Source organism: Gossypium raimondii, chromosome 5, assembly GCF_025698545.1.
Source record: "Gossypium raimondii isolate GPD5lz chromosome 5, ASM2569854v1, whole genome shotgun sequence".
Lineage (NCBI taxonomy): Eukaryota > Viridiplantae > Streptophyta > Magnoliopsida > Malvales > Malvaceae > Gossypium > Gossypium raimondii.
The window spans coordinates 5566863-5675203 of record NC_068569.1 but is presented as its reverse complement, the minus strand read 5'-3'; the positions used below and the strand labels follow the sequence as shown (position 1 = coordinate 5675203).

Here is a 108341-nt window from a genome sequence, read left to right as displayed (position 1 = left end):
ATTTTATATAAAATAGTGAACTCGGAATTAAAGATGGGCACCCGCACCACCACCCATTGGTTTCTTTAAACTGAATACAGATGGTGCTCAAAATCCGAATTCGAGTCTTGCTTGGTTGGGAGATATAGTGTGTTACAAGCCGAGCTCTAGGCTATTTATGATGGACTCTAAGTGGCTTGGGAAGCTAATTGGGTAAATGTTATTATTAAAACTGGCTGTGTTCTAGTTATCAAAGGTGTTATTGGAGATTGTAGAGGACCTTCAAACATGGTTTTGATTTTGCGAAATCAAGAACTATGCAACCGTGAGTGGAGAGTGCTCTTTAAGCAAATACCTAGAGAGACAAACTTTGTTGCGGACACTTTAGCTAATCTGATGAAAAGTTTTTCCATTGGCGTAAGAATTTTTCATGTTACCCCTCCTTTGGTTGATGATAAGGCTATCCAACTACGATCCTACTATTAGCTCTTAATTGATACTTTTTATCTCTTCTTTACCAAAAATATATTTTTTTTTTGAAATTTTCTTAAACAATATTCAAAACTTATAAAACAAAACTCGTGTTGTTAAAATAAGTCTAAAAATTCAAAAATAAAAATTAATATGAAAAAATCAAAAATAAATTGAATAAAGATGGTAAATTTAAAAATCTAAAAATTCAATTCAACCAATTGATATCACCCTATAAAATAATACTAAGAGTAGGGAAATACAAAATCAAAATATGAAATATGTGTCATTAATTAAATCGTGAATTGGTTAATTATTGAAATAATATTAAGATTAGGCATGACTCAGTTAATTATTGGTCATATATATCACGAAGCAAATGTAGAATTCCTAGGTCAGAAAGAAGTAGGTTTTAGCAAAGGACTTAATAATCCCTAAAAAAGCAAAGGATAATTAAAAGTTACCTGTTAATCAAGCTTTCTTTAAATTTGAGTCAAGATACAATCTCCAAATCCTACGTCATTAGGGATTTGTCTTCTTCTGTAACTCTCTCTCTGTCTCTATGTATATATATATATAGATACGCACGACACAGTCAGTGTTTTCTTCTGATCCTCTGATATATTTACCGTGGTAATTTCATCTTCTTTCCCCTTTTATTATTTTATAATGTATGATAGTGAAGAGGAGTTGAGGCAAGTGATTGGAGCGATAAGAGAAGTGAGATGGTGCCTGCGGACTCTTGTTCCTTACCTTTCTTGGGTGGCAAGTATTTGAAAACCCAGCATGCGGAAACCCCTCATGATTCAAGAAATAGTTTCTTTTGTAGATACTGCGGCAAAGGGTTCATGTCGAACAAGGCCATGGCCGGCCATCTTCGGATCCATAGTCACCATCACCCCACCTCAAAAACTGAGCTCCAACAACAACAACAAGAAGATGATGATGATGATGATGATGATGATTTCTTCAGTTGTTTGGTTTGCACTGAAAGTTTTTCATCGATGAAGTTGCTGTGCCAGCATACGAACATCCATCGTCATATGGATTCGTCTCAAGAAAGCAATATTTCTTCAAGCGGAGCTGACACCATTGTCAAACAAGGGAATGGCCCCCACACCATCGATTTGCTCAAAGACTTTAATTTCAAGTGGTCTCGAACTGGTAAAAGAGGCTCCAACAGAATCACTAGCCAGGATGCACAGCCCTTGAAGTTGAGGGTGAGACCCCCCCACATGGAGACAAGGAAAAACAAGAAGATGAAGACTGAAGATACATCAATGGAGTTTGAACTGGGAGGTACTAAAAGTGAGAGCGGAGTGGACCCATGCCATGCAAGAAGATCAAGGAAGAATAAGGCGGTGAAAAGTGAGCACCAATGTGAGATATGTGGCAAGACTTTCGAAACGGGTCAGGCTCTTGGTGGCCACAAAACCTATCATCGGGTGAAGAAGAACAAGGTGGAGTTATTGCAGCAGGGCAAAACCAAACAAGAACCCTGTATGATGACCCCAATGCTGCTGCCTCATCTATCTCAACAGCCTGATCCAAGTCATCCTAAGACCATGCTGGATTTTGATCTTAATATCCCTTACCAACAATAACTTTTTCTGCTTACACTATACCTTCCTTTTCGGATTTTCTTTATTCAATTTGTATAAATTACCATGTGAATTTCTTCTGTAACTTAAATTGCTGTGCATATATAAGTACTTTATTGCTTCTATATTAATAGTGATTCTCTTTTGCCATTTTCTATGTGCCTTATTATTATTTCTCAAATCTGCTCTCTAAATTTTTAACATGTACATGTTGTGTTTAAATTATTATGAAGTAGGAATATTTGGCATAAAGATCAAACCGGCTTAAATCGTATGTGTTGTAAGAGATGTCACTCATCATTTGAATTGTCAAGATGTTATTATCGATTGATTTGTTTGGTAATGTAAGATTAGGATGCAATTATCAACGACTGATTAAGACAATATTTTGAATATTTTCAATGTTATTGGACCATCTTTCTTTTCTATTGATTTTTAAAAATGTGATTACAATATTTATGAAAAGGAGAATCAAAAAATTAATAATCAAGATTTTCAAGTTTAACTCATTCAATTACAATAAAGAAAAATGGCCCTTTGTTTTGTATTCTCATACTACCTCTTTATACCAAAAAGAAATAAATAAAAAATCCATTAGACTTAGAAATCCTCAAATCCCCGTCAAACTTAAAAATTAAAAAAGAAAAACCTTAGCCATGTCCTAAATTTTATCGTATCCTCTCCCAATTTTTCTCTTGATTTTGAATGGGAAATTACAAAGCATTTGTATTAATATTTTTTTTTATGTCTCGATATTAACAGATAATTCGCGCCGCTTCTTGGTATGTGCTTCAGGGTTTCCTTTTCTCATCATTGCCACGAACTCATCATAGTTGATCCTTCCGTCCTACAAAAATGTGTCAAACGTCGTAAATACGATGTGTGAGTAAACCATGAATATTTTGAATGAAAGGGTTGATTCTAAGATGAAAAAGTTGCTTTGGTTTTACTTTCAAAATAGTAATATATATTGCTTACATTGTCAGAGTCAACCTCAGAAACGATTTCCTTAATGTTGGCGTCATGCATGCCATGTTCACGCAGAGCTTGCTCTAGTTCTTCGGTCGTGATGTACCTAAAAGTAGGCATATATACATATGCAGTTACATTCACCAGGTTAGAAAACAAAATTTCACAACGTAAAATGATTGGAACTAGATTTAGTGCTACTGTATATCATTACCCGCTGTTGTCTTTATCAAAGTGTTGGAAGGCATGGTAGAGATGGTCTTCCCGGTCCATTCGGTTCATATGCACTGTGGCCGTGATGAACTCATCGTAGTCTATGGTTCCGTTTCCGTCTGCATCAGCCTATATAATATATATACATATTCATAGAAGTCAAGAAAATCAATAGGTAAATATTTATCTTTTGTAATATTACGGAAAAAATAGAAATAGATGTTTGGAAATGACTTACAGCTTCCATTAGTTGTTGAACTTCATATTCAGTGAGCTTTGTTCCTTGTTTAGCAAGGCCTTGCTTTAATTCTTCGAGTGTTATGGTCCCGCTGTTGTCGGTATCCATGCCCTTGAACATCTCCTTCAATCCCATGATTTCTTCCTCTGATAAACATCCCGCAATGACCTACGCAAGATTTTCCAGGAAAATTTGTTACCCATGTTTTTGGCAAGTTATCAGTGAGATGTTTGAAATAATATGGACTTAATGAAATACCCGCAAAGCAACTTTCTTGAAGTTGTTCATTGCTTTAAACTGTTTGAGCCTACATATAACTGCGTTGTCAAGAGGTGTATCAGGTGCTTCACCATCCTCTTTGATCCATGGATGGCCTGTTTGCCCATACGCATACATATCTCATTAGAATCGTGCTGACTGAATTTTTTACAGCACAAAACAAAACAATGAGCCATACTTACTTAGAACCTGCACTGCGGTTAACCTCTGCTTCGGATCCGAATTTAACATCTTCTTCACAAGTTCCTTCGCTTGAGGTGAAATTGAAGGCCATGGATCGCTCGAGAAATCAATGTGGCCGCGTAATATTGAATTGAATATCCCATTTTCGGATTCTATCAACAAAAGTTGTATATTTTAGCTGCTGGAATACATTTAAATTAATTACCTGCAGGAAATGAGAATGATAATAACAACTTACCAGCCCAAAAGGGAGGAACACCAGATAGAAAAATATACAGCATAACACCAATACTCCATATATCTGCTTCTGGTCCATATTTCCTCTTCAAGACCTCAGGTGCAATATAATATGCACTACCAACAATTTCTTTGAATTCTTCACCTGTTTGTTATAATATGCAAAATCAAATCAATAATGTTTTCTATAATCAATTAAATGTATCACGAGAGATGAAAGGAAACATCTCCACAAAATAAGTACCAGGCTTGTAGAAGACTGATAGACCAAAATCTGTGGCCTTGAGAGGGGAATCTTCATCCTTATTCAACAAGAGGAAATTCTCGGGCTTGAGATCCCTATGGATGACCCCCATAGAATGGCAAGTGTGCACAATCTGGACAACCGTGCGAAGCAAGGAAGCAGCGGCACGCTCGGTGTAATGGCCCTTAGCAATGATCCTATCGAACAGCTCTCCTCCGGCACATAGTTCCATCACCAAATGAACGGAATGCTTATCCTCGAAGGCTCCCTTGAGCTCGACAATGTTAGACTGACCTGTCAAATGGTGCATAATCTGAACCTCCCTTCTAACATCCTCAATATCCTCCTTGTTGGCAAGCTTCCTCTTGGCGATAGTCTTGCATGCGAATTGTTCCCCGGTGGACTTGTTGGTACACAAATGCGTAACCCCAAACTGACCCCTACCCAATTCTTTGCCAATGTTGTAGGTGGTTTTAATATCTTCCATAGGGCGGCCTAAGACGGGACCAATGGGGTTGGGCTTGTTGGAAGGCTTGGAGGAGATGCTTTGAGTAGGAGAAGCCTTGGGAGGAGAGTTGGGGGAGTCTTCATTCATGGAAGTGCTGGTATTCAATTCATTTTCAGGCCCGGGTTCTCCCTTTTCATCGGGGTTAGCGGCGGGGTCGCTGCGAGAGCATAGGTTCCCCATGGAGAGAGAGAGAGAGAGAGATGGAAGTTGAGGGGGATGGTGAAGGCCTTAAGCAAGGGGGAGATTAATTTTCAAGTTAATCAAGGAATTAAGGTGTTGGTTGAAAGAATAGCGTAGACCAGCTTGGATTTTAGTGTAGAAATTGAAGGGACTGATGGTGCGGGGTTTTAGGGTGAAACCTGTCTAACATTGTCTTGAAACAGTTATGGAGGATTGTCTTCCTAAATGTTGGAAATCCTTGTTTTTTAGACAAAGGGATTTCTCAGCCTTATATTGGAAAACCGTTTTTTCTGTTTCTTGGGGACACCTCATTTCTTCTCATTTATGGGCTTTAAATTTCCATTTTCAACCCAATACCTCTCATCCACCACAATCCATATCTAGCAAGTAGTAACCACCCCCCAACCTTTGTTTACCAGGAATCAACATAACCTTTTCTTGTAATTATTATTTATGATTAATATAAAATCATTTTATATCACACTCAACTATTTTTTTTATTAATAATCAAGAGTAGATTTGGTATAATCAAAACTACTCACTTTTTTCAATAATAATCTTAATTTACATTCTAATTCAAATATATAATAAATATTTAAAATTTGTAATCTATTCTTTTGAACAATTGTATTCCATTTAACTATATATTAGTTTCTTCTTTTAATAATATCGAACATCATTAAACGTATTAGACTGATCATTTGTATTTTATTTAATTAGAATAATTTGGAAAATAATCACTACATCTCTATTAAACCAGAGGTGCAACGTTCTTATAAATTTTATTGGTATAATTTTCTTATTTATACCAAACTTTTCCCACAATTACATTCTTAATAACTTCATTCTCTGAAATTATATTTTTTTCAAATGTCGGCATGAAAAGCCGCCTAATACTACTAATCAATGAACACTGGCGCCCTTAACATTTGACCAAGCTTTAAACGAAATAAAATAATAAATACTAAATTTGACCTATTTGGACGAAAAGGGTGCCACTAAAACTTGGACTTGGCATAGCCACCAAACCCCAATCCATTTGGTTTAATTAGGTTCGTTCATATTATAAGTGCACTACGATGCACTGGGCTGCTTAACCTTTAGGAGACACAGAATCAAATTTTTGATCACCCTATCAAATTCCTAATGATAACCAAAACCCCAAAAAATTAAACCCCACACTTAATTAATATACTCTATTTATAATTATCTTTTTTTTTAATTCAACAACATTTTTTTAATTTAAAATATTTTTGCTGCAAATTGCTCCATAATGTATGGAAAAGGAAAGAAATAATGGCAATGTAGGACCTTAGATAGTGAACCGAGAATAACTCGTCATGGCATTTCTAGCCCTTAGGGAAGAACTATGTAGTAGAGTTGGTTTTTATGGATAAAATAATGAGATTTGATTGATTTACTGCCTAAGTTTATAATTGATTCTGAATTAATTTAATTTAATTTATGTCGTTAATAATTTCATCAAATTAAATTTAAGTTTAATGTATATGCTTCGGAATAATTTTGAGTATTTATATTATCTTAAGAAAAACAATATTGATCCTTCATGTTTAACATTAATTTATAAATTTTCTTAAATTAAATCAAATAATCTCTAAATTTTAAAATATATATTCAAAGTAACGATTAAAGGTCATGTTATGTTTTTCAATTTAATTTTCTTTGGGTTAGGAATTATATTTAATTGAAATTATAAATAATTTAAATAAATAAAAGGCGATACAAACCGACGACTTAATTTCATCGGTGGCATTGAGTGATATGATAATTGACAAATTAATGCCATTCTCCAACACCTTTTTAACGTTTCCACCCATCCATACTTCCAAATCCTAAATATTATTATATCAATCCAACCAAGAATGACCAAATTTTAATAATTACATGACTATTTTTCAAGCATAATTTAGAGGGTTGTGTCGATTGCTAATGGGTAATAAGAAGTGTCACTGCTTTTCCTTTTGAGACACGTTGCCCCGACAAGGCGAAGCAATTGCAAGTGTGATTAGAAATGAAAGAGGGAAAGGGTTGAAAACCTTATCCGCTACTTTTCAACCCACCATTATTATTAACCTTTTTCAAAAAGAGCACAACTTATATTAATAATCAATGTTCCCTGTAATATTCGAGATCCAAAATCATTGTTTTAGCCGAAAATGTGTAGCTTAATAAATTTGTAATCCATATCTTTATGATGTAGTGGACCCAAAGCAAATGTTAGCCGTGGCTAGAATGTTATGCCATTATTATAAAATATTCAAGAGTTTTGTGCATTTAAATAATTAATTAATTTTTTCGTTAGTATCAATTGTACGATCAGATGTAGCTAATTTATCATATATGTTGACGTACTTTAATAAAAAATTTTGTTTTAATTCTTGAGTAATAATTTTATGTATTGATTCGCCTTGAATACCATTGAAGCAATGAAATAAAGTTTCTATAAAAGTCTAATTCTTAAAGATATTTGATTATTTAATTTTACATGGAAGATTTATTCAAGCATAATTTAAGAAAGTATACATTCACACTAAATAAATAAATAATTGTAACCCTATAATGCTTATCTAAAGAAAGCTCGCCTATTTAATGACAAATTATTGAAAAATAGCACATATATGCTTATTCTTAGTAACTTATTGTTTGTTCAAATTGTAGCTAGGTCTTCAAGAGGAAAATTTTATTAAAAAGATATTTTAACCGAGGTATAAAAGTGAGGTTGCAACTCGTTAGGTAAGTTGAACGTAAAATTACATTTTATTTTTAGATTGATGATAGATTATGTTGGTAAGATCCTCCTACGTAACCACTTTTAGTAGTTCATCTAGTTGCAAATCAACATAAATCTAACAAGTGATTTAAACGTTTTCACAATTTAATATATACTTGGCATTTACATATTTTATCAAATTGGTCCTTAATTTTTTAACTAAAATTGATGGTTAACCTTTCAAAAGTGTCGAATCAAGTTTTAACATAAATGCTAACTAAAACAATATATATTTTTAACGATGTTGACATGACAATCCGCATAATAGTTATGTTGATATGGTACTATTTATCTTATATGTCATGTTGCATAATAAAAATTAAAATAACAAATATGTTTTTCTAAAATAAAGAAACACAAATATGTCATATCGCAGCAGAGGCGTATCTTAACAGGGCATTTAAAATACTAAATTCTCAAGAAAAATATTTCAATTCCATATGAAGTGATGGAACATATTATTGCTAATTTGCGGTAACCTTTTCAACTGAATTCCTCATAAACCAATCTATTTTGTTATTATTCACGTGCTCACATATATACATACAATATATTAATTTTGTAATTTAATTGTTATTTGATAAATTAAAAACACACACCCTTAATCTCCTCTTAATTTGACTTCAATTGGAATTTAAAAGATAAGAAAATGTTAAAAATATAAGTATAAAGGCGACAAAAATATTAAAGTTTGATATTCTTAGATAAACTCTATTAAAAAAGGGTAAACTACAAAAATAGTCACTTTTGTTTGTCTCATGCTACATTTTAGTCACTTATGTTTGAAATGTTACGTTTTAGTCACTTATGTTATTATTTTGTTACGAAGTGATCACTCTTCCGTTAAGTTTCGTTATCTCCTTAACGGTAATCCTACGTGGCAGTCTAACTAGATTTTAAGTGCCAACTTAGATTTCCTAATGGGATGAGAATAGATTTTTAATTAAATAAATTTAATTAATTAAAAAATTTAAACCCTAAATCTTAGTTAAAAAACCATTCATCTCCCCCCATTTTTTAATTTTCTTTAAGGGGTTTCTCTAAGACAAATTATGCACCTGTAAAGGACATCAAAGGAAACGGCAGCACGAGCATGTCCAAGGTGACTGAAATCATAGTCACATGAGACATACATGTGAACTTTTCAGGGTTTTGGGTTTGAAAACCTCTTTTGCTGAGTCATGGTATTGTAAACAACAAATTGGAATTCTTGGGTTTCCTTCCTAGCCATCGGTTTAGAAGCTTTTTTTTTGGTTTGTTTCTTGCTTTGAGGGATCCATTCTGACCCTAAAAAATTACCCATTTTTCTAAAAACTTAAATCACATGTAAATTAGTATGAATCTCCAACACCCTACATCAATGGCAAAAAAAGAGTTCATAGCTTTTGAGACGCTTTAACAGTGAATTCATGCTTTAATAAATGGGAACCTTTAAACAGTGAATTCCAACACCCTACGTCAATGGAAAAAACAGGAGTTCAAGCTTTAAAAAAATTGTTAACCCCAATAAAGTTAAAAAAATAATTGGAAATTCAAACTTTTGAGACACTTTAACAGTGAATTCAAAACTTAAAATCCATGTGTCTCTCATTCAAATAATAGACCAAAGAAACAATCTTTAACAATGAATTCAATATAACATTAAACATTAAAGAAACAAAACGATGCATTAAGTGATTGAAGAATGAAAAGAACTCACCAATTAATCAAGAAATTAAAGATGCAAAAACCCAAGTGCGGGAGATGAACGGTTTTTTAACTAAGATTTAGGGTTTAAATTTTTTAATTAATTAAATTTATTTAATTAAAAATCAATTCTCATCCCATTAGGAAATCCAAGTTGGCACTTAAAATCTAGTTAGACTGCCACGTAGGATTACCGTTAAGGAGATAACGAAACTTAACGGAAGAGTGATCACTTCGTAACAAAATAATAACATAAGTGACTAAAACGTAACATTTCAAACATAATTGACTAAAATGTAACCTGAGGCAAACAAAAGTGACTATTTTTGTAGTTGACCCATTAAAAAATAATTTAAGTTGACCTAATTATAACTGATAATCCAATTAATTGGAAACGTTTAAATATAGAAAACATAAATAACAATAGAGTTTTAGTTTGTTTTCTTAATTCAATTATGAACCCACTTTTTTTTGAGCGGGTCAACTTAATCTAATTCCGCAAATCTTGAACCCTTTAGCTCCTTAGAGGCTCCGCCTCTGTTTGACTTTAATATAATAAATTTTATTATTCAATTGACCCAAGTTAAGAATTTTTTTAAAAAATTCTAAACTATTTAATTGCTAGCCTGTTCTTAATAAATAGTACATGAGTAAAAATCATTTGCAAAGTAACATTTTAAGGGATAATTTTAATTAAAAAAATTTAGGAGACAATGATTAATAACACTGATCAAGCTGTTAATTATCGAACTCCGCGTGTTAGCCTGATATTCAGGGTGGTCACCATCCTAGGTGTGACCTGAATTCAAATCACACTAGTCTCGTTGCTATTAGAGCTTTGACCTCCTCTTATAATTCACCCAAAAAATGTATTCTATTATTTAAATTTCGGATTGATAATATAAAAAAAGTAACTTTTTTTAAATTAGAAGATAATAACGTCAGCAAAGTTAACAAAAGTTAGTTTTTTTCATTCATTTTAGAGTGATTTGACAAAAATGTAGGTTTAAAGATTAAAAGATGTGAAAATTAAATGGAATGTGCCAATTATAAAAATGTCTTTACATATAAATATTAATTATAAATTGGCATGCGCATTATTGTCAATACAGGAGAAAGTAGGTTCAAGTGTGCTGAAGCACATTATCTTTTTATTAATGAGTTGAGGAAGAGCTATGAATAGTTCTAAATTTTGTGTAAAAAAAAGATATGATTAGAACTTATGAGATTTTTCGAATATATATATTCATTATAATTAGGTCAACTTAAATTAATGTATCATATAAATTTTAATTTAAATAGTGATTTGTTAATTATAATGTTCTTTTCCTTTTGTGCAAGGGAATTTAACGTCTAATGGGGAACTTAGAATTTCTTTTTGCATTTTGTTTGAGTTAAAAGGGCCAAAATTATATAATAAAAAAATTCAACATTCCATCTTTAATCCTCAGTAGTCAAATAAAATGAGATTATTTCTATATTACTAAATTTAGTATTGTTAGCCAAATAATCTTTTTTATGCAAGCATCACGTGGATTGTAATTTCGGGTTTTGAAATTCCTATCTAAACGTGAGATTGTGATTTCAAATTTTAAAATTCCTCTTTAAGATATCATTAATTTCCATCCAAATTGGGAAGTATGATTTGATTTAAAAAAAAACACTTGATTGCGTTAAGAGTAAGTGTTGGGGTAATAGAGGATCGAAAGAGTGAAGTAAAAAAACTTCACAAATGGATTTAATTTGATGTCAGTTATTTTTTATTTTATTATATTCTAAAAATAAATATAACAATTCAGACTCCTCTGTGGAAAAACATTTTCTAACAGTCTGTAACTCTTAAGAGTTTCATGAACAATTTTACTTGCAATTTTTCAGTTAAACTGTATCATAAGTCCTATGTTTTAAAATTTTAAAATTTAGTCTTTATACTTTTACTTTTAGGAAATCAGCCCATCTACTTTCAAATTTTAAAATTTAGATCTAACTGTTAACACTTAAAATTATTTTGTTAAATTAAGTTCATTAAAACGTTATTTTTTGTTACATGATTATCAAGTGAGTTTTTTATTTATTTCAAGATGTCACACTAACAATTTTAGCGTAAAAATTTAATGGTGTTAACAAATGACTAAAATTTTGAAATATGAAAAATAGAATGATTAAATGATTGAAAATAAAAGTATAGGGATTAAATTTTAAATTTGTGGAAAATAGATGGGCTGATGGCAGATTTTAAAATTTATAAATAAATTTAGAATTTTAAGGTTGATGGATGATGGTTTAGGAATTTAAAGAGTAGGGTTTAGGGTTTTAAAATTTTATAAAACTTAACACTTTAAGATTGAGGGATGAGAGTTTAAGATTTTAGGATTTAAGAGAAAATTATAGTAATACATGCAAAATATTAAATTGCAACTAAAAAAATTATATTATATCTTAATATTAAATATTAAAAACTTGTTAAATTTTATAAGTTTTGGGTTTAGTGGTAAGATATATTGCATTATTAAAAAATTATACAAGTTCAAACATCAGAGACAATATGTTAGAGGACCACCACGAACCTCAAATATGGATCGTAAAATGAACATGAAAAAAAAACTCACTAAAACATTTGAAAAAAAAAACTTGCTTAAAGAAAAAAAGAAAAAAAGAAAAATTGTGGGTTGGATTTATTGAAACTTACAGGCCGTGAGTCACTGGTAAATCAAAATTGAAATTAATACAATTCGTCGAATTATATGCATTTAAGCAATTTACTTCTGATCTCGATAAAGTTACTCGAAGTCAATTTGCACAAGGACAATGATTACGTGAGTTGCTTAAACAATTTCAATCAACTCCTCTTATGGTGGTAGAACTTATAAGTATTTATAGTGGAACGAATGATTATCTTGATTCATTATAAATTAGACAAGTAAGGAAATTTCTCGTTGAATTGCTTAAAAACGAATAAAACTCAATTTTAAAAATTGATATATTCTATCAAGACATTCATTGATGAAATAAAAATACTTTCGGAAGATACTATTTAAGAACAAATGGAACATTTTCGACTTTAGAAATAATTATATATATTTTAAAGAGAGATTATATATATTTTAGTTGAATGGTGTAAAGTCTCTGAACAAATAATGAAAAACATCAATGAAGTCGTGTTGTTTTATTGCACCGAGTACTCGATCTTTTAAATTTCATCAAATAAGTCCTTTGCTCAACAGTTGATGATGATGGCATGTCCTTTATTTGCTTAATTAGCAGCACATGCAGATGATTTTGTTGATGTAATTCTATTTTATTTTATATGTTACATATATAATTTATAATTTTTTAATTTACAAAAAATAAAAAAGTGAAAAAACTATAATTTTAATACTTTCACATAATACACCTTTTATCCCTAAAATAAAAATACTGTATAATATTATTAAAAATATAAAAGAATAGCTTATAAATTGGAACTCCTTTTCGATTGGACCAAGACAAAGGAGATAAAATTTTTTTAAGTAAAAGAAAAGCAACAAGCACGTGAAAGTCACGTGTTAACAAGCTAGTGGCTCAACTGCCCTTTCCCTTCTTTCAGAAAAGAAAAAAAAAACTGTCCTTTCCCAGTTCCACCTTAACTTTTGTTATCATTTTTTAGGTAGAGAAGGAACATAACTTGTATAGATAAACTAGTTCACAGTACGTGTAATTGTCAATGAAAAGAAATTAAAACAATAATTATCTCTAGGTCAGCTTGAAGGTTCCATAATTGGGCTTCTACCCGTAATTTTTGTTATCAGTTGCCCGACATTTTGGCGTCCAATTTTAAACTAAATTTTTATGTTCATTGATATTGAATTTAGTGTTTAGACTTATCTAGATTATTAATTTATTTGTGTTTAATAATGGTTTGATTTTACTTTATTATAAAATTTCTAATTGAATGTGATTTGTAGTTGTTAGAATAAGCATGAATCAAATTGGATGCTAAGTGGCAAAATATTTCGATAGAAGCATGGATTCGGTTGAATTAGCATTATCTAAGGAGAGTCTCATTCATATATATTCTGCAAGTCGTAGGCCTAAAGGAATTATTTTATTAATTCTATAGGTGACGATATTAAGAGCCTTAGCACATGAGAAGGTTGTCACCACCCTGAGATAACCATTAAGATTTTCACCCAGCTAATTTCCTTTAGATACGATCAATAATTGACTGAAAGATGGCGGAGATTGCAGCTAAGTTAATACCCAAAATACCAGCTATCCAAGGCTTTCTATTGGCTTCACCATCTCCAATACTCAACTGCCAGGTGGTGAAACCTGAATGGTCCAAAGCGCTAAATAACAGGTGGGCAGGCCACTTGAACACATCCCAAGCCTTTTTAATATCCAAGATTCCTTCTACATACGTTATCCCAACGGTTGCTTTGTATGGCTAAACGGATTGTCCTCCCACATTTCATTAACTCGTAAAAACGAAGACTAAATCAGAGAATATCAGATGAATATAATAATTTTTCTCACTTCACTGCTTCTCTTTATTAATATCCACATAAATTTAATTACTCCTTTTAACCTTAACCGCCCATTCCTAGTCTTCCTCTAACTGTCCCCCATCCCTACCCATATTTTCTTTTTCCAAGAACCAAAAAAAAAAAAAAAGAGATAGAGAATTTGATGAACAAGGCCAAAATTGGCGAGGAAAGGTGAGTTCATCTACTTGTTCATCAAATTGCTCAATCTCTTTCTTTCTTTCTGTTTTCGGCGTCTTTTCTTTCAATTCCGAACTAACCCAGATTTATTGTTTTGGAATTTTTTCCCTTCACCTTATTATATTCAAAAAGAAAAGAAATTTATGTTTTTTCGTTTTCTTTTCTGAGCAAAAGGGTACTGTTTCTCAGAGATTTTATGGATATGGGTCTTTGTATCTAGACGTGTTTATCATCGATAAATATTATTTTGGGGGCATAATTTTCCAGGTGTCAGAAACCCATATCAGATCTCAGGAACCCCACCACCACCATCTTCCTTCATTCTCCTGTTTCTGGGTGCATCCACTAGATCTTCTCTCATTACATGACGGCTATTTAGGTTGTCTGTACGACCGAGTTTTTTTTCTCTTCCATTAAAAAAAAAAAGGGGGAAGGAGCTCTTTGTTACAGTACTACTTGGTAAGCTTTGTATTGGAGGGGTTTTAGATTGGCTCTGAGGTAACTTTTGTGTTACCAAACAAAAATTTCTTGTTATATTAATTACAAATCCTTGTTCTGATTAGTCATTGACAAGGGAGGCCCACCTTTGGGGGGTTTGGTGGGCTTTGATTATTTACCAATAAAAACCCTTTTTTGATTTTGATTTTGATTTTTCATCAAAGTTAGTCTTTGCTGTTGTTGTTTTGAAGATCCCACTTCTATTTTTTGAAGGTTAAGTAGGGCGAGAGAGAACAGGAGAGACAACTGAGTTCTTCCATTATTATTATTATATTGTTTTGCCATACATCATTGTATTTAGACCCATAAAAGAATTCACCTTTTATTTCTTTCTGTTTTTCTCCTATATCTTGGAATGCTACTTTACCTCTTCATCAGTTGTTTCTCCATCATCTTCTTTATAAAGTCCTTAACTTTGAAACCACCCCCACCATGGGCAGCTGAGATGAGACTATTGTCTCCCTGGTTTAGGAAAGACGTTTCCTTTTTTCTCAGTTCCAGATTGATCAAAAACATTCTTGGTCTTGCTTATTTTACCACAGTCGTTTCCAAAATGTCTCTCAAAAAGATGTCTTTCACTTCAAAAGTTGATAACTTTGAGGAGGTTGAAGAAAGTGCCATGTCAATTTTGGACCTACCAGATTTGGTCTTGGAATGCATTCTTGAAAGGCTACCACCTGCTGCTCTTTGTAGTATGGCTGGTGTTTGCAGCTCTTTGAGGAGTAGGTGTATTAGTGACCATTTCTGGGAAAAACACATGAAAAAAAAGTGGGGTAGAATTATTGGTCCTGCTGCTTATAGAGAGTGGCAATGGCATATAGCTTTAAGAACAAGAAAGGATTCAAGCCATTTGATGCAGGGGAAGCCAAAAGGTCTGATGAGGGTCTTGTCAATTGTTAGGCCATCTTGGTGGATTAAATCAAAGGTTGATGATAGTAGTAAGCAGTGTTCTTTGCCAGATGATTCAATCATGTCTTGGTTTCTTGCTCTTGAAACTGGCAGATTCTGGTTCCCTGCTCAGGTTTATAACCGTGAGGTACTTATGAAGCTCCAACTCCCATCTGCTAAATCCAATTTAACCAGCAAACTATATGCTGTTTTTTGTTTCCTTTTTGGATTCTAAAAATTCTATGTTCTGCACTTCTGTAGAATGGCCATGTTGGGTTTATGTTGTCATGTTATGATGCAGAACTGAGTTATGATCCCCGTATTGACACCTTCAAGGCCAGGTAATTAGGGAGTTGAACATAATTAACATACTTTTGATTTTGGTATGTTGGTTGTAAATAATTTTTTTCTGCTTCAGAGGATCAAAATAGGCCTAATACTTGGAAATTAATCTTAGATTGGTTTGGTAATTTTAGGTACCCTCCTCATGGAAGGAGGGCGGTCGCCAAAGAGGGCGATGTGCCATGGGAAAGGCTACGAGCACCGCCTTTCGACACTTCACCACATGATCTTCACATTTCTGATTGCTTGAATGAGCTACGCCCTGGTGATAACATCGAGATTCAATGGAGAAGAAACAAAGAATTCCCTTACGGTTAGTTCTTCTTCATACCAGTCCCTTGCAGTATTTCACAAGTTCTGTTTCCTTTCTCTCCAAAACTTTCCTCACAGTTTCTGTTGGTTTAAGATGAAGAGGATTGAGAGTTGTGTTCATGAAAGTACTGCAGTGTTAAAAAACATGACTTGCATATATGGAACTTTCCATTGAAGAAGAAACTGTGTTATTCACTTTCAGAAAACACCAGTGACCCCCTATATCATCTTTAATTCCTCTGATGACTAGAGGAAAGCTTTTAACCATAGAACAAAAATATACTCTGCTAAGAATTAAGCAGCAGACTACTTTGTTATAATAAGTATTCTTACCCTAGTATTGTGGAAATCATCCTTCTACAAGTACTTCTAATGCAATTTGTATGCCAACAAATTCTTTTAAATAATACATATTAATGATTTTACAGCTGATATGGTAGCCATATATGTTGCAGGTTGGTGGTATGGTGTAGTCGGTCACTTGGAATCGTGTGACGGGAATGATAATTATTGCCGATGCCATAATAGTGGTAACTTTATCTCATCTTTTATTCTTTCAAATGGCAGTCTATTATATTCCTTAGGGATTTCCTTTAAAATGAGAATCTAACCACCAATTTCGTCTTGAAAGATTACTTTCGTAGTGTGAACATCCTGTTTTATCTGCCTTCGAAGATAGACTAAGGGACATATCTTCTGCATATTAGATGAGGATACAAAGTGGAATGGTTTAAACTTGTTTTAAAGAAATTAACCGTACGAGAGAAAGAGAGAGAGAGAGTAAAGGAGTTGTTTAGATATTTGCTATACTTATGCTTAATATTCATGAAAGAAGGCGTCAGGAAATTGTGGATGAAATAAATATGAAGTTAACTTTCATGGAGGACACACAAAGTTAGGGCAGGTCACTTTCATGAATCTTATATTTGCAATACTTGGTTCATGAGTTGCGCTGTTGTGTTGGTCCCAAAAGATGAATCGTTTTCATTATGTCATAATTTCCACCAGCATGTTGATAACTTCTATATCAGCAGAATATTTATGGCCAACCACACTGAAAAGAACCCAATGTCTCCTGTGGACTCTGTTTGTTTGCTTATTTGGAATCTTTCAGCTGTGTGGGGCTGGAATGGTTGTTCTACACTTGTAACATTTTGATTCATTTTCACTAGTTTTTTATACCAACGGAGCTCAAATGCCCCACTAGTCGACTTACATCAGCACTAATTTCCTATCCTTTCTCCATCAACATAAAAAAGAAAGAAAAGGGTCTCTTTTGGTCATCATTTTCAACTTGAAAAGGATAAATATACTTTAAGCAGACAAGTATTCCTGGGTGTCCACCTGTTAGGATAAGTTGATTAATTCAGTTTTGGGATTTTTTCCGATGTGGTTCTTACAGTTGCAGGAATTAAATTATAATGGTGTTGGGTTTCTTGTATTGAATTGAATGTGCAGTGTAGCATAATTAATTATTGATGATCGAGTTACTGTGTGGTTTCTAACAGATACAGTGGTGTTAGAATTCAACCAGTACACCGCAGGCTCAAGGTGGAGGCGTGCCACAATCAATCGGAAAGAACACCGAGAGGAAGGAAACGAGGCAGATGGATTTTATGGAGGAATCAGAAAACTTTGCAATGAGGAGGAGATTTCCACATGGAAGCGCCTTTGGCCATCTGAAATCCTGGAGTAGGCAGCCTGCATGCGAAAAAGTCACCATCCTTTCTGTGCAAAAATTATCTAGTTTTTGCTCTACAAATTGATGCTCTTGGAAACTGAGATCAAGTTGAAAGTTGCATGAATGTGGAGTGCGTAGTGAATGTAAAATTCCCATATTTACATGCCAATATAGTATATCCCACTACCAAGGTTTTGTTGAAAACCATTTGGAATTGGAAACCCCATTGATTATGGAAGAAATATGTATACCTTCTAGAGCTCTGAAATTGTAAATTATTTTATCTTTTCCAGCCATTGAGATTGGGTTATTTAAGGAAGGTGCATTTTAACAAGCAAGCAATGCCTCAACTATTTAAGGAAAAAGATGCAACTGTATTTGTGTTACGTGTCTCGAGTTCCATCGTAAGAGGTAACAGTATCTTCTTTTTTAAGGAATCTTGAGCCGAGCATCACTTTTCCTATTAAAACCAAACATTCATACATTATGAGGAGCCTCTTTTCTAATTTAGTCCATCATATTATCCCAGCTTAATCGATTTCAATTTATTTTAAGTTTATATAAATTTGGTAGGCTATTCTTGTACACAATTAATATTTTAAAAAAAAGAGTGAATTTTAATTCGGGTTGGTTTGAATTGACCCAAATTAAAATTAATTATTTTTATTCCAATTCAATCATAAAATATATAAGATAATAACTTTATTTTTAAAACTATAGAATATAACTTGTATTTCTACATTATAAATAAGTGAATGAGTTTAGCTAGGTGGCCTATGTAGGAAGATCAGGCCTTGAACTTGTATTTGGGCTTGGTTCCGGGCTCAGCTCCTTTGGATTCTGGCAGGCTTTTATTGGGCATTACTAGACGACGACAACGATACCATTTGCCTGTCTTGGTCTTTGACATGAGAGGAGACCCATTTTACGCTTCATATTTTCACAAGCCTCTCCGCTGAAATGGAAGGGGGAAAAATCCCAAACAAAAGCTCAGTTTTGACATTTAAAGCCGTTGGATAGGCTGCCGTATATAATATTATCCAAGTTAAACAGCCGCTGCCGTGCTCAAATATTTTCCCCGGTTGACGTTGATACATAATGCAATGAATTGAATGAATGTTCCATGGAAATCCAACTTCTTCCTCGGACCCATTGCATGGCTTCACTCTCTTCCAAGCTTTATAAACCCCTCCTCTTTTCTTCTTCTTCGAAACTTGTACCTTTCTCCTCATCCTCTCTTTCATCTTCAAGTACAAGGGTTTCTTCAAGCAACAGCCTCAAGCTCTGTGCTGCTCCTCTCGAGGCCGGTTGGTTGGATTCTTTGTCTTGCCCTTCCCCTCACGCCGCTGCTGACGATCCCACCCGGACCAATGCCGATTCCACTTGGGTTATCGGTATTGACCCTGACCTCTCTGGTGCCTTGGCCTTCTTGAAAAGTGACTCGTCTGGTTCCTTTGCTCAGGTACTTTTTGCTAGCACTTCAAATATCACTTTTTTCTTGTCAGCTTATTGCTAAAATAAAATTCTCGAATTACCTGTTAATTGGTGCAATGGGTTGGGTTAGGACATGGATTTTCTTATGTTAAATTGTTCGATATTAGGTATTTGATTCGCCGCACTTGCCTGTTCAAGTTGGCAACAGAGTTCGAAAACGTTTAGATGCACGGTCTATTGTTCGGTTGCTTCAAAGTTTGGAGGCTCCTATTGGTATCCCTCTCTAAATCTTTCTCTTTATGTGTCGATTCAGCTCCACTTTTACTTGTGCATTGATTGAGCTAGTCTTTACTCCAGGTACTGCTGCATATATAGAGCAATCTGTTCCCTTTCCAAAAGATGGGAAACAGGTTAGCATTGTTACCATAACTGAATTTTGTTGGACTCTTTCCAATCATTTTATTATTATTCCTGTTTGTCATCGTCATCATCATCATCATTGCTACCATTATTTGTGTCTCTTTCTTGCAACCCTAATTTGCTTTTTTTATTGGTGTTATCACACTTGTGTTTCCTCTTGCAAATTCTGTTGCCTTAAATGTTTTCCAAGTTATTTTACTTTCTGTACTTATGGAAGCCTACTAGCCTTGAGCTGCAAAAAGGAGAGGTAGTCCTTTCCCGTCCTGCAAAATTCAACCTCCCCTTTCCCGAAGTCCTGACCTGAGACCTTCGAGTGGAATTCTCAAGCTTTAATAACTATTTGGCATCTCTTTGTGGACTTTTTTAGCACCTTTCCTTCTGTATTCTTATACATTCATCTGTTGGAAAAGAACTGTTGGATCAATTGCTCCAAGATTTCAATAGTTTGTGCTGATATAATTTTCTTATTTCTTAATCAAGGGTTGGTGGAGTGGAGGATTTGGGTATGGATTATGGATCGGGATACTAGTTGCCTCGGGGTTTTCTGTAGTTCCAGTGTCATCTTTGTCGTGGAAGAGAGAGTTTGAACTTGCTGGAGCTGGCTCTACAAAGGTTGGTATAATAGTGTTATTATCTAATAACTAGTTCTTGCCTATTGACCAATTGCTAATTTGAGATAAACAAGGAAAAAACTGTTATACTGGTGTCTTAAGTTTTTCTTCCCATAGGTATCAGTCTCAATCATTGCATGCCTGAATGTGTCTTAAGTTTCAAAGCGACAGTTTAAGCTATCTTACCGCCTCAATTGTGATTTTTCTAAGTGTATTTGTTATCATTCTGGTTTTTGACAGGATGATAGTCGGAGACTTGCATCAACTTTGTTTCCCTCATTAAGTGATATGTTGAAAAGGAAAAAGGATCATGGTACGTCTTCTGGTTTCCAAATATATAGCATTCTAATCTCTATTTGTTATTGTTAATACTTAAACTGTAAAGAATCACCATTTGCATTACGTAAAATTTCCTGTCATCTGCTATAATGTAGCAGTTACAGTCCATATTCTTAATTTTCTTTCCCCCTTATTTCCAGTTAGGCATTTATCTCATTTTGTTATCAGACAACTGTTTATAAGCTCCTAATTGCTAAAGCTATGTGACTCTTTGTTCTCTGCCTTGTTCCTGATAAACTCGCTATAACAAAACTGCCACTTATCGACTTGTTGGTTGATGCTATTAAGCAAGCCCTTTGCACCTCTGCTACCTTTGAACCTTGACAAATAAGCATGCTCATCATTATTCACCTACTCTTAGCAAATGATCTGTCTAGTCGTATATTTTGAGTTTTGAGCCAAGATTGGAAGATAAAGTTTGATTTAAGCAAGGTCTCCCTAACTGTATTTGTAGATATTCTCTTCTCGACATTTTTAACTTGATTATTCTATTCTCATTGGCTTCTGTTTTATTTGAGCTTTTTAAGGAAGGGCTGAGGCTCTTCTCATCGCCACATATGGAAAAGGCCTGAGAATGAAGGTAGACCCATCACTTCTTGTGGAAAAATCAGTTCAATAATGCCATCTTTGCATTGCTGCACTTTTGACTGTTAACCATCCTCTTAAGGCTGGCTGACTTGAATGGTATGAAAATAGGAAATTATAGACTGCTGATTGAATATTCCATTTGGAAAGCTTTAATTAATGTCTTATGCTCGGTGGGAGGAAGCTCGCTTGACTGGAGTTGTATATTATCATTGTGGAAGTGATATCCATTATTGTTATATGTAATTTTGCTTTTAGACTGTTAGCGTAAGTTTTCAACTTAGTTTCATGTTCCATCCTTAAGATGCAAGTGAAAGTAATTTCTTTCTGTGGATGTTGGTTTTAATGTTAAATGTAGTTCTAAGGCACTCTGAATTCCATGATTACTTGCATTTGGCATTTGAGAGAAAAGTAACTCTTATCATTGTCAAATCTTGGTATCTGGTTAATCAACTGCATTTTTTTAGGTAATACGCCTGATTGAACTTTATCTTAAATCAAGCTCAAATTTTAAAATTAATATTCAATAAGGGTCGACTCTAAGGAGGTGACTTTTTTCCCATCAAGCATAGTAAGTATTGAGCCTTGACGAACATGTACAAAATGCAAATCAAACACAACGCTACGAAGACTGAAGATACCATGGTCTTAAATCTTGACAAACAATAATTACAAAATCTTCATGTCAGCTTGAACTTCTAAGGTACTCACCAGGCGTTGCTAAAAGCTAAAAATCAACTGATTGAGAATGGAAGACTCACAAAGGTTAAATCATATAACTGCTTGCTGGTCCGTTCACCATTTTGTAAGAAGGACGTACATGAAGCTTTGACATTCAAGAAAAATAAAACACGAGGAGTCAAGGGAATGCAGGAAACACCAGAAATCTACACCTTCTGGCAAGAAGACCTGAAAATAGTAGCTTCTCTGGTTAGCCATTGCATATTTTCAAGATAAGATTGAAATGCATACTCTATTCGTTTCTTGTGTTCGTGCTCCCTAACTCTAATAAGTCTGTATAGCATGAAAAACACAGGATTAGATAATAACAGTTCTGACTCTTGCAAAAATGAGAATGCAATATCCTCAGTGAGCTTTTCATGACGATAGGTTCACTATTCTGTTTCAGAAAAATTACATGGCATTCTCAAATCTCCAGGTCAAGCCTTCAGAAACATTTCATTGATGTTTTGAAACTTTGAGCCCCTACCTAACATATTCTTTAACAAGTTGGCTAAAAAATTCAACCACATCGAATAAGAAAAGAAAAACGGAGAACTCTATCTTTGTGTAAAGAAAAAGAAACTACAACATATATAGGCCAGCAGGTGAGGTTGGTTAGGTACTAACAGCAATAATAATTTACCCAACCTATAACAAATGTGTTTGGAATATATCTTACACTAAATTGCTAATACCTTGAGACCACAGAATCTTATGCTAGTATAGATTACTGTTCCAAAAACTCAAAAAGATGGAATAGTTTAACCAATTTGTCATTGTCTACATAAGAACTAGTTAACTGAAGTTTGGAAACTCACTCCAAGATAAATCAATCAAACTTTTTCCACATCATTAACATTATTGAAGGCTGAAAGAGGTTCAGACAAGACAAATAAAGTTATCTTATTACATAATTTCATTTATTTCAATTCAAAAGAACAAACAAATTTGAAGAATGTAAAACACCATATATTTTGGTTCAATATTCTCTTATTAATGATTGAAATAGTTAACAGTCAGATCTTCAAGAAATCATTTTAAAGTTCATTACTAGGGTACAATGGGTGCCAGTTTAAAATTTATGATATGAACTTGATAAAGAAGAAAAGGAAAGAAAAAGAAGATACCGATAAAATCATTAGAAAGACCAATAGCATACAGCCAATGTTGATGTTGTCAGGAACCTTCTGTGGCAGTCTTCTCTGTGATTGCATCTCAATTTGTCAGACAGAACTCATAAGCACAACAGAGCAGAAAGAAGCTAAATTAAAATGGAGAGACAAATCTCCAAATAGACACACACATATATATATCTTTGAACTAGGAAATACTACTCAATCAAATAACAAGTTTTCCAAGCTACCCGCTGTTTTAACAAGACAATGACCCGTAATAGCAAGATAATCAAACAATATTAAAAATAATAATCATAAAACCATCTCCTTATGGTGGCACTTTCTAAGCTATTTTACCGAGTTTCTTCATTTTTCTAAAGTATACCTATGCCAGGCACATTTTTGGACCTAGGTATGAGGTTATGATCCTCATATCTGACACTCACTTCCGAGGGTAACATAGGGTCTTCTTGCTTTCCCAATTGATTGAGATGGCACCTCTAGTTATGACTAGTTCAACCTTTCACTTAAATGATATGATAACTTTCTCAGTTTGCATATTAACACGGCTTGCTTATAAAGCCAGAGCAAAGACCACAATTGAAACTACGAATAGAGGATAACTAACATGCTTGCCAAACTGAGAGACGAATATACACAACTAATTCCAAAACCCTCTACTTTGGGACCATTTCCCTATCTCGCTAATTATAACCATTCCTCAAATTTTCAAAAAAATGGAACTGATCAGACTATTGGAGAGCATAAAAGGGTTTAAATAAACCAAAAGTAGAGTGCGGTGAAAATGTTAGTTACCATGTTGCAATCCCATTGATAGCATTCGGTCGATATTATCGACACGCCGCTGAATTGATTTCAAAAGCAAATTCAACGACAAAACTCTCTTTCTGACATTAGAAAACTTGACAGCATGCTGCATTATGAATGGTGACGGAGCATCTTCGAGTAATTGATCAAGCTCTATTCATAAACTAACATTAGAAACAGTTTTATCTTGCACCAATATTCAATTTAATCCAGAAAAAGGGGGGGGGGATTAACCTCGGGTAAGACGATCAATTGAGGAGCTAAGGATGTCTTGACTGGCGAGAGTATCGAGGGCTTTAGAGTCGAAGTCTTTGATGAGCGAAGTAAGCATGGATGATAAAGCTTTGGCTAAAGCTTCGGTGCTGAGATCATTGTTGGATTCAGATTCTGGGTCCGGGGGTGGACTGATTGAAGAATTGGAAGGAGTTACCTGCTCTGAAACGCCGCCAATGGTAGCGGCGTTGTGATTTGAACCCTGGTTTTCCTTTTCCATTTCCTTTTCGTTTTCGTTTTCCATTTTCTGAGTTTTTGTTTGTAAAAATCAAGACTACTCTGGAGTCTGGACTTGGAAAATATGAGCAACTTCTTAAGTGAAAAAAAAAATGTAAACAAAAAGAATGAGTCTACAAAATTAAATAAAATGTATTAATTTTATCATTAATTTAAGTAATAATATATTAATTAGATGATAAAACATTAAAATATTTAGTCATAATAACTTATTTGGCCCTTCAACTTTTTAAAAATAATTTTAGCTCTATATTTAATTTTTTATCATTTTAGCCATTAAACTTGTATTATTTGTCAAAATTACCCAAAAAGATGAAAAAGTAAACATTTGTTAACTTTACTGATATGGCATCCACATCACATTAAAAATTAATTAATTTTAAATTTTAAAAAATCAAAGAATTTATAAAATTATTTTAAAAGTATAAAAATTATATTTTAATTTTTAAAAGTTTAATTAATTGCTAACGTGCCAATCCTTGTGTATGTCACGTTAGTAAAGTTAACAAACGTTAATTTTTTAATTAACAAACAATGCAAATTCAATAACTAAAAAAGTGAAAATTTAAATGAAAGGTTAAAATAACATTTTTATAAAGTTGGAGAGTCAAAATATCATTATGCCAAAATTTAAGGAACAAAAGTATAATTTTATCATATATTTAAATAATTATATAATATATAAAATTTATAATTTGACATTTAAAATCATTTTAATAACTTAGTAATTCCATTAGAATGAACTCAAATAAACTTAAAAGAGTGAATTTGGGTTTAGCTTGTTGTAAGCTGTTGATTCAAAGATTATATAAAAGAAATAGAAAATAGAACCTGAAATTGGGTATTCGATAACGTCCCCCATGGCCGGGTTCCATATTGGAGGTAGGCCGCTGAACCCCAAATGAGGGGCTTAAAATTAGAACATCTAATCTGTAATAGGGCCTCCAAAGGCAAAAAATGAACCAAAAATATTTATAGGGCTAAGAAAAACCCCGAAAATTGGATATCAATATCAATTGTAGTGTTGAGTGTCGTTGGGTTTCAATTGGACTGATAATTAAAATAAAAATACTACTATTTATTAATCTGAATTTTGTTAAAGAAAATTCGAAAGGAACCGTTATCATGCTTCATCAATGTCTTTGGCGTCAAAACAAAGCACATGGATTGAAGGAAGAGGCGATTGAGTTAAGCTAAATTCCTATGAAACTTTGGAATTTTAAATTAATTTTACTACAACTCTATCTGGGAAATTCTACAGAAAGTTCTTACAAAAAGCTTATCATAAGCTTCAAAAAGTAGGAGCCTTTAGATTGAAAAAAAAGGATAAAAGCAAAACCGGGATTTACCGGTTATAGGTAATCAAAGAAATTCACTAAAGGTGAAAAAATTCTTCTTTAGGTTAAAAAAACATTTCTTCCCCAAGCCGCCGTTCCCCGTTCCTCCTCCAGACCCATTCCGGTCGACGCCACCGCCGTGTTTGCCACTCTCCGACGCCGGTCGGAAAATCTCGCTACATCATCAATGCCGTAGGTTCTGTTCAAGGCAACATTTTATGCCATCCCATGCTTTCCTCTTCTTCACCGCGGTTCTGACCGATCCCGCTGGACATCGTTGCCGTGTCTGTCATTTTCCGATGAATAACGAAGCCCAGTGCCTCGTCAGTGCCGTAGGTTCCGATTGGTGCATTTTGGTCGTTCCTCTTCTTCGCCGTGGGACGGGCTTACTGCTCTCGACGTTCCCGCCCTCTTTTGACAATGGGTAATCTTTCAATTCCTTGTCTCTTTTCTTTTTCATTTTGACCTCCCTTTTTGACAGTGGTTAAAGAATATATAATCTCTTTAAAATGCACCAAAAAATTGAAAGATTTTTTTTTTCAGATTGCTATGCCGTTACTTATTAGTGTAATTAAATAAAATTGTTTGGAATGGATGAAATTAGAAAAGGGTTTTCTTAGATTTTGGTTCTTTAATTTGGTGCTTTGAGCTTACAATGATTGTTTGGAAGTTGGAATCCTTAGTGATCGGCAGAATAAGCTTTATAGGTTTTATATTAGCTCAATAATTATTCAAAGTTTAAGTCTTTGCTCCATTCCATTGATAATTCATCGCCATTTAAAAGCTCCCCTTTCCTTAGTAGTTGAATTCATGCTCTTTTCACATCTCCATTCAAAGCAGTAGGTTCCTCTTATTTGTTTGTACGAAATTATTATAACTTTAGAGTTGAGGGCATTGAGGAGTACATTGCACTTGTTTTCTTTAATGATAATGATGATCTATAGGGCGACGCGTGTTTATTATTATTTTTTTATAGTGAACACATGAATGCTTGCATGGGGATTGGCATTAGACCATTAGTGGTTTAATGATGTCCTTTAATTTTGTTTTCTCATCTTGAGTAATGGAACTATATATATAATGCATATATTATTGACCATTATTGATGGAATTAATTGTGTTTTTGCATTGTTTAGGGTACGTGGTATGTATTGATGATAATATGTCATTTTATTTGATTTTTAGCTAAATGGCATCTGGATGGGTGGAATCCCATCTAGATGGCTTTGTGAACTGTTTTGGATGTATATGTTCTGATATGTTGCTTTGTTTTGTTGATATTTATACCATGATTTTATGCGTAATTAGTATAGTGATATCAATAACGGTTCTAATAGCAAGTGGGTTCCCAAACAAACAACAAATCCTAGCCTCTAAACACTATGTTGGTGTCGTGATCGAAGGAGAAGAACGAGTGAGCGGTCAAGATGTTCGGGGCCAAAATAGTTGTACCATCACCAATGTGCATGCCTTCAGCAACTAGACCATGACACAACAAGGCCCAAAAAAGGAAACAAACATCTAAACTGCCGTGAAAATTTGCCGAAACCATCAAAAGGAGTGGAGCCACGACCATCATAAGTGGCCTCAGCCCCCAAATAACAGAATTGGTGCAGTGAGTCCAAAGCCCAACGAAATTCAATCGATAGAAAGCCTGGCAACGACGGCATCTTACATATGCTCAAAAAGGACCAAGCCTAAGTGAACAGAAAAACAAGCACAAGACATAGAGAGAGCCATGCTCCAAGCAAAAGCATACAGAAACCCACACAGTGGCAGGGGTCGGCCCAAATCACAGCAGCAAAATGTCAAAAATCCGCCGTGCTGACAGTGAAGAAGAAGGGAAAACCCTTTATTTTCCGATCGCCTGGAAGGGACAAAAGAAACATCTTGTTCTTTCTTCAACAATTTCTGATCTCTAGTGGACCTAACTCTTTTAACAGAAAATAAAAATCAAGAGCATGATTCATTTCTCTTAAATTGTACAATGTATATTGTTCCACACCATAAAAAGTAACTATTATTTTAGTAATAGATGATTTATTAAATTAAGTATTATCTAGTAGTAGAACAAGTTTATATCTCTAATTAATTGGCATTATGACATTTTAAAATCGGTTCGACCCATCTCAAATCATAAATAAAATATTTAAATTTAATTCCATCATGTGAAAGTATTACCAACCCTACTTGGCTATTTCCACTTAAACCTGAACATAGGAAGATCAATCCCCTGCAAACACATCCGCTCTCCCTAAACCTTTTTCTTTTTTGTACGTAGAAAAAATCTTCATTGGGAAGTTATATACTTGTATTCTATTAAAAAAACAGCCTTTTTGTTCTTTAAAATTGGTTCTTATAAAGAATAACATTACCAAAGAAGCAATGAGTAATGGGAAAAATCAAAGGTTTTCTAAGCTAATCATAGTTATTGAGATATCCAAATGATGGTGGAGCACCATGGGGACTTTGACCAGTAAAAAAAATATATATATATATATATAAAAAAGAGAGAACAAAAAGAACAAAAAAGTGAAAAATAATTAAAGAGTTGAAACCTTTCTCCTCCTTTCTCTTTGCTTGCCCACCAATTTATATGTTTCTCAGCCTTAATGATGCCTGTGGTACCCCTAACCTCATTGTCTCTTATTTAGATGAATATTCAACCTATTTATATATATATATGTGATGCAAATATCTTTTTCATTTTTAATTCATATTAAAATATAAACCCAACATAAATAATTAAATAATTTTTTTAATAAAATATGAAGACTGTAATTAAGATAATAGATTTTTGGAAATCATTCCCAATATTTGTCATAGTTGTTCCCAGTAGCCCAAAATCAAAGCACTATCAAGAGTGGAGGTGAGTGTAACTAATTATGAGAAAATTTAAAGAGGCGAGACACTTTACTTTTCTAGTGCATGGGGCTGAAATCTGTGTTAGATATATCAATTAGCTCCAAATCCAATAGATATCATACATGGTGTGCAAGGCAAGAGCAACTGAAACATGTAGCTAGCCAAGCTAGGAGGCTTTGAATGGTAGGAACCGAAAGTATCCAACCAAAGCAACTACTTGAGGATGGTTACTGCCCTTTTTATACTCCACGTCTACATACTTTTCACCACTGCCTGCCCCAACAATAGCTTGCAATTATGATTAGCTTATCAGATTCTGGATTCAGATATATTTATATATATTAAACATAAATATCAAATACAATTGTTTTATTTAAAAGATGAAAAATTTTAAATAACGAAAGACACACATATATATATGCTACAATGTAATTTGAATGGTATTTTTCTTGGGATGGAAAAAATCAACAACAATTAAGTTAAATTCAGAAAATTTTCCAAAATCTCACCTTATCTATATGGAATGTGATTCATAAATGGTATAATTGTTATAAATAATTATTTACACTAAATATCAGAAACAAATAATAATACTAATAAGTTGGATGTTCAAAAAGAAATGATGGTGTTAAAGAAGATTTTCCATATATTCTACCTAGTTTTTCAGGGAATTGGGCCCCTAACTGCTAAAATCGATCCACCATTGTCGACTGACTTTCATGTTGTTCTAGGGTTAATTATTATTTTCCCTGAATTATATATTAAGGGGGAAAAAAGTGAGTGAAGACAACATCATTTTTTCCTTGGAAAAAAATTATCATTCCAGCCCATCTGTCAATTCCTATTTCCTACCTGTTTGACTATTTTGATATGACTATTTTTTTTTCTTCACTAAAACTTTGGTATTTATAATTATATATGATGATGAAATTTCAAACCTTAGGTGATAATTTGGTTAGTTGGGTAATTCTTTCCTTTTTTTTAATAGATTTGGACAACAAAAAATCAGGAACCCATTCAATGGAGGAATTAAATAATAATTATTATTGTATCATTTTTATTTTTGAAAACATAATATCATTTTTTCTCATCTCTTTAAGGCTTTTATATTTGAATCCATAAAAAAATCAAATAAAGTGGCTGAACAGATGAAATTAAGACAGAAAGGAAATAGACAAATAAGGTAATGGATATGCATAAAATGAATGCAAATTTGGAACACACTTCTTTTTAGTATAGCAAGCTTCTTCCTGAAGCCAAAATTTAAAGTGCTTGTTTGATGGAGAGGGAAAAAAAAATCGAGGTGAAAAAGAGAGTGGAATCATGAGGTTGGAAGAAATTTAGATTATATGTATAACGTACATGCTTACAAAATTCAATCATTCCACCCGAATATATGAACGATTTATAATTATTTATAAACTTCACCCCTTTTTTTTCCTCCTTTTCACTGTATTTGTACTTATATAAATCTTTATTATTGATTTTTGTAAAATATATTTTCTTCAACCTTTACACTTTTTATTAAAAAGAAGAAGATAAAATTGTAAAATTTGATAAAATGGGCTTATTGCAGCTTTATCTGTGGCTATATATAAGTTGAAATTTTAATCTATTGCCAATTAATTTAAAATTAATCGATGCTTAACATGGAATCTAAATTCACAATTTACATTTTTAACTCCAGTATGCTCCTCCTTAGCTTTTGGAGTTTGTTGTAGCTGTAATTATGAATTTTATCTTTCTATTTTACAAAAATTAAAAATTTTAATTTGTCAGAATTTAAATTTTTTCAAATATTAAAAATTAATTCAATTGAGTAATATTGTCAGACCTTGCTATTAGTTGTTGATATGGTAATTAACAATTCTACCATTTATATGTAATGAATTAATAATAATAATAAGTAACAATTCAACAATTTATATATAATAATTTAATAAAATTTAGCAATTTAAGTTCATATTTTTACTAATAATTAAGTTAACTTATTTGTTTTTTTAATAAATTAAAATAAAAAACTAATATTTTAATATTTATAAAGTGAAGAAATGAAATTTATAATTAAACGATAAATCTAACTCCTACAGCTATCCTACAATTATAAATCCTGAAGTGCTTATAAATTTATATTGAAGTTTGAGCCTAAACTAATTTTAGGTAAGATAATTATTTTGGTGACTTCTTTTCCTTTCTAATTCTAGTTTTTTATTGGTAAAAGAATTTTTTATCTTAATTTTGATATTAAGTAAATTATTTTATTTTAAGAAGTTAGAGTAATTTAATCCTATTAATTTTAAAATGACCAATTAAAGACAATTAATTATAATATTAATATTTTTAGTCAATTGTACATATTGTTTAATAAATTTAGTTCACAACATTTACACCTTCTATCAATATTTGCATAGAATATATAAATATTGAATATTAAATTTATTATTATATCAATTAAAATTATATATAATAACCATTTGTAAAGAAAGATCAATGCAAATACGAAATTGAGAGAGTTCAAAAGTTACGGGTGGGAGGTTAGTTCTATTTCTAGGTTTTTAGTTTTTTCCTTTATAGCTCCTAGCAACTCTTTAATATACGAAGTACTTATGTAGTACTAGTGTTGCTTTAACCATATACGCATTGATGGTAGACCGAAGTGAGAGATGAAATTAATAGCTATTAATATATCCAACAGAATCATAAAAAAAACTTAGCCAATTCGCCAACCCAAAAACAAAACAGCATCTCATCTTTTTCTCTCTGCCTATTTCCCATGTAAAACATATCAAAGGTTCAAACTGCAAACTCAAACTCCTTCTCCATCCATTTTATTGCAACTTACTAGGCACCAAAACCTATGCATTTTGACTCCTCTTCTTAATATATTACTATCAGTTCAGGGTTCACACTCCTAGGTTTTCTCATCAGGGAAAAAAAAAGAAGAAGAGAAGCCATTAATAGAGTTTTCGTTTTTCGACCAGTTTCCTCCAGGGAGCCAGCTTTGACTTGAGTGTATCAGATTTCAAAGAGAGTTTCTTTCCTTTTTTGCTGTCTAGGTTTTTGGGTTAAAAGGGAGTGGTAATCCATGCATGATTTGTAGGTGTTTGGATTGTGAAGAATATTGTTGAAGCAGCAAATGGGTTTAAGCAAAAAGTTCATTTGCTTTTGTCTCCTCTTCCCACTGCTTTTGTTCTTGCTGTTTCAGTTAGAATCTTCAAGTTCAAGTTCAAGCCATGGAAGCAGCTTCAAACCAGCTATTTCAGCTTCTTCTCAACAGTTTAAGCCGCCTGTTCTTCAATCCCATGGTAGCTTTGAAGCAGGGAATCATGACCATCATAAAGGTAAAGATGGTGGTGGTGATGATAATCAAGTTTTTGATGATGAAAAGAGAAAAGTTCATACAGGTCCAAATCCTTTACACAATAGATAATTCACAAAAAATTAAAAAAAAAAAGGAGAAAAAAAAGAGAGAACATTTTAATCCTACTTCTTTCCTTAAAGCTATGAATTTTTTTCTCTTTTTATTTTTTTTTAAATTATTATATTGGAAAGATCATTGGACATGATCGTTTTTGCATGTTTTGTTCATAAGGATTAATTAATGTAATATGAATCCAAACAATCTTAACGCTGCATTTGATTTCTGTTCAAGGTTTTTTGTTTCCTTTAAAAATGAAGCATGGGAAAGAGAATGAGAATAAAGAAGGCAATGAATGTTGTATTGTTGGCGTTGATGGATTTGTTGGTCTATAATGACTGTCAGATGCAATGTTTGTTACGTTAGGTGGGTGTTTTTATCATTTCTTTCATGGCTGTAAAAATTAATTAGTTAGCAATTATGACTATTACGATGCCGTTTTTCTTCTTCAGTCATGGATTTATTCATCAATACTTCCTCCTAACTATACCCTTTTTTGTTGTCTATTCTCCTCCTCCTAATTTTAATTTAATTTTATCATTCTTCTTTTTTTTTTAAAAAAAAAACCTTCTTCCATAAAATCAAATTGAAAACTATAAATTCAACTTTGAATATATACATCTTTTAGAAGAAAAATACAAGTTGATTTCCTTTTTTTTAAGGTAAGAAAGTAAAACATATTGGTTTTGAAGAATAAAAGAACCAATGGCAATGGATTCGCGGTAGCTGCCGGTTCTAGCGGCGGCCGACGGCAACATATCGACCAAAGTGAAACAGCTTTTTTCTCTGGCCGAAATTTAGCCGGCTTTGCATATTTTTAATCTGAGTTTAAGTCTCCTACATATAATCTATTTAAACATCTTTCTGGTGATATTAAGTGTCCGAAAAGCAACGCATAATAATCTTAAACAAAATTATCTCACTCATTGTCAAAAGAATAAATTTGCCCTATCAAATTAAATTACAAATATTATTTTAATTTATTAACCCATCCAATTACAAGTAAATTATTATTTACATAGGATTAATATACTAATACTATAAAACTGTTAATTTTGATTTAAATTTGAAAGCTTGACTCGATCAACTCGATTTTATTACGAGAAGTCAACAATTTGAACTGAAATAATCAAAATAAGTAATAATTCAAATTGAACCCGAACTTAAATTAAATGTCTTTTTCCAAAAAATTAATAGAAATAATTCTTATAAACTAAATTATTATTTTGTTTTGATTATAACTTGTAAATATAATTATCATGGTCTATTATCATAAAATATGCAATTTTGACTTATATAGCAAATTCTAAAACAATAAATACTTAATTGAAAATTATATTTTATCTGTTTATTCTCAAGTAAAATTATCAAAATACAATACGATGCAAAATTTCAAAATAATTATATAAAAATTGAAATTGTATTTAAATTTAATTTTGATTATAATTTATTTTAAAATCCTAAAGAGAGAACCTCCCGCTTATCTCTAAATCTAAAACTAATATGTTCACTTTCTTTACTCTTAAGGGGTACGTACATTCCTCTTTCTCTCAACACTCTTTATTCCTTCAATTTCCTTCTTTCATTTACTCCTTCATTCAGACTACCCTTTTCATCTCATGGTTCTCCTTTTGATTTTTTTTTCATTGAAAATTCAACTTCCATCTTTCGGAAAAAAAAACAATTAATTAGAAAGTTTAAATAATGTAATACTCATGCATGTTAGAAGAAAAACTACCTTTGCTTTTTGGCTTCCTTTTCCAAGAATTGCTGTTACAAATAATATTAGAAACGGAAGTGATAAATGATACAAAGAAACTCCACAAAACTCAGAATGCTGCGTTTCTCGAAAAATTATTTTTAATTCCTGAAACAGTAACATTAACTTGCTTGCTCGGTCACTATAAAAAAATGAATGAAGCAGTGAAGTTACTTACAGCAAGCACTAGCAGGCAAATACAAGCCCAAAATGACTACAATTATTTCTCCAAAGCAATTCTCTCCTGTTGAAGATGCAGAAAATATCAGGAAGGCTTGTCAAGGTTTTCATATCTATTCATTCAAATTCCAAATTAGTAAGGCGTGTAAATTAATTAAATTACGTGTGTATGATTTGTTTTCAGGATGGGGAACGGATGAGAAAGCCATAATTTCGATACTTGGACATCGAAATCTGTTCCAAAGGAAGCTTGTTAGACTAGCTTTTCAAGAGATATACCATCAAGATCTCCTCCAGCAACTCAAATGCGAGCTCTCTGGAAACTTAGAGGTTCATGTTCCATTTCAAAAAGAAAAAAAAAATCTTTTTACGATTTAAATTGCAGTCGCAGATGATGAGTTTTTAATTTTATTTTGAATACAGAGAGCTATAAGTTTATGGACTCTGGATCCTGCAGACCGAGATGCTGTTTTAGCCAATGAAACATTGCAGAAGAGTGATCCTGATTATAGAGTCATTATTGAAATTGCATGTATCAGATCCCCTGAAGATCTCCTGGCTGTGAAACGTGCTTATAAATTTCGCTACAAGCATTCCCTCGAAGAAGACCTCGCTTCTTCCACCACTGCTGATATTCGAAAAGTATGTTTCAACACTCTGCTACGGCCTTATGCCTCGTATTCCAATATAATTGGTTTTTGGGTTGTCATATTGCAGCTTTTGGTTGGCGTAACAAGTGCATATAGATATGATGGCGATGAATTTGATGAGACAGTCGCACAATCTGAGGCTAGTACTCTCCATCAAGAAATCCATGGAAAGGCTTTTAACAACGAGGAAGTGGTTAGGATCTTGAGTACTAGGAGTCAAGCACAGCTCAATGCTACCTTCAACATCTACAAAGACATCTATGGTCATTCCATCACTAAGGTACCAATACACTTATCATCGATTCAGCAACTACCCAAGGCATGTAATTTGCATTGGAACTTGGTCCATTGCAGGGTTTTCCAGGCGGTGATTATTTTTCTACATTGCGTACTGTGATACGTTGCATTCGAGATCCTAAAAAGTATTTTGCAAAGGTAAGAATGCAAAAAGTTAAGGGATGCTATCATAAATATCAATATGGTGGCTAATTAAATCCTTAAATCAATATTGAAAATTGATTGGTGAAGCAGGTGTTGCGATCAGCCATTAATATGGAAGAGACAAATGAAGATGCTCTGAGTCGCGTGATCGTAACTCGCGCAGAAAAAGACTTGAAGGATATAAAGGAATTGTACCTGAAGAGAAACAACATTTCAGTTGATGAAGCAGTTGCGAGAGAATGGCCCGGGGACTACAAGACCTTTATTCTAGCCTTATTAGGGGCAGACCAAAATTAACATCAACCTCTATCCTACTTTGGTTTCTAAAATTATAGAGTGGGTTAGTTTATAGACTCATTTACTTAGAAAGTGAATAAGGAAATCTTTGCAATAAAGTTTGGACAAGTTAAAAGGAGTAAAGGGAGATAATGAATACACTAAACAAAATGTTTATTTTATATTAGTAAGTAAAGTTGTTGAGGAGTTTTCAACTTAATTTTATAATTTTTCTCGATTCTTTAAAACTAAAGATCATTGATAAATACTTTGATGCATGGATTGATTGGTATACATATATATTTTGCATTAGTGCATCCACGATATTACTTCATTAATGTTATGAATAAAAAATATTATTTATTTGTTTGCTAATAAGGTGGTATGGTGAAATTTATTGATTCTCTAAAACCCAACCTATCCAAATATAGACACAAAATAATTGATCTCTTAGAAAATATGATCGGTTTAGAAATAAGTTGAACTTGGTGAATAATTTTATCCATCTATTTTAAATTTACAATATATTGTTTTTATGTATATTATTAATCGAATATTAAATCTTAATAATATTATATGTAAATTTTAAAAATATTTTCTATGTTTAAAATTTTAATTACAATATATGAAATTAATCAATATTAAATAAAAAATATAGTATGTATTTCAAAAAAATGTAGACTTAAACAAGATTATGAAAAAATTAACAAAATTTAATATGCATATTTGGAATAATGTTAATATTATACATACATTAGCTTAATTAAGGAAAGTAAAACTTAATTTGACTCGAAAAATTAAAATCTTTTTGAATTTTGAGTTAATCAAATTGAGTTATTCGAGTTATTCAGTTTTTTGAATAAACTCGAATAAGTAATTTGTGTTTCAATTTGACTCAAGTTGAATTTTATAATTCAGATAATTCAAATAATTGATTGGTGTAATTATCTCTTTAGTATCTGTCAAATTTGAAAAATAACAAATTAGTTTCTCTCAATAAAAATACAAAAAATAAAATAAAATAACTTTTAAAATTCAAAACTTTTAAAAAATTCCAAATTATATTTTAAAATATATTTATAAATTAAAAATTAAATTTTCTAAACAATATATAAGAAAATATAAAATTTTCTAGAATAATAAATTTGAAGATCTAAATAAGTAAATTAACAATTCAAATTTATCATATTTTTATTCTTTTCTCTTATTTTTCTTTGAAAGAGTTTTTATCCGATTAAAGAGGGCTATGGATAATTCTAGGGATTGTATGAAACAGAGCAGATAAGAAATTAATGTTTAAAAAAATTATACATTAATTCGAATAATTGAAAATAAAATAAAATGATAAAATAAAACTTATGAATTAATTAATTCAAAATTATTTTACTCATTCCATCATTTCCATTTCATTACGGATAATGAAACTTAACTTCCCCACTATAAATATAAAAACCTCGGTCGGCTTAACCCTCTCCGACACACCCACGAAAATTTACAAATTCTAAAAGGGAAACAAACAAAGTTACGCGCGTACAGATCACCCGATGGCGAGCGGTGACGTGGAGGCTGTGGATTTTGAACCGGAGGATGATGACCTCATGGACGAGGACGCCGCCGGCGATGCCTCCCCTCAAGCTCCCTTGCCTAAGCTCAAGTCCGCCATCACTGGCGCCGCTTCCACCTCTCTTTCTGCTCATAAGAAGACCAAGGGTCGTGGCTTCCGTGAGGGCGATGCTGACCGCCACTCCCGTCTCGCCTCCCGCGACTTCGAGTCCCTCGGCACTGACGGCGGCCCCGGTCCCCAGAGATGTTAGTCCCTTCACTAAACCCTAATTTTTTCTCTCCCTGTTCACTTATATTGTTTCATTTTGTTTGATTTTCTAGGGTTTTATTCTTATTTTTTTGCCCTACAAAACAAGATGATTACGAAATTGCTTTCATTTTTGCTTTATGGAAGTTGCTCTTAATTTCATAACAAAATTGGGTTTGAAATTAGTTGGGAATTTGATAGTTTTCGCTTAATGCTGAACCTTGAGCGGGTTTCTGAGATTTTTTCTGGGTTATATGAAATATCTTCACTCTCGGAATATAATGTTAATTTTTCTCCTAATTATTTATTCACTACCGGTTGCTAATAACACGAATTCATAAGCTCTTCAGTTCATGATTTATTAGGTTATTCCAGAATCAGACTTTAAAAATGATTCGTTTTATGGACTGTTTAAACTTCCTAACCTTATGAATGTCGGATTCCTAACCGCAACTACCTTGACTTATTCAATGTGGATAGTTTCTAACTACGTTGTACTTTATGGAAACCCTTAATTAAGGAGAAATGCTTTATTATCTTTATATCGAAGATCTTTAATGATGAGTTTGATATGTTCATCTCATTCATGAGACTGGAACAAAGTATAGTGGACGATGCTTAAGGAAATTTATGGCCCTCAATTTCTGTGTGCCCCACAATCCTAAGGTGTATTTGTTTGTCAGATGGTTAATATATCTAAAGCGGCGCATTTCTAGGCTTGGATATTAGACATAATCAGTTTGTAATTTCCAAGAAAATTAGACATAAGTCGTTTGTAATTTTTGGGCTTGGTTATTAGACATAATCCGTTTTTAATTGTTTTCCAAAGTACAATAGGAATTTCTATTAAGAATTAGAGAAAATTAAATAAAAAGTATTTAACATCTTATAGAAATTCCTCTTGATTTCTGAGGATTTTTTAAAAAGTGGATGTATATATATTCTTGGTTGATCGTTGAGGTTCATTTTGCTCCATTACCGAAAGCATGGGACATTTTCTAAAACCAAACCATACTCCATTAGATATATCTGGCAATTTTAAAGTTTGTGGGCACTCTTTCGTTTCCTGCTTGATGCCAATGTAACTCAACTTGTAGAACATGGTAGATAAAAGCAATCATTGCAAGAATAAAAACAATATTTTCCTTTATGCTTGTGAAGTCTTGTACTCTTCTTCTCAATGATAATATTCTTTTATTCTCATTAATAAATGTGCAGCTATCGAAGGATGGATTATTTTGGTCAGTGGTGTACATGAGGAAGCACAAGAGGATGATTTGCACAATGCATTTGGTGAATTTGGTGAGATCAAGAATTTGCATTTAAATCTTGATCGTCGCACTGGATTTGTCAAGGTAATCAACTTATTAAATTTTTGCTCACTTTATGACCATTATTTTGTGCAATGATGTACTTTTTAACTTTTGTTTTTGGTGGTGGAACTCTTCACATTGCATATTTTTCTTATGTATTCATGATTATGCTTCTGCATGTGTGTATTGTATTGTATATGTTTTGGCCTTTTATATCTGTATGTTCAATGTTTATCATATTGCTTTGCCCATAGAAAACGTTGATTCATTTATACCGCAAGACATCAAGCAATTCAGTGCTTCTAACCATTTTCTATTGTTACTTAAAACTAGCTCGACACATTTTAATGTCTTTATTTCATAGCATTGGACTATTGGTTGAAGATAAAAGAGACAAATGACTATTCTTTGACAAACTTTTGAATTCTTTTACTGTCTTTTCATAATATCGTGTATTTTTGTTCAAGTAAAATTAATGCGAGTGTTTCTAAATTAGGGATATGCATTGATTGAGTATGAAAAGTTTGAAGAAGCGAAGAATGCCATATCCACGATGGATGGAATAGAACTTCTTACGCAGACTATCAATGTTGATTGGGCCTTTAGCAATGGGCCCAGTACTGGAGCCTTCAAAAGAAAAAATTTGAGGTTTGTCTCTATTAATATGCTGCTGAGTTTGGGTTGATACTTAAATATATATAAATTATAAATGGTGAAAGGATGATCTTCAACCCGCCTGAACTTTTTAAGTTAGATGGATTGAACCATTTAATTCTTGGAATTGAAGCAACCCAAATTTGAATGACTTGATTTAAGAAGACCTGAAGCAAAAAGCAACGTACCGTACCTAAGCACAACCCAGCTTAACTCAAACCTAGATGCCAAGTGCCAAGCTTGCCCGAATCTTGAAACCATTTTTACTGCTGCTTTCCTTGTTAGGTGCAAAACGAGTATACGAGGGGACCTAACAATACCTTTTTACCTTGTAAATTTTTGCAGATCTGGGCGATCACATCGCTCGAGGAGTCCCAGGAGAAGATACTAACTTGTTTAGCTCTATATTGAGGGCGGATTATAACAAGAGAAGATGGTGTTGAAACTTAATTTACTGAAAACCCGGATTTGTATTTGTTTTCGGCTGATGAGTGATGTCTTATTCCTCTTATGGTGGCTCAAGTCTGAGCGGTGATTGTGCATGGTTTAACGGTGCGGCTTTTTGGCGTTTGATGTTTGACAATTTGAAGTAATGCTTCTTGCTAATTGTAATTTTTTTTATTGTTTCTATGATATAGTGAGACATCTTTTTGTTGGTAACCTATATACATTTGGAGTTATGTAAGTTTTTTTTTTTTTTTTATTCTGACGGAGTGTTTGGCCATAAGAGATGATTCTATGACCAGATAAAATTCTACCAATGAAAGCCGCGAGAGAATGAGCTGACAAAGGCTCGGCCACTTCGTATGCATGTTAGCAGTCTCTAATGATAATACAAAATAGCGCTCAAAATGGGAAAAACGTTTTATCTTCAAAGATATTCGTTCAGATACATACATACATGCATACCTCCTAAGCTCCATATGCTATCCACAATGTTACTGGTTTTCTTTTCAATGTCCCATAAAAAAATTAAAACATTCTGATTACAACTCCGATCACCTTCACAAACCAAAGTGAAAAAACGAGTAAAAGATAAGAAATGAGATTACATGCAACAAATTAGGATGTACAACAACACGAGACAACGTTGCTCCTCCAGATTCACCAGTTAGTTCCAAGGGGGTGATGATGATGGTTTGTATAAAAACTCCTGAGAGGATGTTCCATAGTTCAGATCAAGGTTGTGAAGCTGTTCTATCAGTTGGGAACGCCTTTCCTTGAAAAAGTCGAGACGGGTTGTTAATTCTACCAGAGCTGATGAAGCTGCTGACGGATGTCTTGTATAATCAATCACCTGCAAATCATAGCAGATTCAGTATCTACTAACTATTCTATGCAACAGTTGATCAGGTATAAGCCACATTGTTCGTATGATTAGATTCTGATACTAGTTTTCCAATGGTCAAATTTTAAAAGTAGGCAAAAATATGTCACCTACAGAATAGAAACAAGCAAACAGTCAGTGTTACCTCTGCTGCTCTTGAAGTGGATGGGATAGAGGCAGAAGTAACCTCATCCATAGACATATTTACGGACAGCTCAGCACTTTTTGAGTCACTCAAGCTTGTCGACTCCATAAATTGCTTTCGTGTAGGCTGCTTGCTGCTGTTTCCAACTGCCAATTCCTGTCCTTTTACATTCCTCCAGTCTGGCCCTAGCAAACTCTCCTGCAGACAGTTTTTAAAATGCACATTTAGAGTGGATAAAATGAGGACCGAACATCAATATATATTTAAAGTGATAGAACTAGAACGACCAAGAAGACATGGAGATAGAAAAACATAACAAGTTCAAAGGTAATCATAGCACAGATACTGATGCAGAAAAATTAAAAGTCCTAACACCGTTCTGTGCTCATCATCAGTTAACTTTCATTGTCATCACCAATAAAACTCCTTAATCCATGGCAAACATAAGTTAGAACAAGCATCAAGTCAATTTTACATGCAGAGAAAACATCTCCAGAGAAAATGGCTTACTACTTGAAAATAAGTATAACCTTAATGAAACAAAGTTTGGTCAAGGGGGAAAAATAGCACAAGAAATTTGTACACTGAAAAGCTTAATTCGAGCACGAGCATGTAAATTGAGTAATCAAGCAAGCTTGAATATTTTGATTTATCCCAAGCTTGAGCTAAGTTTCATGTTGAGCTCAAGCTTCACGTTATTAGAGCTCAGGTTTGCTGATTACAGCCCTAACTATATTCTCCTACAAAAAGGTATCCTCAGTAAGGTGAAACACAGGTACTCATGTACAAACACATATATACAATTCAGCAGTATTGGCTCATCAACATTCCAACAATAATGACAAACAAACATTATGATCGTTTTCATGTCCAAGAAGTACATAAAAGGACTAACAGCCTTCAATGTCCCAATTAAACTAGGTCAAACGGCTGGGCTAGGCTGATTTATATTAATACTACGAGAAACAAAATAGTAAAATGATAGCCAACATGATCTAATTCTTAGAATTTATCCTCAATGAAATTTCATTTCAATCAACCAAGACACATGGATTTTTTCCGAAAACATAATGAAGGCGTACCTCTGTTCTTTGTTTCCTTTCATGATTAACAAAAGCAAGGGTTGTATCAAAATCTTGCTGAAGAAATCTCCTACAAAAATATACACATTTTAAGCACAAGGAAAAGAACTCGTAATAAAATTATTGAGTTTCAACTCTGTTCTTTGTTTCCTTTCATGATTAACAAAAGCAAGGGTTGTATCAAAATCTTGCTGAAGAAACCTCCTACAAAAATATACACATTTTAAGCACAAGGAAAAGAACTCATACTAAAATTATTGAGTTTCAACTCTTCAGCAGACAAATATTATAAACATATACTGTTTACCATTTTGGGTAGTTCTAGAATGCCTAGTAAAAAGTTCAAAAAAAATGATAAAACAATATATAAATCATCAATCAGTAGAAACCCTTCAAAATCACCATATTAGATGTAATAACTACCACTTCAAAAAAAAAAAACCATTCATACCCATCCAGTAAAAGATTTCTTCCTCTCCGAGATTTTTTTTTTTTTTCTAAAAACATCTGGTAGTAACCACATCCCTTCCAAACATCAAACCAAGCCTAATCAGTAATTAGCTAGCATAAAGATGGCTCTCCTCCCACACTACACTCAACAAGATCTGCCTATAAGAAAGTCTATTTTTCAAGATGTATAAGAAGTCCATCTTCTTAAGGGCTTGAATTCACCTTGACAGCCAAAGAACTTCAAAAAGACCTTGACTAAAATTATATGTTGGGTTTCAGATCCTCAAGAGGGAGCTCGAAAGATAACTCCTAATGCAAGGAACTAACATTTGGAAACAAGTCAGGTGATAGGAAATTTGAAATCTTAATCCAGTACTGAAATGCGTACTTCAATTGGTTCCTAGATATCAATCATTACAACCTAGAATCTGCCATGCAATGCTAGTAAGTTTAGACAGAGAAAGCTTAGGAATCAAATGAACAGAAAGATTCCAATAACTCACTGTTGAGAATTATGATTTTGGACATGTCGGTAATGGTCACATGCATCAGATATGGAACCATAATGATGCTGCCGTTGCTGATTCAGCTGCTGGTGGAGTTCTGCAACTTTCTGCTTCAATCTAGCCACATCAGCTTCGGCAAGAGCAATCTCCTCAAGCTCAGCCCTCGTCTTTACATCAATTTAAGTTATAAGAATGAGGAATGCTAAATTTATAAAAAAGAACGATTCTCTTGAAATCAGTACCAACCTTGGAATCTATTCCACGGGAACTAGGAAATTGTCCTGCTGACATGCTCAATCCAACTTCAAGGGCAGCTCTAAGATCCCTTTCAGCTTGTAGCTGCTCTTGCAATCTACAGACCTACATAGTAATTTAAAGGTAAGTAGGAACACAAATTTAGGAACATAATTTTCAAGAAAAATCATTTCTTGGAAAGAAAGAAGATTGATGTTTGTTCACAGTTAGAGATTCTGCACAATACTTTTAGTTCAAACAGTATCCAAACTATTACCCTCATAATTGTTCTGTGCATGCATAGTCGCAGAAAATAAATTCAAAGTATAACTATTTTTCGGTAAATGCAAGCCACAAAATCGCCTAGCGTGACCATCTGCAGAGTGATTTTCATCCAATCTTCTAAGCAGCTTTTATCAGTTCAAAAACCCTCACTTGCCAAAGGCATTTTTTATTGGATGTATGTAAGGAACAACTGAAGAAATTTGCAACTTCATGAGCCTGTTGTGTTGTTAGTATCCAGAAAATGTTAAGACCTCCTCCAATAGAATAATTAGAATAAGGCAAAATATATAGAACTAATTCCTCACTAAAGCAAACAAAGAAATATATAGAAACGGGCCTAAGTAAAGCATATAGTACTAATCCAAAATGATCACAAACAAGAAATTTCTAAGACTCAATTCCTTGCCGAACATGTAATACTAATATCTAAGGAATAAAAATAGGTAAGAAAGAAATACATCTTGCTCAAGTGCCAAGCGACGTTCATGCAACGCTTGTTTTCTTCTTTCCAAGCTAGCTTGTAAGATTGCATTTCCTCTAGCCTACAAAAATAATAAGCAATCTGTCAGTGGAGACAAAATCTATTTCTCTGGTCAAGCATACTATGATTTCAAAAAGGTAGTGCTTACCTCTTTTGCAATACGATGTTGTAGGTCATTCTTAGTGATTTCAAGCCTCTGTATAGCAAGCCTAGAAGAAAAAACACCAAATACATCAGATGTAAAAGATATTTTTAGACAACTTCAATATAAGAACTCAACTGCACTGTTTTAACAAAATGGCATCATGCAACACTATCAAGTTAAAAGTAGTAGGCAGATTTTAAGATGGACTAAGATTCAGCCTTGTGCTAAGCAAGAATTGCAAAAACACAAAGCCTGAGTAAGTTTTCAAATGCAGAGATACTAGTTAAAAGAAATCCAAATAATAAAGCAGAAAGCTATAAATGTAATGAGTAACTTACTCTTCTTCACCAGAAGAATCAACAGATTCCATTGATGGTGTCTTTCTGGCCTGTATGACAAAGCAAATGAAGATTCAATTATGGTTTTCCTCTGTCAACAGAAACTGTAAAAATAAGTAAAGCATCTCATTGCATTTCCGCAAAAAAACCAAAGCACATATACATCCACCAGCAAAGTAAGGTACAACATTCAAGATGCACATATGCTTTACTGAGGAGCACAGTAATAGTCTGTAGAAATAGGCTTGTTCTGTTATATAGTCCAAATATAAGATTGCAGATTATCAAAGCCAGTCATATATGTAAATTATACAATTTCTAAGAGAGGATTTTCATTAACATTTCTTTGCTAGTTGATGCAACAGTAATATTTGCTATTTGAGTGCATGAAAATGAGCAGCCTTCCAAATAAGTCCAGACCCAGAAGAGTCAGATACGCAAGTCATTCAAATACAATTTCTAAGACAAGAGAGGATTTTCATTAACATTTCTTTGCTAGCTGATGCAGCAATCATTTATGCTATTTGATTCCATGAAAACGAGCAGCCTTCCAAATAAGTCCAGGGCCCAAAGAATCCGCTAAGAGCAAATTTTTACATGAAAGAAACCAGTGAACTGAGTTTGATATGTGTTGAAGCTAAACCACCCCCAAACATTAAACCGAGAACAATAAACGCAATGTCTGAATGGTTTGGAGCTTTATCTATTGAATGATGGAATACTTATGGCCTCGACATTGTAAGCGCTATGTTTGTTTGTTAAGCTTTGCATGCAGGGTTTGTCAAAAACAATAAAAGAAAAGGAAAGAAAATAAATTGTGAGTCATGTGATGGAAATCCTAGAATGCAGCACTGAAACACAAAGCGATGAAACTAGAACAATAAAACACTTCTTCAAAAATAATTTTTTCTTGTCTCCTTCATTATGTGTTGAACCTAAATGACCCACAAACATTCTGAGAACAATAAATGCAATGTCTGGATAGTTTGGAGCTTTATCTATTGAATGATGGAATACTTATGGCCTTGAAGTTGTAGGTGCATGTTTGTTTGTTAACCTCTGTAAGCAGGGTTTATAAAAAACGATAAAAGAAAATGAAAGAAACTAAACCATGACTTGTGTGATGGAAAATCCTAGAATGCAGCAATGGAGCACAAAGCAATGATGCAAGAACAATAAAGCGTTTTTCTTAAGACTGCTTCAAAGATAATTTTTTCTCATCTCCTTCGTAGGAAAGTTTATCAAGACATAGATCTTACCTACGTTAATCAACCATATTAAAATCAATTCAGAAAGTGCTTGGATAAACGTGACATGTCTAGTGCATGTAACTGAGAGATCCTTGCAATTACATAATGCATCATAAAATGGTAACTCACATTGTTTCTTCCCCAAAATGTAGATCTCTTTGAATTAATACTGGAGCCTCTAGCTTTACCAACTGGCTTCTCAGTAGAAGATTCAAGTCCAGGCACCGATACAGGATGGCCAGGATGCATTGAAGACAGAATCTCACCCATTGATCGGTAAGATTCACCAGTAGGTAACACACTTGGAACATCTATCTCATTGATTGGATTTTCATTTCCTTTATCTTGCCTGCCATGTTCCTCCAGTTGAGGGTCAGGATCTCTCATCTGCAATGGGTCTGCAGATAAGCTTGAACTCTCAGCCTGAGTATTATTGTTTCTAGGGGACACAACATCTGAACCATCATCCCCAAATGCCTGTACACAGAAAATGGATTAGTTAAGGGATTATCACTCAAGTTCTCCAACAACCTATAACACAAAAACGTGAAGGTTTATTTCATTCAATATTCGGTCCTTTATCATGCTAAAGCTTAGTGTGCAGCAGAAAAACCCTAGAAGGGAAATGCTTTCCAATACATAAGGTTTTACAAACTCTTTTCTTTTTCCTTCCTAAGGCAACAAAACATGATTAATACAGTTTATGTTATGAAACTATTTACGCTGAAGTTCTACTAATTAATCCTCACTGTTTTTCATGACATAGAGATATTTCTTTTTCAATTTATCCTCTTTGAAATTATCATCAAATGATAAAGCCGTCTAAAAGCTACACACTCCAGCTGAAATCACTCGAATTCTATGAATAGTAAGCCCTTCCATATCTTCATGGATTTTCAGTTTATCCTCTTTGAAATTATCATCAAATGAAGCCATCTAAAAACTACACACTCCAGATGAAATCACTCAAATTCTATGAATAGAAGCACTTCCACATCTTCATGGATAATCACAAGCCCAGATACTTCTTGTTTGTATGGCATGAAAGAGAATCTCAAAGAATCAATATGAATGATTCCCAGCAGTAGAGGATGCACAACAGAACAAGAAGATCAAATGTTATTACGTATGAAACCCATCAACTTCCCAAGTCCAACACATCAAATAATTCTTAACTACTTTCCACATCCAAGATATCCAGATATCATTTCTTAACATTGATCATTGCAACATCATAATAGTTCTCCTGTAAGTCATTGCATGTTTGTGCAAAGGTTTCCATGGGATGGGTCAAGCTAACATAATGAAAACGTGAGCTAACCTTAGCCAGGTCTGACATGGCCCAGCAACCAGCCATTCGTAATTTAAATTAAACAACTTTATTTGTTAATATAAAAAAATAACAATATCCTCAGGCCAGAATTGGGACTAAAGAGTCATTTCCAAACCCAGCGGGCCAGGCCCCTAACCGGTTGACAATTCAAGTGTGCAGCCATTGATGTTGTTTTTATTTTAGAGAAAGGGGATAAAAGGAACCTTGCAGTCATAGAGATCACTGCCCGCATAACCACTGCTTTCACTTAATTTCCCACTGAGAACACGTGAAGGATCTTCATCTGTGTCCGGACTGGCTTCATTTTCTGCATCATGGTAGCCATTGTCTTTCATATCTGGATTTTCATCATCACTCGAATCTTCACTACCACTATTTTCAACCCGAGAATCAGCTGATATAGAACATCTTTGTAGATTTTCATCCTGAAACAACAAAAATAATCACACAAATAGGCCATATGAAAGGAGCTCTAGTGTACAGGTTTATTGCAAAGCTTAACAATATTTAAAACTATAATTATGAGAAAGAAATCTTAGCAATCATAAGAAACAAGGATCAAATAATAGTTCATGAAATAACACTGCCATCGCATTTACTGCGGTTGTACTAGCTTGTTACTATTACTAAACTCATTCAAATAAGAGGTAAACGGCTATAAATGTTTATGATATAATTCCAAGTATAAATAATTTCATTTTCACGATATATTATTTGAATACGGACTTGGGTATGAAAGATTCTAAAGCAATTTTAGCAATTAAAAAAAAAATACACTCAGCATAAGAAATCATAAAGCATTTAGATTGATATCCCATATTAAACAACAATGAAGCTGGTAGCATCTTACATCAAAAATATTCTCATACTCCTCCAAAAGGGTTGCAATGATGGCTTGAGCATTATTAGCAGCATTTGCAGCAGCAAGAAGCTGCGCAGAATTATCACCAGTAGCATCAAAGTCATCCTCCAACTCACATTCACCAGCTAATAAAGGGCGTAAAAGCAAGGGGGCCATGCAAGCAGCTACAGCAGATGGAGTCATTCGATTCTCATTAGAATGGGATGAGATTGTATGCATCATCTTCAGAATCCTACAAAATGATGCATATCAAGTTAACAACTTCAGAAATATAAATATATTACTAAAATGTTGGGGAAACTGAAAATCACTTCAATCAATCCACTGCCCCCGAAAATGCCATACTTTCTTATCAAAGAAAGTGAGATCAGGAAAATAATCTTTTCTGCATTCATGTCTCATGTCAACAAGATGTCTACCATTCATGTAGTGTTCACATTATCAAATAAATAAATAACAAAAACAAATATTTATTTTATAAAATGCATAGTTTTCAAAAAATTAAAAACTCAATCATAAGAACTTTTAATCACAGGAACACCATAAAGCTCAACAGAAGCAAATATGTGGGAAAAAGTAAAACATGTAATGTTAGAAAGTGACAGGGAGATGTACCTTTGTAACAGGCGACGGTTTGGTTCAGGAAATGTCTCAAATATCGCAGAGCACATTGCACTTATCCGAGCTTCCTTCCGATCAATTTCTTATCCAATGAAAACAGAAAGCAACAGTATTAACTATTACAGAGATGTTTCCTCTAATACAATTATGAAGAAACAAAAAGAATCAAAGTACTATGGGGACAGAACTTTATGCTTTTGACAGTTAACTAATGCTATGGGGACAGAACTTTATGCTTAATATAATGAATATGATATATTTATACAGTATAGCAGGTACAGGGTAAAGCGAGCACATGAAGCATCATAACTTCATAAGCCAAGATTGTACTTTTTGCTTTAACTATACATATAATGCACCAAATTTTTCCCCAAGAATACACACATCTTAAGGAGGTATTATAGAATTTGTTTTAAAAAAAGCACACATTCAGAGAAAACGTGGAAATAAGAAAGCAAAGGGTTCAACATACTGTAAGCCTCCAACAATGCAGTACAGCAGGATGCAGGAACTGGGGATGAGGGTAGCTCCCTTAGAACATGCTGTGGATCAAACAACTTTCATGACTAAGGAATATGAACATGAATCGGATAATAAATGATATAATGACTGACAATGCTACCTTTACACAGTCTCCCACAACATGAGCATCCTCATCAGAACCAAATTCAGTCTTGCCTATGTTATGAAAAGATGACATGTAAGAAGGCAATTGAATAATTGAGACCCAGATATACAACTATGCAGATATGCTAAAACAACAATCAATTTGAAATGAAGAGATACCCTGTTCATATTCTTGAACTCTGCGATCAACCTCCTCAACATCTGCAGACTGACGCAGAATTCCCTCAACTTTAGTTCCTGTTGCAGAAACAATATTATAAGTGAAAAGAAAATAGTAATAAAGAAGCAAGAAATTTCCCAGTTTGTTCTTCCGCTAGTACTAAGTTTAACAAGCTCAACCAGCTCATGAAGTTTAAATACAAATCCTGACTACTCTAACTTGAAGGAAAAAAATGCAACTTTTTTCGGAAATTTCCCAGTTTGTTCTTCCAAGATGACAGCTCAGAAAATCTAACATAGAATGAGGTAAAAAATAATATATTATCAAAAGGATGTTTGTGCAAAACTTTCCCCTAAGTTCATCAAAATTTCGCATTACAACTGAAAAAGCAAACTGCTAAAGGATCTTAATTTTCTACGCACGGGGAGGCCTAGGACCCCATGTTACACAATAAAAAATCAGCAGCCAAGTGGGAAAAGAAAAAGGAGTAAAAAGGATTTATATTGCCAGTTTCATTTTACTCCTAAGTAATTTCGCTTAAAGCAACACTGATTTTACAGGAATTGCAATCTGATTATTTGTGCATGCATGGGTGACAGCCCAAAGCCACACAACCACTTCTTTCAGACTATTTGAAATCTAATAGCATGCAAAGAGAAAACATAAATAACACAGATACTTACAGAAGCATACAGTTTTACTACATAAAGCTTGTAGTCCTAAGCGCTAACAAAATGGATGGTCAGGCAGCTTCCCTAATGTTAAGATCACAAGAATATAACCTCTGGATGCTTAACAAAACCAATTCCAAAGATTAAGAATACAGTTTTCTAGACAACTGTACATGAGAAAAACTTCACTTTCCATCAGTGGAAAAACCAGCTCAAGTAACATAAATAATAATTAATTTAAAATCATCATTTACCAAACTTCTCAAGAAATCGCAGAGCTTTCTCTAGGAATGATGGGCTCCCATCAATATCTTCAAGCGCAAGCAAAATTGGTCTTCCAACAACCAACGATTTAGCAGTGCGTTTGTCTCTCCCTAAGAAGAATGCAAAAATCTAACAAAAATAAGTAAAAGAAATGCAGAAGAATAGGTCAAAAAGGAATGATGAACATCAAATAAATTTAAGAAGAAACTACGGGGAACAAACATTGATGGAATGACCCTTCAATTGTATCAGTTGTGTCACTTCGGAAAATCCCATTGTGTCCCATGACAAGTGCAGCACTTGGTGCTTGTGTGAGGGCATGTTCTAGAGCTGTCTTCCACTCATACAAATCCTCTGATGTCTCTGCCTGAATTTAGCAAGTAACAAGGTATTAGCATCTTGAATTCAAATATGTCCAGAGAAACAAATACCTAAAATAATAGCCGAAACAATAGTCAATTACACATGATACACCTTAAGAGTGAAAGCCCGTCCATCACGCCCATCAGGAAACAACACAGTCAGCAACTTTTTATCTTCTCTAACAACAACACTGCAAACAAGAGGAACTATAAGCAAGACATTTGTGACAAACCATAATAGAAAATATACAATGGTTATCCACACCTTCCAGAATTGTTCAAGTCAATACCCCCCAAAGTCAAATTAACTTCACCACCTCTTTGTGGTAGGGCACTCTGCAAGAAAATTAAAGCAATAAGCATTTGTTTCAATTAACTCATGAAAGCAAACTTTTAATGAACATTCGAAACATTAGAAGGCAATGATATGATTGTCCTTCTCTCTTATATAGCATAGCACATCAAGAAGTGAGAAAATCTAAAATAACTGTATCGCACAGTGTTACATACAATCAATCATGTCCTAATCTCCGTATTACATGTACAAAATCCTGAACGATTTAAAATATGCTATTAAACCATTCCAACAGGTGAAACATTGAAAAGACATGATGTGTGCATATGCATAAAAAGTGAGGGAAAGGAACAACTAAAATATTGAATATGATACAGCACCAATAAACATCACACAACTATGAACTTAATGATCAGACGACAGATCCTTAATACTAGCATGTATTGGCAGTATGTAGAAATTAAAAATCAGTAGAACAAAAATTAGGGAAATTATAAGCCATATTATAATTTACTAAAATTATGGAAACAGTGGTAAGCACTAACAGGATCACTTTTGAAGAACACCAGGGAAGTGCGTGTAAGGATAAACCATCTCTTCTTCCAAGACTTCCAACCGATCCCTGCAGAAGTTCAACACAAACTTATAAAATAATTTTAGACAAACTATTTTGATATCTGAATCAAAGAATAAACATAATCATAAAAGCAGGAACCAGACATCAGAATAGGCGGTTAAAAGTGTATCGGAAAAAATTAATGCAGATCTCAATTTTAACAAATATTAATATGAAAGATGGATGTCCTCCGAGATTCAAAGATAATGGAGTAAAAACAAGATTCTTCACTTCAAGAACGCATTGTGCAAAATTAATACTGATACTACCACTAAAGCGTCCCAAATAAACAACTTTCTTTTCCTTATCTTTATAAATAAAGACAATTATTCCTTCAATAATTAAAATAAATAGATATAACTATTACTTATACATGTATAAGATATGGACATATGGTAAACTTTTGATGCAAGTTATAATCATGAAAAGAATTTAAGGACGGTGAAGGAGACAGCGATGAAAAACTTTACAAACCTTTTGAGGATATGAAAAGAGGGCCACTCTTGAAAACCTGTGAAACTTCACATGTCAATCACCAAAAACAAAAACCAAATGTCTAGCATAAAACTAATTATACTCTTGCAGAAAGAGCTTTTAATCAATTCAAGGGAGCAGATACAACACGTGCACCATTGGAGGTAAGACTAAAACTCAAAATTTTAATGTTACGCTATCAGCTAATCCTATGCTAATCAATCAATTGGTGATTGAAACAATGAGTATTTACATAATAGACTCTGTTGTTTTTTCTCAAAAATGAGAAACTACGAATTGAATTGATTAGACAATGATTATTGCTAATGGACTAGGTTGTTCTTCTCAAGAATTACGAACTACCTTACAGTTGTGCCAACACATGGATTTACCAGCTGATATTAAGATGTGACTATAGAAAGGAAATCAATTAAATGTCATACCAAGCAGCCTGGATAATATATTACATTGTGGACAATAATTTGAGGCATTCAACATCCGTAAAACACTGATATCTCTAAGACACAGTGGAAGAAGATATTACACTTTACAGCTCTCAAAAGAAATGTAGCAATGGAAATGGAATGAAGTGCAAATTCATATATTTCAAAAACATATATTTGCCAAATTTCCTATCTTCCTCCACAATTTTTTTTCCTTATCTCATGTGATCTACCCATCTTGATTTCATTTAATTTTACGCCATGCTTTTTAAGTCGCTAAATATATACTCAATAGTATGACAAATTCGCTTTGTAACACAACTAGAAAGTGATGTTGCATGATCGTCCAAGCCCAATTAAGGCGATGGGAAGAAAGGATTTGGGTCATGCATGCCGATATAATTTTTGTAAGGGTACAAAATTCATAAGCTTAAAAAAAGTTATATATTGAAACAAGGAAAACACAAATTTTAGTTTAGCTATTTACATAGAAATTTCACAATTAAAATCTCTAGTAAAATTCTAAATGCTTCCAGTGACCCCTCATATGATCAGAACAACGTTATTAACCTATGTATTTCAAGTTTTCAAAATTCTGGCTACAGCAATTCTCTTAAACGCGTTTCCTTCTTTCAAATTGAATGATAATAATACTACTAAAAACAAGCTGAACTGAAGTTCAATTTAAAAATCTGAAAAAAAAATAAAATAACTTCTACCAAAAATAGTAATGTAAACCCTTAATCAAAAGTTCATTATCTATAACATCATTATCAATCCAAAAAAAAAAATTAAGCACAAAACAATAGATCCCCAAAACTTCCTTTTTATTCACATTCCATTTTCGCAGAAACAAAAACTAAAAAATAAACTAAAAAATAAAAGAAAAAAGAGTAGAAAATATGTTACCGTGTTTGAGGCTCCCCCTCTGGGCCGCTCGAATGCCGCTAACGAAGCCGACATTTTCGCAGATTAACATTGAAAGATGCAATCAACCAAAAAACAAAGTACCCAAAAAAAATTCCTCCGCATTTCAACTTCTGAGCGATTCACTCGATGTTGGACATTGAGTCAACACAATAGATCGAGAAGTTAACTCGAATCGAGGCAAGATCCAAAAGCTTAGGGCAAATAATAAACCAACCTTTAGGCTTAGGGTTTTTCCCTTTTCAAAAAGAAAATAAAAAAGATTAATGGAACAATAAAGAACAATCAATCACCAACCAGAAGAACTACCACACTCCATAAATTTAAAAATTATTTATTCACCTAAATAATTCCTTTCATCTCTATTATTTCTTTATTTTTCTCTTAATTTTTTTTAAATTTAATAGTTTATAAGTATATAACAAAATATTTTAAATTTTATTTATTTTGGATTAGATAGAAAGCAATAGTGGTTGTCGTGGTAATATGGAAATCTGAGAGAAGGTTTGCTTTCCACTTACTTCACTGGTTGGAGAGATAAAATAGTGAAGGGCTACGGTTATCTACACTCGGTTTTAGACTATATATTTTGTATTGTTTTTGTTACATTTAACATTTAAGTGTGATTAATTCCATTGATACAATATCGCAATTTTCAACTAAATTGTAAAAATTAAATAAAAATATTATTTAGTATAAAATTTAATATTTTTAATAAATTTTAAAGGCTTAAGGATACAAAATGTTCTCATATTTTTTAAAAAGTTTTAAGTCTTTTTTACATTTATTTAGGTACTTAAACTTTCAAAATTCATAAAAAAGTCTCTTAAATCTTTTCAAAAAAATAATTAAATCCTATTTTTTTCACTTAATTGGGTACTTGAACTTTCAAAATGCATAAAAGACTCAAACTTTTTCAAATAAAAGTAATTAAACCCCGCTTTTATTAAAATTATAAAAAATTAAAATCAATAAAAACTATAAATTTTAATAAAATTCAAATTTTAAAAATATAAAAATATAAAAATATATATAAATCGTAAAAAATATATATAAAAATTATAAAATTTTATAAAATTAAGTAAAATATTATTAAAAATTATAAAATATATAGAAATATAAAATTTTATAAAGTCGTAAGAAAATTATGCAAAATATAAAGAAAAATAAATTTTGTAAAAGATTATAAAAAATCATATCAAAAGAAGCATTTTATAATTTTTTATAACTTTAATTTATTTTTTATTTTTTATTTTTGCCACATATCATGTGTAGGCGATAACGTGATGACTTTAATTGAAAAAACTAAGGGTCATTAATTTTTATGATTTTTATAAAATTTTATATTTTTATTTTTTACGGTTTTTATAAAAAATCTAATTTTTAATAAATTTTAATTTTATATTTTTATTAAAATTTAATAATTTTCTAAAACTTATTATTTTTATTTTTATAATTTTTTTCTAATTTTTAACAAGAGCAGGGCTTAAATGCTTTTTTGAAAAATTTTGAGGATCTTTTTTATGCATTTTGAAAGTTCAAGTGCTCAATTGAGTGCAAAAAAAGAGAAGAGATTAATTACTTTTTTCAAAAAGTTTGAGGGCTTTTTACACGCTTAAATATTTTAAATAATGATTATTAAATCTAGTATGTGAATAATAGGATGTGAATATGTTTCAAACTAATAAAAGAATCACGACATGAGTAAAATTTTAATTTCAAAATAAATTTATTTAAAATAATTAGAAATCATATTTAAATATATTTCAAATAAACATTTATTTGAGAACTTGAGTTGAAGTTTTGATTTTTAATAAGACGATAATAGACTCATTTTCATTTTCTTTAGGTAGCTCAACAAATAAAATGCATTTATTTTTATCATTATGATTTTATTATAGCATACCTAATTTATGACAATCGAGCAGAAAATAAATTAGCAATACGTTGTTATTAATTGAGTCCACCCAATGAGATTAAGAACTTTAAATATTATATCCATAATTATACAGCACTAAAATATAAAAAAAAAACTAATGAAATGTAAAACAGGTAAAAATATGAAAACAATGTTAATTTAAAAATATACATGTCATGAATTATTCTCAAATTAATGTTAATTATAGTTTTTCTCTACAGTAATATAATAATGCCTATACGTAAATGAAGATTTTATCCCATTATTGTAAAAAAATTTATAATTTCCTCTAAAGTCTAATGAAAATTTTTCAAAATTAATTTTTCATCTCCCTCAAAATTTTAACAATGTTTGAATAAAAAATCATAAATTATTATTAAAAGTGTTTAAGGGTTAAATTAAATCAGATGATGATTTGAATTTTTTATAAATCCGTTCATCTATTGAAATAGCTTCTTCTTTTTTTTAGAAAATTTCATTATATTATCCAAACAACCAGGCTAGCTGCTGCAACATTACAAAGTACTCATGCTTACAATGGAGTGAAATAATAGAATTCACCTTCCAGTTTTAACTAAGAACTAGACTGCAATAAGTCATCTGGATATCTCTAAGGTTATGCAATCTAAAAAAATACACCTTTCATTTTCAAATTGCTACCTATTAAATGTATGGAATTTGGACCAAAATACTCGATGCTACTGCACTTCATCAGTCCTGGGTCTAAGTTTATTCCACACAGCTGTAATTGAATATTTGTTCAACGAAAAGGCCAACTAATCCCCTTGTTTTTCAAATGTTACGACTCCAAGTGCTGTTGATCTCAGCTTCGTGAGTTTCCTCCTATTCCAATTGCATCCTATTATTCATAGTGATTTTTTGGGGTTCAATGAAATATCATTCACGGTGACTTCAACTAACCGAAAATAAAGTTCACATAATTTAACTTCGTATAAGATCCAAATAGAAACATTCGTAAGCTAGGCGACTTGTTTGTCCCATATTTTAGTTTTAGTTTTTTTTTTTTAAAATTCAGGCCGGCTTACTCAATTCACTGTTAAATATATAAATATTTTTTTATATTTTAATATTTGTACAGTCTTATAATTAAACGCCGAATCCAAATTTAAATTTTTTAAAAATCGGATCTGACCAACTCACAAACATCTCTGCATCCAAAAGCTGACTTATTTTTGTTGGTCACGTGCCTGGAATGTAGGAAGGGAAAGGGCGGGAGATTTTGTACTGATGTTTTACCGAAGAAAGCGGTAACCGGTCAAGTGATGCTCTGTACTTTTATCCCCTTATGTCAATGGATTTTATCGGAATGAGGTTGTGTCTGACAACCTTTGTCTGTGACTGTTAGGGACCGTTTATTACCGGTCACATCTGTCTAACGAGTTTTCCTGATCCAGCAGCTCCTTGATCCATGCTTACGGTAATTGGGTCAAACTGAAGTCGAATTGAATTTTTCAGTTGTATCTTTTTACTTTGTTAATGGTGAGTTTGGATGGGTGGTGCGTTTACTTGCTGTTAGTGTAAAAACCGTGATGGCGGTGAGATTAGATACTGTAGCATGAGACAAAAAGTAAGCTAAACGCACCGCACCCAATCGCTCATCCAAACTCATCCTAAGTTAATCTAATAACAGTCATTAATCTTTTTACTATTTCTATTTTAGTCATCAAATTATAAAAATTTTCAATTTAATCTTCAAATTATCTGAATTTATTATTTTTCATTATGCCATTAAAGCATAAATGGCACGACAACATGGATTTTTGAAATATTTTATTTAAAACGATAGGTCCTATCATTTTTTTTCCTTTTTTTTTTCTTTCATTCCTTTTCCTTATTTGTTTGTACTAAACCTACTCATATTCATTTTCATTCGTTATGTTGTTGGGCAGGCATCCTCCCAACACAAAATCAACAATTTCAACTGCAAATTTTGGGTTTCAATAGTTTAATGTCTCGATTGCCAATGAAATTATGAAATCCATCGGTAACCCTATCAGCAGGCGAGACAGATGCCGATTCTACCTCTGCCAACTCCCTCTTTATAGCAGGATTTTCTTAACCAAGAGCTAGCTTATGGATATCAGATATCGATATCGGAAGATCAGGCCCATCACTTCTTCTTGACTTTTATGATTTGCCTGCTGGAGGATCATCGAAGGTTGGTTAACTTGGTAATAATGTCATGAGACTAAAATTTTATTTTGGCGTGGCTTTAGTTAATTCTTTTGTTTTAAATTTACTTAAGTCAGTTTATTTCTTAAAAAAAAAAGAAAATTTTAGGAAAATTTATTCTAAACATTAAAATAAAACGAAAGCGAATAAGCAAAAAATGTATTTGAACCATAATTTTCTTATACAAAACTTAACAAATTATGATCGTCATGTAAAATCATCGATAATAAAACTAAATGCTAAAGCGTACCTAAATCCATTGGTTTCTTGAAATCTTCAATTCTATAATTTTGATCTTTTAAATTATCACACAAATAATTCGAGAAAGTAGCTCTCTCATTTATAAATATGGGATATTAGAAAAGTTTTTTTTGAAACAAAAGATATTAGAAAAGTTGTATGTGTAATTTAGGAACCATAATCCTAATATATAACTTTTATGTATTAACCCTAATTTTTAATCCGCCCATTATCAATTATAAATAGTTACTAGAGTATCTACATATATTTGGCCCACACATTATTTAATAACCAAAGCCCGATAAACATTAACCAAATTAAATCACTTTTATTTTGGGCTAATATTTTATGATAGTAAATAATAACATGTAATTACTGTTGTTATATATGTGATTAGACTTACCTATGGGTTGGGTCACCTACCCCACCCGAAGCCCTGCCCGAAAAGTGGGAGGATTTGAGCAATAATATAGGCCCGAAAAATGAGCTTGGGCAAAAAATAAGATTTGTTTAAAAAGTGAGTCAGGCCTTGGATAAAACTTTTATGGCTAGGGCCCGACCTGGATTAGCAAATGGACAAAAAAAATTGTTATTTTATTGTTGTTTTCTCACTATTTTGCTACAATTTCACTACTATCACTACACCAAAACAAGTTTTTAGCGGCATTTTTTAGGCCTTTAGCGGCGCTTTTTAGCGCCACTAAAGCGCCGCAAAATATGCCGCTATTGACAACGCCGCTAACTTTTGCGGCGCAACAAAAAAAACGCGCTAAATATCATGCTATTTTAGCGGCGTTTTTTCACAAACGCCGCTATTTGTTTGTTTGCTTTTAGAGTGTGTATAATTTAAATATTATCAATATTCAAAATTATTAATTATTTATATTATTCAAATAATGTATTATAATTTTAAAATTATATATACTCTATTTTTAAGTGAATATATAAATGATTAATATATATATGTAAATAACACAATATTTAAATAATTTGTTTCATCATATATAACATATAAATATGTCATTCGTCATTAATTAGTAAACTAATCATTTGTGTCACTCTGAACTCTAGTATATCATAATAATAATTAAAAAAATAATACGTATTTGTCATTTTTTTGAAATTGGTACCAAAAAAGTCATTAAACCTTAAATCGCCCAAACCCCAAAACCATGCATTGTAAACATTAAATTATAAACTGCAAACCGTTAACCACAAGCATCAACCCCTAAAACACTAATTAACCTCTTAACATGACTACAGCGGCCTAAATCCCAAACCCTAAATCTTAAACCCCAAACTCTTAAACTAAAAAACCAAAACCTACATCATAAACCCTAAACTCAAAACTCTAATATTCACAAAATATTAAACATTATATAATGATTAACCTTAAAACCCTAAACTATATACGATAAACTTTTTAACTTATAATAATCACTGAACCTTAATCACCAAACTCTCAAACCCTAAACCAAAAACACTATATATACATCGTAAACCCTAAACTGTAATCCAAAAATAATAAGCATTATATATTAATGAACCCTAATACCCTAAATGTAAACCAAATACGATAAACTAAATATATAATAACCTACATTATATAATGCATGGTTAAGACCACAACTCTGCGTTTTGGTTAAGATATTTTCCGGCGCTTCTCAAAAAGCGCCGCTAATACTATGCTTTAGCGGCGTTTTCTCGTGAACGCCACTAATTCCAGTATACATCAATACTTAAACGCTGCGTTTTGGTTAATATATTTTGCGGCGCTTCTCAAAATGTGCCGCTAATAGTATGCTTTAGCGGCGTGTTCCCATAAGAGCCACTAATTCTAATATACCTCAAGACCAAACTTTGCGTTTTGGTGAGCATATTTTGCGGCGCTTTTTGCAAAGCGCCGCTAATACTATGATTTAGCGGCGTTTTCCAGTATGCGCCACTAATTATAGTATACATCAAGACCAAAACGCTACGTTTTGGTTAAGAAATTTTGCGGCGCTTCTCCAAACGCGCCGCTAATAGTATGCGTTAGCGGCGTTTTCCCTTTGCGCTACTAATTATAGTATACCTCAAGACCAAACTCTGCGTTTTGGTTAAGATATTTTGCGGCGCTTCTCACAAAACGCCTCTAATATTATGCTTTAGCGGCGTTTTCCCGTAAGCGCCACTAATTGTAATATACACCAAGACCAAAACGGTGCGTTTTGGTTAGGATATTTTGCGGCGCTTCTAAAAAAGCGCCACTAATACTATGCTTTAGCGACGTTTTCTCTTGAACGCCACTAATTCCAGTATACATCAAGACTTAAACGCTGCGTTTTGGTTAATATATTTTGCGGCGCTTCTCAAAATGCGCCGCTAATAGTATGCTTTAGCGGCGTTTTTCGTAAGCGCCACTAATTCTAATATACAGCGAGACCAAAACGATGCGTTTTCGTTAAGATTTTTGAGGCGCTTTCCACAATGCGCCGCTAATACTTGCTTTAGCGGCGTTTTCTCATAATCGCCACTAATTCTAGTATACATCAAAACCAAAACGATGCGTTTTGGTCTTGAGATTTTGCGGCGCAGGATGGTAAACGCCGCTAATGATGTTCTTTTACGGCGTTTTGCAAAAAGCACTGCTAATGCCAGATATTTAGCGGCGTTTATTGTTTGCGCCGCTAATGCTCGATTTTTAGCGGCGTTTGTCGTCCAAACGCCACAAAAGATGCCGCTAAAAGCCTGTTTTGGTGTAGTGTATGTTTTTTCTGTTTTGTTGTTATTGTTTAGATATTATATAATTCTTGTTTTATTGTTAATTTTGTTACTATTTTAGAGGCATTTGTTTGTTATGTTACATCTACCTTGGTGTTATTTAAGTATAAATATATTTTATTTTTTAATTTGTTGTGAAATATTTATTTTAATGTTTTAGTATTTTTTTATGCATTATATTTTTAAAATTTTATATAAAAAATTAATTCGGGTAGGCTGGGTCGGGCTTAGGTTTTAACTTTTTTATCTGAGCTGAGCTAGATTCGGGCCCAGCAAATAGGCCTAAAATTTTAGCAAGGCCCAACCCATTGACAAGTCTATGCGATGTCTATATTTTCCAACAAAAAACCATGAGAAAGCAATAATATGTCAAATGTTTGAGTAAATGCTATCAAATTATTCTATAACACTGAATGGAATGATTACAATTAAGGGGAAGACCTCTGTTTATAGTTGACTTCTCCAAACCCAATAATATAGTTAAAATTACATCGACGGTTGAGATCAAAGCTTATTTACAATATGAAAATCTTAAAATATTTAAACTCTATACAATTAAGGCTTCAAATAGATAAATTTCTCTATATACTTCACGAATTGGGCTAGTATGAATGAGTGAAATGAACTCCATTTAATGCAGTCAAAAAAGGCCGTTGACAAGTGCCTAGTGTCACAGGCCGCAGTTCAAAGCCCGTGACCATCGCACCAAATGCATCCATTGTAAGCTGAATTCTTAAGAGTAATAGAATTCTTGAGCATTTACTCAAACACTTTGTGTGCATTCTTTCTTTGGCTTTCTGTTGTTTACTTGTAGCTTCTTTTGGCACAATCGCTTCCGCTATACAAATTGGTGCCTTGGAGGAGTTCTTAAAAGAATCCTCACTTTTGGGCATAAAGGCTGACTTAAGCGAGTTTGGGACGAACGGATCACCTAAGGCCGCACGGATTGCGAGACGAAAGGTCTAGTCCCGTGACACTAGGGCCATGAACATGTTGGCTCAACAAGGTTTTACGTCGATCTAGGATCAACAAATGGTTGTTCCCTATGTTGATGCTGCTCCTACTGCTACCATTGCTCCTAGTTTACAAAGGCGTAGAGAGAGGCCTAAGAGCACGGCTCAAGCCACCGGCATGACGATCCCCGATAAGCAGAGGGGTCTACTGCCCAAAGTTGGTAAGTTCAATTCAAACAAGATAGGAAGAACGAATGAAGGAGAAAAAGAAAAGGGAAAAAAAGAAAGAGAGAAATGGGGGGAATAAAGAAAATAAGAAGATAATAATGTCGTGGGTCCACTGCTTTAAATTGTAATCGTTAACTTTACTGTAAACCCAAATTTTTACATTTCATTTTATCATTTATAAGTATGAAATATAATATTTATTAAACCAGTTATATAAGGTAATTTATTATCTCAGATTTAAAAATAAATCTTACGGAAATCATAAAATAAATGAAAATAATATTTAATAAGTGAAATTATTTATGTGACCAAAACATTGATAAACACATGAGATTGCAATAAAGAGAATTTTGCATACTTATAATATCATTTATATTTGTTATAGATCTTAAATTCTATTGAAGTACACTTATAATTGTAAATAAACAAATAAAATATATTTCACTTATTAACAAACATGTTATCTATATTTAATTTCAGATAATTTTACATATTACTATTAAGTACTTTTCAAACATAAATCGTTTAACAGGACATTTAATATATTTTTCTATAATATTATATAACTGGCTTTTTATAATATGAATTATATACAATATACAAAAACAAATAAAAAGAATTGATAGAAAAAGTTTCATTATTAGAACAGTTAGTTTTCTTACCGTCCATGCATATATGTATTAATTGAATTTATTACATAATTTATTTAACTTTTATTTTAATCAATGCAAGTACAAGTAAACCGGGAGACGGTTCTAGAGTCTAGATCGACTTGGACAATTAAACCGGGAGACAGTTCTACCGTGCGTTGACATAAAATAAAGAAGATAGGTCAGAAAAGTACGAGCTCACGAAAATTTGAACTTCAATCGAAAATTTTGCCGGTTCCCGGCCCCCCCTCTCTTTTTTTTTTTTTTTTGTTTCCTCTGTAACTTTTTTTCTCTAGGGTTTTTGCTCTTCAACGTTTAGCAGAACATGAAGAGGAAACTTGATACTCGTTTCCCAGCCGTAAGTTCTTCCTTTTTCTTGTTTCTCTTCAGAATATTTTCGAATAACATGGTATATATGTATATACATCTTTTAGTCAATCTTATCACATAGTTAAGTTGTTGCTTTAATTTTGTTTTTTTTGTTTTTTATATGTTTTTCTGTCAATTAGTACACGTAAATAGAAAGCTATTTTTTGGAGCATTATTTAATTTGTACAAGTTTCTTATGAAACTCGTTTTAATTTTAATCGATGTTTATTTTTTTGCTTTTATAGGCTCGAATAAAGAAGATTATGCAAGCTGATGAAGATATTGGAAAAATTGCCATGGCTGTTCCTCTGCTTGTTTGTAAGTACTTTTGATTTTCCCCTTTCAAATTCATTCATTGTAAGGACAAATATGTTGACGAATTTAATTATTGTTTTGTTCCTAAAAGGAACATCCCAACTGTTAGAACTTGAAATTTCCAGTTTTGAATCTGAGGTCCTATTAGGGTTTATCGGGGGGGGGGTGTTGAGAAAGTGCTATTTCCCACTATTTAATTGACCTTTAATGGACTTTCTATTAAATTTATGGTAATCAATGTTTGCAGCTAAAGCATTGGAGTTATTTCTTCAAGATTTATGTGATCGAACATATGAAATAACTATGATGAAGGGTGCCAAGACGATAAATTCTTCGCATCTGTAAGCAAAAATTGCCCTTAATCCTGTTCTCTTTAGTAATTAGATCTTTCACTTGACATTGGGCTATAAACATATTGAGATTAACTTTGTTTGGTTTTGATATTGTAGAAAGCAGTGTGTACAGGGCTTTAATGTTTTTGATTTTCTTAGAGAAATTGTGGGTAAGGTTCCCGACCTAGGTGGTCTGGATGCTGCTACCGAGGATTGTCATGTTCCCAAAAAAAGGTTTCAACAGTTTGATATTTATCAGTGAATATATGAAGCAAGTTGGTTATCTATACTGTTGCTAATTTATGCATATTTATTTACAGGAAAGTAGCTGATGATGATGAGTCAAAGAAGAGCAGAATGGTAAGTTGATTCATTTTCTTTGGTATTTATCATGGATATGCCCTTTCTACTGTCCAACCTGAAAGCAGTTCGGGTTGGAGGACTTGGAGTTATAAGAAGAATGCACTTGCAAGTTTGAAATTTTAATTTGCTGCCTTTAGTGACCAGTTTAAGTCTTGGTAGCAATTATAATTCATGCCACGAGTCGCTGACTACCTGAAAATTGTGTTCACTCTGGCTTTTTTTTTTTTTTTTGTAGGATGAGAGTTGCCATGTTACTAGCTCAAGCAGAGGACGGGGTAGGGGCAGAGGTAGAGGTCAAGGTAGAGGGAGACAAACAGCAGGGAGAGAGACTGCTGCACATTGTGGAAAGTTTGAAGATGATCCCAACATTTCTTATTTTGAAGAAAAGCATGCTTTAAGCTTGGAAAGGCACGTGCCTGATGATGCGGTAGAGTCTGATGAGTCAAAGAAACATAATCATGCAGGCAAGAACATCAAAACTCCAGTTCGGAACATTGACCTCAATGCAGACTTGGATGAGAATGGGGACTTGATCACATCCATTGCTACTGCTAGTCCAAGAACAGATGACATCCCTGAAAATAGAGAAGAATACCCTGGTTGGTCACTTTGTGAAATCGAGAAGATGGCTATTGATCCTATTAAACTTGCTGATTCGAATGGGGGAATAGATGACGAAGACTATGATGAAGTATAAGCGAGATTGCTACTTTAATTTGTGTATTATTAGTTCGGATATGTGCAGTTCTTTGCTGATGTAGATTACAGTGTAGATCTTGAAGAAAAACAATGGTAGGAAACTTAGAAAAAAAAAAGGAATCACTGACAGATACATTCTAGATCAGTCTATTGGTTTTAGCATTTGTTTTTCATTTCTGTAGGAACTTTGTAATATAGTTTTACACCAAATGGAACTGACGCTAGTTTTCAATTCTTTGATGATCAAGGAACATTGTTGATGCAACTATTCATGTCAAATATAAGTTATTCCAATTTTTTAATATGTTTGGATTTTCAGGGTATATCGTTTTGTGTGTTAAATTAGCCTCTATTTTAAGTTGAAAAGTAGGTTTTGATGCGATACAAGGATCTTTTACTGATGTAATACTGCTGTTCAAGAATGAAGAAGAAGCTGCCCTGTTCTGTTGCAAGCTAAAATAATGTCTATTTTACTCTTGTTTTAAGTTGGAAATGACTGAAGGCTGGTTCAGGTACAGCCCATTATTCCGTTTCTAAGGCGATTGATCTTTCTTGGACCGGATGTGATTTCTTAGGCTTCTACATTTTCAAGCATCTTTCCATTGCTCACCAATAGTTTAATTTACTTTACATGTTTTATTTTTATTTATTATTTCAAACAAAGAAACGAAAACTAAACTGGAGACTGATAACCATCAAATGTCAAATTTCACCCAATATATATTTAAAAATATTTTTCAAAGCATAATTTTATAATAATTAGGGGGCTTATCAACCTTATCTTCTTCCACCCTTCTTCAATCCAGAACTGGTCGTCCAAATAGCAAGCTGTTCTTTTGTGGATATGATATTAGTGATACAATTCATTTTTATTTTCATGAAATATAAGCATCGATATCCACATGATAGAATTCATTTTATTTTCAGGAAATAATATCTCATTGATATTGAATTCAGACATAAATGAATTTTTTAAAATATAATATTAAATGATTACTTTTTAAAAAATAAAAATAAAGACAAGCACTTGAGAAATCAATTGGGGGAATTGTATTGTATTAATTATTATTACATGAATGATGTTAACCTATAAGTATCATAAAATTTTTAAATCAACTGGTGTTACAGAATATTTAGTTAAAAAAAAGTTTAATGTATATATTTTTAAAATGAATTAAGATTATTATGATGATATTTTTGTTATGTCTTACTTTTATATAATATTTAAACATATTCAATGACTATCGATTGACGTGAGTATTGTTGTCAATATAAGAGGATGTGAGTTTGAATGCATTGAAATGCATTATTCTCCTATTTATGGATTGGAGAGGGGCTATGAGTAATTTTAAATATTGTGTCGAAAAAACAAATATGATCAAAACCTCAAAAAATATATATCCAATGATTAACAGGTGTACAAATTCTTTATCACTGGTCTCAATTAAAACCATAATAATTCGGGATGGATGGATTTGATTTCAGGGTTGAGTCACTCTCATGCCGAGTCAGGTTTGGCAACCCTTTCCTGGACTTGCCTTTCCATCTTGTCTTTTGACTTTTCACTACAATAGTGACAAAATCACAAATATTCATTTCTTTACCTTTTTTTAATTTTAATTTTATCTTCAGGCTCAAACTTTAAAACCGTAAAACCATAAGGTATAGCGAGAAAGAAAAAGAAAAATTGCTTCATCATAGGGTTGGACCGCAACAATAGATAGACTGTTCAATATCAAAGTTTTATTTATTTATAATAAAATAGAAACTAGAAAATACAAGCAAAAGAAAAGCAGGAAACACAGAAAATAATGTTTACGTATATCTACCACATCTTTTCCATGCAAAACCTTATTACTAATAGACATGGTTTTGCTCTCTAATTTCTAAAACGTAAAATTAAATACACATAATGATGATCCTATATATCTTTTAATTATTTAGAATTTCAAAACTTTCCCGAAATTCAATTTATCTAGAGGTTGCTTTTGTTTGACTGTAGACATGGGTAGTTGGAAGCTATAAAATCAAACAACTAATTAAATTTAACTTTTGTTTGAATGGTATTCCAAGTGTAATAATTGGTTAAAACACTAAAATGGGTTTTGAACTTTTAACTTCTTTTACTTTTTCCTCAATTAAGTCCTTATATTTTGATTTGTTTTAAGCAAATCCCTATTTTAATGATTTAGGTTAAGGGTTTATTTAGGTAAAGGTATTTGTTTATGAGTAAAATAAAAGTTAAAAGGGTTTAGGTAAACATTAACAGCTTATTTTAGGTATACTTTTTTTATGAAAATAAAATAATAAAATGTAACCTAAATGATACCGGCGAAAACGTGCAAAGATTGATTCTAGGGCATATATAATATAAAACTGATTATTAATATAAATATAATAACATTACAGGTCTTTTTTAATCGTAATTGAATTATTAATACGTTTATGATTTGGTTATTCAACTTTTTAAATAGTTATAAATCGATTATTAAATTAGTTGAAAGATTTCATTTAAGCTACTGAACTGTTAAAATCGTCGTTGTATGGTTTTTTCTGTTCTCACCTTTAACACCAATCGGAAGGATAAATTTCTCTTTCTCTTCTACCGTTTAATTTTTTTCATGAAACAACTTTAAACGTCACAAATTTACGAATTAAGATCTTTAAAAAAAATATTTAGTTACTCAACTTTAAATATCGCCAACCAAACTAAAAAAAACTTAATAATTCAATGACTTGAATACAAATATTTGGATAGTAGCTTATACACATTGGGTCCTAAAATTAATGGTAAAAAGAAGGGCCTACATGAGTGTTATAATGCCCTGCACAGTGTGAATTCCTTTCCATGACAGCCACATGTGCAGTAAATTATTAGCACTAACCACTCACTTTTTGAATAAGCAGCCAAACATTAGAATTTATTAAATCTCCTCACTTTATTGCTAGATTTTATATAATATCATCATCTCTTTTTCTTGTCTAATCTTCAGTAGTTTGTCTATCAACTCAGCTACTAAATAATACACACCCGCACTTTCACTTTAATTATCTAAATACAGCTAACTAACATTAATATTAACAATTATGTTGAGCCGATGAAGATCAAACCCCATAAAAAATCTATGAATTCATCCATATCCTTATGAAGATATGAAACAGTTAAACCTGCATGACTCCCCTCATGCCATGTAAGAAGGCAGCCAACCGTGCTTGACAAAGCTTCTTAGATGGCATTCAGGGAGCCAGGCAGATTCACCAACCAATCCACATGGAAAACAAATAAAAAAGTAATCATCTTAATTATCGATGAAAACAGGAGATGCTCACCTGCACTTGAGTTACGAGAAAAAGAAAGAGCTACCTCTGATGTTCTTCTCTCTTGTATTTCCATGGAAGCTGAGAAATTAAGGGAATTTAAAGAAGAAAACCGAGGAAAAAGGAAGCAAAGGCAAAGCCAAAAACAAAGTACCTGGAGTTTATTATGGGGTAAAGGAGGAGGTTAAGGAAGGAGCAAAAGCGGCAACAAATTTCACTTCTTTTTTTTATCGGTCAATACAAAGACTATTTGTAACAAACAGTTAATTCCATACATAAGAGCCAAAGCGTTCTTGGGTTTTGCAGGTCCCCTACTTTGGATTTTCTGCCCTCCCTTCACTTCATTTTATATCTCGCATTCCCTCTATTTCTCCTAATCCCATTTAATCATTTATAACAGATTTGTATGTAAGAATGTTTCTTTGTAACCCTAAATCTTTAAATTTAAAAATAAATATATAAATTCACCCATTTCAATTAGGATATCCATCCCATTCAATACAATGCACTCGAAACTCATGTCCTCCTACACTAACACCAATCAAGTTAAATCCAATCACCATTGAATCAATATCTTATCTCAAAACTTATTTCACTTAAAACTTGAATATTTTGTAAAAGATTATTATGACAAATAAAATTAATATCTTATTTCAAAAGTAAGTTACAAATTAAATTTATTTAATTAACTCATACAATTATGTAAAAGTTACTCTTTTAGAATAAGCAACCAGATTATGCATTAATCAATTAGTAAAAAAAAAAACCCTAAGTGTCACAGTAATTCAATTTTTAACCGTACATATAGCAGACTTTGAAGTTAAACTATTGGTTGCATATAATAAAAAGACAGATATTTTGTCATTTGAGTGCTAGCAGAGTAGAGACAGAAGGATTAACGGCAATTACGATAGGTTGGAAGAGGGTCAAAAAATAAATGAATACATAAGACAAAGGCAAAGGCTGGCATGGCTTGTTCCATTCTTCTTTAATGACTGAATGCAACTCTTCACTTCACTATTTATTTCTACTAACAATCCCTATTTACTACGCTTTATTTATTTCCTTCATTCTAAATAGCTAAAAACTCAGAAATATGTCCCTGGTTTCTTGCTGATTATATATATAGATATCACGTTATTCATATATTCTCGTATTTCATCTTAACCCCAGCAAATATTCTAAAAAGACAGTAACTTAGGGTTAATTTAGGAAAAGAATGAATTAGAAAAAGTGCAGTAAAAAGAAAATGGTATTTTATTTACATTACTGAGAAATATTATTGTAAAAATTACAATCTTAGAAAAGAATAAAATAATTAAAGCTTTAAAGAAAATGGTTCGAGAAGTTGTATATATATATTATTGTTGAGAGGCTTTTGGTTCTATGATTTAGGTTTTAAGGTAAATGGTACTTTAGTTCTTAGCAAAGTATGTGAGACAAAATCTTTTTAGGAAAATATTTTTAATTGTTAAGGTTCGATTAATTACTTCACAGATGGTAATTCAAAATTTTTTCAGAAAAGTCAGATCCTCAATGAATATTGAGAGATTTTTATGTAATAAAAGATTTTGTTGACCTAAGTTATTGTGGAGAAAAGAAAAGTCAAATAAAAAGAATTGAAATTAGATATTCATAAAAAAATATTTTAAACCATTAGGATCTTAAAAAAATTAAAAACACATTGCCATACTTAAAAAAACAAGAGAAAAGGTTAAACAGATAGAATATACATAATGTTATATGTATATATATTTTGACGACCTATTATACTCAAGTGATACATGTTATCTCTTAATTGATAATTAATGATCGAGATATGTATGATCATTCTATATATTCATACCAATATAGTTGACCCTCAACATGTAACTCATTTTAAAAATTTGTCCCACAATTATATTTAAATTGCCTGACCAACACGATCGACAAACTTCAAACTTCAAAGTTACAACTTTCAGGAATCATAATTAAAAACGTAGTATATAATAACAAAAAAAATTACAAAAATCCCTTCGTTAGCTTTTTTTTTTCTTTTTTGTGAAGCACCAGGTTTATTTAATCAAGGTTTGGACACTTCCAAAATGATAATCTACACATAATTCGTCTCTTTAGGTAAAAAAAAGACCAAAAAGCAATGTTTTCAAAGCTGATTTAACAATATATAAAATTGTAACAATTGTAGTGTTATATTCAAAATAAAATGTGTTGCACCAACGAGTTGAAGGAAGATAGCTGGGTTCATTAATTGTTCCACCAATTCCCATACCTCTTGCAGATAACTGAGCAAATGACGTACCAAATGCTTTCAGCATTTTTTGTTTTTGGTCAACCTAGGCAAGTGAGCTACCATCCTATATAAACAAGTAATCTTTTTATTATACATATTATGCATTTGAATTTGGAAGGATCTTCAGTACCGTACTTTCTAAACATTTTCATGTTTACTGCACAATCGTACTTACAATCATCCATATGGATTATATGTCCACTTCTCAATGCACTGGAATTTTTTCTTTTACTGGGAGCGAAAACAGTTTATTTGTATGTGGCTACCATATATGCCCATGCACTACGCTTTCCTTTTGTATTACGTATTCATATTTTACATTTTTAATTTAAAATTTTAAAATAATTTTGTTAATTTATTATATAATAATATTATTATCAAATTTCAACTATATATATATATTTTAATTATTTATTATTTTCATATAAAGGTTTTCTACATTTTTCATGCATTTAATTTTTATTTATATATTAAACAAAAATATTTAAATATATAAAATAATGTATCAATGTTTTATTAGTTTTGATATTGTAAGTTCCATTCCATACGGTTTCTAACAATAATTTTTTTCCTCATTATAATTAACCTTACTAATGTAAAATTTGAATACAAAAACAAGAAATTAAACCAAAATGGGGCTTCTATAGCTATACATAGTCAATGAAAATACATAGGGTTGGATTGAGTTTAGTCCACAAATGCAGGCAAAACATCTATTCAAAAACCTGCTAAACATCCCTTTTTCATTTAAAATATGAAATTGGAGTCGTACATTTCACACATGACTAATTCAACAAATATAAACATATATACCTATATCTATACATCTATATATAGATATAGATATCTCCAGAAACCCTCCAAATGTGAAGTCTGAAATTGTTACATAAATACAAAAGGCAAACAAAAAACAATGCCTTGGTGTTGATTCCACAGGAAATTAAAGGAAAATGGGGGAATAAAGAATGGTGGAAAACCTAACTCACCATGTCATTTCCTAATATTACAAACTTTATGATACAATGATAACATAATTACAATTAGCAAACCATGATTCTAAGGAGATCTATTTGGTTCCTATAGAAAATCCACCATCTGGTCCGGCTAGCATTATCTGGCATTTTCAAAAATATAAATATATATATATATATATATATATATATATATATATAAAATAAAATAAAAACCATTCTCACAGTGAAAGAAATTGAACAGGCTGAATTTGCTACTTACATTGCAGTCGAAAGCGAATCTCCTGGCAAGCATGATGGCTGCATTTCTTTCTCTCTCTGATTCAAATGCTAGTACAACTGAAAACCCTTTCTTTGCTTGCCAAAACAATGCTTGGGCAGCTGCATTTCCGCCCCCTCTGACTCCACACAGCTAAAAGAACAGCACAAAGAGTTTTTTTTTTTTTTAAAAGAGACAGTATGCATATAGGATACGAATATCAGAAGTATAATGTTTAGCACGTTTCTTAGAAATATGGGAGAGATAGATCATATCATATGTTTGCATGTATTTCTCATTCTATGTAATGTATAATTTCTTCTGAATAATAACACCCAAAAGAAACGGAAAAGGAACAATGTGAAGGAATTAAGCAAAAGTATCCTCGAACCACAGAATTTCTCTTTTACTCCCTTTAGTGATAGACAAAATATTGAAACATCTTTAATCAATGCGAAATACACGACTTAATCTACCTGCATTGAGCTGGAATAATATTCTTTGACAATTGTCGTCTTTCCTTTACATAGTTTCATCCTCATCTTTCCAACATGTAGTACATGAATAGATTCAGATGGATGATCTGCACCATTCATTTGGCTAACAACTACCTATAAAATAATGAAACAGTAATGATATGATATTAGAAGCCAAAATGAAGAAATTATTGGTCAAAATCTTTACAAAAGATAAGAAAAATATTCATTATCCATTCGTTTAGGGCTACAATAAGTGGTCTCAGTTATAATTTCTACTTTGATTGTTGGATTTCGTTTGTATTTTGGTGTTCTTTGTCCTGAGGTTTTTTTTTAATGTCATTTTGATGTAGGTTGTGTTTGTATTTGTTTTGGTGCTTGCAGGAGTTTCTAGGCCGCTGTTTTATGGTTTCTTCTCTTTTTTTTTGAAGATCTGTTTTATGGTTTCTAAACTGCTTTTGTTTTCTATTATGTCTAGGTGTTCCTTACAGTGGTATTAAAACGTGGATTAAGGGCCAGTTCTTCATTGCTTAAAAAAAACACTTCTGACTCCAAAAACACTTTTGAAAAAAAAGCTGTGAAGAACAAGCTGCTTTTAGCTGAAATTTTTAGCTTTTCAGAAGTGCTTTTCAAAAACATTTCTAAAAATGAGCTGAAAATGAGAAGCTAAAAATTTTAGTTTTTCCTCTCCCAAAAGCACTTTTGGTGCTTAATTACTTTTTCACCCCTCCAATAATATGGTATTTTTATTTTTTTTCTTGGTGCTTAATTACAATTGTGTTAAAATCATTAATTAAAAATAAAAAAAATATTTTTTTAAAATACTAATTACAAATATTTAATGGTTATATTTAAATATTTAAAATATAATTTATATATTCTAATTAAATTTTATAAATAATTAATATTTATTGCTTAAAATATTTAAAATTTATATTTCATATGTTAAAATATTAACAACAAGTTATAATAATTTTTATATTCTTACTAAAATATAATAATATTAACTAATTTAAATATTATTTAAATGCATATTTGTTACTTGTAATAACATATCTAAAATTGACATTTTATTTCTCAAAAGAACTTTTTGACAGCAATGCTAAACACTCAATTTTTAAACCAAACTTTTCAAAAGCAATTCTCAAAAGCACTTTTCAAAAGTAATGAAGAACTGGCCCTAAATGTGTGTATGTGTTGCAGTTTCTTAACCTTTGGTTAGTTCCACCCTTTGGGTTTAATAAAATTTTATTTTGACTGAAAGATAAATAAATAAATAAATAAACAAAATTAAAAGCAAAAACAAAATAGTAAATAGTCTTTTTTTCTCCCCAGCAGATACAAGTAACAGATTTTCACGCATCCAGCTGCACCTCAAACCAGTGAAACAGATGAGATGAAAAGTAAGTTGCAAGACACTGATGAACGAGTGCTAGAAAGATCGTAGAGCCTATTGGGTCAATGATGGGTAGAGGTCAACAAGCGAATTCTGGTTTATTGGTAACCAGGCAACCGCCGCTAGCATCAAAGAAGGTTGCTGTACAGGAAGTACTGCTTGGTGCAGGAACACTGAATTAAGCAATTCTTTTTTGCAATTTAAAGGCTTTATGTTCTAAGGGATTGTTAATGGTTTAAAATTCTAGAAAGGATAGATCCTCAATGCTCTGATGAGCAGAAGCAGCATGTTAGACCTATTCATATAACAATCCAGTATCTCGTACAAGAAATAAACAGAGAAGAGATCATTTCCCTAGGAACCACGGTTAACAAGATATCAATCACATTGCACCTTAACTAGAATAAAAAGTCAATTCAAAGTGTATTTTCTTTTTTGGTCAGTAAAAAGCCGGTTCAAGGTGGAAACTCTTATTACTATCTGCTCTAAACAAAAAATTTTAGCAAAGCTAACACTATGAGTAATATAGAAAGAGTCGATGAAATCCTAATTGAAGAACCAAAACCAATTAAAGGTTAACACTACTAGTTTAGCCATATAAGGGGGGATTTTTAAGTAGGATAACATACATTGAATTCAACATCATGTTTCCGCACAAGTGCCTCCACATAGTTTCCCAAACCAGCAGCTGCTCTCGCAAACAAGGAAACAAAAGTTTTAAAATTCAATAAATAATAAGAAATAAAAATTATAAGTAGGCACTATAAAAAACACAAACCTGGATCAATAGCACCAGCAGTTGTCAATACAATTAGCTGGCCATCATAAATAATCTCAACCTGCAGGATTCGACCAACATCAAAAGGCTCTGGAGCATAAACTGATTTGCTAGCACCTGGATTAACCAAGATAGATGAACAAAATCAGATCCGAATAGGAACAAGATCATTCTGTTACCCACAAGAGTCAGATATTAGCATCTTGATCTAAATAATTCTTATGTCATGATTTCCAAGTAGCTTACAGGAATTATTTGTTATGATAAAGTACACTTAAGCAAAAACAGCCTGTCCCAATCACTTTCCACATCAATATTGTAAGTACTGAACCAGTTAGACCACCGGTTCAACAATAATTAAATAAAAGAATTCATAAAACAATAATAAAAAATAACCAGGACAAAAAACCCGGCAGGTCAACTGGTTATTTTTATTTAAAAAAAAAAAAAGGAGATTATCTAAATAATGACTTTATAGTCAATTTCTCTATATGTCAGTCCTTAACCTAAACTCTAGAAGGTAGAAAGAATGAATACCAAAATTGATCTACAAATACATCAAGAAATAGAAAACCAGTGCCCAAGTCAATTGAATTAAAGAGTAGCACACATGGGCAATACTACTTTTCATGATTTACCTCCAACCTTGATAAAATAAATCACAAAAATTTATTTCCAGCAGCGATGGTGTTCAGCTATAAGGAATAGAAAGTATTGAAACAATGATTGGCTGAAGAGATAACAAAATACAGCACGACGAGCAACAAGATATTGGCATATTTACTGATAACAATTAACAGAAGAAAGCAAATGAAGACACTATAAAATGCATTATGACATTAATTTCTTTCACTTAGAAAAACAGTCTCCCTGCATTAAACAGCACCCGTTCAGTAAACATAAAGAGTAAAGAAGATTGCCATCTTTACCTGATATAAGCTCCTTTTTGCTAGTTTCAGATGAAATACGATACCACTGAATTGAGCATTCGGCAAGTTCGGGAGCAATATCAGAGCAAGGTTTAATCCGCAAATATGAACCTAAAGTTTCAGCACCGTCTAATTCATATATATGAGATATATTTTTCTCCATTCTCTTGCTTCTTGCTAGCTGCAAAAACAGTAAAGCAAAGCAGAAGGTTAAAGAAGTCAATGATTAAAGAAAAAGAACGGAGTAGATGAACCACTATTCCACACAAATGCCTGCAAGAAATTAGAAAATGAATGAATCAGAAGAGTTGGATTGAAAATCCAGAACTAAATGGTAAAAGGCAAACCTCTTTTTGAAGTAGTAAGGAATGCTTTGACTTCTCTGCAAGTTGAATCCTTAATGCACGAAGCTCATGTTCCATATCCATAACCTGCAAATTGATGTTAGTAACTCACCCACTATTTCAACTAAAATGAATTGAAATAAGATCTTGCATCATGTTGTCGATTTGATATGCCATGCCACAAAACATACATATAAGAGGATGCTTCTACAAATATTAATATAATATTAGCTTTTCGTGCAAACATTAAACAAGTCCATCCGTAGCTTTATTCATTTTGCCACTGAAGACAAGCCATCATTCAATTAGAGAGTTCTCTGCAACAGACCAGACAGAGAACTTAATAATGCAACATTTTAACAAAATTCTAGTCGATATGGACCTGAAGGTTACCCTCAGCATCTGCTTTGTCCCCATAAGTCAAACTCCAACATTCAGCTCCAAGTCAAATTCCAGCATTTAACACTATACATCCCACTTCATTTTCATTGTTTCCTCACCCTATCTGTGGAGGAATGCCACAGAATAAATGTCTAAGCAGATGTTCATGCTCTAACAACGATTTTTATGTTCAAGAAGAAAGGTATTCATCACTAGGAAGTGCATTTCCCTTTTTCCTGTAAATTCTGTTTGAAAAGGGCGAAGAAGGGGCCGTGGCAATAATAACAGTATAAGACTTGCCATTTGGTAATATATCTTTAAAAACCATACTTGCTTCATTTATTTTCTTAAGAATGGAGTTACCAAACAAGTCCTTTCCTTTTCTTTTATTTCTTCACTTGAAAAGCAACAGCAACAGAAAAAAAGGCTCAAATAATAGGTACCTTACCTCTGCCTACACCAGCCAATTATATTTAAAATATACATACATATATGTGCAAAAACAGTGCACATGGTCCCACACAACTTCTTTGTCGCTTTTGAATATTTAAGAATTATGACGTAAACCCACAAGTGACCTAAATAATTTAAAAGAAAGTTTTAAATACCTACGAATTATGATGTAAAGAAAAAAATAAAAAAAAAAGTTACAGATCTGAGATAAACCTTGCTTGGTTGGTGCAGCATTTTGATCCGTCTAGCCTCTTGCACCTCCTTCATTAACTCTTCCAGATCCTGAAATTCATGCAAAATCTCTGTTCTAAAAAATATGCAAAAATATAGAAAGAACTTCCACAATAAGAAAGCACAAAGTAGAAACTTCTATGGAGAACATGAGAGGCTCACAAGAAAACAGTATAAAATTAGTACTAATTGATAGTAAAATTAAGAAATGTCTAAGTAATAGATATTTCACAGTCAAAAATGTGGAAAGAGGGCAGTAGTATTAGTAAAATCTTGATGCATTTACCAGGTAGGCTTTAACAATGGATATTCCCATAACCAAACTTCAAAAGTCAATACACAGAACATTTTTAAAATAAGATAACCTGTTTGCCTGAAGCTCGAGATATTTGTTCTTGCTCCTGAAGGGCCTCTTCCACTCTCTGAACTGCTGCTCTTGCACTCTCAATTTCAGCTCGACAATGAGCTCTTTCCTCGTCAACAAGTTTCTTAGCATCTTCAGAAGCCTATATGGAGACACAAGCATACAAAAGTAAAGCAGTAAAGGAAAATTTAATGTGTTCTATGCATTGAAGTTGAAAAAAAAAGAAGGAATTAAGCAAATAATTTATGGACCCTGACCCAGTTACTCACAGACACTGTGAAAACAGCCTTTTTCTATTAGAAGTGAGCAAGGACAATAAAAGTGTACCAGTATAATCAGAAAGCATCAAACTAAGCATTTCTACTGCCACTGAATCAGTAACTGTTCAACAACAGCAATCATAACAAGGCAAAACCAACTAAACAAATCAAAAAAGATGAGGTAAAAAAAATTAAAGTTAAGGCAGGCCTCAAAAAGAATAGCTGCATTAAGTGCTCTAGGATAATAGCACTGTTTAACTAGAAATAGCAAGCACAAAATTTCCTAAACTATTTTCTTAATTCAAATTTCAATAGGATATCCTCACACTCCAATCCCAAAATATACGTAAGTGAACTTTAGAGAACCATAACATAAACTACATCACCGCAGCCAAAAAAATAAGCACTTCAATAAAGAAGAAGTCATTCTTCCACTAAACTAAAATATCTAACCAAAAGGTGTCATACCTATTAACTATTCAGCTCAGGAAAAGACACTTACAAATCATTGCTTACTCATGATGATACATTTAGAATATATAAATGTGGAGCAAAATAATATAAAAGCTATTACAGTATCTCTCATACAAAAAAAGAACACTTACGAAGCGCTGCATGTATATGTAACAAAAATAATACATTTAATTTCTTCAGCATTTCCAGATATATTCATTATCTAAATATGCATCCTAAAAAAATAAAATTAAGTTATTATGAAATCCAAAAACAGGGATGGCACATCATCCAGGATTTATCATATTCATAGGTTATATTACCTGCTTAAGGAAATTTGCTAGTTTCTTCACTTCTGTCTTCTCTTGAAGCAACTCCCCTTCTCTTTGAGTCAGCTGAATTGCAAGAGCTTCCACCTGGGATTCCACAATTAATGGTCTTTATCGCCTCATTTGAAGTTAGCAGGCAAAATATATTAACAAGAATACATGTTGACATTTTCAGGCAAACCACGCAAGGGGTGAAGATACAACGAGGGATTAAAAGAGAACATTTCAAACATTGGAAGCTTTAATATTAATATACTTTTACAAATATAATGATGCCCATATTGCATTTTTATTTTTATTTTTAATACCATTATTCTTCTTTATAATTATTTCTTATCTCATAAAATTCCAATAATTTAAATTTTCTTCTAAAAGTATTTATCCAAACAAAACAATTACAACTACCATTTTGAAATGAAACATTTTAATATACCTTATATTCGAATTTCTTTAAAATTTTAAAATTCTCCATCCACATGCACTGTAAAGTTACACCATATTCTTTTCTTCACAACTTTCACCCTTAACATTATTTCTCTATGCATCAAGATAATAGCAACGTTTTATTAAACAAAACATAGCACTGCAATTTAAATACTAGCATTTAACTTTCAAAACTATGATAAATACATCTGGCATATCACTCATATATCCAATTGTAGAAAAGCAAACTAGAAGACTAACCATGGCAATTGCTTCCTCCACATCGTCCTTGTTTCTTCCAGCTACACGCCCTTTCAAAGATTCCAGAGCATCTCTAAGCTTCTTCAAAAGGACATGTTTCTCCAATGAAGCTGCCTCTCTGAGTCGAGCCTGAATCCATTAAAGAAATAGCTTACAAAATTGTTCAAATGAAAATCCATAGTGGTCAAGAATTAATAACAGTCTTAATGCTTCTAGACTTTGAACAGGAAAAAAACAGAAAACGACAAAGGAATCACTCACTCGAATGGACTATTTTAAATTACTACAAAATAGTTGAGAAAGGAAAATCATGACCAAAAACAGGTTAAAACAAAATGTTGATTAGTATTAACCAACTTAATTATTATACTCAGAGAGAAGACTCATTTCCTCAATCCAGTGACATTCCAAGATGCATAAAAAACGATAAACAACCCATAAAACAAAATTTACTATTGTACTGATCTTAGTGTCATTCATTTACAAAACTGAGATAACTTATACGAAGTTCCCACCAACCTATCTACAATTCCTAGAACTCTTCATAATGATAAAATAAGTCAATCTAATATTAGGCAATTTAATCAAATATCTATATCAGTCTATCTAAAATAATTCCACAATGCATAAGTAAACGAACTTAAAATGAAGTTGACCTCTTCAGACAACTTAGCAGCAGCAGCTAACCCCTTCTCGAATTTACTAGCAAGGTCACGAACAGAGAGGCGTTTCTGCTGCTCCAGTAACAAGGCGGTCTCACGTGCAACGACCTCCTTCATGGTCAAAACTTTAGGGTCTTCTTTGGCATCCACAACCTGATTATTTGCCCCAATTTTGTAATTGGGAAAACGACTCGAAGCAAATATCACATCAGCTGATACAGCTGAAGCTGCTTCCTTTTGCATAGTATTGCCAAACTCACGACTTACCCTCGTCATTGTTCCAAACTGAAACTCTGTTAGATCATCAAAAATAAATAAATTTCTGGCTTCTGAAAAAGGATTCGAAATTACTACAAAGTAATTGAGAAAGGAAAATTATGACCAAAAGCAGCTTAAAACAAAATGTTGATTAGTATTAACCAACTTAATTAATATAATAATAGCAGCGGCAATTCAATCATGGCCAAATGCAAACCAGAAAAAGAGAAAGAAAAAATAAATTACAGATAACTTTTTGTTTTAAATCACAAAAAAGAAAATCTCCAAGCTCTAACCAAAACAAAACACCACTTTAAACACGTGCAAATAAGAGAGAATATTTGGTTATCTGAATTCAAAAACCCTAATTCAACACAAAAATAAAAAGGAAAAAGAAAAAAGAATTGGAACTTACAGATCAAGAAAATTTGTGAAAACAAAAGGAAATTAAATAGCCGAAATAGATTACAGGGTCAGATAGAATGAAATGGAAGAGAAGTTTAAGGATTACGTTAGAAAATTAAAAAATAAACAGCAGAAGATGAAAAGAAAAATAAAGAGAGAAAGAGAATATGCAATGAATTTTTTTTCAGTGGCGTTTGGTTGTTCAACTTTTTGAAAAGGAGAGGGCGGAAAGAAGAAGAAGAAAAAGGCCGGCCTCCTTCGGATTTTACTTCTTATTTTATTTTATTTTTTAAATTTTATTGCTTTATATATTAATTCTTTTAGTTCTTTTATTTCGTCGAGGCCAACCAACGCCAAAGGAAATGGTAAGAAATACGACAATATCTGCTGTCTGGTTGTCGACTAACTTTTAATTTTACTGTTGCAGTTGCTTTAGGTTAATAAACCATTGATTTGTTTGCAATGGTTTTAATTTTTACTTACGCCTTTGATATGTTATTTTCAAATTTCTTAACCATCTAACTACTCACGATTTAGCTTATCTAACTTTATATAATCAAATTTGATATCTTTTTATTTAAGATTTGAAAGTAGGGTATGAGTAATTTTAAATTTAAAAAAAGATATAATAAATTTTTTAATTTAAAATTTTCAAATTATTTCAAAACATGATAAGTTAACATTTTTAACGTTGAAACTTATTACCATTAGTAGTTTTGCTTGCTTACTTCGTTAAATGTACTTGTAATGCGAAAATACCAAGTTGCCATTTAGCCTATAGTACAATAATTTGTCATTAACCTTTTCTATTTTCTTCATCATCACACAAAGCTCAGAAGAAAAGAGTAACAATTAATAATATTGGACACACATGATTGTAAGATACGCGAATGTTTTAAGATTTATATAACATGAATATTAGCATATTGAAATTTATATAAATATCGACCTTTTATTTTTTTAAATATATAAATACAAAATACTTTAAATACAACTATAACACAATCAAATACATGAATTATCGAATTAAAAGCACAAACTTTTAAAGAAAAAAGTTAGATTTTTCAACATAAATGATGTTCTTCGCTATACTTCTAAAAATTATATTAAATTTTTTATTTATTTACTTCCTAGCACAATGATTCGTAGGTTATATATATAGAATGTTTAGAACTATTTATATTTCCTCCTCAACTGTTAAATAAAACGATAATGCGCTTCAACATACTCGAAGCCATGTCCTCCTGCACTGACAACAATATTTATACCAACAAGTTAAAACTCAATTCTCAAACAAAGATTTTAAAATTAAAACTTACTATGAATTATACAAAATTGCATATAAATTGTGGCATAAATGAATATAGTATAAACATGATATAAATATAACAAAATCCATCTAAGGCATAACATAAAAATAGCATAAACATGATATAAATATATAATTGTGTCAAAATCTATTAAGTTAAATTATCAAATTATATTTTTTCTATAATCAAAATTCATATTTTATTAGATAAATAATTTAGTAAAACAAAATTGAGTACATTGCATTGAAAATATATTACAGTAAAATAAACCGTTAGCATCGATAGAAAATAATAAATTGTATGTAAATAAATGAAATGATTGTTGTGCCATGGAAGAACCATTGCCTTAGAAGTAAATTCGTCTTGATCGGTATAATCGCATAATAGAAGTCACTCCCTAAGATTAACACAAAACTTCAATATTTGTACATCTGAATAAAGAAATGTGAAATTTGATTGGTATTATTCTTCTCGAAAAAGAATCTAGAAAAATAAGTGTCTAGAAAAAAGTTCAGAAACGACGAGAACAGAGAAGCTTTGAGAAAAAAGTGATTTATGTATTATCATGTGTTTAACGAGGAGAATGTCCCAACTATTTATATGATTTTTTGAAGGGTAAAACGATAAATTTAAAGAGGTAAAACAGTAAAAAGCACGACATATTTTATAACAATTTAGAAACAGAAATGATATAAATTTTGTAAAAGAAATAATTAAAAATTTATCAAAAAAACATGCACGGTATATAATAAACACAGACTTGAACCAAGTGGGCAGCAACAATAGCCCACATGTGTTGACCCTTAACTTTAATTACTCAATAAAAATAAGAAATAAAGCTACGTTTAGAAAATGTTAATGAGATAACTTTTAATTAGACTCAAAGGTTTTAATATTTAAATGTGGCTTAGCTCAATTTTACGGGAAAAAAAAAGTTTGGGCAGTGGAAATGTTGCCCGATCCAAATTCCAAACTAACGAAAAGCATTTTTGAATATTGTATAAATGTGTAATGACTAATATGAATATAATATATGAAAATAATAATCACTTTTCTTTTTTCTGAAAACGACCGTTTGAAGACGCTTTTTATTAGTTATGGACATAATAAGTTATAGTGTTAAAAAATTAATTATTAGCATATGAACTACAAATTTTATGCTTTTTTAAATTCATTTTCATATTAGAAAATAAAGCACCGACCGGTCCTAATTAAAGAATTCAAATTTCTTATCATTTCAGTTTTTAGACTTGGAAAAGTTTATTTATTTTCAATTAACGGGTGGTTAACAAAATTCATAGCATAATTTAGATTGGAGGTTGGTCAAAACAAAGCGTGGACACATCATTGGTGTGGTTTTATGTGTTTATTTATTTGGGTTGTTTGTTTACCTCTGATTTTAATTTATTGAAGAGTTTATAAAAATAATAATAAAGAAATGAATAAAGAGCTGACCGGTTGCTCTTGAGCCTTGAGAGTTGAGACGACCGTTTTCTTATTTTAGGTTATCTTGCCTCCCAATAATTGAATTTGTTTAAAGGTTAAGTTATGGTTTTGATGAAAGGAAAATAAATATTTGATATATTATTAGTAAAAAATAAATTTTATAAGTAGAATTTAAAAGAATATAGTAAATATTAAGGATTAAAAAGACAAGGCAGGGGCAGAATTTAAATCCAACTTGTAGAATTAAATTATTTAATTGAACTGTATCAACTACTAAATTTTGATAAAATATTTAATTTAAAATAGACAAAAAATTTTGTTAAAATAAGCCGAGTTGGCTCTAATAAACTTGAATATGAATACATTCAGTTTGTTTTTCAAATTTTGTAATATATTATTTTAAATTTATTTATTGAAAGTTAAATATGTATTTATGTATATATCTGTAAAAAATAAATTATTAAATTTATGTTTGTATAGGGTTTTTTGGTGGAGAAAATAAATATTACAAATAAGTGAATGAGATGCATTGAAATAAGGCAGAGAAGAAAATTGCAGTAAATTCGATAACATTTAGCACAACAACAAGTGGTAGTTGGCAAGATAGAGAAAAACGGTGTATGATTAAAAATAAGACCGAGCAAATTAATAAGTTAAAAGAGGGGTTTTTTTAGAAATAGTTTTTGAGAGTTTGAACGCCAAAGTTCTAAAAGTTCTTTAACCAGTCGTGAATCTATTTATAATGTCTCAATAATGAGAAATATAAAGTTGACAATTAATAGAGTAATTAAATTAATTTTCAATTACAATGACATTAATGAACAATAGGAGATGACCGAGGGTTTTGTTGATGATGGTGACAATAAATTGTGAAACATAATTTATTAAACTCTGATTCTGAATAAAAAGAAAATCACTCAAGGTTACCGAAAATTTTAAGAGTAAAGCTCTAAATAACTACATATTTGATTCACCAAGTCAAGTTCTCTAGAATATTCCAAAAGTAAAGATAACGCAAAAACCCATTGACATTACTTTTACTTTTTTTTTACTTTGGTGAAATGATACCATGTGAAACATCTTCTAAAGATAAGTTGTTCTTGATATAGAGGTTGTTTACAACAAAAATTATTTTGTGGTAATATATTTTTTCGGAAGAAATTATTTTGAATAATGACTCTTTAAAAAAAAAACACAATTGTTCTAAATGAAGCTATTCCAAAAATGATTGTTTTAAACATAATTGTTCTTAAATCGTCATTATTCTAAACTACGTTATTTTGAATTTTAGTTGTTCTCAACAGTAATTATTCTTAGATGATAGTTACCTTTGGATCACAATAATTCTTAACTAAAACCTTGATCTCGCATTTAGTTGTTCGAACTAAAGCCTTGATTTGAACATAATTATTCTCAAATAACGATGGTTTTGAACAAGAATTGTTTCAAATAATTATGGATCTTCGAAAAAGATATTAAGTAATTTATTTGAGCTTAACAACACAGTATCTTGAAATGATAATTACAACCAAATATCTACTAAATTTAAAAATTGAATAAAGAAAAATAATTATAATAAAACACAACATAATTAAAAATAATTGCATAAGTGAACCTAAGTTTACTATTTACAAAATATTTAAATAAGTTGAATTGAATTGAAATCCAGCAGATATTGATACTGTAAGAAATCCGGTTTATGTTGATTAACATCTATACTGCAGATGAATTATTCTTATTTCATGTAAATGGTTATTCTTTTATTGTTTTATATTGGATTTATTAATTGATTTAACTTATAAGAAATTATCCACTCACATATAAATCTAGCAGACTTGCTGGTAAAACATACATCAATCAGACCTCAACATTTGAGTTTTGAACACTCAAATTATTTGCAATTGTTACGTGTAAAAAAAAAAAGAACTACAGTGATAACAGAAAATGCATTTAAATGGAAAAGGAATTTATTAATTTATTATTATTTGTAATGTATTATATTTTTTGACGAATCTATTATTCTTTATTTTATAAAAATATTTATGGAATATAAATTTTAGTAATAAAAAAAACCCAAAAGGAACTTAAATTCTACGAAGTAACTAAAAAAAATGAATTACTTGTATTACTGTTTAGGGTGAGAATTTTCGCCATCGCCGTAAAAAGAAGAGGCGGAGGAAGAAAAAGAACTAACCCAATTGCAGGTAATTTGACAAGGCTTCTATCTTCTCTTTTAATTTACTTTAATTAAAACATTTTACAGAGAGCTTAAAATCGGACACTTTAGAGTTAATTACAGTTTAATAATAATAATAGTAATTTCACTATTTAGATCGTAATAATTGGTGATGGCGACTTTATAAAATTAGGAATTTTCGAATTTACCTTTGATTCTCGTTTGCCCAAACTCCCCCTTCTCTCTGTCATGTTTATACTTTGTATTTATTTGTAGGAATTCTACGTTTGTTCAATTATTTATTTGTTTGCGAGTGTGAAGTAATGTAAACGAATAATGTGATGATTATTATTTTTAAATAATTCATGTAAAACTTCAAACTGAAAAAATTGGCTCGAGGCCTTGAACATGTGTTTGTGTTCATAGTTTAACTTTATGCTACCCAGACACGAGTACACTTTTTTTTCTTGGTTTCTAAAATTTTCTATATATTTGGATATCATCTCATGGTATCTGTGTTCGAATATGCATCAGACATAGTTGTTGTACACGTTACATGAGTACTTTAAAGGAAATGAAGAGCTTAGATGACATAGGTTGAACTAGGGTTGTAAACAAGTCGAGTCATAGATGACTCTTTCGTTGGTAAGTCTCTAGTAGTATATGGAAGTGAGCTCAAGTATTTCAACATCGGGGCGCTTGTTGGTTCTCAAGTCTATCAATGTTATATTCTTTACTATCTTGAATTCATTCAACTGTATAATATCGTATTTTACTATTATATATAAATAAGATAGTTTGAATCTATTTTAAACTAACTGAACCAAATGAGTTGAGCTTGAGTTTGGGAAATTAAACGTGCTCATATTGGAGCTCAATTTTCTTACTGTTTTGACTTGACTCAGTTCAATTCTGCTCCCCTTGTATACTGTTACAAAGCTTCCCACCCATCATGGTTTTTGTTGTCATACGGTGTTATTGTGCAGGTGTGAGTTTACAGGAATGTATCGCAAGTCATACCAGACACTTAGTTCCAATGCTAAAGACAAGGGAAATTACTTCCAGTGGTCAAGCGCAATGGATTGTTGCCTTGCCAAGCTACTAGCAGAGCAAATAAGGAAAGGTAATAAGACGGACAATGGTTTGAACCCTGTGGCATATATGGGTGCCCTAGCGGTCATAAACAAAAAATTTGGGCTTGACTTGACAAAAGAACATCTAATGAATAGGCTAAAAACTTGGGAAAAACAGTTTGGGATATTAAAAGAGCTTCTTGCGCAAAGTGGATTTAAGTGGGATGAGAAACAAAGGATGGTTGTTGCAGATGCTTGTGTGTGGAAAGATTACACCATGGTATATTTCACGCACTTTGAGACAGGTACAATCATATCAAGAATTTTGAAATTCCATTTATGCACATGACTTTGAATAATGTGATGATGGTATTTGTTTCCCTCAGGCACATCCTGATGCCAGGCAATTCCAGGAGAGACCTATAGACAATTATGAAGAGTTATGCATTATTATTGGCAATGATCAAGCAATTGTGGGCTGTTTGGAAAATGTCGAAGAAACTTATATGCAATCTGCAGCCAGTGGGGATGGTTTAGACGCTGCCAGTTCATCTGACATTCATGGTGATGACAACCATGTCAGAAACTTGCGGTGGACTGATGCAATGGATTACTATCTAGGCAAGAGTCTTGTGGAGAAAGTGAAGGAGGGGCATAAAATGGGTAATGCCTTACCATGGGAGGCATATGACACTGTTCTGTCAACCTTAAACGAGAAAATTGGGTTTGTCTTGACGAAAGATCACATTAGGAATCGGCTTAAAACTTGGAAGAAGCAGTATGGCACTTTAAGGGATCTGTTGTCTCATCCTGGTTTCAAATGGGACAGAACATGGAAGATGATCATTGCAGATGACTCAGTATGGACCAACTATGTAAAGGTATGTCCACTTTAAGTAAAACTTTTACATGTATTAGATACCTTTGTACTATTACAAGCACATATTCTTCCAAAGCTTCAACGTCAGTCGGAAAACAAAAGATTTTGTATAGTATATTCTATCCTAAATCTTTTAAGAAGCTAATTAGTAGGTGATTCCAGGTTATAAAGCCTACCTGCTTCAAATGCATCATAAATCCTAATATATGGTTTTTGCAGATACAGTAAAATGTTTTTATTTACTAGTCACATTACAATTTACATGCATGTTAACACTGCCTTTCTTTTTTAATTACTAACCTTTGAAAATTCGTAGGAGAGGTAAAAGAAGAGAAGGAAACTTTTACACACTGTTTTAAATTGCCCTTGACTTTAGGTCAATGCCCCATCAAGAACTTATATTAATATGAATGATGAGACCCAACTAAGGGTTCTATGTTATTGAGAATGTCATGTGGTTTAGGCCTGAAAGTAGTTTGGTACTTTGGTGGTGGTGTCTTGGGGGATTACACTAAGATAAGAGGTGAGTTGAGAAGATAACTTGTTGATAAATATTTCCATAATAGTTTTTAAATAATTTATTGGTAAGTTGAGGGTTTTAGGCTGATTATTGTAGAAATTAATAATAGAGTTGATTAATCATGATCTATTTGTGTAGTTGTCAAGATTATTTGTGTTCAATCTAAAATATAAATTTTAAGGCATGGAAGAAAGGAAAGAGCATAGCATTTGATGACATTCACAATAAAGGAGTTAGTTCTCTGGTCAATGCAAGCACCTTAACTCAAGAGGAGAATGCCAAGACTCTTTGCATTAGGCTTCATGTCTTCTTGCGCAAGCTTCTTATTGCTATTCAAGAAACATTCCCTGTCCTCTTCCTCTGCCAATTTGTTCTCCACTTTTGGATATCGTTCTTTTCCTACTAGTTATTGTGAAGAACATAATTCGTTTGGGTTGTGTTTTTTAGGCTAGTTTAGGTTGTTGTTAGGTCTGACATTGAATATTTCTGTCAAAAATCAAAGATTTATTGGACCTTTAGTATTGGAAAATAAAATATTTGGTGTTAATATTTATCTTATATGATAAAATAACAAAGCATGGACTGATATAGACACAATAGATATGCATATAGATATCATTAGTCTATCTTACTCCTACTTCATGCATCCCAGCGTTGCCTTGTGATGATGTGCATGCTTGGTATTTAATGTGCATGAGTGTATACCGTAGTTTTGTGTGCTTGTGTATGTTAATCCATGTGACGTTTTTTGAAAAAGAAATTAACGTGCCTTCTTTGAGTTGTATTGTTTAACTCTTAAGTTCATCTTTCATCCTTAAAATCTGGCTAGTTTCCTGCTTTGTTTACAGGCACACCCTGAAGCAAGGACTTTCCGTGGAAGAGTTATTGAGAACTATGACAACTTGTGCACAATCTTTGCCAACGATAATGATGTTGCAGAGGCTGTTGATATCTCCCCTGTTCAGAACAGCATGAAGGTCAAAGATCAAGTGAAGAACATGCGGTGGACATATGAGATGGACCAATGTCTCAGCAAGGTTCTTGCAGAGCAAGCCAAACTTGGAAATAAGAGTAAATCAGACAACAAACTAAGACCTGCTGCATATGCAGTAGCAGTTTCAGCTTTGAATAAAAGGTTTCAGCTTGACTTGACAAAAGATCATATAAGGAATCGTCTGAAGACATGGAAGAAACAGTACGAGATTCTGAAGGGGCTCTTGCATCATGGTGACTTTGAATGGGATAAAACACAAACTATGGTCATAGCAAATGACTCTGCATGGAATCAATATATTAAGGTAAAAGATGTTTTGCAGATCTGAATGATGAAATTTTTTCTTCAATATACTGTTTGAGCCTTTCTTGAACTTTGTTTTTCGTTCTTTTCTGGAAAAGAGAAATCCAGATGCCAGGTCTTTTCGAGGACGGATCATAAGAAACTTAAAGGAGCTTTGTGCTATCTTTGGTAGTGAAAATCTGCCCGAAAGTTCTCTAAATAGTAGTAATGAAGATGTAAATTTGGTCGCAAATAATGAAGCTGCAGATACAGAGGAGTTGTTTTACAATCAGAGTGATGCTGCAAAAGAAAAAGGGAGGTACATATTATGGACTGATGAGATGGACCGATGCTTAATGGAACAGCTGGTGGAGCAAGTGAATCTTGGAAATAAGCTTCGAAAAGTTTTAAGCAAGTGGCGCTTAAAGCTGCTGTTTCCGTTATAAACAAAAAGTTTTCATTGGACTTGACAACTGAAAATATTAGAAACCGGCTCAGGACCTGGAAGAAACAATACAGACTTGTGAAAGAACTCCTCTCTCAACATGGATTTAAATGGGATGAGAGACAAAAGATGGTTATTGCAAATGACTCTGAATGGCGACTGTGCATCAAGGTAACTTTTAACCAAACTGATTTAAGAGTACTTATTAAAATTGAATGGTTCCCGATAGAAAGGATAAATTCTATGCATATGCATGAATTTTGAATGACTAAATAACAACTCATGTGGCTGACTTGCTTTTATGGATTTGCTGTTTTCATCTGTATATCTTACAGAGAAACCCTGAAATGAGCCGGATACGAGGACGAGCTATTGATAATTTCAACGAGTTACATGTTATTGTTGGCAATGAGCAGGCGGACAGACACTTGTCCAAAGCAGGTGATAGAGTTGTAAATAATATTCAAAACGGCAAAGAGGCTGTAGAAGTACCAGTGCAGGTCATGGTTGATGAAGACATGTGCGACAACAATACTGATGATGACATACAAGTTTCATCTCAGCGGACAATATCTAGATCTTCACCATCACGTTCAGAAGAGGCATTAAAGAGGAGGCGTAGCAGTGATATAATGTTAGACGTGATGGGTGCTATGGCAGAAAACATCGGGAGGATTGCTGATGCATTGACAGAAAGCAAGGGGGTGAGCTTGGATGAACTGTTCCAAATGGTACAATCTATTCCGGAATTTGATGATGATCTTATAGTTGATGCATGTGAGTATCTTTCATTTGATGAGAAGAGGGCAGGATGTTTATGAAACTGGATGAGAGGTTAAGAAAAAAGTGGTTACTAAAACGGCTAAGGGGTTAAGGTAGTTGATCTTAAATGCTTATTATTATTTTGGTTTCAAGCAATCAATCTTATATGCTTAATCTTTTGGTTTCAAGCCATGCAAGGGGTAGTATTTGGGTTAGGAAACATGTATAGAAATATTTTCACTATGGAGAGTCTACAACAGTGGGGACTAATATTCTATTCACTACCAATGCAGGTTTTTTTTTACTCCACAAACTGTTCTTATATTATAAAAACCTTTAAACGAGACAATTTTCTTCTACGACAGATAATAACTTCTAATTGTGGTTTTATTATATATTATCAATTAATAATAAACTAATTCACATTTATTTAGAGATTAATGTATAAGAAAAATGATCTATGAAATTATAATATTTACTAAACTTTTCTGCTTATATAAATATATTATTATTTAAGAGTTTGATTAAGTTGTTATTATTCATCAATCAGTCTTAATTCAATTATGTAATATCGAAATCTCGTCAGCTTTATAAATATTTGAACTTAATACTTATAATTTTTATTATCTTAATTTCAATCTATCATTGTTATGTGTCATGTTTTATTGAAATGAATTATGCACTTTAGTAAAATATAAACTCTATAAATAGTCGAAAAAAACATAATCTGAACGGTGTCTGCCTTTGATAAAGCAGGGGAATTTTGCATGTCATTACAATACCAGCATGCACGTAAAGCCATGTAATTACAGTAATCTAACCAAAATTCTCCTCTCCCTCTGCTCCAAGTCCAAATCTTTTCTCCAAACCAAACAAACTCACGCCTTTGCCATCCTCCATGGCCTCCTCCCCACTGATATTTCCATCTCCGCCTCTCTCATTCTCCGCTACTCTGCTTTCAGTTCCCCTTCAACTTGTCACCTTCTGTTCCAACAAGCTCTTCCCTATTCTCGAACACCTTTCTTATGGAACACCTTCATCCGTGCTTTATCCATTGTTAGAGTTAAGCACGACGGATTTCAGTTTCATGTTTACAATACAATGCTTCGAACCGGAATAAAACCCGACGTCCATACTTTTCCTTTCCTTCTCAAGGCATGTGCCGATGTTTTTTGTTTTAAAAAAGGTGTGGAGATTCATGGAAGTGTTATTAAAACTGGGTTTGGTGCAGATGTTTCAGTAGGGAATACCCTTCTGCTTTTTTATGGCAATTGCGGGGGTTTGAGGGAAACGAGGAAAGTGTTTGATGAAATGCGTGAGAGAGACGTTGTGTCGTGGAATACGGTTCTTGGGGTTTTTTCGGTTAATGGATTTTACTTGGAGGCCCTTAATTTTTTCTCCCTGATGAATTTTAGTTCTGGGATGAAGCCCAATATGGTTACTTTTGTCACTCTGTTGCCTGTTTGTGGAAGGATTGGAGATAAAAGGTTGGTAGCGCAGATTCATGGGAGTGTTGTTAAGGTTGGATTTAATTTTGAAGTTAGCATTGGGAATGCATTGGTTGATGCATATGGGAAATGTTGGAATTCAGATGATTCAAAACGAGTTTTTGATGAAATGGTGGATAAAAATGGGGTTTCTTGGAATGCAATAATTACTAGTCTAGCTTACATGGGGCTCAATAGGGATGCATTGGATATGTTTAGGTTGATGATGGATGTTGGGCTGAAACCTGATTCCTTCACTATATCAAGTATGATAGCATTGTTGGTTGAATTAGAATTTTTCAATTTAGCAAAGGAGATTCATGGTTTTAGTTTGAGATTTGGTATCGAACACGATGTTTTCATTTCAAACACATTGATTGATATGTATGCAAAATCAGGTCACCCCAGTGCAGCTTCAAATGTGTTTCACCACATGAATGTTAGAAGAAATGTTGTTTCATGGAATGCCATGGTTGCCAATTTTGCTCAAAATAGGCTTGAATTAGCGGCTATAGAACTACTAAGAGAAATGCAGGCTCATGGCGAGGTTCCAGATTCTATCACCCTAACAAATGTTCTGCCAGCTTGTGGACAGGTAGGGTTTCTTCGAAATGGAAAAGAAATTCATGGTAGAACAATTCGTCTCGGATCCAATCATGATCTGTTTGTTTCTAATGCTCTGACAGACATGTATGCAAAATGTGGATACCTAAATCTTGCTCAAAATGTCTTTAACAACTCAGTTAAGGATGAAATCTCTTACAATATTTTGATTGTAGGCTATTCTCAAACTAGTGAATGGACAAAATCTGTGGGTTTATTCTCAGAAATGGGGCTCATTGGCTTGAAGCATGATGTAGTTTCATTCATGGGTGTTGTATCAGCCTGTGCAAACCAAGCCGCATTCAAGCAAGGCAAAGAGATCCATGGATTGGCAGTGAGAAAGCATTTTCACACTCATCTCTTTGTTGCTAATTCCCTATTAGATTTCTACACTACATGTGGAGAAATTGACACTGCTAGGAAGCTCTTTGACCAGATTCAACACAAGGACGTTGCCTCATGGAATACTATGATTTTAGGTTACGGAATGCTAGGTGAATTAAACCTCGCCATCAGTTTTTTTGAAGCATTGAAGGAAGCAGGCATTGAGTATGATTCAGTTTCATATATTGCAATACTATCAGCTTGTAGCCATGGCGGACTACTTGATGAAGGGAGGAAATATTTCGAAGCAATGAAAGCTCAGAAATTTAAGCCAACAGAGATGCATTATGCGTGTATGGTTGATCTTCTTGGCAGGGCTGGCCTACTGGAAGAAGCAGAACAACTTATTAAAAGCTTGCCAATTACCCCAGATGCTAATATTTGGGGTGCTTTACTTGGTGCATGCAGAATTTTCGGAAATGTTGGGTTAGGGTGTTGGGCTGCCGAGAATTTGTTTAAGTTAAAGCCCCAGCATGCTGGATACTATGCTGTGCTTTCAAACATGTTTGCCGAAGCAGGGAAATGGGATGAGGCAAATAGGGTTAAGGAAATGATGAAATTGAGGGGCGCAAGGAAGAAACCTGGCTGTAGTTGGGTTCATATCCAAGACCAGGTTCATGCTTTTGTTGTTGGAGAGAGAATGGAGAGATTGAATCCAACCTTATGGCTTGCTTGATATAGTATAATTTTGTTATGGCCATTTTTTTATTAAATTGGCAGTTCATTTGGTGAGATTGTTTTTGCGTATTTGTCAAGGATAGGAATGTGAAAATGGGGAAGGAAGTGAGAGGGAGTAGGGTCAGCATGGACACACTCATTTGGCCCTATACAGTGAGCAAAGGAAGCACTCCATGGCACCCATCTGAGACAGGGAAGGAACAATGGCGTGCTGGTGCCCATATTGATCAAAACCGGTGCCTGAATTTGATCATGTCTACTATCAACCAAGCTTGTCGGGACTACCCCTTGGACAGTATTTGATGCTTAAGGAGCTCCTATCTGCCCAGTTTTAGCCTGCAACTTTCAAGATGGAAGAGAAAAAGGAGGAGAAAATCAGAATTTACATGTTCACTCACCTGCCTTTGCATCAATACCAACTTCCTATCGCTTCAAAATTCTTTAAAATGAATATTTATTCTTTTTGTAGCCTTGAAACAGACGTAGTTCTAGGGCTTCTCTGACACGAGAGCAACGCATTTTGTTTTTAAGTTCCAATTGATGGGTCTAATTTTCAAGATAGTAAAATGAATGTAAATCAATAATATAATTTGCATGCCAATTATATGGGGCAAGGAGGAAGGGGCTAGGAACTGAAGAGCTAACACTAAAAGAGAAAAAACATAAAATAACTCGAAAGAAGAATAAATATATGCACATATATTACTTTATCTAAAACAGATTTAACCAAATTGCCTCTAAAGAATTTGAGGAAACTCACAAATCAATTCCAAAAAAATTCCAAAGCCTTTTGCCAGTTTAAAAGATTCATACATATTCCAATCTAGTGTTTATGTTGCTTAACATGTTTAGATCCACCAACTCCCTTTGCGAATACACGAATCTCTAAAAAATCTCTTGGAACTCATTTTGCATAATCATATTCATTCCAAGCACATATATCAAAAGTGATCAAATGTGTTGTCATGCTTAAACTACTAACTGGTTGCTGTGACTGTTATGAGTTGTGACAAACTACAGCTCTGCAGGAAGAGTCATTATCTATGACCCATAGACTCATTTCTTGAAGATGCTTCTGAATCGAATTCATATCTAACTCTCTGAACCAGTAAACCACCTTTTTATTAGTTTCCAATGCTTGATTGAGATTTTGGTTACCAATTTTCATGCCAAAGCTTTTCTCATCAATGCGCTTAAATCTGATTCCTTTCTGTCCCACCAGTTTTGCCATTACAGATGCAAAATTTAAGGTATCACTTGGTAGTGCAATCTTATCCACCATAGCTGCAACATCATGTAGAAAATCATGAGTCCAAATTTTGTGAGCAGAAGGTGAGTTCTTGACATAGAAGAGGTCCAAGCTCTCCCCTGCATAAAAGTTGTCCATGGGATCAAGAAAAAATTCATTATCAATAAAAACCATGTTTCCATCCACCACCCAAGTATTATAACCCAATTCTAAACCTTTTTTGACAACATAAGCCTTCAACAGAATCTCTTTGATAAGCCTAGCATTTGACTCTTTAATTCTCAGTGATTTGAATGATTTGATATCTTCGAGAAATCCATCTGCATCAATCACAGGATGTCCCCCTTGAGCAAGATGAAACAGAAATTCAGCTGCAGGACCGATGAAAATGTAATTCCAAATATTTAGCCTCTCAAAGTGGCAAAGAAGGTTTCTAGTAACTGTCTCCGACACCCCAAATAGGCTGACAAGCAGAACAGCTTCCTTTTTCTGCACAGAGGGAAGAATAGATCCAAGATCATTCAAGGACCATACAATTCTTCCAGAAACTACTTCCCTGAAACAGAAATCATACTTCTTCATAGTACTCAAAGATTTCATTTCCGGAAAATCAGAATCAAGAGAATTTTCATCTAATAGTTGAGAATCTGGCCCAGCTGTTTTTCCATAGTTAACACCAGCATCCCTGTGGGAGACGCTAAGTGATTTCTCATCTGGAAATTTTGTGTAGATATTAAAATAGCCACGAGAATGAATGAATTTAATGAACCAAGGACTCCATATTCTTTCTCCCATCTTCTTGTACCAACCCGTGGAAATCTGTGTATAGCTTCTAGATTTTAATAGATTGAAAATAAACACCAAATATACGAACAAGGTAAAACAAAGGAAAGAGCTAAAAAAAATAAAAAGTTACCATCCCATCAAGAAATGGCTTGATGCCTTTTGCCCTGTGATCATCATACCACAACCTAAACTCTTTCCAAGGCTTTGGAAAGAGAAGTTGGCCCCAGGTTCCAACCAGTTGGTATAAGAAAAGACCAGAGGTCTTCTCCAGTAGCATCTTGTTTCCATGTTTACCTGGAGATGCAAGCAAAAATAAGCGAGGGAATGTCGAAAGTTCTAAAAGAGAAAACAGAAATTACAATCATGTATTAGTGGTAGTTGGGGTGACATTCTTGCCATGGATGGTAACAAAATAAGAAGCAAACATATGCCTCGCACAATTTGCATCAGCATGAATTACAAAAACCCACTACAGATATGATTAAAATTCAAGCGGGCTAAACCAATTAAGAATCCAACGATAATACAGAAGACAAGTCATAACTATATCATTAAAGAGATCTTCAAAGGTAAGATCTCAGCCATCAAACCAAACAGGGAAAAATGAATTACATATGCATGAATGAGATGTGCTTTTATATGAAAATTAATGTAGTTTTCATAACAGTTTCTTCTTATTAAATCACTTGATAGTCACATAGTTGATCATGACGACACAGACAAACACCCGAAGCAAACACACTTTACAAGAAGTGGATTAGTCCTCTCTACTAGAGCGTTACTTGCATGTTATTACTATTTTCTTTTTACATTTTGAAAAAGAAACCGTGAAGCAAAAGCATAGTCTTCTAAAACTGAACAAATAACTAAATGTAATATTAATTTATGGTATAATTATTCATTATAAAATAAAATGGTGTAATTTGTTACCTAAGAGGATTACATTTTTTTTCCCTTTAATATCGTTTGCTTATAATATGAGATGTCCAAACTTCAAATGAAAATTTCATTTTAGAAGCCACAGTTATGACAAAGCAAGCTTTAATTATGGGGTCGAATTTATCTTCTTTTCCAGTTCATATAAATCCAGTCATTACTACCCAAAATTCATATAATTCAAATAAGTAGGAACTTCAAAATTGTTCATCAAACAGTAACAATAATTTATTTCTAATTAAGAGAAAAAATTTTCACATAAACTATCAGAAGAGAAAAGGAACTCTAGCAGAAAAAAATGGTACCTGGAACAAACCTTGGGCGCTGAAGGGAAGCTCCATAAACAAAAGGACTAAAATTGGAAGCATTGTAATAATAATTCAAGATCAAAGCCCTCAAATACTTAAAAAACAGTGGTGAAAGCTCCAAATCATCTTCCACAACAAAGGCGAACTCATCATCAGAAGTAGGCCACCAGGCTTCTAACCATTGAGCCTGAAGACCCACATTGGTGGTTCTGTAATGAACGACCTTTTGACCCCACTTCCACTGGAACCCATCGACAAACCGCAGAATTCCAAGCGACTCCTGAAGTTTGAGGTCGATGTCGGATTGGGTTTGGTTCGGGAAATGGTCGACGAAGATGTGGAGGTGGACTGGGTGGTCGGGGTGGTAGTGGGCTTTTGAAAGGGAGGTGAGGCAGCGGGTGAGGGAGTTGAGACGGTTAAAAGTGAGGACTTTGATAGTAAGGGAAAAGGTTGAGGAGGCGGAGGTAGAGGTGGCGGCACTGCTGGCGATAGAGTGGGGATTTAGAGGGAATTGGGTAGAGATGGAATTTGGGCGAGGCGAGTAAAGGAGGAGGAGGACGCAGAAGGCAAGGAGGAGGAGGAAAGGGACGAAGTGTTTCTTCGGAGGGCCCATTTTCTTTTGGGATTAGAATTTAGGGAACTGATTTGGAGAATTCATAGATCTCTTTCTTCGTACAACAGTAGCAAAAGCTCCGTGTGGGGTGGCAATGGCGTAGTTTGGTTGAATGTGAAGATCTAGGATCTAACACTTATAGCAAAACTAATAGTTAACAGTCGAAAAAGAAGAGTGAAGCAGTGCGAGATTTCAAAAAATCAAGAGGTGACGCCCAGTTGAAGGGGATTGCAGCGGCGACGGCTGAGATTGGTGGTGAAGTTGCTTGCTCGTCGGAGTACCACTAAACGTTCCTGCACTGCTACAAAAATGGTTTTTTTTTTTTTTGAGTTACAAAATGTTATAATACTAATAAATTGCTGTGAGATCGAGAAGGAAAACAACTTTAAGAAACCTACTTTGGGTCTTAGCAGCCTTCTTTCACACCATAGCCCAAAATAGATGCAGTCCAAATCCAAAAAAAATTAAAAATAAATCCGATTTCGGGAGATTGAACCCGACGTGAATCGAACACGCAACCTTCTGATCTGGAGTCAGACGCGCTACCATTGCGCCACGGATCCCGTTGGAGCATATGCTGGGGTTATATACTTTAGTTTTCTGTTTTAGTTCTATTTCTTTATTCCTCAGAAAAACGGAAAAAAAATGCTGATATTTTTCTTAGAGATGTTTTTTTCTGTTGAACATTTTTTTCTTCTTAGAGACGGTTGATAAGACAAGAATACCTGCTTACATAACTCTAAAGTATTGTCTCTTTTTGCATGGAAAAAAAAAAAAACCTAAAGCAACAATGGAGACTTGGGTTTTCCATTACCAATAATATAATCTTGATGAAAATCCCCCTGAGAGGCAGATATTTCCAAAGTTGTACATTTCTTTCGTTGTCCGTGTGCTAAGCAAATATATATATATATATATATATATATTATTCCACACATATGAATGTTTAATTTTTTACAAACTCTTTTATGTATTTAAATAATCATATTTTCATTTTCATATTCCAACATACATTGAATATGCATCCTACGTAAAAATAATTATATATAAACAGCAAAATTTAAATTGTGGAATAAATAGAAGTAACCACAGGTACAGGGGAACAATTGGTATTCTTTCCAAAATGAGGAATATAACTGTCCATGGAGTATTCGGCTTCAACAATAAAGCTGGGGTCTAGAATTTCTTGCCATTTCCATTATAAAGACCAGTCTCCATGCCTTGTCTTCATCAAAACAACATTGATCCACTTCATTCCAACCTCTCAAGCTTCAAAAATGGTGATTCCTACTCTATTTCACTTGCTTCTTGTTCCATCATCATTCACTACGTACTAAGCCTTGTCACTTGTTCTTTTTTTTTAATTCAGGATGGAAAGAAAGGTGGATTCAGAGCTTGCTGTTTTGTTTTTGGTAATAAATAATCTTAAAACTCATATCCCAAACTAGGGTTTACAACATTAACTTGATGAAGAAGTAATTAAATGATGAACTCATACATGTTCTTTTTTTTCCTTTTGACTTTGTAGCTCTTGGGGCCCTTGAGAATATCGGGTTTGTTGCTAACATGGTTAGCATGGTTATCTATTTTCATTACTTATTGAAATTCGATATTCCAACTTCTTCAAATACTCTCACAAACTTCTTGGGATCAGTATGCTTGCTTTCACTGTTAGGAGGCTTCATTTCGGACACTTACTTGAACCGACTGTATACGATTTTGATATTTGGATCACTGGAAGTAATAGTAAGTTTTTCACTGACAATTCAAGCATTTGCTGTGCTCAGTTTATTTCCTCAAATCTAATTCAATTATCAATTCTGCTTTCTAATTTTATTGCAGGGTTTGTCAATGGTGACCATCCAGGCTTATTCAAAAGACCTGCGTCCGGATATTACTTGCGAGAAAAGTTGTATCAAAGGTGGCATAGCGTTGATGTTCTACGGCTCACTTTCGATATTGGCTATCGGTACAGGTGGAGTCAAGGGTGCTCTTCCAGCTCTTGGTGCTGACCAGTTTGATTCCAAGGATCCAAAAGGAGCAAAGCAGCTTGGAAGTTATTTCAATTGGTACATGTTAAGCACCACTTTTGGAGCAATGATCGGCGTCACATTCGTCGTTTGGGTCAGCATAAACAAGGATTGGTACTGGGGTTTCTTCATGGGAACTATGGCTGCCATTGTTGGATTCATTGCCATTGCCCTCGGGAAGCCATTTTATCACTATCCACCTCTTCGGAGCAGCCCACTACTGAGAATAGCACAGGTCTCCTTCTCTCCCTTGTTCTTATATATTGTATATATTTGTATATGCCACTCTGATATAAGAATCAATTGTTTGATTCTTCAGATTATAGTGGTTGCATTCAAGAACAGAAGATTAACATTACCGGAAAATCCCGACGAACTTTTCGAGATCAATGATATAGACAAATATCAGTATGATGAAAAACTCCCTCATACAAATCAGTTCAGGTGAAATACCATGAACTAGTTAATCTCACTTCATAGAAACTCATCAAGTAATACTCTTCTTGACAATAATTTAATACATTTCTTGTAATTAATAACCAAACCAGGTTACTAGACAAGGCTGCCATTGTCCCTCTAGAGACTTTTCCACAGCCATGGAAAGTTTGCACAGTGACACAAGTGGAGGAAGTCAAGGTTTTAACAAGGATGTTGCCCATCTTAGCCAGTACCATTATAATGAACACATGTTTGGCACAATTGCAGACATTCTCGGTGCTCCAAGGGGCCTTCATGGATCAACATATTTTGGGGAAAAAATTCCCTCCGGCATCGATACCAATCTTTCCTCTAGTTTTCATGACATTCTTAATACCAATCTACGAGTTTGTTGTTGTCCCTTTTGCTCGAAAAATCACTGGACATCCATCCGGAATCACACAGCTTCAACGAGTCGGTGTCGGACTTATTCTCTCGATCATATCAATGGGTGTGGCCGGCATAATCGAAGTTAAGAGGAGGGATCAGTCCATAAAAGATCCATTCAACCCTATTAGTCTATTCTGGTTATCCTTCCAATACGGAATATTTGGACTAGCAGGCATGTTCACCATTGTAGGACTAATGGAGTTCTTCTACAAGGAAGCTCCCTCGGGGATGAAATCGCTAGCTACGTCATTCGCATGGCTGTCGCTATCATTCGGCTACTTCTTGAGTTCCGCCTTCGTCGACATTATGAACGCAGTCACCAAGAAGATCGCCCCAAGCAAGAAAGGGTGGATAGAGGGTGATAACTTGGACGAGAGTAATCTGAATCTCTTCTATTGGTTCCTAGCAGTTCTCAGCACACTTAACTTCGTTGTCTATCTGCTTTGTGCTTCATGGTACAAGTACAAAGAAGACACCGCAGAATCCGAAACAGAAAGCAGAAATGATCAATAAGTTACTCAAAAACATATGAATGCTTGAATTTTTCTTGGATGAAAGCAGTGATCAGTACAGCAATAAGTATCACATAATTTATTGTGTTTAGTGAGTTCTTGTCAGATTTCATGTGTATTGGTTAAGTTCACATGTATGATATTGCAGTTCTCTGCAAATGGAATTGCCATAAATAAAACTTTTCTGCACTATTCTTGAATCAGTGACTCAAAGGGTTTCGCATTTGACTCAATGACCCAACGAAGCCATTTTGACCGATCCCTCAAAAGCCATCCATATTGCCATCAATTCAGCCCATTAAAAAAGCAAAAACAATTAACCCTGATAATATTGGTAAGATGTCACAATGGCCATTTCTTAAACACCTCCACAACTACCAAATTTCAAAATAATACTCGAAACGGCCGTACTGTAGATTTTTTATATCCCACCCTAAACAACACCACCACCTCAAAAATAAGTGTGTTAGTAATCTAATCTTGCTAATAAATATACATAATAAAGAATTTAATTAAATAATTAAGTTGAATGTTTAACTCACTCAATAGGTGGATTTGTTGGACTTGAGTATGGTGGTACAAATAATTTTATACATAATAATTATATTAATTATTATTTGCATCTAAAGTAATTTAGTCCAATAGCATTACTTTAAAAAAAGTTTTGAAGTGAAGAAAATAATTTTATGTAATGTTGTTATAACATAACTTATGTTTCTTCACTAAATGAGACTTTGATGAAACATAATTTACATAGACACTAACTTATATAGACATTAAGCGATAGTCGATGAAAAAATATACAATATTTATGTAATACTCAATAATGTTATTTTCATAACCTTATTATTTTAAATGCTGTTCATGATTTGTTGTGTCTTAAAAATAAATTTAAAATTTTAAGAAAATGTTTCACGACTCAAATTTTATCTAAATCTTTTTATTTTATCACTACACAAATTTTCTTATAATAAGATAATAAAATGCCAAGACAATGAAGTTTGGTATATAAATTTTAATATTATATAACAAGTTATATAAAGTGTTGGGCAGATAATAGTGATGGTTCTCATTGTAATATTTAGAGTTGGAGTTTTAGATGAATGAGGACTATATAGATGGTTTCTTGTGTGTCCTTTTATGTTAGTGTTGAAATGAGGTATTTATAGAAGTTGACTTTGCATGGGTTTAAGTCATTCGGTGGTTTATTTCATAGGTGTGTAGGTAGAGATGATATCGGTTTGGTTAGGTTGGATTTTTTAAATTTTTTAAATCGTCTATCATAATTTGGTTTAATTATCTATTTTTTATATAATTTTTATTTTTATTTTTTATATTTATTTTAATAAAATGAGCTTTGTTTTATATCTTTTTAATATTATTTGACAAAAAATTATGGTTTTTTCATAAATCTATTTTTTCAAATAATTTTTTAAGAATTTTTAATATTTTCACTATTTTAAATATAAAAAAAATTTGGTTCGGTTTTGGGTAATTGTAGTTTTTGACCTTACATTCCACTCATCCAAATACCTCGGTTTGGATCAATTTTCAGTTTACTACTAGCTATGATCTTTATTCACATTGGTATTTATCTCACGATTTTCATATTTTAACATACTTTTGTTTCATTTACAATTTAATCTATAAATCTTAAAAATTCAAAACAGTACAGTTCACTACGCAACTATCACATTTTTATTTATATCCCATTCATTGAAATTGATAATTAAGTTTTGTTTGACATTTTTGAAACTGACATCTTGTCCTTAAAATAAAAATTGTGATAGAAATTTTAAATCAAGCCAATTAATATAATTTTTTCTTCAAATCTTCCATTGTTCTGCTGCTAGGCAGCTCTGACTCATCTCCAGGGTAAAAATTATATATCTCATAGTACTGATATTGTATAATGTTGTCGTTTGTTACTATTGAAGATAGTTTCATTAATCTTTTATGCATACATATATCTATTCCTAATTATTTTTTGACAAGTTTTAATGTTTTTCAAAATCGAAAAGGGAACTCAAATTAGTCTGTCATTGTCCCACTTAAATTTATTTATTTCATAATATTAAATTCTATTTATTACACAGTTTCTTTTATATAGAACTAGACTCAACATACTTTAATTTCATGCTTGGTTCAATATTTAACTTAATTTTTATAAATTTTAATAAATTTTCAAAGTTAAACTATTGTTGCGGTACAAAATTGTTTTACTGAAAAATTAATTTCATAGGAAATTAATTTGACTTTCTTTTACCAAGCTTGATATCTCATCTACAATTTAAATTAGGGTTAAAATGTATTTATTCAATTTACGGATATAATAATAAGTGTTATTATAGTTATTTATTGTAGATAGTATTTTTCCTTTTAAATCGAATCGGGTTAATCTCAGGGTTTTTTTTTGAAAAATTGTAATTATCTAGTGTCTCGAGAGCAAATAATTTATTTAAAAGAAATAAAAAAACAATTTACATGGCAGCTCATGAAGCATTTTACGTATACTTCACTACTAACATGATAAATTTTTTATTAATTTTTTGAATTTTATGAATTATACGTGAATTGTCACACGAGTGACCACATCAATGCGATTAAAATTTCAACAGTTCAATTAATTTTTCGTCTAAAAACAAACAAATTGATTAAATTTTAAAAGTTGAGAGCCAAAATAATCCAGAAAAAGAATAAGGGCTAAAATGAAAAATGAATAAATATTAAAGGCTAAATTTATTACTATGTTAATAAATAAACAGTAACTTACAAATTTTTTTATTTGAATTGATTTTTACCACCTTGGTGCGCTAAGTGACATCAAATTCCAGTTTGATATGTATTTAAAATACGATAAAATAATATTTAAAAATTTAAAATAATTGAAAGTGAAATTTGATAAAAGTATTAACAATATGAGACATAAAAATTTTATTTTTTCTTGAAATTTAATTACTAAAATATATGAATATTTTTAAATAAAATATATTTAGAACATTTTAAAATTTCCTTTCAAAAATTAAATCACAATATGTTAACATACAGTACTATAAATCAATATTATAGCATTATCATTTTTGATAAGTGAAGAGAAATTTTCAAATGAAAGATTGGATTTTTTTAAAAGTGATTTTTAAAAGTTTTTATATTATAAAATTATTATTTAAAATTTGGCTTATTTGATTTATTATTATTAGGTATTTTAATAATTTAATTACTAAGCTCCGCCTAGAATTTTATTATAGCAAAGATAGAAATAATACAAATAGATATTAAATTTTAACTTTGGACTAAAAATGAAAATAATTCCTAAAAATGAAAATAATAGAATAAATTTGATAATTAAAATTTCTATTTTATAAAAGTTATTTTAATTATAATTTCGTTATCTAGTTTTAGTATTAATTTAAGTTATTTCAGATTTATGATATCAATCTCGAGTTGCATTGATTTCGAGTTCTAATAATTTAAAACTCCGGACATTGAAATTAAAGCTTTTAGTCCTTTTCTTTTTGGCTTAATATATAGATTCACCCTTAAATTTAGTAATTTTTTTCAAATTGGTTTTTAAACTGTTTTTTTGGACCATATTGGTCCCTAAGGTTAGCATCCATTACATAAATTGGTCATTATGGTTAACACCGTTAGTTCTTTTAAAGCTTAATATATAGATTGGGCCCTGAGCTTAATAAATTTTCTCATATTTACCCCTAAAATTTTTTTGGATCATCTTAGTCCCTAAAGTTGGCATCCATTACACAGATTGATCCTTACACTAACACAATTTGTTTTGAAGATTTTGCTGATATAAACAAGTATGGGGCGAAACGTGGAGAAATAAGGGGACAACACGTGGCCATTTTTTTTAAAAAAATTTGTAAGTGATATAATAAATTATAAATTTCAAAAAATTGAATATACAAAAAATTAAATTAAAAATTAAATTATAATTTAACACTTAAAAGCTTACTCTTTAAACATTCAAAAATTAAATAAATTTTAAAATCTATAAATATATAACAAATAAAATAAAAAATATACAACAAGTAAAAAATAATCAATTTTTGTAGAAATTTACAAAAAAAAAAAGAGAAAACAAAAAATAATGAAAAATTGATCGGGCGTTGATCGAATTTAACCTGGCTTGTCTAGCATTGTCCAACGCTAACAAGAAGTTGACCAACGTCAACCGATCAATTTTTGTTTCTTTAATTTTTAAAATATTTTTATATTTTATATTTTTACAATTTCTTGTAACTTTCTAAAAGTTTAAGCAAATTTATCTATTTTTAAACATATTTAATTTGTTGAAATTTTAACTAAATTTTATTTTATTTTCAATTTATATTATATTATTTTTGAAGTTTTATAATTTATATATTTCTTATACTTTTAACAGGTTTTAAATTTTTTCAATTTTTTATGAATAGTTAAAGATTAATTCACATATCATCTCCTTATTCTCCACGTGTCAGCCTCATGTTTATCCACATCAACAAATTCTTAAAAAAACAAATAATGTTAGTATAGGAATCAATCTGTGTAATGGATGTCAAAGACGATATGATCCAAAAAATGTGTTCAGGGCTAATTTGTATATTTAGTCCTTTCGATATATTCTTAAAAATTAGAATTCATTTTATCACTTCGAATAATAAAAAATAAAAGAGGGGATGCACGTGGCAATCCGTGGACGTAAGCACATGAATCAAAAGATTAGGTGGCAAAGGCACAAACATAAAACATGCACTGTTTCGAATAAGCCACCGACGCTTAGTTAATTTCGATAACATTCACATGATCTCCACTGGTCCAGTTGTCTACCTCTTTTTTTAAAAATATTAGTAAATTAATAATAATTTTGTACCCCGAAGTGTTCGATTTTTTTGGGACTGTTACCGAAAATAATTAATTTTATTTTACATTAATATTTGTATATTTATAAAAATAATTATTCTTTACACTAATCATAGAATTAAAAATTTCGCAAGTTAATATCAAGAAGCTATTTGTTATATATTAAGAAGTTATAAGTATTCTTAAATTATATTAATAATTAATAAATAAAATATACATAGCAATTTCTTAATCTTCTTGGTAAGTTTTTTTTTTATTTCACTCCTAATATCTGATAGTATTTTTTATAATTAGTTTAAACATAAATAATTAATAAATATGAATTTATGTCAACCAAATTCACTGAAAAAAGAATTCGAAAGCCGTCGGTACGGACGGCACTACCCATCTTTTTCCTGCCTCTTGGATTTGAGCTGCTTCCCACTTCCACTAATGATGATAAGTCCAATATCTTATCTATTTTCATGTGCCGAAGAGAGAATTATGTTTTATTTATTTGTATTATTTTTTTTTACATTTTTATGATTTATTATTCTGCCAACTATTTATTATGGAATTAAAAAAATCTTAAGAGGAGACATTCAAGAGGAAGCTAAAATTTTGTTTAGAGAGGATGAAATTGAATTATAAATTTTTAAGGAATTTATATATATAATTTTATTATTTTTAAAAGGATTAAATAGAATTTTTTATATTTAAGAGGACAAATATGAATTATTATTATTTGGTACAGCATCCATGAGAGGTACACCTTAAAATATACTTAAAAGACTATAAAATAAATGTCAGCATCTTAATGTTGTTTATGAATTTTTTTCCTCTTCTGACAATGTAGCTAATAATAATACTTAATGTGTATGTATTGATGAAAATAAACTAAACCCTAAAACTTGAGAATTTAATTTAAAACCTTAAACATTTGGATTAAAAAACTTTGATTTTATATATTAAAATGAAAATAAAAATAAAGACAAAATAATTTAAATGTTATTATATATAATTATTCTATCTTGATATCCCATCAAATCAATTATTTTGATAGTAGAAGGTTTGACTCGAGAAGAACTCACCTAACCAAAGACTCCTGAATATTTGTCATATAGCTCGTTATTAGAAAATATCAAAATTCATTCGGAAACTCTTTTTATTACCAAGGCCGAAACAATAAAATATTTTGTTTACCTGAATTATAAGTTTTTGTGATTCAATAACTTGTAATTTCATCAAACAATAATTTTTTTCTAATTTGCATTCCATCCAAGTCCACGTGTAATAAAATTTCCAATAACTCTATCATCAACTGAGTGTTTTTGGATGAGGGATTTCATTTATAGCAATATTTTCAAATTTCTAAAAGTGAATTTATTTGTTGAATACAAAATTTGGAGAACTTCAAAATTCATGAGTAATTTTGGAGGATATTTTAGTAATTGAATTTCTCTTTTAAATTTCACTTAAATAAGTGATTTTCAAAATTCCTTATGTTTTATTTCATTAATTACATATGATCTTATTATAAGAACTAAAACTTCAAAACATAATTTTATTTAATTCTAATATATATTTTAACATTTTTACTATAAATATTTATGAAATTTTACAAATACAATGATACACATATTGAATTTTTATATTATTTATTTTAATATAACTATTATTTTTAATTCGTTAAATTCAATAACTTATTTTTAAAAAATATTATTTATCCAAACAAAATTTTTCAAATTTTCAGAAGTTTTTATCCATTCATGACTCTACCATTAACCTTATCATATAAGAGACCTAACTAAAATATAAATTTCCTCCACTAATTATATAAAATCCAAACTATCACCCTATTAGCTAGCTATTACTACAACTCTCCCCATTCCATATGAACCAACTCTTAACTACCAATTTTATATCAACATTTAAAAAAACACAAATCAAACATGATAAAACGTGAGTAAAATTTGATTCAATTCGAAAAAATCGAAAAAAAAATTAAGTTAATTGAATAAGTTATTCGAATTATTCAAGTAAACTCGAATAACTCAATTTGAGTTTCGAGTTCAAGTCGAGTTGAATTTCACAATTCGAATAATTCAAATAACAGATTGGTGTAAATATCATTATGGTCTCTGTCAACTTTGAAAATGAACAATTTGGTCTCTCTCTCAACAAAAATTACAAAATAATTTCAAAATAATTTTTAAAATTCTAAATATTTATAAAAAAATTCAAGATTTAAATTTTAAAAATATAAAAATTTTAAAATTTTTCTAAAATAATAATTTTGGGACCTATTTAATGATTCAAATTTATCATATTCAAGTATTTTATTATTATTTTGTTTTGAAAAAAATCAAATATATATGGTTTCAAATTTATGTGCTCTAACATAAAATTAGTTATATTGTAACAATATTTTCATTTGACATGTTTAATTTTTAATTAAACTCGAACAATTTAATTCGATTCGACTCAAATTTCATTTACTCAATTCGACTCGAATTTAATTTCACTCAACTTGATTCGAAAAAATTCAAATTAAGTTAGGATGATAAAATATGACTTATGAACTCGATTAACTTAAAATTTTTTCACTCAATTCGATCTAACGCTCATTAATATAGCAATCAAAACTAGAACTCAGGCTTCAAATCTTTGTTTGAAACTAGCCTGTCACTCTAAACAAAATTGTTATCAAGTATGAATTAGATATAACCTTGGGTTTAACCTTAGTATGCCAGCCATATCAAATTCGGTTCAGACTTTGAATAACAGTTTCAAAATTCAAAATAAACCCGAGTTTCTTTTAATGAAACTTTTTATTTAATTTTAATTATTAAATACACTAAAATATTAAAAATCTCAACACCATGTATAAATCACCTATTTGGTATAATGTTAAAATGAAAAAAATTAAATTAAAATTATTTATCATAGTATTGTCATCAATCTCGAGTCGGTGTTGAGTTAACTTATAACACCAACTCAACCAAATACATTAAAGGAAATTGTTTGGTAGAAGTAGAGTTTTTAGACTCCATGCAGGGTCAATAGGATTGACAAATATCTTATAGGGGTACAGCAAAAAAAATTAAAATAAATATTTTAAAAAAGATACATGTCAAATTTTTAAGGCTGCTTATGGAATAAAAAAACACATCGTTAGTGTATCAAATATTCACCCTTACATTAATATATATATGCAATTGATGGAGGTAATAAATCATGTATAAGAAAATTTGAAATGTATAAAAAATTTAATATAAAGCTTAGTTGAGTGGTAAATTAAAATTTTACTAACCCAATTAATTTGGGTTCAAATATTACCATATGCATATTTTTATTATTATGTAAGTAATAAAATTAAATTAGCTTTGAATAATATAATTTATTTTAATTATGAAAACATATTTTCATAATTTTTCTAATCGAGTTGGTCACTCGATTAAATGTGATACCAACTCAATAAAATATTTAATAATCGATATAGATAAATTATAGAAATATATTTTGAACTTTAAAGATAAACACAAACCTCAATAAACTCGGGAATTGGATCTTGGTCAAGCAAATATTTTTATTATCAAAGCTTGATGGAACTTATGGACATCTGAATAAAATTATAATTCTTTTAACTTCTAAAATTATTATTATTATTATTATTATATAATGTTTAAACAATTAATCCTAACAAACTTTGACAGAAAAAGAAGAAT

At 32.1% G+C, this 108341-nt stretch overlaps 13 protein-coding genes, 2 long non-coding RNA genes and 1 other non-coding gene across 18 annotated transcripts; 9 read left to right on the top strand and 7 right to left on the bottom strand.

The window, feature by feature from the left end:
* Nucleotides 1-2585: 2585 nt before the first annotated feature.
* LOC105765822 (calcium-dependent protein kinase 34) lies at nucleotides 2586-5199 on the bottom strand. The gene is made up of 8 exons (XM_012585079.2): nucleotides 4415-5199; nucleotides 4172-4315; nucleotides 3933-4085; nucleotides 3730-3845; nucleotides 3472-3639; nucleotides 3235-3362; nucleotides 3030-3126; nucleotides 2586-2898 (listed from the first exon to the last, which is right to left on the bottom strand). Exons 1-8 carry the CDS (start codon nucleotides 5100-5102, stop codon nucleotides 2794-2796), a joined length of 1599 nt encoding a protein of 532 aa, XP_012440533.1. The 5' UTR covers nucleotides 5103-5199; the 3' UTR covers nucleotides 2586-2793.
* An 8951-nt stretch (nucleotides 5200-14150) lies between these two features.
* On the top strand, nucleotides 14151-18341 carry LOC105768793 (F-box protein At2g26850). The gene is made up of 5 exons (XM_012588968.2): nucleotides 14151-15816; nucleotides 15930-16009; nucleotides 16145-16323; nucleotides 16778-16852; nucleotides 17831-18341. The coding sequence occupies exons 1-5, from the start codon at nucleotides 15136-15138 to the stop codon at nucleotides 18016-18018; spliced, it is 1203 nt and encodes a 400-aa protein (XP_012444422.1). The 5' UTR covers nucleotides 14151-15135; the 3' UTR covers nucleotides 18019-18341.
* Nucleotides 18342-18936: 595 nt separating this feature from the next.
* On the top strand, nucleotides 18937-21778 carry LOC105768794 (Holliday junction resolvase MOC1, chloroplastic). The gene is made up of 6 exons (XM_012588969.2): nucleotides 18937-19465; nucleotides 19605-19710; nucleotides 19795-19847; nucleotides 20338-20469; nucleotides 20709-20781; nucleotides 21335-21778. Exons 1-6 carry the CDS (start codon nucleotides 19127-19129, stop codon nucleotides 21424-21426), a joined length of 795 nt encoding a protein of 264 aa, XP_012444423.1. The 5' UTR covers nucleotides 18937-19126; the 3' UTR covers nucleotides 21427-21778.
* A 224-nt stretch (nucleotides 21779-22002) lies between these two features.
* LOC105768795 (uncharacterized) lies at nucleotides 22003-24656 on the bottom strand. The gene is made up of 4 exons (XM_012588972.2): nucleotides 24293-24656; nucleotides 24047-24211; nucleotides 23243-23317; nucleotides 22003-22301 (listed from the first exon to the last, which is right to left on the bottom strand). Exons 1-3 carry the CDS (start codon nucleotides 24573-24575, stop codon nucleotides 23292-23294), a joined length of 474 nt encoding a protein of 157 aa, XP_012444426.1. The 5' UTR covers nucleotides 24576-24656; the 3' UTR covers nucleotides 22003-22301; nucleotides 23243-23291.
* A 1036-nt stretch (nucleotides 24657-25692) lies between these two features.
* Nucleotides 25693-27957, top strand: LOC105771018 (uncharacterized). Of its 2 annotated transcripts, none has more exons than XR_001126386.2 (2): nucleotides 25693-26329; nucleotides 27219-27957. It is a non-coding gene; the product is annotated as an uncharacterized LOC105771018 (long non-coding RNA). The 2 variants fall into 2 exon arrangements; XR_001126385.2 differs by having other exon boundaries at nucleotides 27214-27957.
* A 6146-nt stretch (nucleotides 27958-34103) lies between these two features.
* LOC105767618 (annexin D8) lies at nucleotides 34104-35696 on the top strand. The gene is made up of 6 exons (XM_012587190.2): nucleotides 34104-34230; nucleotides 34312-34457; nucleotides 34551-34769; nucleotides 34845-35057; nucleotides 35132-35212; nucleotides 35309-35696. The coding sequence occupies exons 1-6, from the start codon at nucleotides 34158-34160 to the stop codon at nucleotides 35513-35515; spliced, it is 939 nt and encodes a 312-aa protein (XP_012442644.1). The 5' UTR covers nucleotides 34104-34157; the 3' UTR covers nucleotides 35516-35696.
* A 1259-nt stretch (nucleotides 35697-36955) lies between these two features.
* LOC105768733 (RNA-binding protein Y14) lies at nucleotides 36956-39931 on the top strand. The gene is made up of 4 exons (XM_012588861.2): nucleotides 36956-37303; nucleotides 38523-38659; nucleotides 39114-39265; nucleotides 39617-39931. The coding sequence occupies exons 1-4, from the start codon at nucleotides 37039-37041 to the stop codon at nucleotides 39660-39662; spliced, it is 600 nt and encodes a 199-aa protein (XP_012444315.2). The 5' UTR covers nucleotides 36956-37038; the 3' UTR covers nucleotides 39663-39931.
* Nucleotides 39932-40123: 192 nt separating this feature from the next.
* Nucleotides 40124-53645, bottom strand: LOC105768732 (rho GTPase-activating protein 7). Of its 2 annotated transcripts, XM_012588859.2 has the most exons (22): nucleotides 53152-53635; nucleotides 51800-51836; nucleotides 51255-51331; nucleotides 50680-50750; nucleotides 50527-50605; nucleotides 50275-50419; nucleotides 50043-50162; nucleotides 49117-49194; nucleotides 48953-49008; nucleotides 48803-48872; nucleotides 48325-48412; nucleotides 47698-47941; nucleotides 47051-47272; nucleotides 45644-45991; nucleotides 44265-44314; nucleotides 43930-43990; nucleotides 43759-43842; nucleotides 43028-43141; nucleotides 42779-42948; nucleotides 41826-41895; nucleotides 40744-40941; nucleotides 40124-40568 (listed from the first exon to the last, which is right to left on the bottom strand). In XM_012588859.2, the coding sequence occupies exons 1-22, from the start codon at nucleotides 53203-53205 to the stop codon at nucleotides 40383-40385; spliced, it is 2622 nt and encodes an 873-aa protein (XP_012444313.1). In that variant the 5' UTR covers nucleotides 53206-53635; the 3' UTR covers nucleotides 40124-40382. The 2 variants fall into 2 exon arrangements, with proteins under 2 accessions (XP_012444313.1, XP_012444314.1); XM_012588860.2 differs by lacking the exons at nucleotides 40124-40568; nucleotides 40744-40941 and having other exon boundaries at nucleotides 41893-42029; nucleotides 53152-53645.
* An 8645-nt stretch (nucleotides 53646-62290) lies between these two features.
* On the top strand, nucleotides 62291-64496 carry LOC105770541 (uncharacterized). The gene is made up of 6 exons (XM_012591787.2): nucleotides 62291-62472; nucleotides 62729-62801; nucleotides 63046-63139; nucleotides 63248-63364; nucleotides 63451-63490; nucleotides 63729-64496. The coding sequence occupies exons 1-6, from the start codon at nucleotides 62440-62442 to the stop codon at nucleotides 64188-64190; spliced, it is 819 nt and encodes a 272-aa protein (XP_012447241.1). The 5' UTR covers nucleotides 62291-62439; the 3' UTR covers nucleotides 64191-64496.
* A 2406-nt stretch (nucleotides 64497-66902) lies between these two features.
* On the bottom strand, nucleotides 66903-67985 carry LOC128041275 (uncharacterized). Its single transcript, XR_008196013.1, has 2 exons — nucleotides 67665-67985; nucleotides 66903-67591 (listed from the first exon to the last, which is right to left on the bottom strand). It is a non-coding gene; the product is annotated as an uncharacterized LOC128041275 (long non-coding RNA).
* A 2529-nt stretch (nucleotides 67986-70514) lies between these two features.
* Nucleotides 70515-79706, bottom strand: LOC105770097 (stomatal closure-related actin-binding protein 1). Its single transcript, XM_012591149.2, has 13 exons — nucleotides 79444-79706; nucleotides 78765-79063; nucleotides 78109-78237; nucleotides 77419-77511; nucleotides 76384-76524; nucleotides 76001-76069; nucleotides 74957-75040; nucleotides 74610-74790; nucleotides 73681-73797; nucleotides 73532-73590; nucleotides 71507-71641; nucleotides 71034-71183; nucleotides 70515-70914 (listed from the first exon to the last, which is right to left on the bottom strand). The coding sequence occupies exons 2-13, from the start codon at nucleotides 79044-79046 to the stop codon at nucleotides 70867-70869; spliced, it is 1488 nt and encodes a 495-aa protein (XP_012446603.1). The 5' UTR covers nucleotides 79047-79063; nucleotides 79444-79706; the 3' UTR covers nucleotides 70515-70866.
* Nucleotides 79707-84287: 4581 nt separating this feature from the next.
* Nucleotides 84288-89634, top strand: LOC105771139 (uncharacterized). The gene is made up of 6 exons (XM_052631003.1): nucleotides 84288-84393; nucleotides 85352-85743; nucleotides 85825-86319; nucleotides 87687-88136; nucleotides 88234-88730; nucleotides 88895-89634. The coding sequence occupies exons 2-5, from the start codon at nucleotides 85663-85665 to the stop codon at nucleotides 88558-88560; spliced, it is 1353 nt and encodes a 450-aa protein (XP_052486963.1). The 5' UTR covers nucleotides 84288-84393; nucleotides 85352-85662; the 3' UTR covers nucleotides 88561-88730; nucleotides 88895-89634.
* A 426-nt stretch (nucleotides 89635-90060) lies between these two features.
* On the top strand, nucleotides 90061-93074 carry LOC105769758 (pentatricopeptide repeat-containing protein DOT4, chloroplastic). Its single transcript, XM_012590609.2, has one exon. The coding sequence runs from the start codon at nucleotides 90108-90110 to the stop codon at nucleotides 92469-92471; it is 2364 nt and encodes a 787-aa protein (XP_012446063.1). The 5' UTR covers nucleotides 90061-90107; the 3' UTR covers nucleotides 92472-93074.
* A 67-nt stretch (nucleotides 93075-93141) lies between these two features.
* On the bottom strand, nucleotides 93142-96713 carry LOC105769759 (hypothetical protein). The gene is made up of 3 exons (XM_012590610.2): nucleotides 95750-96713; nucleotides 94639-94802; nucleotides 93142-94541 (listed from the first exon to the last, which is right to left on the bottom strand). The coding sequence occupies exons 1-3, from the start codon at nucleotides 96363-96365 to the stop codon at nucleotides 93471-93473; spliced, it is 1851 nt and encodes a 616-aa protein (XP_012446064.1). The 5' UTR covers nucleotides 96366-96713; the 3' UTR covers nucleotides 93142-93470.
* Nucleotides 96714-96856: 143 nt separating this feature from the next.
* TRNAW-CCA (transfer RNA tryptophan (anticodon CCA)) lies at nucleotides 96857-96928 on the bottom strand. The gene has a single exon. It is a non-coding gene; the product is annotated as a tRNA-Trp (tRNA).
* A 579-nt stretch (nucleotides 96929-97507) lies between these two features.
* Nucleotides 97508-99775, top strand: LOC105767675 (protein NRT1/ PTR FAMILY 4.5). Its single transcript, XM_012587246.2, has 6 exons — nucleotides 97508-97645; nucleotides 97735-97777; nucleotides 97894-98111; nucleotides 98208-98630; nucleotides 98715-98839; nucleotides 98944-99775. Exons 1-6 carry the CDS (start codon nucleotides 97508-97510, stop codon nucleotides 99773-99775), a joined length of 1779 nt encoding a protein of 592 aa, XP_012442700.2.
* Nucleotides 99776-108341: the final 8566 nt, after the last annotated feature.

Bases quoted from the DNA above. Each gene is read 5' to 3' on its own strand.
- LOC105765822 (XM_012585079.2), bottom strand. From the start codon at position 5,102: ATGGGGAACCTATGCTCTCGCAGCGACCCCGCCGCTAACCCCGATGAA. The intron at 4,086-4,171 runs GTAAGTTGTTAT...TTTTGTTGATAG, and splicing joins TGTTCCTCCCTTTTGGGCTG to AATCCGAAAATGGGATATTC. The intron at 3,640-3,729 runs GTATTTCATTAA...AATCTTGCGTAG, and splicing joins TCAAGAAAGTTGCTTTGCGG to GTCATTGCGGGATGTTTATC.
- LOC105768793 (XM_012588968.2), top strand. From the start codon at position 15,136: ATGCTACTTTACCTCTTCATCAGTTGTTTCTCCATCATCTTCTTTATA. The intron at 15,817-15,929 runs GTACTTATGAAG...GCACTTCTGTAG, and splicing joins CTCAGGTTTATAACCGTGAG to AATGGCCATGTTGGGTTTAT. The intron at 16,853-17,830 runs GTAACTTTATCT...GGTTTCTAACAG, and splicing joins TTGCCGATGCCATAATAGTG to ATACAGTGGTGTTAGAATTC.
- LOC105768794 (XM_012588969.2), top strand. From the start codon at position 19,127: ATGGAAATCCAACTTCTTCCTCGGACCCATTGCATGGCTTCACTCTCT. The intron at 19,711-19,794 runs GTATCCCTCTCT...TCTTTACTCCAG, and splicing joins AAGTTTGGAGGCTCCTATTG to GTACTGCTGCATATATAGAG. The intron at 20,470-20,708 runs GTTGGTATAATA...GGTTTTTGACAG, and splicing joins CTGGAGCTGGCTCTACAAAG to GATGATAGTCGGAGACTTGC.
- LOC105768795 (XM_012588972.2), bottom strand. From the start codon at position 24,575: ATGGAAAACGAAAACGAAAAGGAAATGGAAAAGGAAAACCAGGGTTCA. The intron at 24,212-24,292 runs GTTAATCCCCCC...GTTTATGAATAG, and splicing joins AATTGATCGTCTTACCCGAG to AGCTTGATCAATTACTCGAA. The intron at 23,318-24,046 runs GTAACTAACATT...ATGCAATCACAG, and splicing joins ATCAATGGGATTGCAACATG to AGAAGACTGCCACAGAAGGT.
- LOC105767618 (XM_012587190.2), top strand. From the start codon at position 34,158: ATGACTACAATTATTTCTCCAAAGCAATTCTCTCCTGTTGAAGATGCA. The intron at 34,231-34,311 runs GTTTTCATATCT...ATTTGTTTTCAG, and splicing joins TATCAGGAAGGCTTGTCAAG to GATGGGGAACGGATGAGAAA. The intron at 34,770-34,844 runs GTATGTTTCAAC...GTCATATTGCAG, and splicing joins CCACTGCTGATATTCGAAAA to CTTTTGGTTGGCGTAACAAG.
- LOC105768733 (XM_012588861.2), top strand. From the start codon at position 37,039: ATGGCGAGCGGTGACGTGGAGGCTGTGGATTTTGAACCGGAGGATGAT. The intron at 38,660-39,113 runs GTAATCAACTTA...TTTCTAAATTAG, and splicing joins GTCGCACTGGATTTGTCAAG to GGATATGCATTGATTGAGTA. The intron at 39,266-39,616 runs GTTTGTCTCTAT...AAATTTTTGCAG, and splicing joins TTCAAAAGAAAAAATTTGAG to ATCTGGGCGATCACATCGCT.
- LOC105768732 (XM_012588859.2), bottom strand. From the start codon at position 53,205: ATGTCGGCTTCGTTAGCGGCATTCGAGCGGCCCAGAGGGGGAGCCTCA. The intron at 43,991-44,264 runs GTAAGTTACTCA...TTTTTCTTCTAG, and splicing joins GATTCTTCTGGTGAAGAAGA to GCTTGCTATACAGAGGCTTG. The intron at 43,843-43,929 runs GTAAGCACTACC...TTATTTTTGTAG, and splicing joins AACATCGTATTGCAAAAGAG to GCTAGAGGAAATGCAATCTT.
- LOC105770541 (XM_012591787.2), top strand. From the start codon at position 62,440: ATGAAGAGGAAACTTGATACTCGTTTCCCAGCC. The intron at 62,473-62,728 runs GTAAGTTCTTCC...TTGCTTTTATAG, and splicing joins TTGATACTCGTTTCCCAGCC to GCTCGAATAAAGAAGATTAT. The intron at 63,140-63,247 runs GTAAGCAAAAAT...TTGATATTGTAG, and splicing joins ACGATAAATTCTTCGCATCT to AAAGCAGTGTGTACAGGGCT.
- LOC105770097 (XM_012591149.2), bottom strand. From the start codon at position 79,046: ATGACGAGGGTAAGTCGTGAGTTTGGCAATACTATGCAAAAGGAAGCA. The intron at 76,070-76,383 runs GTTATCTTATTT...CATGAATTTCAG, and splicing joins CTCGAGCTTCAGGCAAACAG to GATCTGGAAGAGTTAATGAA. The intron at 73,591-73,680 runs GTTTGTGTTTTT...TTGCGAGAGCAG, and splicing joins TGCTGGTGCTATTGATCCAG to CTGCTGGTTTGGGAAACTAT.
- LOC105771139 (XM_052631003.1), top strand. From the start codon at position 85,663: ATGAGAAACAAAGGATGGTTGTTGCAGATGCTTGTGTGTGGAAAGATT. The intron at 85,744-85,824 runs GTACAATCATAT...TGTTTCCCTCAG, and splicing joins TTTCACGCACTTTGAGACAG to GCACATCCTGATGCCAGGCA. The intron at 88,137-88,233 runs GTAAAAGATGTT...TTTCTGGAAAAG, and splicing joins CATGGAATCAATATATTAAG to AGAAATCCAGATGCCAGGTC.
- LOC105769758 (XM_012590609.2), top strand. From the start codon at position 90,108: ATGCACGTAAAGCCATGTAATTACAGTAATCTAACCAAAATTCTCCTC.
- LOC105769759 (XM_012590610.2), bottom strand. From the start codon at position 96,365: ATGGGCCCTCCGAAGAAACACTTCGTCCCTTTCCTCCTCCTCCTTGCC. The intron at 94,803-95,749 runs GTACCATTTTTT...TTGCATCTCCAG, and splicing joins GCGCCCAAGGTTTGTTCCAG to GTAAACATGGAAACAAGATG. The intron at 94,542-94,638 runs GTAACTTTTTAT...AGCTATACACAG, and splicing joins AGCCATTTCTTGATGGGATG to ATTTCCACGGGTTGGTACAA.
- LOC105767675 (XM_012587246.2), top strand. From the start codon at position 97,508: ATGGAGTATTCGGCTTCAACAATAAAGCTGGGGTCTAGAATTTCTTGC. The intron at 97,646-97,734 runs GTGATTCCTACT...TTTTTAATTCAG, and splicing joins CCTCTCAAGCTTCAAAAATG to GATGGAAAGAAAGGTGGATT. The intron at 98,112-98,207 runs GTAAGTTTTTCA...ATTTTATTGCAG, and splicing joins TTGGATCACTGGAAGTAATA to GGTTTGTCAATGGTGACCAT.